We start from the raw sequence: 120,795 nt of genomic DNA, 5'->3' as shown, positions 1-120,795 counted from the left end.
TAGCTAATCCATATTGAATTCAATACAGGATAGTTTGAATTCTATCATCTTCGCAATTTTGCGGTAAATAAACACTTACATGGCAACTGTGCTAGGGCGTGAACTTTAGACATTCCTCGTTTTGTTTCTTCCAGAAGCAAAGTACTTCCCTCTTGAAAACGAGTAGGTATGTGAAATATATTTGGCATTCGAACAGCACTTTCTTGATATTGCCAATAATTCCTTTTCAAAGCTGGAGTCACGCGCGGGCATATAATGCCCTATCCACATGTATCCGAATATTTTTAAAAACGGAGGTTTTTGGCCTTGCGTCCATTTCGGTCTTGCGTCCACACGTAACCGAGTTTTCGTGTTTACGTGTGGACGGGTGAAAACGGGGCTCGAATTCGATGAACGTTGATAATCGGATCCAGTCTAAAACAGGCAATTAACGGCACGTGTTTTGTATCTCTTCAAGATGGTGAACCAAAATAGCTTGGTTTTTACCTATTTCATATAAACTCAAGTCTAATAGCATGCATTCAGCTTCATGTTTCTATGCTAAGCCTGCACAGAGATTGTTTATTGGCATTAGAGGCCTGCGATCGTTTGGAAGCGCTCATATTATTTGGAAATGCGCTGGCTTGAGCTATGCCTGTCGCCTCAAATTTCCTTCGTTTTAGCGTTTACGTGTGGATGGGCGAAAACGATTCGAATACGCTTCGAGTGGACGCGAATTTTTTTAAAAACGGAGAAAAAAAATCCTCCGTTTTTAAAAATATCCGAATACGTGTGGGTCTAAATATGCTTATTTGTCAGGTATCTCCGTCTAAAAGTCTCGGCATGAACGCTCTCGGAAACTTGCCAGGTATTATTAGGAATATTTGCATATGAAAATAAACTACCTTGTACAATATCAGTATTCTAGACTTTAAATCTCCTTTTACCAGCATGATATACAGTCTATCTGAAATCATGAAGAACAGACAGAGAGAAAAAAATTGAGTAAAAAAGTTTAAAAAATCTCTTTATATAAACGTCATGAAAGATCTCGTGCCAATACATTCCAGGTTGAAGGCTCAGTTACTGTAGTTATGAAAGTCTCCAAAAACATTGCCGGAAGCTAGGGTTCAGTTTCATTCTCTTGATATCAACCAGTAAAATAATTGTTCTGTTGTTAGTATTGTTGTAATCTTTCAAACCTCTGAACATGTAGTTACCAATCATAGACGAAAGCGGTTGATCATCGCGTCAGCCCTTACAAGCTGCCATGGTTAAGTACAAAGTTCCTTCCCTACTTGGTCATCCACTTCAGCAGAGAGTGTAAGTGTCACGAAGTTAACAAGGTTCAACCTTTGTTTGGAGAAATTTTTGTGTATCCGCTCCCACAAAGGTGTCCTAGTTACATACTGAAGGCATTTGTTGACGATGATGTATTTCCTTCAGCATATCATTGTCATCATAATATCATGTTTGATATAAAGTCATCACATGATCCTCAACAAAATTACTGCATGACAACATTAACAACATCTTTGACAGTCGTACTTGCTATAAATATCATGAAAAAAATGTGAGTGTACGAGTTGAACATATACTGATGTCAGTGGTGTGCTTTTTAACACTTAAAGAAATATATCCAAATATACTTTAACTGTTAAACTTGACGGGAATCAGTGTACGTTTTAACGGACGACACCCAGAAATCACAACTTAGTCGATTTATTAATTCGATTAGAAAAAACAAAAACTTATTCTTTCAAATATCCGAATATATGCCTCTTAATTTAAATTCATTAATTCGTATAAAGTATATATAAAATTATTTCCTGCTATTATATATTTTATATACATCACCGGTAGTCTCTGTTTGATACCGAATATCATATCTTTCTTTTCAACATTGTCATTGCTTTTGTTTTTAATTTTCAAAAGAAAGCTAGCCGCTTTTGTTTTATATCTTTGTTTATACCTAGTCATTTATATCAGGCTTACTCAGGATAATGGCATGAAAACGCGTCTTATCTCGGTTCTATTGAACTCTTTATTGTGTTTATCAGTTTCCTGTCGATTGCATACAAGACGCACCTTCGGCAAAGTTTTGCCCACTCTTTCGACGAGTCATTAGACATAACATTAACATATTTTAATATTAAGTACCAAAGCTGTAAACACTGCTAAGTTTAGAGTAAACTTAGCAAGATTCATCTATACACCGACCTTTGTTTGTGACGGAGAGTTTTCATACATCTTATTATCGCGAATAGTGGAGGATCTTTTTTGGATTGCGAAAAGGAAACTTGCTGAAGCGAAGACTACATCTGTGGCATATATATTTATATATATTATATTCATTGTCGATGTTTGTTGGCTTGCGGTTGGAAATTCGTTGTCTTTGAACGCCACAGCTGGTGGAAATTTACTCATTTCTAGCAAAGGTATGTTTGTTTAAGCTATAAATGAGCTAATTACCTCTTCTAACCGATTAAATATATATGAAATGATCATTTAGTTTGCCCGGCTATATAATTCAATATATAGTCAAATAAGGAATATGAACACAATCGATTGTTTCAGTAGTTCTATACGATATTATAGAAGTACGTATGTTAGCGTTATATAAGTGATGATATTCGCTTTTAAGACAAGCCGGAGTATAGTTCAAAATATTACCCAAGACAAAGTATTAGAAAAACATTGGAATACCCCCAAAGCTACTTAAGCTTACTGGCTTTAAAACGGCTAGTAACTAAGTCCTATAATTTATAGAGATATAAGCTATAGCAAAACATGTGTTACAGCTAGATTAGAGGTTTGACATTCCCTCAATAGCTCAATATATATAGTTGTATGCCGGAATTGTTACGCCGGTCCTTCACTTCAGTCAAATCTAGATCTATAAGACATTAGATCCAAGCATATATTTTTTGCTTCAATGAAATGTATATATATTTGCATATGAACTTGTTTTAACATTGTACCGTATCTATAAGACTATATTTAGAGGTGACTACAGAATTTGTAGCATTTTGCAAAATGAAGCCCGTCGGAGAAAACTTGAATATTTTAAATGATAGCACAAACTGCTTGTCACAACAATTCGATTGAAACGATTAGTTAAAAAACCTAAATTTGAAAGTGAATGTTTCCCTGGCTGCAATTGCTTATCTTTCATACCTGAGACACTACTTTTAGATGTGTGTTTTCACTGTTTTGTTATCTTGATAAGATTGCACAGCACTTGAAGACAAACAATATATGTGCTCTCATGAATGGCATTTCATATGCATCAAAAGTGATCGAAATCATTGTATTAGATATTGCTTTGAAATTAGTAAAATAGGCTTTACAATGCCAATGGAAAGAATAAAGAAAATGTACGTGAAAATAATCATACACAAACATACATGGAATCTTTAAAAGAACTTTATATACTAAAGGAACTATAGTCTATAGACAATAATGTTACGATTTTTGTCTTATTTGGTTGAAGTAAAAGCTTGCCACGTTCATGCAGAATCGCCGAAATATCGTTTAGTAAACAAGACTAGGGCAATGACGTGAAGGTCATGCATAAAAGGTTGTCATTCTAATGAAATGTTTTCGAAAGCAATGTTTGTGTTTGCCACAGGATATATTACTTTAAGTTCTGTCGGAACGTTTACTCGGTAAATTGTATACATACAGAAGTCGGAATGCGGTTAGTTTAATTTAAAAAACTACAAACAAAATTGAATTGTAAAGTATTCTTCAGAGAGAGCAACAGGTATTGAACAATGAGGCATATCATCGTCACATTTCCTTTTCATTTTTGTTTCATTGAAACGCGGCATCGCGGCTACGGTTTACCGTGATGCTTTGCGAAACTAAAAAAGTTGCCAAGTGACAATCGAAAATACTTTCATGATAAATGCGTTTGCATTTGCATCTGAGAATACTTCATAGTTAAATAGTGAAAACTATTATAAACGCCATGGTATATATTAGTAAAAAAGGAATTGACATTTATTTTTATATGACATTATTTTCATTATATTTAAATAACATTTAATTATATGCATGAGAAATGTCTTACAAGTTTCAGCTTGTAGGTTGTGTACGTAACAGGTGTCACTTATTACTAACTATTGTTGTTCCCGACTGATAGCATTTTACATTTTCGTTTAATACGTTCTCAACAAAGGTTGCTGGCAGTAAACAATATCAATATATATGGCATCTTATTCTTTAAAAAAAATTTTTGGATGAAATTAATAACATCATCCAGTAATACAAAACGTTTAAATCTATTAGTAGACTCAATTCCGAATTCTCGTATAAAATATTGTATACAATATAGGGGTTGCGTGCAGTTTTTCCTATCATAAAGTATATTTTAAGACCGCTTGATAGATGTTGGCTCATTGAGACCGTCACAAGATCCTTGTCCTCCAGGAAGTTCCCTGTTCTGTGGGAGGTTTGAAAGTGAAATATGAATATCTGAATATTCCAGATTATACTCCGGTCTATAGACTAGACTAGACACTATGTCACAGTAAGGACTCAGTTCGAGTAGATTGTGCCGTAAAAGTACTGTAACTGTAACCCTTGACAGGCCTTTCCCGAGACAAGTGAAAATAATATGTTATGACTCGTGGCATATTGATTAACTCGTTTAATATAAAAAGTTCCTTATTTCGTGAATAATGTTATTATTTCAGGCGAAGTCTTCGTAATAATATACTGTATGCGTGGTGTTTCTCTTTGACTGATAGATACTCTGAAAGAACTATGGTTTTGTCGCTTGTGGCCTCTATTTGTTTCTGCCTTTCTTTATTCCAAGTAACAAGCTCTCAAGAAGGTATATAATCATTGAATTATATATTTATGTATTATTTGAGTTTACCGTTAGGCATGGTGACATGAATTTTTTGCCACGATAACATTGGCTATTGCATTTGAATTGCTTTCGGAAAGGGTCAAATTTTGTAGTTATTGAAAGGCTGTGAAGATTTTTAACATCAGGGAATCAAATATAAATAAACGTACCAAATATGTAAAAACTAATTCTCATTGCTACTGCATGTATGTAAATGTTCTTAAGTGCAAGAGAAGATATCGATCGTGAAGGTTATTTCTGCAGGTGAAAAGTAAATAACCCTTTCATTGGCAATAATAGTTAGAGAGTCGAGAACGAGACTCAGGCCTATATTCCAAACGACCAATTATTTATTCCCTGTCCCTGATAACATTAAAAACGTCTCATGATCGACGATGAAGGATGCGAGTGTGATATATTTGTTCTTGTAATAATGTTTTTGGTTTTTGTTTCTATTAATTTCATGGTTCTTTAACTTCAGTTATCAAAGATGCAACATTGAAGAAATTCTGGTTCAAAAAAGCGTACTTAGTGAATGGAACTGGCCAAGCGGTAAAAAAATAATTCTGAATTGAAAAAATCTTTCTCTGGGTCTCGCTCTTTACATGTTATAACTATCGTAATGAAAGTTTAGCCATATGAGGCCTTAGTACCTCCTACACTAAGGGAATTAAAATTCTTTTATATTTCTTTTGAATTTGAATTTGTTCTGATGTAGTTCCAGTATGAAAAAAAAAAATATGGTTATCATACATGTGCAGGCGGGGAAGAGCTAGAATTATGGCTTCTGACTAAAACCTTAACAAGCAACCAAAGCTTGCCTGATGTGAAACTTTATATCGAAATTGAATCGCAAATGGAGGAATGTGAAGTCCAAAATGGAGTTTGTTTCAAAGATGGATTTGAGCTGTTCAAATACAACGGCACCGGGGAACCCGAAATTCAAGTAGACACGAAAGCAACCGGTGATAAGAAAGAGAAACAAAAAGCTAAAGCATTTTTTGACGAACATTTTACTTTCCTTGGTAACATCACCGGAAACACAACAAGTATGGATCGAGTAAATACGACATTCACTTTAAACTTTAAGGAATTTCGCGACATTACGTTTGGTATCAAATCTAGGGGTGGTTGTGGCAGTGTAATACGGATAAAGGTTTATTACTATATTTGTGAAGAGACATTCATAAAAAGTGTTATGTTTAAGAAAACATTGTCTCCTCAAAACGGAACCAAGGTAGTGTTTGGAAATTGTTCTCTCAATTCGCGTCGGAGTTCGCACATGGGTGATTTGAAAGCATATTGCTACAGCAATGGATCTTGGAGTACTGAAAAGAATATAAGTTGTCTGTGTGATAGAGGATACGAACCAACAGAAGACCATGGTTGTTCTCGTGAGTTTTTATTTATATGTTGCACAGTTGCAATATTATTTGGTATTTCAAATCTTTGTGCTCTAAACTACTCCACATCCATTTACTACTGGTAGATTGTTGTCGGATGACAGTTTGACTGATGTTTAACTTTATTTTATTCAGCTTGTAAATCCGGACGGTACAAGAAGGAGGTCTCAAACGAGAAATGTATGCCTTGTCCTGAAAACACGCTGGATAACCGCACAACATGCATTTGTAAATCTGGATATTACAACCATCCCAAAGATTTTGACTCTAAAATGCCATCAAGATGCTATGGTAAGCTAGTTTATAATATCTGTTGAAGGATTTTTTTAAAAAAATATCACTCGCCATATCCTGCTTTCAGCTCCAATTAAACTCGATGAAGAACCGATTGTTAAAGTAATCAACGATAGGAGTAATCGTGTAAATATAACGTGGGTACCTCCAGTAAACAACAGTGGGGTCATTGAAACAGTTTTTTATGATATATTCTGCTTTGTTTGTAACAAAACCATCTGTAACAAAAGCTGTGCCGAGTTAACGTACACTCCTAAACAATACAACTTGACGGAAACGCATACTGTTGTATCTGGTTTGGTTGAAGGCATGACTTATGAGTTTAGAATTTATCCAAAGAACAGTTTGAACAAAGTTATTCCCAGAGATAAATGGACTTTCGTCGCAAGTAAACCATTTCCTTTTGAATCCACAGGTAAAACTCCTTTTTTGGCCTTGATCCTTAATAGATGAAAATATTTTGGCCAATTCAATGCATGAATAATCATGTAAAATTGTCTTTTTAGTTGAATCGAAAGAGAAAGGAGATAACAACCGTCTCACTTTTGTGGTTATAATCGTATGTGTTGGATGTTTAACACTACTTCTTGTTGCGTTCCTTTTCGCTTTTTGCCTGAGGTAATCATCGAAAGTTTCCTTGTGTTGTAAAAGGATAGCATGTACATATGAAAACTATATAGAAAATTAACTTTGATATTTCAGAAAACGTAAAGAAAAGAGTGGCTTATTCCAGGGACTTTTAGCCGGTGGTGGTAAGTGAACGAAAGAATATAACAATAAATAGCACTGGCTATAATATAAATCCATCACTAGGCTAAAATGAGGGAGGATTTCCAAAGGAATGTTAAACATTTTATAGATTATAATTTGTTGTTTAAATGTCGGCGTTTTTGCCGCAATATTGCGTGAGAAACTGGTTACGTGCAGCCGACTCTTTTTGATTTAGACCTAGCCAGGTTTGTTTATTTTGTTTAAAAGGCTGCTATACTATAAATTCATTTATGTTTCAAGTTGAGTTACCAACAACGGGACGGAAGATGTACGTAGACCCGTCAAATTATGATAAACCAGAAGACGCGATCTGCGAGTTTGCGGAAGAAATTGATGCATCGCTTTTGTACCTGGAGATGTTGATTGGTGGAGGTTAGAATTAAGAAAGCTATTTTTGCCATCGTTTATCATCTTGAATTCTCTTCATTTTACTCCTCAACATGTTTACAGGTGAATTTGGTGACGTTTACAAAGGCTCAATGTCAGTGGAAGACGGGAAAAAGATTCCAGTAGCGGTGAAAACACTGAAGGTATGAAAAGATTCACAATCAACATTCCTCTCAGCCAAAGTAGATTTGGGTTGATTATAGTAAAGTATACTTCACATCAAGTATCTTGACTTACTGTACCTATACTTCACGTGAAACATATTTCACATGCATGTATTTCATGATCAATTTTAGAAAGACGCAACAGCAAAGAGTGAAAAAGATTTTTTACTTGAGGCATCGGTCATGGGTCAATTTGATTGCGCTAATGTTGTCAAACTGGTTGGCGTTGTCACTAAATGTAAGTTTTGTGATGGTCGAACGAAAATTTGTTTCACAATTTCACGACTAATCATATTTTATAACGTTGATAACAGATAGACCGTGGATGATTGTAATTGAATTTATGTCCAATGGATCATTAGATAACTTTCTAAAGGTATACCTTGACTTGGCTTTGATATGATATAGATTTTTTGTCATATTACTCATACATATGCTTAACATTAGCATGCTGCCTTGTAATAAGAAATGATATTCTGATACAACATGTTTTTAGGCCAACGACGGGAGATTGTCGCATATAGAGTTGGTTACGATGGCTAAGGGAGTTGCTGTAGGAATGGAATATCTTGCTGGGATGAATTTTGTTCATAGGGTATGCATCTGCTTCTTTAACTGTCTCGTTTTTGCAAAAAACTGAGGCCTTTTTCTGTTATCGAGTGTTATCAAGTGCCTACTATACTCAACTGCAAAAAAACTCAAACAAATCAAAGCTTATTAACATTATAAGTTCGGCACGCGACATCTCTCAGGGCACGTCAACACATCATAATTCTGAATATTCCATCCTTAACAACACTACTAGGATCTCGCTGCCCGAAATGTTTTGGTTGATGGAAGTTTGATTTGTAAAGTTTCTGATTTTGGTTTGTCACGTGAGCTTGAAGCGACCGACTCTTCACGGGGGGAGTATGCCACCACGGGAGGTAAAATTCCCATACGATGGACGGCCCCGGAGGCAACGAAATATCGGAAATTCTCCTCTGCAAGTGATGTTTGGAGCTTTGGTATTCTACTTTGGGAGATTATGTCGTTTGCTGAAAGACCTTACTGGGAGTGGGACAACTTTAGGGTGAGTTAAAGGATTAAGTAAGTACATCATATCGTCCATAGACCCCAATGGGAATCTTCAAACTTCAACTTCACATTTACAGAAACGAGGACAAGGAATAAGTTCATTTCTTCGCAACTAGAACGTGAAGAACTCTCTTCCGAAATTGCGGCTAAATTTATCTTCCAAATCTTAATTTGTGATCCAAATTTACGATTAGGTTATGGAAGAAGTTGATAATGGATTTAGACTCCCAGCTCCACTTGTAAGTGACAATTTAACTTCATGCTTATTCATGCATGCTTCAATGCAAATCAATTATGATATATAAAGGGGCCTTAATTGCCTGTCATGGTTTTAAAAACTTCATTTACGATTTAGAACTGTCCAAAAGGCATCCATGACCTCATGTTGCAATGCTGGAAAGCCGAACGCATTGAAAGACCAAATTTCACTGAATTAAATGTCGTTCTTGATGGTTGGATCCAGTTGCCCAAAACCATGGAAGGCGAAGTTGACCTGTCAGCGGCTCTGCGTGAGTGGCTGGAGTCAATTAAGATGGGAGAGTATGCAAGTAGCTTCATAAGTGCGGGATATCACAGACCTTGTGAGCTATATGAGATCAAAGAGGATGCTCTGAAGGAAATGGGGATAAGTTTGGTCGGGCATCGGAATAAAATACTGAAAGGAATCAGAAACTTGCAAGGGAAAAAGAAAGGTGGAAAGCAGCCACTAAAGAAAGAAATTTCGTTGGAAGTTTAAGAAAGCGTTTACATATCTTTCGTTACTCGAACGAAGGGTGATGACCCTTTTCCAGCCTCATATACGGTCATTTTTTAGCCAGCACGCATCCGGGCGTTTGACTGCATCCTGAGTAGTTCAGTTTTCATCTCAGGTCAGTTGACTTGATGAAGTACTGGAACGATTTCTCCTCAAACGCTTTCATCGAGTGTACCCATGATGAAGGAAATTCATTAGCGTGCAAACAGTCGTAAACATTTTACCTAATTTATGCTGCGAAAAACTATATAATTATAGTACAATGCAAGTGCGCATATTTGTAGCTAGATTTGTAGAATGTCACTTGCGTTCATTCGTTCAGAACTACAAACACTGTATGATGGTGTGTGGTGAACTATGGTTTTTCCTAGAAGAACATAAGTAGTTTTTAGTCAAAGTATCTTTTCTTTTCGTTGGAATAGACGGCGCGAAAATATCATCAAATATACACCTTTTGAGAGATGAATGATATCTAGGATTGATGCATAAAATGCATCTATAGAATGTTGAAAATAAAAGTATTTATTAAGAAAGTTGAAATTGCAGATAACCTTTACATTGATCACGTTTACAAACTGTTCTTCTATATAATATGATGTTATTATGATTAAATTCTATGCTAAATATATTTCATGACCGTTTTATATTTTGATTCTGGTGCATCCACGGCCGCTGCAGCATTCTAGAAAGAAAAACATATTCAAAAACCAGAAAAGATTTCATACATGTACGAAAGAATGGAAACTGTACTCTGTTTGGTAAAAAAACACGTATAGTTTAATACCAGCTCACAGCTGCGACCTTTCAGTAATAAGGACGATAGGACCTCTGTCTAAATCTGAAAGATGAACGTTGTTGAAGAATAAGTATCGAATGTGTTTGCATGGTCATTTTTTTCTAAGCTTACCGCTCTTATCCTAGGTTTTTAGTATGTATAACGATAAATACAAACTACTGAAGACATTACAGCATTCACAGCTTTAATGGCAGTCAAGATAAGTGATAATAAGTGAAAAGTGAACTCTACGCTATTTTTGTTTTCACGTACGTAGTTTGTTTAATTCCACTGTATCCGGCACCCCATGGCCGTTGTCCGACTCTAACTTGCTTTTGCCCGTAATAATACGATTGCTGAGGCGGCGGCCTGCAATATATGGACGTAATATAAGCTCATTAGTTGTGAAGATCGTCAAGGCGACTCCGTTTTATGTTTTTTTACTGTGTTGAATTTACAATGTGAGAAAGAATTCATCCAACCACTAGATTGTGAAATGGTGGTAATATAATCTATATATGTATATTTGTCCAAATCGGGCATTATCAAGTATGTCATGTATGTTTCTGTTGTCATGTTTCTGTTGTGCATGTATATATAAGTATATAATATTCAAGTATTGTTCGGTTATCGTTACAGTTGTGTTTACGTATGTCATCCAGGGATTTCTCTAGCCTTTCCCGTGCAGAGTAAACGTAAATGGCCTGGCAAAGTAATCCGGGCCCTGTACGATAGTTGATCAAGACTAGGCCTGGCCAGGTCTCGTAAACATTTCAGTCCAGGTCTTCACATAGTCTCGTCAAGCATGTTAATACAGTCATTATGAATCATAGCTAAGAATTGACAGGTTTACATACCTTCGTCTCCCCCCGGTCCACCAAGAGCTGAAATCACAATAAGAAATAAGTTTTAAAGGCTTTTCTTTACAGGGACGAAACAGGCTGTACACATCTTTGGCAAGCTAAATGAACCGGATAAAACAATGCTGCGCAATTGTTTTGGATGGCTTCTGTTAACCGCTTCACTGCATTGTCAGTAACACAAGCATTGTTGTCTATGATACTCGGGGAAAACATAAAGTTGCAGTCAACTATTATTTTAAAAGACTGATTACTGATGTATGTATGTATGATCAGTTTGTAAAGAGGGGAAGCGCCAGTGCTTCTAACAGTGATGTGTATGAGGTCTTATAAAACGAAAATTTCATCAAATGTCTCACAGCTTCTTTAAAAAGAGGTCACGTTTTTAGTGAAACCTTGCGCAGTGGATGTTCTTACTAATTCATTATTACATTTTGTGTACGAAACATAATCAGCAAAACGTTATTATTAAAAAGGTATACTTGACTTGACTCGCACAGATTATCATCAAGATGGAGAAAACCATGGAACATAGAGAAAATATCTTCATTTTCAGGCCTACAAAAGAATGATGTAATGGATTTAATATAAGTCACAAAATAGACTGGTCAGTTTCTAATGAGTCTAAATGCTACCGATAGAGTACTACTTACCAAATTGGCTTTTCTTTTTGATCGCTTTTCTCGGAGTTCTTTACGCAAACGATTTCATAAAATGAATAGTTATGTTCCTTAACACACTGTCGTTTTATATAGATTTTGGTTAACTGTTGAATATCCCCCCTGACAAAGCTCAAATGGAAAGCAAATATACACAAGTTGCAATGCAGGGAAAAGATTTTTAAACGGTGGGGAGAAGGTATAGTTCAAAGTTAAAGGTTTCGCACTCGGAAACACTCCGATATTGACCGTTAAGATAAATATGATCCTTCGTACATGAAGATATTTCGATATTGATCTTGGTAACGATCAGAGATCCGTTTTAGATGGATAACAAATATTCAAACAGGTTGTTTCTAAATTTATTTTAGGGTATTTCCTCCAAAGATCCGAGATAAAACCACCCCCGGGAAACCAACCCAGGTACAAATTTACTTAGGCGTTAATATACCCGGGGTTTTGACCCCAAGCTTTCGGCGCTTAATTCAAGATGGCGGACGAAGGTGATGACGATTCGTGGGAAAATTTCTTTGAAAACAATCGATCTGTGCCCCTACATAAAACCCGAAGAGAAAAAGAAGAAGGGAATAGTATTCCTTATCGTTTAAACTTAAAATCGGTTGAAGGAATACCTATTCCGAGTTTTGTGGTAGGTGAATCAATCATATTTGCAAATGTAAACAAACCGTCATTGTTTATATTTTGTTTATTATTACCGCTGCATTAGGATAGTAAAATGCACAATTAAGCCAACTGATGTCTATTTTTCTGTGTACGAGAATCGTGATTTGCCTTAGATTTTAATATTTCATTGCGATCGGGCGATTACTGTTCTTCATTATCTAGCTTCATGCCCCTGGACTTCAGAATTGAACTGTCGTATTTTGGTGTTTAGTATTATATGAATTATATTTCATTGTAAATACATCATAAAATTTACTAATTTGTATTTCGTTGATTAGAGAACCTATTTTGATTGAGTTATTACCATAGTATATCTTCACATAATAAAGAATCAAGCGTTGACTGTATTGTACGTTGTTTATTGTGTTATAATTTGATGATTGTGATCAAGAAACACAATTTTTGTTCCTATCACTTCTCTGTGCCTTCTTTCCGCTTAAACGGTTTTTGACAAACAATACGATGAATTCCCGACGAAGACAACGATCTCCTGCAGGCATGGTCCAGCAAGACGTGAATTCATCAAAAGAGACGATATTTTCTAAGATGAATTGGCCGTTAGTCAAGTGAAGCTAAACAGAGACTATGATTATAGAGCTGGCGTATTGTTTTTCGTGTCCATACACAAATGATTTGCTCTTTTTGATGGCAAAAGTATGGCAAAACATATGGGGGGATCTATGATGTTCGCAATGACTCACGCTTATTATGGTCAGTGTCATGCTTAAATGGCAGTCGAAAGATGGTTGTTGAGGAGGAGAACTATTCAAGGAGCTTTTGCCACTCAAAATTGAAGAATTTAGTTTACTTTGGTTCCTCCTAATGAGTTTCATCTCATAACCAATAGACCTAGTTTTTCTCCCTCCTGAATATAACTCATAAGAATAGAATCTGAATTTTATATTGTATGAACTGAAGTGATAGATCTTGTATGTGTACTTATGTAAAGTATAAGGAAGTATATGTTTAATTGTTTAATCGACGCTCTGAATTTTTAACGGCGAATTCACGATTACCTTGTGGTGTGGTTATGGGTGATCATTGTATTTAGTCGTAAACTGTAATTGAGAACTAGCAACAACTTCTTCACCGTTAACTTCAAATCGAGATTTAACAATAGTGAGACATTTACAAAAGCTTTCTAGTTTTTACATCGATTTTTAACCAGCGTGGTCACTAATACGTCGTACAATTTTGTACTAAATTCTTATCAGAACCAAAAGGCAGTTGAATTCCAAGTTCGTGTTACACTGTATGATGCAACGAACAAGCACTTTTTTGGCAGTACCTGGCTCGGTGCGTATTTACCTTGGAGAAAAATGGACGAAAATCATGCTAAAATTTCTTGTAATGAGGTATTTTATATTTTTGTTCCGTCAAATTGAACGACTTGGCTTTCAAGGCAGATCAAAAAGTAATTGTCTTTCATATACAGGCGCTGTATTTTCATTCTTCGCTGAACGACGTTACTTGTGTCGGTGCTGTTGAAGTTATAGCATCAGGTTAGTTGGTATTTGTATTTCTGTAAGCAAATTATCTTATTGTAAAGTTTATCTGAAAGTAATTATGTTCTTTTAAAGATGATGTAAATGGTGTAAGTTGTTCGTGCGGTTGGGGGATTCTCAGGATTTTCGACTCGACTATTTCTTTTGAAGACTCGTCACAAACAAGAGATATTGCAGCAAGCAGGTACGAAAGAACATCAGGAAACCTTATCTAATATTACATCTTACTAGCATACTTACGTTCTGTAATATCAAGGAACTATATAGTCGTTGGTATCTTCACAAATGTCGGTTGTGAGATTGTTATTCTGCATTAATTTTTTTGTCCAATTCAGATTGAACTTCATGCGTGGTACGGTTCAAGCGTTGTTGTACATGTCTGAGCCTCTGGAAGGTGCTTACAAATTACTTCATTTATACCAGCCGAATTCATCATAATATGGTTATTTTTATATATCCTTGACCAGTTTTCTTCACGAAACTGAACCATTTCATGAACCTTCCTAGATTTTCCTGGCTTGCAGCCAACCCCTGGATTTCAATTGCTCTATCAGCTCTCAAGACATTCTTCTTTAGAAAAGATCGTTCATTTGTTTCCGGAAAACGCCCTGATTGGAGGAGATGACATTGTACCTGGTGTACGAGAAGGACCCCCTGATGGTAGGTGGGGTTGAATTTAAAAGGGAAGGGAGAGATGAAGAAGGGAAAAGCTAGGAGGCGAGGCATAGACGCATAGGGAGGGGGTGGTTAAAAGGACAAAATATGGGCAAGAAGAAGGCTAGAGAAGAAGTGGAATGAAGAGGAGGAATGGAGTGGAGGAATGGAGTGGAGGAAAAGAATTAAATGAAATTAAGGGTTGGGTAATGAGGTGAAGAGTAGAATGATCGAGAAAAGACATGAAGAGAGAAATAAAAGATGAGTGGGGATGAGAGGGAAACAGGTCAGTTAACTCGCCAGTTCAACTGAAAATAATTTTGAATTTCCAAGTGAATCTTTTTCAGCAAATGGCATTGTCGATATTTTATATAAACCTCGCATTGAGAAAACTTTTATGGCCTTTATTGATAAGGTAAAATAAATGAATTTTTACCAACATCTTATTGCTGATGTTGAGTTTAAATCATCCTCGCACAATTTTGTTTAGCTCCACATAAATTTGTCGCCATGTGTTGAAGATTTTGAAAAGAATTTGATCGATGATCTTAATGCCGACCGCTTGTTAAAGGTAGTCTGAAACTTACCTAAAATTTTACAGTGGCCTTGTTTTGTTTGTCCTTCGCTTTACAATTTATGACATTCTGTTTTAGATCAATGTCCAAGATGGTTGTAACAGTGTTAAGATTGTTGAGAGGAAGCTACAGGTCAATTTTTATCAAGTTATTAGCTTGTCTAGTTTCTTGTCTAGTTCTGTCAACGATTAATTTTTATTGCGGCCTAGAGCATTTTGTACTTTGACAATGAATAATGGGATTACAACGACCGACATGTTTTAGGTTGGGGTCCACAATGGTTGGTCATTCGTCAGTAAGCCACATATTGTGGTTCTGGAACCAGAATACGCTGGACAAGTTAAGATGGGAAGCAGAGCTAATTCCATGTCATCTCTGAAAGGTATAGGACAACAGAAAACCGGAGACAGAATACAAGAAGGCAATTCCCTTCCAAACACAAGCACACGATTGAAATTTCTTGCTTAAATTCACGCACAGGATTCAATTGTTTTCCAGGCAACATCACACGACTCGTTTTGCGAAGTCGTCTTGAACTATCGGAACTTTTCGCCAACAAATTGCTTGCCATCGTCTTTCAACTCAACTATGTCATGTCAGAGGAGTTTGCTAAGCCAGTTGTCGTCGATAATGCTGATGACTCTGGCGTGCGGAGAAAACGGGTATGGTACAGATTGGGATTTCATTTACTTCCAGATTTTACTCTCATTTTGATGTAGTAGTAACAGTTAAAGTAGTAACGGTAACATTTCAGGTGTATTCCATCATTTGCTTCTCTAGACGTCGTGGAGAAACACTGGCAATTCCCCGACAGGAAGTTTGGTTCGCTCAAAGAGTTTCAACGTTTGCGTCCGTCAAGGTGTCTGGGAACCATTTAAAGATGGTCTCATTGATGACAAGATGGTCACCATGACTTTACAATGTGGCGGTCACTATCACCCTGGCAACGTGCTGACGTGGTCTGACGTGAACGGTGGCAAGGAGCCGTCAGAGGATACTATACATTTTCGCTTCGCGTCAAAACGCAAGTCAGAGCAGAAGAGAGCTGGCTCAAAAGCGTCGACCTACCAAAGATTACTCTCAGCCCCGGGATCCGTGGGGACAGCGGAGACATACAGTACATTAGGAACGCAGGATATCCCTGAAGATCATAGGACACTTCAAGCTGCGGAGCCTTGGAACGACAAAAGAATGTCGTTTGGCTCTGATTTCCCGCCTTACCAACCAGCGATGGTACGATGTCGTTATATTTTACTTGAGACTTGTTGAGGTAGACAATGAATCCAAAGGCTCAAATTTTTGCGCCCTGTATTATACAGACTGGCAGCAAAACTCGAGAATCTTCTTATGGCTTATGGAGACAGATTTTCCCAACTCGAGTGAAAAGTTTTTTCATTTATTTCAATATTATTTCTATTAACAGATGCCAGAACGACCTCCATCTCACAGTCCAGTGGTTGGCATGCGAGAGATCAGTACAACGTACAATCATCGTCCGTTGTTACCACCAGGACAGACTGCTACCAGGTACAGTAGCTAGCCTATTTGTTCATTTGGGACGACTATTTCATTTTGGGTGTGGAAATTGCTCTCAGATTTCCACCTTCCATTTCGGCTTCAGAAGTCAATTCAATATTTCATATAGAGATATAATTTTGGTTATTTTCATCTCATCATAACTAGGAGTTCATCAGGTTTGACTCGTGCCGGTCATGCCCGTCTAACTAGTGCCCAATTCCCGACAATTCTCGACCGCCACGGCAATCCGCCGATAGCTGTCGACCCGACGGTGGTTCGTAAATACGATCTACAATACGAGAAGACGGATATCAGGCATTGTAATGAAATTGTGCTGCAGTTCCTCGCTTTGTCAGGGTAAGAGATTATTTTCATCGAGAAATATCGATTTATTTTTCCTGCGATTAACCTCGTTGATAAGAGCTAGCCCCGTGGTTCATGGAGAGTTCTTCAGCATTTCCTGGTGTATTTTCTTCCTCCTCACTTCCTTATTTTCAGCTTATTTTATTTTCTCTCCACAGTTGTTTTCATCGAACTGTGTTTTTCACATATCAGTTTTATCGCCTACCTGAACATACCACTGAGAGGTAGGATTCACTATCGTTATCAGGCAATCAGCCACTGGTCATTTTTCAACTGATATCCAAGAATTATCTGGGATTTATATATACTTCGTAATTTTAGATTAGCTTTGCGTGACGTTGAAAATCAAGCAAAGTCAAACGCTTTTCTTCCATGTTTGCTCCAGAAATTCAATAAAGATGGCTCTCTCGATAATCAGCCTGGTTTGCAGGTAATCTAATTCTTGCTTATTCAAAATATCCTCGGATCTTATCGAGCGAGACAGTGCATTTTATTGGTTTCGTATGACAGTAGTTTTGTTTTGAATGTATTCAAATATTTATACATGAACAAATCAGTTCACTTCGGATTTCTTTCAATAGTTCTTTCACCTTGAATACAAAGCTGTCAAGTATATTTAGTAAATTCGTAAGTCGTGGTGAGCCAAATACTAGGCAGATGTATAATTTTTCATTTAGTTCAAGTATTCGTTTGATCCTTGCGACATGCAGCCGGGAGAAATGCGCCAATTGTGGAAATATCTGAACAACCAGTATCTTCATATTGACGTTTGGGACGGTGATTCATTGCTGCTTGTTGGATCAACGTCTGTTGAGTTGAAGGTGTAGATCTTTCTTAAACGTTATCATTGAATCATTCGCATTTACTGACTAAAGTTCGTTTTTTGCAGCATCTTCTTCGCCAAGGACAAGAAGCTGTACAAGTCGTCCATGAATTAGACATCTTATCGACTGAATATCTCGACGATTCACCCGCGCTTGGCGGAGAACTGGTAAGTAAGTTTTATATGATTTTTGTAATGGTGAAGACATTATTCTTCAATGTTTTCCACGTTCTAGAAAGATGGAAACAACAGCGTAAATGCTGTGACTTATCAATGGTTGTGTCTGTCAGGCTGAAAGCTGGTTTGCATGATAAGCATTTTGAATTGATCGAAGTTATGTTTTTAGGTTCGTAACGTGAGTGTGAAACCCGTTGGAGCGTCGATGAGATTCGAGGGAAAACTACACTTCAGAATGGCAAACATAGGACACCCAAGTGAAAATCCTTCAGGAAAACCATGTTAGCAGATTACATTGTTCGAATGCCCTCCCTGCTTGTACCCACACTGTCATCTTTCCTTGCTTGGGCGGGGTTTGAGGTCTCGTGTTTATATTTTAATTGTACATCTCTAGGTATTGTCCCAAGAAAACAACGTCATGTTGTGACGGCAGAAAGCAATGATAGTCCATATGGTGAGTGTAGTAATCATATGTTTCCATTCCATACAAAGAATGCCTTCATCAACCTCAACAAATATAAGTATTACATTCACACCATTTCGGATATTTGTAGGTGGTGTTCCCAAAAGATCTAAAGCAAAGTTGATGAGCGAATGTGACCAGGAGCTTGCCACTGTGTTGTTTTCCCGCGATAAAGACAAAAACAGAAATAATGATAAAAAACCAACTAAACAAGCTGATGCCATCAGACAAAGGTATTGATGTGTTTCTACTCAATATCTTCATTTCTAATTCTTTCAAATGATTTGGATTGTAATTGTTTTTCGTTGAAACCAATACAGCCTTTAATGTTTTGCCAGTAAGCTGAAGTGTAATCATTTTCTTTTAGAAAACTGGAAAGAATGCAAGCGATAAGAAAGGCACAGAAAGGTCTCGCTGTCACGACTACTCATGTGAGTAATTTTCACACTGGGCATTTGCTTGTATGTACAAAGTCAAATATAATGAAGATTATACCGGCTTGCAGAGCAGACAAACATGGTTTAAATTTTTATCTTTAGTTAATCAAGGAAGAAAAGGTTCAACGTGCTCGTGATCTGAAAACTGTTCAAATGTACAGGTAGACTAGCTTTTAAATAGATCTCTTCACTGAACGATATTAAGATTTTTAATTCGAGATTTCTTTTACTGGCGTAAATTCCACAACAGCGCTGGCCAATTTCTGTGACACCATATTATCTTTTTGAACGTTTGGTTCAGACAACAGTGCAAGAAAGATGGCATCATGGAACTGCTGTCCAGGAGTATCACCACAAATCACACAGTACATCCATGTTTTGGTCACGCGGAATTCTTCGAGTTCGTTCTTAAGAATCCGTACGCTTCTGAGACGAGTGTTATCATACAATGTGATGACAATGAGTTGATGTGAGTCACTATTCAATTATGAATAACAAACGTTCCGAATAGCCATCGTTTGGTATTATTAGTAATAAAGCAATGAAAGACTTTGAAAGAGAATGCTTAAGCCTTCGAAAGGTGATATTTCTATAGAATAGAGTTCAATTTGAGTTTCAATATTCAGGGTCGTATCCGACACAAGAGAATGGAAAAATTTCAAGAAAATCACCCAGACCGTAACAAGTAAGCTTCTAAGTGCATCCTTGAATCTTCAATGAAATGAATTGTTATTTTGACTGGATACAAACTCACAAAGATAGATTCTACACTTTGCAAACATGCATAGTTTAATTTGAATGCTTTGCTAACAGCTTTTTCCATCTAGACATTGAAGAAGACATGTTTAATCTAGCAAGCGACAGCGGGTATCCCGAAGTGTTTATGAGACCGCAAGAGTCATTGAATATACCATTTAAATATCAAAGCTTTAAAACAACACACGAGCAGGACTCTTCAAATCCACTTGGGACAAAGATCAAGGACGTTACTCGTAAAGTGGCCAATAATGGCCATTCACCTCGCAGTATAAAGGTAAATCATTCTCTTCTTTTTATGCAACTCAGCAGATTTGTTCGGGGATAAACAGCATTCGGTATAACCCAGAATCAAGTATAACTGGAAAAAGCGAAAGATCTTTTGTGATGTATGTTTTGAACTCTTCATCAGGTGATATTTGAAACACCTCAACAACAACGTCTCGGAATCCTTTCACTCAACGTCCAGCTGCAACCTGTGGCTGTCGACCAAACATTCAGATTTTACAGTCCCGAGCAAACGTACTTTAAGAAATCGATCAGATTGCCACCATGGCATGCGTTGACAGGTATGTGAACTAACTCAATCCACTCTGCTCTCCGAGATAAATGACATAGACATTGTACATTGACTTATCACATACTTCTGTCAATCCTTCTCTGCATATGTACTATAGCACATGAACGAGTTTAGTCCGTTTAGGCACAAATGTTGTACTCTTTTTAAAGCATCAAATTATTTAGATGAGCCATTACGAGACGGAGAAGGACCATGTGAAATTCTTGTTCGCTGCAGTGACGTGAATGTTATATGCAGCACTACCTCTGCGGTAAGTTCGTTGACCCAAACTAATGAAATGCTTGTCCTCTCTCGTCCTTGCTCAAAACGTTAATTCCTGCTTCAGGGTGTCGATCATCCTCAAGACATCCTCCTGAAAGTTCCTTGCGGAGCTTCGCCTTCCGTCAGAAGATTTTTCTTGTTTATTTTTACGTAAGTTTCCGCAGAGTGTCTTTCAGGTAGTAAACCAATATATTAGTATAGGGCCTGGTAGGGTGGTAGACTTACATCCTGTACGACACTTTTGTAAATCTGCCTTTTACCTAAATCTGCCTAGCACCAGAAGAATTAATTTGCCTGTTAATAAAAAAGTAAAGCTAGTTAATAATGAGTACTAAACATTATATCACATTTTAACTTATTAGAGATCCTTTTCTGACAAGACCTAAACAGACTTGGCAAATTTACGTTCATTCATTACAAAGGTAATTATTCTTTCCATTTGTATAACACTTCATAGTTTTATTTTTCATTCATGTTATTTTTATATCCCTTTTTAGATTGGACATAAGTTCCGTTCAAGGTCAAAGTAGTCGTCTTTTTTGTATCGTTCGTGGTTCTCATAGTTCAAGACTTGTCCAGTGTTATTCCTCAAATCCAACAGAGCTTCAGGTTCGCATATTTTCTTCATGATCTTGTTCTTGTGTAGTTTTCGTTTTCAAACAGTCATCTATAAATGATGTAATAATTTTAACTGTGGTCATTACAATGTGATTATCGTTCCCAGGTTGAGCCCTCAGATCCCTTCATGTTAATGGCAAACTCAGTTCAAGAAGTTAGCTTCGTTTTTAATCCTTCGTCACCAGGCTCCAAGCAGATATTTGTGAATGTTGTTGGTATCCTTTTCGGGAATGTTTTGCGAAAACAAAATTCTTTTTACTTCTCTGCATGTTTCAAAATGGACTTTCTGATGAGTTTTCTGGTTATAGTTTTATTTCAATCACAAGAGAATTACTGATACAGTTTCTTCGTACATTCTTTAGCGAACATCCCTGCTCTTGACATCAGTATCATTATACTGGATGTTTTGAACGTAGACAGTAATAGAATAGTCCAGCACTTGGTGAATATATTTAGTTCATTTTATATCATTCATTATTGTCCTTGAACGGTATGTGCGAAAGACACCGAGTTTCATCAACTTGTTCGTTCTTGGCTGGTATGCGCGACATGCCGTCCTCCTGTCATTTCAAAAACGTTTGACATGAATGTCGAAGTGGGTGGAGGAAAGGGATCGCAAAAGGTAAAGTGGGACATTTCTGGACACACTGGGAACGTGTTTTCGTCAACTGTCTGTTGTTTCTATTTTAGCGAATTGAGTTTGCCAATCCATATCCCGTGGGCAAGATATTTTATCTGAAATGTGACCGTGAGGATGTACTTCATTTTGGAGACACTACTTTAAACGTGAGTCGCATTTTCATGTATAATTTATGCGTGTATCAACATGCATTAATTAAATACACGCATGCAATCTCACAGCCGGTGCGAAGGAAAGTTTTCTCGTTTTTTTGAGCTTTACATATCTGATAAGATTGAATTGATAAACACCAGTCAGGCATATGTGTTGTATGTATTATGCATGTTATACTCAGCTGAATGGCTTTCATTGAATCCCTGCTAGTTATAAGTTTCTTGTTAGAAATATTAGGAAGATTTTCAGGGCATAGCTAGTCCGAAAATTAACATCGAGTTTTCTAGCCTGTAAGACAAACTGAGTCAATTTCACGCAGGTAATCAATACTGTTGACAATTTGTAATGTTTGTGCTTGTAGCTAGGACCAGGTGAATCACAGAATATCAGGCTGCGATTTCAGCCCCAGAACAATCCAATTCAAATCCAGGTTTTAATGTTTGTGTATGATGAGGATGGCAAAAACGAGGAGACGTTTCTACTGAACGTTCTTTATCGTTGACACCTCGTAAGGCTGGCGTGACACCGAAAGAAGAACTACATGTGTTGGGCTGTGTTGTGTAATGTGCAGGAACAGTTAGAGTCGGGCCAGGCTATGCAGTTGTGAAAGGTGGCTGTACTGCGAGCCTGACCTGTGGCTACCATCACATTATCGATGCTTGAAATCCAGGGATTTGTCATGAAACAGTCAAGAATATAAGAGGCTCCGAGAAAGTCGTAGAGATTGATGGAACACAAACTCAAACACGAAAATCATTGACTCGTACCATGCAGTACGTTCCTTTATTTTCTATCTGTTTTAAATCTATTTTAATAGCTATTATTTTACATCTCGTTTCCCAGATGTGCATGAAAATTGAATGCTGAACTACATTTCATTCTATCAGATTCTAGCAACAAGATAAGAATGTTTACTTCTACAAAATCTTTTGCTCGCAAACAAAGCCGATCTAAAGTCAAATACCAATTCTCCGTACCCAATATTTAATCCCTGCTACCGGCGGGCCACTAAAGTCTGTTTGCTGTAAAGGTCCCGTTATCCTAAAGCATTAATGCTGTTCTCGTATTTCATTTAAGTGCTTTCTATGACTATTCGAAAACAGAATTTCTTTCTTAAAACTCTTGTTTTTCTCCTGACGCCTGCCAGAATCATTATACTAGACAACAATAGAGTCAATTCTCGTGCGTTTGTTTTTCTCGTTGCTCTCCTTGCTAGCCTTAGCCTTAGCATTAACAGCTTTGAGAATCTTATTTCGATGACCGATAAGCTTCACTCCAATCTTTAATAAATCGTCGTTCCCAATCCCCGTGAGCTGACACGGGCTCTCGTATCCAGCACCGAGGAAATTCGAAGTATAATCTCCCATTTTAATGGAGTGCAGCCAGTCGCCAATGGTCGAAAGATTGGGAAGATCTTCGTTCATGGTTTCAGGGGATCTTATCCAGCCATTCATTATTTGCGTGATTTTTTCAAACTTTGGTCGCTTATTACGATCAGTCCTCCAACAAGATAACATCAGGCTGTGGACAGCTGTTGGGCAATCCTAAATGTATGCAAAGAAAGGTGGTTAGCTTGGCTACAAATGAATCTACGTTAAAAAACAGAATTTTTATCATGAAAACGATACAAACTTTTGGCGCGGGAAGTCTGAATCCTTCTTCCACTTCATTCATGACCTGAAAAAGGTACAAGCTCAATGTTAACCCTATATTTTCTACTTTGAAATAGTTTTTTCCTCAAAAGTAGAAGATGCATACCTTTATATTGTCCCATTCCCAGTAAGGTCTGTCTCCAAACGACATTATTTCCCAAAGTAAGATCCCAAAACTCCAGATATCACTCGATGTTGAAAATTTACGATACGCAATCGCTTCAGGGGCTGTCCATCTCACGGGAATCTTGCCTCCCTGAAAACCAAACAATCGAGGATAATTTTGACTGCATTGGGCCGTATCATTTTCATTCAATTTTTTCCTAATATATTCATTATTCTTTGTTCGGTGAAAGGCTCAATATCCAATGCTCAATAATCTATTTCCGCAATAAAAAAAACATTCATATTCTCGGCGAGACGAAACTATGAAAGATTTCTTTATAAACCGCTGATAATTCTGTCAACTTTACGAATGACAGCACATTCCTAAAAACTAATCTTACCGAAGTAGCATATTCTCCACCTGAGCCCTCGTTCCCCAAAGAACGCGACAAACCAAAATCTGTGATCTTGCACAATAAATCATCATCGACGAGAATATTTCGCGCCGCCAAATCCTGTAACAGTGAAGGAATTCCGATAATTCGTCTTTTGCTGGATGTTATTGAAGACATTCATATTCAGTATTCATTACCCTGTGTATGAAATTCATTGATGATAAGTAAGCCATTCCTGATGCAACACCTCTGCCCATACCAATCAACTGTAAATCAGTGAGTTGGTCATCGTTCAACTGTGAGAGAAAGAAAACTATGAGTAAGACTAAACTAAAGATAGCTCCAATTCTCAGAACCTTCCTAATGGGGCATGCGTGTGAACCGCACAAGATCAAAGTTCTGCATGCATATCTTGAAGGAGTGAAGGACTGACGGAACAATTGTCAACGTCCGATATCGACTGTGGATACACAAAGTTGTATGGGAAAACAGGAAAGTGCACTCATGGATAACTAATTTTGGGCTCGTGTTATAATGTTATTCTAAAGAGCCAGCATATTCACACCGTTAATGCGACGAGCCACGGTAGTGCAGGACATACGACAGAGAATGAGATCCGACAAATGGTGTGAAAACGTTGGGATGAAAACAAATACAAACCCTTAAAAAACGATCCAACGATCCATTGGACATGTATTCCGTCACAATCATACGAGGAAAAGCTACAATTGCATAGAGCATCTGTTACTTACACGTAATTGCATCATCAATGAAAGTCTAATTTCATAATTTACCGAATTATCAGGATATTTGCCCTTAAATTATCGTCTTTCCATTTGTCAATTTTTCTTACATTTTGTAATCACCCCTTCCAGATGGATGACATTTGGATCGTGAAATTGTCCCATGACCGAAGCTTCTAACATGAAATCCTTTTCGTTCTTCGCCGTGTGATCCGTCTATAAATGGAAAAATTATTAACATTTCTCTCAAATACACAATATATTCAAACAAAATCATTTCATTTCATTCAACATTCCTAAAACAGCTCAAAAAAGCCATCCTCTTTAGAACTAACTGGAATACCTTTAAGATTTTCACTGCTACAATAGTAGCTTTACCCTCGTCGCGTTTCATAATTCCTTTGTAAACGTCCCCAAATTCACCTGAAATTTTCAACCAGCAACCATATTTTATTATGTTAAACTCATCTCAAAACACCCACGAGAAGAATCGTTAAAATTCAGCTGTATGTCTACCTCCTCCAATCAATTTTTCCAGCACCAAAGCAGACGGATCCAGTTCACAGGCAAAATCGTTTAAGGCATCTTCAGGGGAATCATAGTTTGTCGGATCGACGTACAACTTTTGTCCAACATGAGGTAACTCGACTGTTACTGTTGAAAAAAATGAATGGCAAATGTAACTATGCATGGATATCGCTCAATTTAAAAGCGAGACTTATACTATGATTATACTATGAATCGCCAGTGATTATTTTTTATTAAAAGAAATCGATTTTGCACGGTTGAGAATGCCGTAATGAAAATTTTTAAGAGTTGACTACATGTTTTATAATACCTGAGATAACTTGGTGATCGTTTTGTAATAACAAGTGTCGTCTGTATTCGGTTTTCCTAAGAAACGATATGAAATACAAAATTAGTTTTAGTCACCTATATCTATATATAAAGATAAAATTATTGCATGCATGAATTATTGTTACCTTTTTACAACAATAATGAGTAGAACCACCATGATCATGAACAAAACACCGCTTGCAATGCCAGAAACAACAACATAGTCAAAGTAACTTTTCCTGCCGATTGGACGTCTTTTTGACTTTGTAGCTTTCTTTGTAGCTAGAAATTAAAATATAGAGTTCAAAACACAAACAATTAAAAATGATTATAGCACTTACAGTACAACTATAGGCACATTGCTATGGTAGCAAATATTTCGAAGCTATTCGAAGCACGTCTGTTTTACTTACGTGATGCTGGAGAGGAAGGTTTAGGTGGAGAAAACTTAAGCGAAAATTCTTTAGATTCAGAATACGTCCAATTCTGTGGTTCAATAAAGTTATTTATCGCCGTCTTTGGGTAGACTCTCACCACGTATTTCAAATTTGGATGAAGATTTGAAATTTCCACCGATTCTGTGGTCAAATTCTCTTTCCCTGGCTTGTACTTCGCGGCGGCCTCTTTACAAGAATCGTTTTCACACACGAAGCATTGAACATCATAATTCAAAGATTTTCGCATTAGCTCGTTCTCTACTTTTACTCCATTCCAAGTTACTCTCACTGCGGACTTTTTACGCACGTGTTGTATCAACAACTCGATTTTTTCTGTAACAGGACCTGCGTGAGATAGATCAATATTAACACTCTTTATTTGTTCGTCGTTGTGTCATGAAAGTTGTATTAAACCCAAAGGTTTACAACTTTAAACTTACCAAAACAAGGGGCTTTAGTTGGATCCACAGTCTTGTTGAAATGATAGTAACCTTTCATACATTCACAACTTGTTCTGTCTTTGGTGTTTATGCTTTTACTTGGACATTGCTTACATGTGTCATTAGAAGAGGTTGCCTTGAAATGGCGGTCTGGGCAAGCTGGGTTTTAAAAAATAAATCAATTGAATTAATTTATCTCAGTTGAATAAACTTCACTAAAGCGATATTCTTTTCTGTTGACGATATTTCTGTCTTGAAATTTAATATAGCTGCTACTGTTAGTAGCTGTATCTACAGACGGTTCGAATACATTTGTAAAAAAAGTTTTTTGCACAAGCACGTTTGCACAGCTTTGGTCTTAGTTTGGAAAACTAATTGTTAGCATTTTATTAACAACGCGAGATTCGCTTACTGACAATTACTTTTGCAAACTTACGCGAACATTCTTTCAACTTATTCTTTTCCAGTCCTTCCTTGCAAAAGCATCCCAAATTCTTTTCGATATTCCATGTTCCATTATATCCACAATATCCACTCAATGTCCTAACTTGATCTGGCGGCGAAGAATCCGCCGAACAATTCGCTTCCACTCTTTTCCATCCTTCGTAAGGGGACGTGGTATTTGGCAACAAAAAACCATTGAAATCTCGTTCTTCACAATAATAATAGTATACGTTCATGCTATAAACGCGCGCACAAGCCCCGACTCCTCTCACAGCTAGTATGAGGTTGTTTAACCCGTTCTTACGAAATTTAAAAATGTCAGTCCTCGACTGGGCTCCGTTTCTCTCTGCTGCTTTGCTGTTATTCACGGTGTGTATCATAGTAAAATTTTGAAAGAACTATTTCTTTGAATAAATCCTTACGAAAATGTGGTTTTGAGGTTCCATTATAGAGATAAATCTCCAAGAATTGGTTGAGCTTATGAGTTGTCTGGAAAAATGTTTTCATGGAAACGTAAATCACGTCAGCAAATGTATCCTCGATTTCGATATTCTTTGTCACAAATACGAAATCACCATATTTGCTGCAAGTCCTTATGGAACCATCTCCCTCGTTAATATTCCACTATAACCAAAAACAGTTCTGTCAGAATATATTCTGTAAATTTTGCAGTGTGTAGCCACATTTTTTACAAATTGGATTCGTTATAAATGCAACGTGCGGTTTAAAACCTGCATATAGTCAATTTATATTTATATCTAGATATACAGATAATGCATATTCTAATGACGTGCAATGTTTTAAATATAATTTTAAATTTACACATCGGCACAGATATTTTATGATGGCTTACCAAGTCTCCTTCTCCTACTAATTTGAATGATTTCGGGTACAGGTCTTCCATATTCCCAGATTTTATTGTTTCTTGAAAAGTATAATGAAAATTTTATTGTCTACACCAAGAAATATCCAGGCCACAAAACTCAGATCAATTCACTGATACTGGCCCTGCATGTGTGTATGCATGCTGAAGCGGACCAACTGTCTGAACGAACTTTGGCCGACAGGAAAGATGCACGATCTCACAGATGGTCGTCTTGATGATGATAATTCATCGGCTTGTCAGCGTAATTTGTACACGAACAGATCGCCAAACCAACTCTCTTTTCTCTGACAAGTTCGTCCAGAAAGATGATTCATCTCTCGTATAAATCATGCCTCTGAAGAATAAACTAGGAATCTTACCGTTTGCTGCATAAGCAACCCCAACCAAGGTGATTAGAGCCAAAACCGAAATATCCATTCTATTTTCCTTCATATCTTTGTATCAAGTGCCTATAGAAATCATTCAATGGTTTCCTGCATTATTATAAAAATATAGACAATGGAATAAAGGTAATGATTTTGGAAGTCTTTACATGGATGATATGACATAAATACAATTATTACCGCATTATTATTATTATAGCTACATTCGAATACAAATTCGGTACCGTGGAATGCGCATGAGAAAGTTAGGATATGCTTGCTTGAACTGATCGCATATACACTGACGCTAAGTTCCCTCGGTCTAAATGCTGGTTTTCCAGACATCCGGTGTAGCGACCAGAATATTCTTCGTTAGATTTTATGTTGATTGGAACAGGTTATCCTATTCCTGCCAACTCCGTCCTTTTAGCGTACGCATATATACCGAACTTGTTTAAAGATTGTCTGTGGGAGAGAGAAGCGACTTCAAACGAGCATCTCAAGCAGGAAACTGAGCAGTATATAGGAGTGTCACTTGGCGGACAAAGACCGCGAGTGCATCCATATATAATAAACAGGAAACGTGCTCTCCTTGAGTGACTGTAGAATTATCAACCAGAAAACGTGTTTTCGAAAATGAATTGTGTTTTATCCTAAATGTGCAAGTGAATTGCATTCATTTTCATACAAGAACACACGTCGATTCCTTGTTTGCAGGCAGGTCGTTGACTCGTTGTGTACCTACTGGTGCTCAATTCAAGAAATATTCTATTTAGGACTGATGATGTAGTTTTTGAGTTTTCGTTTATAAAATATCCATGCATGGGCCATATTTTATATTCCTCATGAACAATATACTAAACACACTATAGGATATTCTCCAGGATATTTTAAGACATATATGAAACCGGTTAATTGTTCTGTAAGTCCGTTTTGTCTATCCGGTTGAAATTCATCAGAAAACCATTCGAAATATTTTACTTTATATTGCATTCGGTCACCTATATTTGCAATTGGATGCAGTTTAGTGCATTAAAATATACATTATAGTCACGTAGCAAATGTGTAATAAATTATTGTGTTTTTGGTTCTACATTCTGTTAAGTTCCGTTAACCGGGTGTCCACGAGGTTGGAAGACTGAAGAGGTCCTGGTTACTCAGCCTATTGACATGCTTAGAAAGATGGTTTCGTATTTCTCTCTACAATAATATGTATGCTTTACGCGTTTGATCAGTTGGGTGATTTCATCATGATATTTCAGTTCATTCGAGAATATTTCTTAAAATTTATATAATTGAAGGGTTTCACGATGTTTCCAGAACTCTTAAGACCAAGCCTCTAACGCTGGCTGCCTGTTTGTGCATAACAAGTTATATTTCAAATTTTCACGACCTGACAATGTCTGGCTGTTCGTCAAGGACATATTAACATAAAATTATTCTCTTTTCATTAAAGCTGCCAATTAAAACAACCCCCAATACTGAACAAGCGGCATTAGGCCACAAGGACTAAGGAATATTAATAAGTTACGATTTAATAATCGAAACCTGAGCTCTCTGGATTTTTCCCCCCGGGTGACAATGAATTTTCGAGGGACACCTGACTCATACAATGGATATCATGGTAGACTCAAAACAAAGAACTGCGTCTAATTCTGATTTGAAACAGTTGAATAATGTAAGAAAAACAACACATCGCCCCATTCACAGGAAATGTCAAAGTGTTTTTGATCTTTCTCATTTTAAACTCGACTATTCGTGTCTGTTCAGTCTCACAACTCACTAGAGAGACCAACAACTGAAAAATTAACAGTATCTTGACGTGCTTTTGGTGGCCTATGAGCCCGGCAAAGCATGTGTTACTAGACGTGTACATAAAGGCCTGTATTATATTTCAATATATGCTGATTAATTAGACTGTAATCAATTCCTACCGTCCCGTCTTCAGGCGAGAAAGATGCGTACAAGAATTCTTCGTATTTATGTATGTATACGAGATCCAATCTTAGACGTTGCTGATTTCACTGCGGTGATGTTTCTCCGACGGATGTTCAGAGATCAAATTCAAATGTCTACAAGTCACCGAGAGTGTTGATCCAATATCTATCGTCACGAACGGATGTGTCCTATATGCGTGTCAACGTGTTTTGAAACTGCACTTACGACATCTACTGTTGCCATCACTACGCCTTCATATAAGGAATCAGTTGAACCTGTTTCACGGATATTCCGGCATATTCAAAATGAAATAATTTTTTTTCACATCTGAGAACACGAAGATAAATTATGGGCGAGCTGCTAGTCGTCATGATAAACTAAACAAGCCGACTTTAAATGGCTACAACAGCATGTTTGCAAATGCAAATTAAATAAAAACTCTCGTGTTTAGCGATAATTGATTTAACGAAAACTTGTCATTTGCATGTATACATTAATGCAAATATAATGAAATGAAAGTTGGCAACGTCATGCAAACTCACCAAAATAGGAGAATGTTCAGTTCTGTGTTTGGTTTGCAAAATCGAGCCAACACGTGCAAATACTTAGTCTTAAGATAAAGAATTATTTTTGGCTTCTTTGTTCACTTTGTTTTCATCGCTCGGCTTCACTGACGTCAGGTGGATGGCAAAATTTATTTATTTATGTACACTGCAGGATCAAGTTCTAGTTTCATTTTAGTGAACACACTTCAACTTCAACATTCATATTCGGCGGTTTTATTTCGTAAGAGCGGTCAAGGTGACTGCCAAGGTTGAGTGTTGGAAACAAAGAAGAATCACGCGTTCACATTAGACATTCACGGCGTGCCGATAACTCGCACACACACACATGTGTGTGTCATGATAAACGCGAGTGGTCGAATTCAATAAAATAATCCCAGTGCAAAACGCTTTCAACATGTACTTAAGTCAACAAAATTGTTCTTCAATTCTTAAGCAGCTTCCTTTTGTAATTGTTTAGCGAAGGTATTTAAATAGTTTTCAGTTTAATGTTTGACATTTGGAGGTAGCCATAGACAATACTATTTATGATATCATGACAGCTGGTACAATAAGTGCCGCAGAACCTTTGTTTGGCTCTAATTGTTTAGATGAACTAAATCGAAGGCGTCCTCTCATATTCCGCGTCCAGAGTTGGATGCGAAGATGCTTATTTACCAAACAAAATGGCCATGATCATTTCTGAGAATAAATTCCACTCAACCCAAACCACAAATTAGGCCTATACGGGAAGATAGCATACATGGTGGTTGCATGTGTATACACAAATGCCAGTACACCTATAAACTCCATAGGCTATTGTTTCAGTGTTCATGTTTGATTATTTTCCGCGATCCATGCTGTTTCATGCCAAGATTGTTTTTACTAATATCTCTTGTTTTAATAAACCCCTCGTGTAAACATATATATCAGGACTACTGCATAGTTTCGAGCCACAAATATATATCACAGATATAGATGACTTATGTAATGTGATTTATTTACGCATATATAGATATATTGCCAGCCATGAATTTTGCATAACTCTTCCGCAGCTCAGTTTTCTGAGCATCAATAATGACACATTAAATTTTAAATTTCTTATTTTCTTCGCGTAAATATATTTTTCAGCCATATCGTTTATGCACATAGCAATGGACTCGGCCGTTTAGACCGGGTTCAAATGTGTTCCTAATAAGAATCGGCCGGTTGTCTGTGATCATTAATACACATGCATAATCGGCTTTGTCTGTAGGAAAAAAAACAAATACAATACAATAGACGTCCAATTCTTTGGGGCAAACCTCCTGAATCAGACATTAGACTATGTTTACATTCTCCATTTCTTTTCATCCACTATAATGATTTCATCTTATATTTAAATTGTATCGAAAATTTATCTGGTGTCCGGGGTTTTATCATTATACTTATAACAATTGCGTTGCATCCTTACGTTCAAAATACAGCTATATTTTTTTTATGTTTTCATGCAGCACGGCTTCAAACACGCATGCTTGTGTAGCAACATATACAACATGTTATAGCCCCACATTTGGTAACATCATTACGATTTACTTAAAGAGAAAAATGAAAGTACCTAAACTCCTTAAAAACTTGTTATATAATACCTGATGCCAACGTTTATTAATCTAATCCATTTGGGCTTGGTGAAAAACGAAAGGATATCATAAGAATAGACACTTCTACACCCACTTGAGACTGAATATACCGCCAGGGCATAACTTGTACTTGTCAACGAAATGTGATCAATTTGAAAATGAAAATGACTGTCATTATAGCCATTATTACGCGATAAACTAACCTTAAATCTCTAAAAGTTGCATCCTTTATATGTATATAAAGATGTTATCGTTATACAACACACTTTTTTTAAAAAATATTGTGATTCTTGACTGACATGCGGCTATGTATTTCGGGGGATTATTTTTAGTTATAAACAAAGCTCTTAAGATCATATTGACTGAGGATCATGTTTTCAGGATGACGAAGCATTTTAATCGCTAAATCAATACTGAAGAATTAAACCTTGATTAAACTCAGTCTAAATTGTAAACTGTACAAAAAGCTTAAAATGAAGCGTGTATATGCGTACTGTATTTTTGTACTGTGTATAGATATGAAAGGGTCTTTGAAGCGCCAAAAATCATAATTATGTAGATATGACATGTGTGTTACTTGCATGCATGTATATAAAGTAGCTCACAGGCAAACACTCAACTCTCAAGACACATGCATTTGATGTGTTTTCTGACCTGAGACGGATATTTTCCAGGCGTTTAGTACCTGAAAACAACCTGAACTAAACTTAATAACCGAAGATTCGAAGATTTTAGTCGTGTCGGAGATGTCCTAGTATCACACTGTTCAAGTATATTATATAACTGTTGAATTTGTATAATGAACTTTAGTTGAACCCTTCGCGCCAATATTTGCAAGACATTTATATTGCATGGAACAATGCACTCATGTGATATATCATAGCTTTTCCCTCAACACTGGTGTTTATCATTGTTTATTTATTCATTAGTGTCTTTCATAGTAATTATCAATCTGTAACAAAGCAGTTTTGTGTGTTGCACACACTTCCAAAGCTCCTGTTATATGTACATGTTATCCGACTAAATAAATGTAAAGTTGAAAGGTCCATAGACCATAATACACGAAACGATGTATGTTACTGACAAATAAAAACGAATGCAAATACCACTGACACACCCACTGACATATGGCACTTTCTGCTTCAGGCGAAATTTAAAACATGACGTTTGTTTGCATGGCTGTGCTGTTCATTTTCTCACGAACGCTGGGGTAAGAATCGTGTCCGATTAAAGTGTGCAGCCGGTATACCCGTGCCGGCCGTGCGTCTTAAGATATTTTCCTGCGTTTCTTTTTTTAATAGGTCTTATTTGTGTAGTTGGTTATTAAAATTGTCTAATTTGTAAATGACATTTATGACCTAAAGCGGGGAATTGTTTCAAAAGCAAGTTTCTAATGTCTAACCGTATAAAGTGAATGACCCTTCAAGGAAGATCCACTCGGATCATCCGTAAGACTCTCGGGGAACTTATGGCACTGCACGCCCTTGAAAGTATATAAGTGTGAAGAATATTCTAGAGAATCAACAGTATTCTTTCTTAGAACATTACGTTACAAAGTGCGCATGCCCGTTAAATATACCGCAATTAAAGTATACTATCCACGTTCCCATGCAGACATAAGATTGGAATATTCTAATTTTAAAGATTAGACAATGGAAGTTCTAATATGAATTACATAGAAGAATAGATTTTACATAGCTAATAGATCTATGCAGGTTCCATAATGACTTCAAAGGCGGTTTGTTCGGTTTCCACAGCGCAACTGCCGCGACAATTAATTGATTGAGATGTCTTGAGCACACAAAAATTAGTTTACGTCAGTAGGCCTAGCTGCAAGCCTCGCTCTCATGAGTCGTGAGCCAATCGCCACTGATTATCAAAGGATGTATGTAGACTGAAAGGGTGTTTCTTAGATTCGTAGCTTTAAATCCACGGTTTATGCCATAATAATAACATTTTTTACACGATAATTTATTAAGGTCATGCCTTTCACCCTTAGACGCAGCATGTTTTTTCCAAAAAAAAAAAGATCAGTAGGAATATAATGGGGTGATTATTCACTTTTCCCCACGGTTTGGACCTTGGGTTTCTGTCTTGATCAGGCTTAAACAATAATATGTTAGTATAACGTTTTAGTGTTTGTTTTTTTAATAATAACTGAATATGTTTGAAACATGGCAACCAATTAAAAAGATCTCCGCATGATGTCCAGATAATGCAAGGATAAGTCAAAATTAAAATTTAATGACGCTCTATTCGGCATTAAGACCAAACACAAGGTTGGAAGAATGATTTTTCTTAATATTTTTAGTTCAGTATTTTTTTTATTCGTCCATCTTGCAACAATTTTGTACTGTGTTACACAGGCACAATTGTCTCAATTTGATATACAGTCAGTAAATATAAGCCGAAGTGAGGTTGATCTGTTCTACATAAACGTTCGCAACACCGGTTCTTGTGAGAGTTTGCAAAATATTGCAACAGAGGAAATTGGCGCAACTTGCAGAATTTACTCCACTCGTGATGGACTGTGTTCTTTGCAATGCAGCTGCTTGGGGAATACTTCAAATTTCATTGTGAGTAAAAGGAATTGTGTTGATGAACGACGTTTTAGAGAAGGTAGGTCGCCAAATGCCAGCTTTTATTCCATCAGGTATACAGTGCATTGTGGCCCTAGGGATAAAGACCATACGGTGATTAAGAAATGCTGGAAGAGTGCGTTATGTGTGCTTCAACGTATCTCAAACTGTCAATTCATGATCACATGCAGTTTATAGTAGCATTTGCACAATTATTTTCACATATCCTACTGTTTTAACCTCTCCCAGTCTGGTGCATTTTCCTAGCTGCATGCATGGCATGGCATGACGAATTTATTCGTATCGTAGCTGTGGGAGTATAGATATGAAAGCTTTTAGACGCATATTGACTACCTACCTTAAGATGACATAGAAAAGTAGATGAGGCGCGAGATACACGTAATAATATAGGGCAGGCGGCAGAAACTACTGAGGCATAATGTGACCGATATTGGACGCATTCAAATGATTCAATATCTATGCTTTCAAAAGAGATTAAGGCTGTCATTCAACTGAGGAAGGCTGTTCACGATTAATAATAACATTCAGGTAGAGATTGGCATCATTCTTATACCTTTAACTGATAATTATAAAGAGATTTCGTTCATGAAAACCTCAAATATGTGCGAATATTAACTGTTTGAAAGTTATTTTTGTAACGTTCACGATCTCGTTCCTCATTTTTCATAACAAAGCCCCATGCTGTTCTTGCAGGTTGCGATTATGTGTTTGGCTCGTGGACATGGAAAAATGGCTGGAAATGGGACACAAACGAGGACCAACTGCCAATCGTTAATATCGGTTCTCATGGAATAACCACAGCGATAAATGCCTCTGCATGGGTGTCTGACAAGTGCGCGGTATCTTCGATTGACAAGTACAGTGCAAGAGGACTGTGGGAGACGTTAGAGCCAGTTGTTTTTCAAACAAACAATGTCGTGTTTTTCAAGCTACAAGGAATGTGGCACTTCACTTGGGTAGGTTAAAAATAAACTGCACTTGGTGTGGTGAGAATGCATGCATGCTATATCAAATATAACGCTTCATTTCCTTGCCAAAATTTTCAACGACCCATATTTGGATGATGATTGATGCAATATTTTTTACACCGGTTTTTTTCGTTCACACACACGAAGAAAACTTGTTTTCTATCTAAAGAAAGACGTCACGGCATGAGATAAATCTAGCTAACCGGTATAAACTTATCTAGAGATATCAATATATTTAGGCTATATTATATAACTAACGTTCAAAAAATTCATTCTTGAAAATACTTTTAGATTTTTTCCGAACTTAATTCAAGTAGAAAGGAGATTGAAGGCAGATATATTCGCGTGAACATAAGATGTAGCGAGGACAATACGATCGATGGCTTCATTGTTTCAAACGATGTTTCTTCTTGCACGGTTTTAAAGATAACTGGTAATAGAACACGTAAGTTTAGAGATGTTTTGTGGAAAGTATTTCAATTTCTTCGCGTGACAGAAGTAATGGTATCATTCGTATGTAGTGGGTATGTAAAATGAGTAAAAACACATTAACACTTTTCTACTATTCTACAAAATTTAGATCGATATGCATCAAACCAAACGACCGATTTTCCCACATCTGAAACGGATACAAATGGTGAAGACTTATTCTCCAATAAACTGGTTTTAATCGGCTTCATTGCAGGAGGAGTTCTTCTTCTTTTGCTGGTCGTTGTAACAGCAGTGTATTGCATTCATGGTAAAAAGTTTTGTCTAAAATCCAAGACTGCAGTCGCCAGTGAGATTGCTGATAAATACAGCTGCAATGTGAACAACGGTGAGATGGTAGAACATGTGTAGTCCTCTCTCTCTATATATATAGCTCAGTTCTTGAGAGCACGTCACTTCTGGTCGCCTAGACAACGCCTTGGCAATTTTTTCATGCGTCGTTTCCAGGCCTTTATAGTAGACGCACCTACAGCACTATTTGACAAAAACAAATAGCGGGTGACACCTCTTATGGTAATGAATAAGTACAACGTAAGGTTGTCACTGAGACAAGGAAGTTGAAACACAATATTGGCAGTGTTTGCTTTTCATAAGGATACTGTATACAATAGATCTTATTCAACTTGAATAATCACGGAAAATACGCATTGTAACATAAAGTTCATAACGTAGGGAAAAGCAGATTTTAATACATCGCCGAGGTTCACTTGGATGATGTGCGAAAACGGTCTAACTAGCACTGAAGTAAATTTTTAGCTCAATATAGACATGCAGTAATCTTGAAATAAATTTATAATGTGTGAATATATAATGTTGGTGATTTGTAATGTATTTATATTTCAAATATACATTAGTCAGCAATACTAGCAACAGAACAATTTCACTGGTTGATATCAAGTCCAAACCCTTCGGGCAATGTTTTTGGAGACTTTCATAACTACAGTAACTGAACCTTCAACCTGGAATGTCTTGCTACGAGATCTTTCAGGATGTTTATACAAAGAGATTTTTTAAACTTTTTTTACTCCATTTTTTCTCTCTGTTCTTGTTGATTTCAGTTAGACTATATATCATGCAGGTAAAAGGGGATTTAAAGTCTAGAATACTGATATTGTACGAGTTAGCTTATTTTCATATGCATGCAAATATTCCGCCTAATATATCTGGCAAGTTTCCGAGAGCGTGCATTCCGCCAGACGAAGATAGTGACAAATAAGCATATTTTACTGAACGTCCCGCTACTGAACGAAATCTGATACATGACTTGGCGCTTGGTGGCACAGAGTTCACGAAACAAATTAACAGATGTAAAAATAATAGCTTATTTGGCACAATTATAGCTGGGAAGTCATGTTTTACGCGTTGAAAACAAAAATGGCGTCAGCGTAGGATGAAAAGCATTGCATTGTCATTGTCGGTGTATATGGCCAACATGACTGACAGCTTGTCTAGCTTATAGCTTTTAGGATAACCAAATACCGAAACTAGTTCAGAAAATCTATCAAACTAAATTACCGCCGTTCGTATTTGGTTCACCGGACTCTGTGGTCAGCCGTTGTTGAAATGCATGATATTTAAAACACGAAACTAAAATGGGAAAATTTTCCATAAATAAGTAATAAAGCAGTCTCATTTTTCCGCTCAATAAATGCTCCTTTGTTATGTTGCCGGGTTTACTCTATGACATGCGATATTAACACAAAAATATGAGATGATTAAGCCACCATGAAAGACCATCTTTTTTTCTCAATGTTCTCATCATTTATCCGCGTGGGCAAAGCGAGCAACGGTTACCATCAAGGTTGAAAGCGATATAAAAAGATCGTGACTTAATTGATATGGAGACTTATAAACTTTAAAAACCATGGAAATAAGTTGTTTCAAAGAATTTTTGGCAACAGATACTAAAATACTACCAACTGACAGGAGTTAAAGTCTTAAAGATGGTAATCGCTGTCGCAAGTCTTTGACGATCTAAAACGGTCAACAGCGATGCCGATGACTGTTGTTGGAAAGCATTTGTAGAGAAAGCTGGAATGGCCCGATTTTCTGCGAGTAACGAACGATACTTCTGACAAAGAAAAGAAAAAAGTAAAAAAATCTGGCCATGTGGTATGTGATACAGTATATTTCGTTTTGTATCACCGCTGACCTTCGCTCTAATCCTCACAAATTAAATATCGGTCAGAGCCGTCAAACCTAAAAATCGTAGGCAAAGTATCGCCCATTTCCACTCGTTGTGTCAACATTAAAGTTGAGGAAAATTTCCCGCCACATTTTTTCCGTCCGCGTGGTGTGATAAGAGGGCCAGAGAACCAAATCACCCACGGCAAGTGACGTACGTGAGCGAGCAAGTTCCGTTTTAGGCCCGAGCCCGTGACGAGAACAGGAAAACGATATAATAGACTGGCGGAGACGAATGCTCTCAGTCTAAACTTATCAGATTATCGTGGTTTAGAATTAAATTATTGCATACCCAATTCATGAGGAATGTTTGAACAGTACCCGAGCGATTAAGGTACGTATTATCACAGTCTACAGCGGAACAGTATTGAGTATATTGGGCCGTTTTGTCAGCGTATATTTTACTGCCATGCTTGTTGTTCTCGTATCGACTCACCGTCAATATTTGCTCATGACTTCAACGCGTTGAATGCTGCTGATGTTATAAATATGTAAAGTACCTTACATTGCTACATCGATTGGGCATTAGATACATTAAGATATGTTCTAGAATCAATGAGATGTAACAAATTATTGAAGGTATTCGATTCTGTTGACGAAAACTGCGATGATAACGGTGTTGAAGTAGGAGAGCATGGAAGTTGATCTTAACAGGCATTGTTTTGCATTGCGGCAAACATTGTTTGCTTGTACAACGTTAGTTTGGCACCCGTAAGTTAAAAATAAATAAAGACTTTTCTGGACTTTACACCGAACGAGGTCATTCCTTCACATCAACTTTACGCGTAAACATTTCGATTTTCGTTTCCGTGTAATTGGTGTCATATTTTGATTCGAAATTATTTATGCAAGAATTCGCCAAAAAATTTATCCTCGCCACAACCCTTTTGGTTTTCGACAAAGATGTGTCTTTCTCTTTCAGTCCGTTGCATGTTTCTAGCGGTGAACTTTTAATATTTATGTCTTAAGTGTCGTGTAATATTTTTTAAATGCAAGGTGTCAATTCTAAAACATTCGTTCAGACATTAAATATAGACAAAAAGAGTGGGCTTTCTAATTTGAATTTGTAGTAGCTAACGATCAAAATTCAAAAGGTGCAGATGTTTCGGTTTTAGTTAATACAATCATCCGTTCTTCACAGCAGCATTAGGTGAGGCCAAATATTTGTGTTGTTTTTTCAGCCTATCTATTTCAGACTCTCAGCAATCATTACTTGTAGTTTAATTTGTTCCACTCGAGTTATTTATGAAGTTTTAATATTCATTGTGCACGCTTTCATATCCATGTCAAATGTGGCTATCATATAATAAATGTATGCTATGAGGCACATATAGATGTCATGCATCCTTATGAATTTGTGGCGTTATTAAATTTTAATTCCATTTGCCTGCTTTAGTCTGATTAATTTTATATGCTTATAAACTAGAACATTTTCAAGGCCTTTTGCATAAATTGTCTAAAGCAAGCATTTTCGTAGGGGTCTTAATTGTTGTATTTTCAGTTAAACCAACTTTTTTCTGTTTAAATGACAATTAAGTTTGTACACTTAAAATAATGATTTAATGCAAGCTACAATATGTAATTATTCCTTGTGGTGTGGTCACAATATCCTACGGCATTGCATTTGGGGTATAAAGTACACTTTCCCAAGCCTAGCCCAGCAAACCCCTATCTATTTGCTTATATATTGGTAGAAACCATGCAGTACTGGTATACATGTGGTAGTGTATTCACAATATACCATTTTGATGTTTGTATAATTTTATTGGTTGCTTGCTCATCAGTTAGTTATTGAGGCAGTGACAGAGTCACCAAGTACCAGTTGTACAAAGGCAAGAGGATGCAGTCTGATTTTTTCAATTGTTTTTCTTTTTAGAGTAATATTGCCACCGTTTAGCTACACATTATAGTGCTGGGGTTTCTTAGCTCAGAAATGAATTGTATTAAAGAAACTTTATTCATATTTTCACTCTTCAATATCTTTTATATTCAACATGTATTTGGGGGAAAAGGTATGTCTAATTCAAGCTTATTAATGGTTAAAAGAATCTAATTGAGGAAAGTAGGATTTCCATTGCCTTAAGTATCAATAAAAAGTTAAAATGTCCATATTACAACACAGAATGACAGAATTTTCATTGCCAAATTTGTTTAACATGTATACAATTTCCGGTGATTTTAATTTAAAAGCTAAGATTAAAACAATTTTTTTATTTATTTTTGTAAATAAGGTAGTGCACTCCTTTTTTTTTAAGTTTTCTTTTATGGAAATAGAAATTTTACATAAACAACCTCATGCTGTCATTATACACTAGTTTTTTTTCATTGTAGAAATTGTGGACAAAGGAACATGTGCAGATCTTTTTGAACGTTCTGTTGTGGAAAGTATTGGAAACACCCCACATGTAAGTTACGTAGCTGCAGTGTTTTTGTGCTTTGCATGCAGCAACAATCTTTTGAGTTTTGTATTGTCTTCATTTGCATTGCAAACTGTCTCTAGTCAAGCAGAAGTGCAGACTGACTGAGGATTCTTCTATGTTAGTATTTTGGTGTTCCGAATGACTAAAAATAACTTAAGCTACAAGTCTGGTTATGCCACTGTTGAACTTATGAAAGTTTGAAAAGATCAATACTAGCAGGTATCGTGAAACCTTGTGTCACCCTGTAAGTTGTTTTCTATTCTCTTCTATTATATGTATTGCAAACATCAGTGGAATCATAATCCCAGCGAGAAGACCTGCTCGATATGTCAGGCAGACAACCAACTGAGATCTTGGCTCTTGACAAGACCATTTGAAACAAAAGATTACGAATCAATACATGCAGGTGTTCAGATGTCCAAAACGAATTGTGAAAAATGCAAAAATCAGAGAGTAAAAGCTTATATTTTATACAACTCACCGCGAACTCCCACTCCCAGTCCGACCGAAATGTTAGGAAATCTTACGTTGGTGGCAATTCTCGCGAACAAAGAAGAAGCGGATTATGAGTTCCATAATTTTTCGTTTGAGCCTGAGAAATCAAAGTTTTCCCTGGTGCTCCTGTCTGAAGGTAGTTGTACGAGGATTAAAATGATCGAGATATCCGCTTTCGTATGTGAAAAAAACACTATCAAAGGCGTTAATCTGACCCGCACCATTTCTCCTGCCACGGGATTTAAAAGAAAGAATGCAACATGTATCATGAAAAACGCACTGAATCTAGAAAATGCTGAGCCATATGGTTTGTGTTCAAGCAATGGAACGTGGGATGTTCAATCTCCGTGCAAATGTAAAAGAGGATTTACCATCGGTACCGTTGGATATTGCGTAGGTATGTAGATGGAAACTAACGCCTGTATTCAAACAGCTCACTCACTGAGTGTGACATATAAATTCTGTTAATGCTGATCAATGAGAAAGTTTTTTCTGAATAGATGGAAAGATATAAGGTAAATCACTGAAAATCAAGCCCCTTTTCGGCTGGAAATACCGCCATTGAAACGTTATGAGAAGATTAAGATCTCCCACTCAATGAGTTTGAGTGTGAGTGAGCTTTTAGAATACAGGCGTAAGGCTTAAGATTCAAGACTAACTATAGATTATGCACAGATGTTTTATTGGATTCAAACTATTTAATGTTTACTGTATAGTCTGAAACAAATCCTGAAATATAGTCAAACCAGGATACGAGTATATACCCAAATACCATCAGATACCAATATATAGCCAAAATTTGAAAACTCACTGTCTTCTTCTACAGAATGTGGACGCAATACATACAAGTCTTCAATTGGAAATGAGAAGTGCACTCCTTGTCCAAACAATTCTGCAAGTGAGAAAGGACAAACTCAGTGTCAGTGCAATGATGGCTCCTATCGTTTACAAGGGGAAAATTATGAGCATCCATGTTATGGTAAGTGAACTACACCCTACTTTTACAGTATGGAGGAGGATTGTGCGTGTATTTATTTTTATACGCATTCTGATGTGTATCAGTGAAATCAAGTCTCTGTATGAAAAAGATAACTTTACATTTTGTTGACCAGGAATTCCTTCAGAAGTCACGAGCATCAAATTTGTTGGCAGAACTGAGACCACAATTACGTTGCAATGGCAACAGCCTCAGAAGCAGTACCAAGGTGCCGTGTATGAAATAGAGTGCAATAAATGTCCATTAAGCAGTGATAGTGCACCATGTGAAGAGCAGTGCGGAAGATCAGTGACGTTCATACCATCACAAACTGATCTCAAGTACACGAATGTGACAATACGAGGTCTGGAACAAAATACGGAATACCAGTTTGTGATTTATTCCAAGAATAAATACAGTGACCGCATCAATAAGACTAACTGGAAAAATAGTGTGAAGAAAATTAAAACTGAAGGTAAAAAAATTGCATTGTCAATTGCACTGACGCATGGCAGATTTTCGACTTGAAACAAGTGGGCTACTGCTGCAACTTGACCCATTCAACGTGAGCAAACACTAACAGATAGTTGGGCAGTACTCGACTATAAGGACGGCGAGCCTAAACCTCACATATAACAACGTGAGGAATCAGTAAATAAATGCAAGAGAAATTTAAGCATTTTATTTTACCACCATTAGTCCTCTGTTAGAATTCCCTCTCCCCCCATCAGTGGCAGAGAGAAAAGACTCAGTCAGTATTTGTATTACTTGTTCGTTACAGCGCCCTCATCCAAATCGGATGGACTTGATTCGACGACGAAGATTGCTGTTGCTATTGTTGTCATAATACTGACGATTGTTATTTTCATTCTAATATTCTGTTTGTTCAAACGGTAAGTATAGTGCTTCTCGAGCATTATTCTGTATAGTTTTGGACATGTTAAATTCTTTGAAGCGATGAAGTAATGACATGTAAATGTTCCCTATGTCTTCCATTTCTAGACGGAGAGTCATGCGATACAGAGCCAGTTTACGTGGTCGCAGCAGTGGTGGTGAGTTTTAATTTTCCTTTACTAAAATATTAGCTGGTCCAGGCAGAAACCTAGTTATACCAACAACAGAGTAAAACTAGCCCATTTTGCTTTCTCGTGAACTCTAGTTCCTTAATCCCATTTTATTAAACTATACATCAGCTGGTCCGTTCATACTCAATGTAAGTAAATCGAATGTCATGTGATTCTCGCTTAAATGACTTTTTTAAAAGTTCCTCTGGTGCCTGGTGAGAAGAACTACATAGATCCTACGACATACGACAATCCTGAGAGAGCCGTGTCCGAGTTTGCGAAGGAACTAGACCGAAATGCGATCACTTTTGAGACTATCATTGGTGGAGGTACTAAATTGTTCAGTGGGAAAAGAAACCAGGAAAATTCCTGATAAATTTCCAGGCAGTTTTAGTAGCTAAAATATTTATTTACCAACTTTTCAGGGGAGTTTGGTGATGTTTACAAAGGTGAACTAAAGCTTCCCGGACAGCCAGCTACCAAAGTTGCGATTAAGAAACTAAAGGTACCTGTTACTTATTTTTCTTAGAACGTATTGTTTAGAACACTCGCTGTATTGTGTTAGAAATTCTCTGATTGGTAAAGTTAAAAGGTTCCTCTCAACACAATCCACCGTCGCAATGAATTTGAAAGCTTACGTTGCATTTAGAGATTTAATTCCATCAAAATGTGTATTTCAGGCCGGAGCCTCCCACAAAAATCGAACGGACTTTTTAATAGAGGCTTCCGTGATGGGACAGTTCAAAAATTTGAATGTGATAAGTCTGGAAGGTGTTGTGACTAAAAGTGAGTGGAGAGTAATGTTCATTTGTTTGTACCGTGTCGTCTCTGCATGTTGGCAATGCCAATTAATATCCACCAGATCTGACCATGCCAGAGATTTGAGGTCAGATGCTGAATGAATGATTGTCATGATGCGCTACGTATCAGTGACGACTATTTTGATTATGATGATGGGGTTAATGTAATGGAGATTATTATTATGATGGTGATAATATCAAGTGAATGGTGCTAGTGTTAGTAATTTTCCGATAGTATATATTTATTATTGGAATACAAACATGCGTTATACATTTTAGCCCCACCGTTACTAATCGTGATAGAATATATGGAGAATGGATCATTAGACGGATATTTAAAGGTACAAATAGAATCCCAGCAGCAAATTTATAATTGTCGATACAATTGCTCTTTTCTCGTGTTTATATTGATTAATATGGCAACAATTCTTGTTATTCTTAGGAAAACGATGGAAAGCTGAAACCATTGCAACTATTAAGAATGGCCCGTGGAGTTGCAAATGGCATGGAGTATCTCGCCGGAATGCATTTTGTACACAGAGTAAGCAACTGTTCTTCTTTAAGACAAAATATGAGACGATTGATCTTCGATGTTTGTTGTGTTATTCCAGGATTTAGCCGCCAGAAATGTCTTGGTGAACGCAAACCTCGCTTGTAAGGTTGCCGATTTTGGTCTTTCGAGAGATATTGGCAAAAACGAGGACTCTGAGTACGAGACACAGGTCAGTAGACTCCAATCCTTAATGTTCGACCAGCCGGGATTTAAACCCATAATGCAAGTTGCAATAAATCTGATTTTCTCTAATTAATACATTTGGATTGAAGGGAGGAAAAATTCCTGTACGATGGACAGCGCCCGAGGCGATTACATTCCGTAAATTTTCAACTGCAAGTGACATTTGGAGTTACGGTATCTTACTTTGGGAAATAATGTCCTTTGCTGAAAGACCATATTGGAGTTGGGGAAACGAAGAGGTAATGCACGTATGCTCCGCTATTGGAACATTCATTTTTTGTAAAAAGCAATGATATTTGCTCGGTCAGTTTGGCTGTATTAAACTGCATGCATTAAGGCTTATTTATTTACATTGTTGTTTCTATCAACCTTTATGTTTCATAAAATTCTGATGAGGTTTTCCCAAATGATTTTTTGTCGGAAAAATCGATTTGTTTTATAGTCCACTCTTGTACTTTCATGTAGGTTATGGAAAGAGTTAGTCAGGGATACAGACTACCTGCGCCAATGGTATGGTATACAAAATATTCTTTTAAAAGTAGTTTAACCAACCAACCAAAGTAATTTTAAATTGATAAATCTTTAGCACTGTCCTAAAACTGTACATCAATTGATGACGGAGTGTTGGAAAACTGACCGTACAAAACGACCTGCTTTTAAAGAAATTGTCAGAATCATTGACGAATGGATACAAAATCCTGAAAAGCTTAACGAAGATTATATTAAAGTGCGAAGGTATATTTAGTATTTCTTGTGTTCGTATAAGAATTTTTTCTTGGATAGGAATACATCCATAGAATAGTAATTCAATTTGTATTGCAGTCCAAGATTTGATAAAGAGAAAATTTACTTCAGGGTATATCCAAGTAGATGATATGAGTTATGCTATGAGAAATTTAGGAAACCATCCATATTTGTTGGTGCTTTATATAACTGGCCCTAGGACGCTAGCAATTTTGTTGTTTTTTCAGGAACGAACCATTGGACTATTCGACGTTTACTTCGGTCAAAGATTGGTTAGAAGCGATTAAGATGGGAATGTACGCAAGTAATTTTTCCAAAGCAGGTTATGAAGAACTCTCAGATGTCGCACAGCTGACTGAAGATGAACTACTGAAGAAGGTTGGAGTTCGATTGATAGGCCATCGACATAAAATTTATCAAAGGATTAAGGAAATGAGTGAAGAGATGAAATTGAAGCGAGAGCAATCTATGAGAATATGATATGTGGTGTAGGTCTCGGGGAAAGGTAGTACATGGGGATATTTCGAAGAAGGGAAGGTTGTGTTTAGTAAAGGAAGAATCGCCATCACATCGCATCATTTCATCGCTGCAGAAAGCTGCGTGTATATTTTGACGCTATGGTTCTCCAAAATCCGCCGATAGTAAACTGTGGTTAGATGAAAGATTAGATTAGATGAAATTCCTCTCAAGTTATGTACCTGCATGCAAAGCAGGAAATATGATAGTGCCTAATAGTGGATCCATTTAAATAACATAGGTCGCATAAATAATGTATTTATACGGTACGTGATGATATAATGTTCTCTTCCATGTATTTTAAAAGCATATATTCTTACAAAAAGCAGTTAAAATCTGTACCAAGGATAAAAAGCATGGCTATCAAGAAAATCAAATCGTCAAACACAATCGAATACAACAATAGAAGAAGCCGAATAAGCAACCGTCCTGGGCTGTGATCCAGTCACGTCTGTTGATAAATATCGAGATAATTTTTTATTAATGTACATATTTTGAACGTCTAAAAACGCCGTGCAATACATCTTGGATTGATTTCGTGATTCTTATCGGCTGTTTATATCAGTTATATGCTTGGCTTGAAAAATAGGCGAAATCTTGGCCCGGAACAAAAGGAGACTTTCCTTTTAGCCATTTTAAGAACATCAGCTGATAAGAAGGAGAAGATAAAGAAGATGTATTGGATATCTTTTAAAACTTCTAAATATCACGAACGTGTTTAATGCACGAACACTACATATCAATAATGCCGGCATATTATATTAACAATGAAATTAATTTAGGTTTAATTTTTCAACGGAATATTAGGTATCAATATCATAACTTGAAAATAGGAGAAATATTTCTATGAAGGTAAAAATATTCTTGCGATACGGATATATATTTATAGAATTCGATGTTAAGAGACGTTTTCTAACTAGTAACTAATGTCTCGTGTGAGAAATGTGAATATTAAAAGAATTCGAAACAGAGTCTAGTTTGGTTCATTAAGAAATTTGCTAAATTACGATGTACATATATATGACACTATCTTGTCAATTTTGATCTAAGCCATATATCGTCCACACAATGCCACTCACAAAGCCATTACATACGGCTTGTTGTAATCGCACGCCTTTCTTTTGTTTTACGACAATTTTCTGTCGCCTACAAAGCGAAACCAGCCGCTTATATTTCATTCCCATGCACTCGATACGCGTTTGAAATTTGATTTTTAATTGATTTTTTGGAAGGAGAGATATTCTGTATTAAGATGTAAATGAGACTGACTTAAATCTTTATCGTCGACGCAAATGATATTCAAATAAGCTCCGACCTACTTCATTATAAGCATCTGCCTTTCACATGCATTAAAACAATTGGCGACATCATCTGTGTAGGGGGACACAAACCAAGCTCTCGTCACATTGAGAAAAATAATTTTTGGGCTCTGACATTAGCACCACAGATTGTAATTATCTTGAAGGTAATCAACTATTCCTCTTTTTCGTTAGGTTTATGCACGACGCACAAGTCTTCTCGATAAAATATCTTTTAGCTAGGTCATTAACTGATCACATTGTAAAACGAGAGACTCCTAAAACGCAACGAGTCCCAATTTTTTTTTATTTAATGACTCCATTTTCACGTTAGGCAAGACGATTTTACTTTTACTGGATGGTTGTAGTAACGTGACGTGTAATTTGTGAATATCGTAGTTGTGCTTTTATTAAGGTGCGAAGTAAAAATATCAGTATCATGACTGGTTAGTTTTGATTTTACATCTAGCATCGATCGTCTTCCCAAGTGAACAATGACTATTTCAAAAGGAGGTTCGGTTGTCTTAGCATTTTCATACGCCATCATCGCCTTATTTGGTTCTGTTTCTAACGGTCTCGTCGCTCTTACTTACTTAAAGTGGCGCAGTCGTATTTTAACGCAACCAAAAGATGTGCTCATTCTTAGCCTCGCCATTGGGGACTTCGTGATGTCAACTATAGTATGTCCGCTCGGTTTTGCATCCGCGGTGAATCGAAAATGGACATCGGGTCATACTGGTTGTGTGTTCTACGGTTTCTTCTCGACTTGGATCGGCCTCGCTTCGATTGCGCAACTCGCCTTCCACGCCATCGAGAGGTACGTCACTTTGTCGAGTCCAATTCCAAACGTGATTTCAGTGAAACGAGCATTTCAAATAATCATGGCTGCATGGATTGGTTCGTTTCTTGCAAGTTGTTTTCCATTGTTGGGTTGGTCTCAATACACCTTCGAAGGTTTTGGTCTCCATTGCTCAATTCTTTGGGATTCTCGTTCAGCGGTCGACAGCAGTTACTCCATGTTCCTTCTCATCGTTTTCTTCACCTTTCCAGTCGCTGCAATTGCATTTTCCTATGGAAAAATTTTCTTCATCGTGCGTCGAATCTACCTGAATGCGGACACGATGTGGGGCCATGACGCGCAGGCAACGAAGGAAAGTTACGAAGCACAAGTAAAAACGGCCAAACAACTTCTCCTTATGATCGCAGGATTCATGTTCGCTTGGACACCCTATGCTGTCATGTCGTTCATTGTCGTCTTCTTTGGCGGTCAGATTCCATTTGGCTACCACGAATATCCATCCCTGTTTGCGAAAACATCGAATATCTACAACCCTATCATCTATTTCTTTACTTACCAAAGTCTGCGAGAGAAAGCAATTGGATTGTTGCAGTGTCGAGGAAATGTGGACGCAGTTGAACCCATGACGAATCCTATGTCGTCAGGTCAAAATAATCATCCAGCCGTCTAACATGCTCTGTTGTTAATACTGTATTTTACTTTCAACCAATATTTAAAACTTCTCTATAACAAGGTTTATTATAATGCATGAATGATGAGTGAATAGTTTTAGAATAAATAGTGGGAAAATATAAATAGTGGGAAAAAATAAAAAGAGTACTCAAAATGAAAAAGAAAAGAAGATACAATATGAATGTAAAATGGTGTATAAAAGATGTTCGGAAGATACTATAGCGTTTAAATTTATTTGCAAATGGAATTTCTTTTATTGACTCCTTTATAATTAATTTCAAAAGTCTAAGAGTTAAAAAATAAATTCTGCAAGAATAATTTAAAAAAAATTCGTATAGATTCAGATGGCCCGAAACGGCATACGATCATTTCACGTGGGAAAGTCTCATTGCGATTTCACCTGCATTGCATAAATATTTCATATAATCCAGAGCTGCACTTTGGCACTTTGCATTTAATATTAAAAAAGTGCGGATTAGAAAAGCCGGTCCAGGTGCATATGTAGAAATTTTATTGACGAATCATGCAGCTTAGCCGCTACAAGGATGAATAACGGAGTTATTGAATAGATAGATATATACGTGGTTTTTGTCAATTCATCTATCAACACCAGGGGTAGATCATTATGTTATGCTTCTTCAGAATGGCTATAACAACAGTATTTTATATATACATGTGAATTAACATGCTTGCAAAACGATATACAAGCCCAATTACGTACAGATAAAGGAAAATTGCAGCTTCATGAAGGAACTTTCAAAACGTATTTTTAAACAATTGATATTTAAAGAGTGATTTGAGGAGACTCTTGATAGCGTTAACTCTATGTATATAGGGTAATCGGTTCAAATACAATCTTGCTATGTCTGATCGAGTGTTTCTTGATTCCTCTCGGTGTTGTGAGCCTTAGCATGTAGTTAAAGCTCACGAGTGTCTTCAACGGACCGAGCAACTGAAGGGTCGTTTAGCATTTGCAACTTTGAATCCCCAGCATCGCTAAAGCTCTTCTACGTAATTTGCGATAACCAAAGAAATATATAATTGGATTAGAAATCAAAGCTGTCTTGGCAAACATGGATGGGTATTGTCGAGTTCGTAACGGAATGGCTAAATCAAATAACAATATCATCACACACATGATAGCATAGGGAGACCAAGCTAAGATAAATGCAGAAATCACAAGCAGGAGATTTTTTGCAGACTTCACTTGAGATACGTAGCTTTGTTTGGTTGCCTGTGCTTCAGGTCCCCACATTTCAATGGCGTTTTTATATATTCGACGAACAACGAAGAAAACTTTCAAATAGGAACCGACGATGGCGCAGATAGGCATGAAGAAAAATACGATCAGGAGGAAGAGACAAAATGTTAAATTACTCACAGATTTCTTTTCCCAATTCATTGAGCAATGTAGTCCCAGGGCTTCAAAAGTGTACTCGGACCAACCAGTAAGAGGTAAACAACAAATGATGAATGTGAACAGCCAGCAAGCAAGAATCGCTAGGATTATTTGCCGTTTTGACACGACATGTAGGTTTGAACTTCGGAGGGTAATGTATCGTTCAATTGATAAAATCGCCAGCTGCATCATTGATGCCAAGCCTACCCAGGCCGTAATGAAAGCGTAAAAAACGCAGCCAGGATATCCCCAAAGCCATGTTCGCGATATTGCCGAGGATAAGACGAGAGGGCAAACGAAAAGGCACGTCACAAAATCACCGAAAGCCAGGCTCAGGATTAGAAGATCTTTTGGCTTCCATAACATCGTTTTTCGCCATTTTATGTATGTCAAAACGACCAAGCCGTTTGAAAAAGTACCAAATATAATTATGAAGCAGAAAAATGAAGTGATCACGCCAGAGTCAGTAGCAGTTACCGGCATTCTTCTTCAATCTTGTTGCGCCAGCGACTTTGCGACACATGTCACCGGCGCGACCGGTTTTGTAACTGTGATTGGGTTACGGAAACTCGCTTTTTAATCACGATTCTTCCAGGAAACCAGTCGTCCAATCATATTGTCAAAATTTGCTTATTCTTGCAAGCATTATAGGAGTAATATGAGATTTAAATAACAAAAGAAGTTAAATGCTATTGGAAGAGGTTGTAATACTGAATAATACACATTAATTATCTTTGTTTTATATTTCTCCTCGATATCATAAAAAACCTAAATGTATAATTATAATGATCGCTAGTAATGATCAAGTTCCTAATATTTTCCCATTCAGCCTCGTACTTAGGCGCTTTAAAATAACTATAAATATAGGCACACTACAGACTTTTACTTAGATCAGTGGCTAAGCTGAGTGAGCACGCAGGGGATTATGGAATTACATTACTCTCACGATATTTTATCTTTCATGAAGTATAGCATGAAAAACTTTAAACATTATACCCAGCATGCATTGGCCACTGCGTCTGACACGTGGTCTGAAAGCGTGTCACGTGAACAATTATTTATTTCGTTTGAAATTATGGCGGAAGAGCGATCACTTCGAGAAGTAAATATAAACTTACTTTCACGACTTCATGTCGCTCAAAAAGCTATTTGGAAGGATATGAACTCTATAAGGGCAAACCGCCAATCTTTTGTCGTCGATCAGCCATCGAAAAAGTCAGTTTTTCAAGGTTTTGGCCCCAACAGATCGCCAGTAATTTTGCACAGTCGAAGGAAGGCATTTTCGGAACTATCGACCAAAATAACACCTAGAAAGAAAAGTGAGAAAGGCAGTGCACAAAATCGATTATTGGCCGATGGAAATAAATGCTTGAACTCAATTCTAAGGACTCCGAAGTCAGAAACTAAACGCCAGATCCAGGTAAAAACGTCTGCATTAAAGAATTCAGAATTGCAATGAACAATATAAAATATTCAAATATAACTATGTTAAAATTGTCAATTTGATCGTGATCACTTGTATAGCAATTTAATAACAATAACTTGTTCTGTTTTTCCCACCAATGATTGGTGCCAATCAAGAATGGGGATTCATTGGCATGTTGGGATATTAGGCTAGGAATGATGTGTGACCAGTGGCTCTTTTATCTACTTGCGGCTAAAGAAAGGAATCCAGTCTGGCTGTGACGACTGCAGAAATTCTTGACAACAACACTAACTTTCAGCCCGGGCTGAAGTTTCAGTCCAGTTATATATAATTAGCCTGCTGAAACTCAGCCTGAGCTAAAAACACTTCATGTAATCAGCCCATTACTGTTCTCTTTCAAAAGACCTTTTCTTGGTAATAATTATCTAGAGAGGTGAAGGTCGGCACCATGTTACATTCCAACAATCAACTCCAACCTCTGGTGTGAAAAAATTAGAGCAATCTTTGCTTGGCTATGACTGGATTGCAGGCATGCTTGACAATGATTCCTTCATATCACAAAAAGATGACAGCTTTTTCAACGAACTGAAAGAATTTCGAAGAGTAAACAGAAGCGAATGTACTGGATCTTCTATTCTACAGTGAGTTCAACTATTTTTATTTATTGTCATCAAATTGTAAACAGAAAAAATGTATATAATGCAACTATTTTATATTATAGAAACGAAACAAATTCACCTCAATTTAAATATACACCACAAGGATTTCAAGAGGGAAATTACAACAAGTGTATGTTTATAATTATTGATTTGAAATTTTTTTTTCATCATTGTTCTTTAATGTATAAATATATCAACACCCAAACAGCATGAAAAAAGTCCAAATTCAAATATATTAATAGTGTTATAATGAATATTTAAGGTTCCGATGCTTATGTCCTCGACGATCGATTGTTTGCAGTTCCAATTCATGGCACAAATTCATACTGCTCTTTGTGCAAAACAAGAAAACCGGCAGAATATGAGAATCAGGATAGTTACGTCAGGATAAGTGTTCCAAGATCAACACTTCAGTCACCTCACAGAATCAAACCTCATCGCAGAAAGAGCTTTGATCCTACAGACACAGTTTCACTCTCGAAGGTATTACAAAGCAAAATTCCAAGAATCGGGATAGTTTTGTGGTTTGACTGCTAATACCTTCTTTCTGATACACAGAATTCTACATTACGGCCGGGAAATATTATACACAATTGCTATATTAGGTGTTTTGTATTTTAAATGTGATTGGTTCATTCGTAGTCACATGACTTTAAATAAATGCCATGTTTCTCGCCAGGGAAACACATTGAAAAATTGTTGCCCTCTTCTTTTCATAACAAAGTAAAGTGGGTTTCTTTTTTAAATCAAATTGTTGTGTAACATGTATGTTTTTGTTCCTATATAACAAAGCACTTAATGTCTTTGGAAAACGAAACTCACTATTTCCCTCGGGAGCATACATTAAGTGTATATTATTTCTTTTGTCCAGCATTGTCTGCTTGGATGGCAGTCTTCAAAACCATCAGTAATCCCCTCTCAGTCAGCGATGGATCTCAGAGCACACACGGGAATCTCAAAATTGGTATGTACAAAGTGCTTGCCAGTTGCCACGAACATGCAATGGCTTTTAAAACACAGTTTATGAATTCCTACTTGAATGTTTTGCATGCAGTCACTGTACTTAAATTGCGGCGAGACATAATTTTTCGAGCAATAATATTTTTTTAGCAGGTAAGTGCCAATAGTTTCAGCTCTTTTAAATTATATCATTTAGAATTTTTTAAACGTTCTCACAACTTAAACTGCATAGTATCAATTACCTAGTCTATAATTGTCATAATCAATTGCATAATCAATTATAATCAATTGCATGCGCAAGTATATTTCAATTAGAAAGTTGTTTCGTTTCTAAATTGGCATTTTGCTAAAGAGCTCACTGCTTACACCAAATTTCATTTAGAATTCTTTAAACTGGTCCAATTCATCATTAAAGACTTCGGAACCACTTCGTACTCATTCGGACTTACTTCACGATCACCCGTATGAAACCGCCCGTCGGAAGCCGATATCACAAATATAGACAAGAATTAAAATATATTTTTAAATCCAGTAAATCTATGAAAATAATACCTCTCTTTCTTTTTTTATTTACATTAAACCTTACTTTTTTATAAGACCTGTATAAATTAACACGCCGTTATAGCGCGTGTCTCTTTGAAAGCGGATCCTTTGCGATAATATAGATTTTATAACGAACATGCGGGCTTTTTATCCTGAGTGAAAATATAAATTTCATAACTAAAATGCAGGCTTGTTGCATACTTGTACAAAGCACAGAGTAAGAATACCTTATAACGGTACCATTTGCAAAAACTTAAATTATAACACGGTAGTCTCTTGTGTTTTGGACGAGCAATCCTTTGACGTGACAAACTCTGGAAGAGGCTTATTTTTCGTCTCTGGTAACAACAACGAAAGGAGTCCAGCAAGTATGGAGGCCGAACCGAAAACAACATAGGGAAAGGCAGTTGGTGTACCATCCTTGAAAAAATATCATTAATTAGAGAGAGAATGTTCTAGTTCAATTTTAGTTGCATCACAAGCTGAAGAAATAATATCTTACAACAATGAATGGCGCACAAATTCCTCCAATTCTTGAACACAAAGAGGCAAATCCCATGCCGTTGTTCCTGAAAACATTTTTAAATAAGATACAGGGATATATCTTGAAAGCTATGTTGGGATGATGATGCTTTATACTTTTGTATTTATTAATAATCGCACTGCAACTATGTTTTGAGGATTAGTTTGGGGTAATATACTTTGTGGACCTCATTCTGCACACTAGGGACGTATACAGAACACCATTTAACATAATTTTTACAACTTATATGGATATTTTAAAGTATTCACAATTGCAAAGTAATTATAGTAAATATAATTACCTGATAACAGTGGGGTAAAGCTCAGCAGTGTGGATGTACACTTGGTAAAAACATGCAGAAATTGTGAATTTTCCAACTAAAGACAATGTCATCACTAAGCCTTTGAGCTCTTTATCCTTTCCTACAAGGAACGGAGTATGACGTCACATGCGGAAGAAATATGTTACGCGAAATTTTATTGGCTCGGCAGCGAGTTGCATCCCTGTCGAACCAATCAGACCTCGTGTACCATCCCGTGTTTGGCGTTAAGAAAAACATCTATATCTTGCTTGCATGACGTACCTGTGAGAACAATTGGAAGGGTAGATAGTAACGCCACACCTCCGATTAGGAAATACAGCACCAGCGGAATACGTCTGCCTATTCTGTCAAAGAAATATGTACAAACGTTTAAGCCAGGAAATGTATAATAACTGCTATAACGAGGTTAAACTTCTCGCAGTTGAAAGAAAAGCCAATGAGCTGAAGACAGATTGCGTTTGGTATTTTTACCTGTTAACAAGGATTGTTGCCAAGAGATAGGCTGGAATCTCAACAAGGCCAGACAGAGCAAAATTTAGGTAGACATTACCAGCCAAGTCATCCACGTTAAAACTTAATCCGTAATATACCAAACTCGTCACCAGCCTAATTATATGGTATAAATAAAGTGTTGAAAACCGTTTTGTGAGTTTATATTGTTGAAGAATGTTTATGTAATGTTTGGTTAGAAAATGGTGTATTTGAACTAATGCGACTAAAAACAACTCCTACCAGGAAAAACCTTCAATGCAAGTTATCTTTCGTAAACGTTTTGTGCTGAACAAGTGGCCAATATGATAAGTCTTTTGGGAAGCGCTCTTTTCATGCGGGATGTCATCTGTGTGTATTTCTCTCGAAAGTTTCATCTTGTTCTGTTTTCCAATTTTCACCAAAATTTTATCAGCTTCATCGGTTCGACCGCGTGCGACCAACCATCTTGGGGATTCTGGCATCCACCTTGAAAAGAAACGTTCAAACAATGGATACTGGAATGGTTTTAAATCTATCTCTATATATCTCACAAACTATTCTTACCACCAATAGAGTATAAAAAGTACATTTGGAAGTGTAATAAGTAGATTAAAGTGTCTCCAGTTACGAAGAAGGTAACCAAGCAAGGCTTGCAGTGCAATGCCAACACCATATCCACCCTGCATCACGCCATTTGCCCAATTTCGTTGCTTTACGCCGACCATTTCTGTTGCCAGTAGAAATCCTACCATGAAGTTTCCTTAAATACATTGTATGAGAGATCCAGGTTAGATAACGAAAATACATTTGTGGCTCAATGATCGCACTGAAGATGATGATGAGATGATGATGATGATGATGATGATGATGATGATGATGATGATGATGATGATGATGATGACGACGACGACGATGTTCCTGATCATAATCATGATCAATCATGATCATGATCTATTTACCTCCACTGCAAATACCAATAGGCAGTCTCAAGATCATATACATATAGTAATCTGATGAAAACGTTGTCGCTAGGGAGCTGACAAATTGGATGAAAGCCGTGACGAAGAACACAACCCGTCTGCCATAGCGATCAGATATCCAGCCAAACATGTATGCGCCAAAAAACTTCCCAACGTAAAATATACTCTTTGTTAAAGGTATTTTGTACTTGTCCACTCCACACACATAATCCCACTACAATGTGAACATAAAGAGAAAGCCAGTTTAAGTCCCTTTTGCATTTACACATCAGAATCACAAATTTACTATTAGGTTACAAAAGGTGCGAGTTTGACGGTTTCACTTTTAAACAGTGCCGCCCTGAAAAATCAATTTTACTTGATAAAATCTCTATAAAATCAACTGCTTTATTTTAATTACGATCTAGCAATGCATAAATAAGCTATATACATCTTCATAGTTTTAAAGTTAGAACGCAAAAATGGCTAAATAAATTGTTATAATGATAAAATTCTACTTTTGAATGATTAAAAACAGGCCGAATCCGCGGCTAACTTCACAGTGGTTGTATTCAACAATCTTGAATCTCGTGCATGGTGTTTTGTTACATTAATTGTTCAAAAAAAAAACAACAATAGAGGACATTGCAAAAGAGCAGCCAATCATAGAACAATATTTTTATAATTGTGCATGACTGTATCAGGTGTTGCATTAATTGTTACACCACGGGACGTTGCAACAGAGGAGAAGCAAGCAACAATCATATTTCTCATTTTATAAAGTATTTATAACATTTGAAATTAAAAAATAGGAATGCGAAAGTTGATAGTTCGCTTGTGCACCAGCCAAATGTTCTCTGTTATAAAATGATATTGTGAAATGTGACAAAAGGTCGAGGAGATTAAGAATTTATTAAAAAAGTATTAAACAGTGTTGAGCTTCGATTCAAACTAAGGAATTCAAGAGCTTCGTTTGAAACCGTTTCCCTTCTGTGCGAAAATCATGCGCACACATTTATTTCTGATCAAATTTTCATCTTCACTGGGATATATTAGTAAAATACCTTGACAACTACTCTCGTTTCTTGTACTATGTATATAAAGACTACTTATATAAAGATTACTTTTATGTATATAAACATCATACTACCTCAGTTACAATGGACGTGTAATCAACATCATACCGAATGCTTGTGCAATTCGCATGACAACCAGTAATGTTGACGTTCGACGTACAAAGAACGGCTTCATCTTTTACTTTTGCGGCGGTGAAGAACGGGAGATATGAATACCATGCTTGCGTGATCGAACTCAAGAACAATAAAAACCACTGGATGTATTGGAAACGCGAGAATTCGCCAACCTGAAGCAAAATATCGTCAAACAACAAAACCATTGCAGTGGAAAGAGTAAATGCTGATTATGGTTACTTGAGTTATGATTTAAAAAAAGTTATTGCTTCTGAAATTGATTGAACACTTCAGAACCTGTCTGCACTCTCTCACACCAGTGTCAAATGCATATATTGCTATTTAAGGTCGATTAATTAATCTGTCATTTTATCGCATTGAACTCCGTTGCTGCCGAAGCAGCTGGAGCAGGATTACAAGATTGGCTGAATAGATTAGCCAAACATCTTGGGAACACAAGGTCAAAGCAAAGCAAATGGAAGCGTACGCGTGCCTGTGCTTAACCTCGTACCCAGGGTCTTTTCTCTTTTCTGGGGATGGCAATTCCGCTTGCGTCTGCTTGCCAGAAACTATAGAAATGAATGCGTTGTGCTTGTACAATTAACGGAGGCGAAGCGAGCCACCTAATTAGAAGGACGAATATTCATAAATTCGTTTCGTGATGTACATATGACCCTTTTTTCCACTTCCAAGACCAAGTTTGTGTGAAGACTGGAGTGTAAGAAACGTTTGTTTACAGACATGACTTGTAGATATCATTGTATAAAACAGGAATGCGAATACGTTTTTTTTTTAATTCTTATATTTACTCAAGTAATATTTCTTTCGTGTGCTAAACTGCGTGAGTAAACTAATATTCTCTTATCAGTTTGATTTCTTTGTCTTCTTAATCTGAAAACAAAACAAAACAAGCAACGTAACTCCAACCAGTTGTAGTTACAAGTATGGTGTATCCATGGAATGTATCTCTAGCTGTGTGTGTGTGTGTGTGTACGTTTGCAAAACTGGAATGGCTGCAGTTTTCTGATGTGAAAATCGCATTTCATTGGTAATAGGGCAGTAAAACATCATTCATATTATATTTACCTTAACAGGTACTGCAGGTTCGTTTGCAATTGTTTTTCACATACGTGTTGGAACGGCAAAGATTTCTCCAACTAGGACATCGGTTATCCTTATCAGTGCAACCACTGCCACCGCCACCGCCACAACGTCCGCATGTCTTTTTGCACTTGTCTTTCACATACTGGTTGCTATTGCAATAACTTTTCCATCCAGAACAACGTGTATCCGTATCTTGGCAACTGCCTGTAAGGTGTGCAACGTTTATGCTTTTGTGGGTTCGTCAGATCGATGACATAAGGTGAAAAGGTCTCTCTATTACCAATTTCAGATAAATGTTGATAGTTTCGGAGAAAAATTCAGCAACATAAATGTTCTCATCTTTGTGATCTAACACTCGTATTTTTTGGCCGATCTAGGCTTAGAAGGTTTGTCGAAATAGAAATCTGTTCTGCTGTATTGAATCAATTATATCTTTTGTTATTCTTTATGAAATTAGTGGACGTTTTGTGATTATGTTCAGCTCTGAGAACTAAAGCCCTGACCGCATAAATTTGAAACAGATATGAAGTATACTTATAGGAGAAATTGATTTTGTCAAATAGATTTGACAATTAGTTCCAGTGCTTTTCCGCCATTTCATATCACTTGGATCCATAAAAAGAAAAGAAAAACTTTACCAACCTCCACTTCCACCGCTTCCTCCACTTCCACCACTTCCTCTACCTGTACATAACGAAAATAGAAAAGTTGTGGAATATAAATGCTTGTATTAATAATTTGCCGGTTCACTTACCATATAAGGATTGTATTCCGCTGATGTCATCTTGATGCAGTTTCAAGCTTCCAGTGTAACTTGGCCACATTATTGCGCCTCTTACGTTGGAATGATGCAGACCAATAGCATGACCGATTTCGTGTATGGCCACAGACAGTAACTGAAGGCCTTGACCTCCGTGAACATAAAACTCGTCTTCGTCGAAATGGATGCGACCGTTCTCTGGGAAGTACGCATGTGCGAGGACCCCGCCACGACCATCGAATGGTGAATTGTCATTGTGGCTACGGCGGTAAAATCTGACGGGAAAAAACTTCAGATAGTTTAACAATATCGAGTAGTTTAATAATAACATTTAGAATAGAAACATACAAGAAAGCTTTTTTAGGCAAACTAAGGGTCGTCGTTACGTTTTACGTTCAAATTGATTTCAATCACTGTTAAGCCTGAAAACGTGCGGCACTATTTATTAAATCATGGCTAGGAGGCCCTAGCTTGCATGTGAAAGAAAGGATGTTGTTACATGTGCCAATGCTATTTGAGACTCACCCAATGGTGAAATCACTTCTTCCTGATGTCTCGCTGAACCTAAGCGGCGTGACTCTACTCCAGTGATTGAATGCTTCCTTTATAATACTTCTCACTTTATCCCGATGTAAATCCTCTCCGTGATTCAGAAAACGATACGTTAAGGTGGTACGTCGCCATTTGCTTCCAGTTTTGTAACGACGAATGCGATCTCCCGCCTCGTCCACGTCAGCGTTACCACAACGAGGCTTCTTCATTTCTTTTACGGTGTCTTCGTCAAGTTCTCCAGTTTGTTCGAGATGCATGAATTTTTGGTAGCGCTTGATGGCCGTTCTTGCATCGTGATTTCCGGAGCGACTCAGAGACAGGTAGCCAAATTTCGTCAGGAATGACTGCATGGGAAGAAATATTGGGAAAATATTATTGGACTTTAATTGAGGAAATTTAATTGGACTGAAATTGAGGAAATTATTAGTTTGGACGATACATGGTAAAAGTTCATAGGCACACTTGTGCAGATCATAACCAAGATTGTTTTGGTCAAAACAAAGAAACTGGAAATTCTCCTACCGCAGCATTGACTTTCTCTTCTTTCTCGTCGGCGTAAGCTGCAATTACGGTAGCCAAAAGACACAAGATCACTTTATACTCCATGATGTTAGACCAGGCTTGTCAACATGCATACAGTGAATGAGATTCCCGTTGGTGACGATGTGCCGTTTATATTGGCTCATTTAACCCTATTGTTGGAACAGCTCTGTTTGTATCACACCACCTGCATTTGCGTTTCAAATACAACCTCTGGCCCAGTTGTGTCGTGATTTGTTTGTTAGAACTATTTGTATGTTGAAGTAACCTCAGCTGTTGCTATATGTACATAATCCGGACAAATTGTGGACACACAATTGCGGTGCATTTGTGAATACTTTATTGCGCATTATCAGGTATAATCGTTTATGCTTGTGGCTACCATCTATACCAGCAGCCTATACCGTGCCAACACTGCTTAATTCTGCCTAAACCATTGACCTGTACTAGATAGGTGAGTGGCTTAAACCATTGTTATGTTTAGAATACCGATAAAGTTGATTAATGCCTGAACGCAACGTAATTAGGTCTGCCTGCATGGCTGGGAAATTTTGGTATAAAATATGTATAAAATATTGTTATTTATAATAAATGTTAAAATTTATATAAAATTTATATAAATGAATAAATTTATTGCTCTGCTAATTCCCGTGGTATTGAGCACTATAGTTTATAAAATATTTTTATATATGTGAATAAAATTTGAACTTAATTTATTTATATAATGTGTAAAAGCCAGATGATAACGTTCTTGACACAACCGGCCCTAGTACATTCCTCGCATGATTGAAATTTAATTAATATTTGTTGTTCAATAATTATCGAAGGTTTCGAAAGTCGAACACATTTATTGATTATTATTTTGGGTTATTTTTTAATTACACGCGCGCACTCAGCTGTCAGCTGATCGTGATGAAAATGGCGTGTGCGTTAATGCATTTTCACCTGAGAAAACAATACATATTGTCATTGATCAACTTTGGTTAATTTACATATAGTCATTTTATTCTAGAATGTATCTTAATCTAGCTGTATATAGGACCTTTCTTTTTCGGAACCCTTTATATTTGTTCAAATTTTAAAAATTGTTGAGAACTTTTTTTGATGATGATGGATGTACAAATAAAAAGATGAATTAATACGCTGTCCTACCACTTTTAAATCAACATCAGTTTTTTTCATAACAATTCGAGCCTCAGAAGTATGCATGTTTTTCATCCATGCTGTGCATTAGTATGTCGGTGTTTTTATGTATGTATTGAAAAAAAAAATATATATATATTATATATATATATATATATATATATATATATATATATATATATATATATATATATGTTGAAAGAATTTGCAGATTGGAAGATTGGATATTTATATCTATACAAAAATACATTTCGACTAAATCATTGAACACTACATAAAAAACAATAATATATCTTGAAACCTATCATCAATCGGAGTCGATGAATCCTACACTGTTCCTATTATACCATGGGCCGGTTGTACGAAGGTTTGATAGCGCTATCCACCGGATAGTGACTCTTTAAACCGTTCTAAAAATGCTCGAAAAGCGTTCAAATTTCAGTTTTGGAACCAACATTTGTTAAAGAGGATCTTCGATTCCTATAGGAGTGCTAAGATTTAATCAAAGTTCTGCCCGGCGATTTTAAAGCGATTGAAAACCCACTATCCGGCTTTCATTCCTAGCTCCTACACCACATGCAGTGAAGTCCTGTATGTTCGCACTCCACATCATACTGCTGTGTTGGCGTTTGAATGTCGTACAGTGGAGGATGTTGTGGTACATTACAGTATAGTGCTGTATTTAACGCTCGTATACAGTGCAGGACAGTATATAGTACAATGAAGTACAGTATAGTACAGTGTAAGAAGTTAAGTACAATGTTGTACAACACAGTGCATCAAATCAATTATCAATGTTCTGCTTTCATATTTTATTTTATAATGCAATTATAATTGTATGTATATAATAATGACGTATATAGCTTTATCGAAGTGATGTTTCTAACATCGAAATAAGTTACTCTAAAAATATTGTTCTTCTACAGTTTGTTTATATCAATTGAGCTGTTTATCGTCGTAATCCTCAAATGCCCATCGTTGACCTCTATTATTCCTTAGCCTCTCCCACCGACCTGGTTCATCCACACGCACTCGCCTTGTGTCAAACTCAACATCGTCCGAGAAGATATCAACATTATCATTGGCTTCGTTTCTTCTGTTCGTTTTTCTGAACACGTTTGTCTGAAAGAAAAATAGGTCTATTAATGTTGTTATGTCAGGGTTTACTCGCATATTTCTAATACCATTCACCGATGTGCATTTGAAATCGGTTCCATATATCACAGCAGGGTAAACATGCATTTAGCTTCACTTTCAAAGCAAATTGTTAAAGCAACTAATTAAATTTTAACATGTATCTCTCAGATCTCTCACATTAATTTCTAACAATTTCATTTGCTAGAACTAGAAGCAACTGCATATTTCAGATATAACTAAATGCATCTCAAACCGAAATTAGTTACAGATTTTATAGCATTTTATATCATTTTACATATCAAGAATTCAGAACGGCATTGTAAAATTAACACATCAGTTTTTGGAAAAGCGATGCTTAACAATTTTAGTGATTGTGCATGCACTCATTGTTCTAGATCATGTTTACATTTTTAATTAGCGGTCACCGGGGGAGAGTGGGCTCTACACTAAAGATAAGGAAATCTATGCATACATGCAATTAAACCAATGCAATATCAGCGCTCTGAGAGGAATTAGAAAGAGGATGTGTGGGAAGTTTCAATTTTCTGTTAAAAATAAACTTCAAACTGATGCCAAGATGTCTTTATTTGGAGATGGTTCCTCAAACTTTCAGTTGTTTTCAAATATGTCTAGTCATGAATACATGCAATTCTTGATATCATCTCTGTTTGATATATAGCAATCCCCGCGTATGTAATTAGATTGTTTATATATAGTCAGTAAAAACGGAAGTCTATATAAGAGGAAAAATATACCTATATACGAATATTCAAGCATCTAGGAATGTTTGGGGAGGTGTAATTTGCTTTCAGTAAAAACGTTTCCGACGGTAAAAAAAATCATCGTGAAAAAGTATCGTGAAGTATTTTTACAATTATGCCGGCGCGGCAAATTATGATGTATCAAAATGATTACACTGACTGTTGTATTTAAGATATTTACCCATCATTACATGCAGTATAGCCGGTTATTTTACCAGCTTTGGCGTTAATCTAATACTCGACAATAATTCTAAGTTCAGAAGTGTTAATCTGTAATCGTCGTCGATCAAAAAGGATTACAATGAAGAACCCTTGGGGTCAAACATCTCAAAATTCGTAATACGTATATCATATCTGATAAGGTCAATATTGTTGCTGACACAAACAAGAATGACAATAAGTGACGGAAACAAGAGAATATGAATAAGTTTAAATTTACCTTCCTGATGACAATGTATCTATACTAGGTGGTAAATATAAAGCTAAATATTTGAAAATAGTTTGAGTCTAGTGATGAGGAATGGTATATGGTGAAAGTCTCATGTCTGAAAATGCTTAATCTTGATTATTAACATTGCGAAACTGAGGCCGTTCGCGTGTGTATATACGATCGATGGCTGTACTAAATGAAGGTATATACATAACATAAAATGTATTAACTAGCTTTATTGATGTACAACCCCGCTTGTATCTAAAATGGCAGGCACTAAAAACTTATATCAATTTTCAACGGAGTTGTTTTCATCGACGAAATCATAGTAATCTACGTTTGGCATACCATGTCCATGTGGTTTCTCTTCTTTTTACAAGAAATTGGTGCACATCGTTTCTGACCCAACGAACAATCACAAAATAGCATAAAAAGCATAGCAAAGACTGCAATAAACCGTACGTTCATCGTGATTTTACGGCACTCCTTTATCCTTGTGTTGTATGTTGAACGTGTATAGTCCTTAATGCTCAACACGGCGCAAGATTTTTTATATATATTTTGAAAATCTATTAATAATTTAGTGCGTTTAATGATTATGCTATTTTATCAGTTTAATCATAAAATGCTTTGCTTTGTTTCGCACTGCGGTTGTCTCAGTCAAACAGCGCGGCTGCACTTTAACATTACACAAAGACACGCATTATTAACCCACTACACCCATTCATCCGATCTGTTGATGTTGTCTTGAGAAGGTACCAGGTGAAGTGAAACAAGCGAACGCGTACGCCATTTTATCTCTCTGAATTCAAAAGCATTGGCCGTGAAGATTTAAGCCACGCATGGAAGCAATGATTTCTAGTCAGTTCATTTCTATCTCGTGTGTGGGACAGACAATTTTCCTGGTTGGCCGTTTACACGAACAGTATTCCTGGATCAAAAACAGGAACTTTAAATTCAGGTTCCTTCTCATGAAAAACTTGTCAATTTTTTGCTGTAAACATGCATGAGACTTGTTATGAAAGAATTGCTCTCGTTATTATGTTTGTTATATGTCAGACTTCCGTATAGTACTGTTTTAAGAGTGTTCTCTTGTACTGACGAATGTCAATTGAAATTCTCTCTTTGCTGATAGCTACTAATAAAACAAACAGTCCTTGGGAGTGATTAAAATTTTTATAGAAAGAAACTGAGATGGTCTGTCGGAAGTTACAATATACATGCATGCACAATCGTGGAATATGGCTTGTAATTTGGCTGATATATAAATCATTAGTTAACCGTCATACGACAGTTCAGGCATGTGTACAACCCACGCATGCGCATACTTTGAACCTTTTAACCAAGGGTTAGCTGGGTACAGTGGATATTCTAGCCGCTGTCGGGTCGCATGTTTGATTACCAACAAGTATAAAAAATCGAAATCACTTTGAAAGAATCTCTTTCAGTCTCTTGGAATCTGTGTCCAGTCAGCATAATTACTACCTGTGGCTTCTTATATTAAAGCAATCATATTAATAATTTATCATACCTTTTTATCAGTGCATGTGCAATAAATATAGAATGGTTTGTTTATGTTATAAAACGGCGGTGTATTCAACAAGGAAGCATCAGTACCACGTACGCGTCTCGATTGACGCCGGAAAGTTCATACGGGGGTTTGCACAATGATTATACCTTAATTATCAACTACAATCTCAGAATTATAATTTTTCACAATCATAAGTGCCCAATTTGTGTCCTTATTATAGTTAGCTTGAGGCAAAAGCTCTTTTTTTCTTCTGATCAACGCGTACACGCATGCTCTGTTACTATCTGTTTTGCATTGTTTCTGAACATTGCAAATGAACACTGCGTATATATAGATGTGAGAAATGTCAAATGTGTGATCTGAACCCAAAAGGTAATAATTTATGGTTAAATTTCATGGTAAAACTAGAAACAGTATACATTATAGAACAGTGTTTTTCTGCATGGCGATATTATTAGAATGATTTTCTGCATGTTTTTATACGAGCCTCGCACTTTGAAGCATTTTTATTATTAATTAAAAGTTACTGAATAATATGGGGGGTTATAGTTCAATCAACAGCATTATATACATTTACATCTATAAAGAAAGTTGTCTTATTACAATGAAAAGAAGAACGTGCATTCTCACATGTAGTGGGGGGAGGGAGGTGATAAAACTGATCAAAAAGAAAAAGAAAAATGGATCAGTTGTAATCACAAACAAGATTGTCGTAGAGAATATAGTTTCACGTGAGAATAATTGTTGTCGCGACATCTCATTTAAATATTTTAATGAGTTATCCAACCCACGTGAAGGTTCACTCTTCAACAAGGAAGTAAATAAAAGCGAAATAATTTTTGCAATTATATCAACTACTCGCAATTATTATATTTACCATTACTCCGCGTTATAACTATATACTAAATGAACAGTGTTTAACGAAACTGTATGCGGAGCGGAAACTGTTTTGATAATGAACTGAAAACAATTTGAGTGCTATTAAAAAGAATAAAGATAGTAAAGTTCATAGTTAGTATTCCTGTTGTTTGAGTAAGGATACTATTAGGCCATTTTATTATATTGGAGAACTTTTCATCGATATACATTTACACATGTATATTACATTAACACAAATTATATCTTTAAAAAAAGTACAAATGCTCGCTTTAGAACCTAGCGAGCGCTTTAGAACCTTAGACGTGATTAAAAATTTGGACGCGTTTGGCCAAATTCGTAAGAAATTTCAGACAATCCTCGGGCCCATCTGAGAATAATCCCGATGGCGATGAGAGGGTTTACCATGCGTACGGGAAACTGCCGATGATGATTACCGATGTAAAATTCTCTTTTCGCGAGTTGCACCCCGCTAATCGATAAGACATGTGGAGGGCTTTTGAGACCAGCGGAAGAAATCTCACGGAAGAAGAAACTTAATGGCCTATAGCTATATATCCTTTACAGCTTCCGGTTGCTGTGACAAAAACAGTGGCGGCAAGTCTCTGTCCCCATCTATGGTGAAAACTATTTTGCCATACACTTGGTTTACGTAATTCCCGGCTTCCCTTTAGACTTGGTTTTCTTTAAAACGACGCAGATGTTCTTGGGACAACATTCGCTTTATTCAGCGATGCACCGCTTGCTGCGAGGGAGGGGAATCTGAAATAGCACACAGAGATTCCATTTAAGATCTTCAAAACAACGATCATAGGTACTGATTTGTAGATTAGGCTTTGTTTCATAACACGGCAAATACAGTCTGGCTTTAGGAATATCGTGCAAGACATTTTGTTGATATGCCACGCGGCTTACCATCATAGATATGGATCGTGTGACATTTCCATCGTGATTTGCAAGGCAGATGTGTAGAAAGAAATTTCTGTGTTGCATACATTTTTAAACTTAAAATAAAGTGGGAATTTATTGATAAGCTGAAAACGATTTGAGATTTGTGGTTTATAATCATTGTCAGCTAAATTATAGAATACTGTATAGTTTCTACATAGCTTCTGATGTTCTTTATACGCTTATTGTTCGTCGTTTGTGTCTTCGCATATTTTGAAGTCTATTCAAGCATTTTCAAGTTATTGCATCCGCTAACCTTATCGTTCAAAAATAGCGACTTCAAATTCTTTCAAACTTTTAAAACACCGTAGGCAAAAATTAATTGATAATAAAACACTATATATGATCAAAGGAAACATCAAACTAAAGCTCGTGAAATCATTGAAAGCAAATTTAATAACATGTATTTTAATTACAAACCTGCATGTAGGAATGCACAATCAGATTGTATGTACTTGAATATCAAAATTGTGATAAACCTAATGCTTTACAGCAAGGATTAGCCTAATAAAATACATTCGTTTTAGATTTAAATATAGTTTGGCTCTTCTGTATAGCTTTAAAATGTTTTTCTACTAATGGCATGCAGCTATATAATTCGACAAAAACAAAACAAATTTAACTTTAACCGCTATCAATATATATTTCAATTATAGTATTCATAACATTGCTTGCGAAAAATCATATCTTTCTTTGCCATCGATGGCTCGTTTAGTCAACATCTGCGTCACATCTTCACTCCTCCTCACAATCCTCAATCTTTCAAACTCTTTAACAGGAGAAAAATATGAAGATTAGATGAAAAACCAGATTCTGCATGTATGCATGTAACTGTCAAAGATGTCCTTAAATATATTTGCCATAGAGCCTCTAAATACAGTATATATTTGTATGGAGGCATTAAACTTACTTTTGCTTTGGCACAAATAGCGACATGAGGACAATCTTTCTTGTAATAGTCAACTAAATATTCTGGTATGCAAGGTGGACACTCTAGGCTTCTTTTCCTCCTGGTGCAGACGGGGGTGGTGAGGCATTGTTTAAAGTCATCTGCTTTTCCCACTGGAATGCAACTTGGACAACCATTGCGTCTTTTTCTGCTGCAGATGGGTTGTGCACCAAGACAGTGGCTAAATTTATCTTTTTGATCTACTGGAATACAACTTGGACAACCACTGCGTTTTTTTCGATAACAGAGTGGAGTTCCTAGACACTGGGCTTTATAGGAATCAACTTTACTAAGTGGGATACATAACGGACATGAACTGACACTTCTTTTCTTTGGTGAACAGATTGCAACACCAGGACATGAGTCTTTGTACGTCTTTTGTAAGAAGATTGGTATGCAACGTGGACACTCAGGATCAGCGCTGTGTTTTGTTGTTACGCATGTAGGAGTGCCAACACACTTGGCTTGTTGCTATAGGAGCATAACAAATCCACAGTAAATTTTAATCGATGTTCTTTTTATGTGGAATTCTTACAAAGGGATTGAATTCTCATTATTCTTAATCTTTAATCGATGTCCTTATAGTGGTCATGTTTTACAATAGGGTAATTATAGTAATACACATTGTTTGTCAATGGATCCTAAGTGTTAATTGATACAACTACTGTAGCTCAAATTAGAGGAAGAAAAAGAAAACGAAAGGATATATCAATTAATACCTTGTATGCGGCAATTTCCATCAGCGGTATACAAAGTGGACATCCATTTGAAGCAACACTCCGTTTCATCTTGACACAAAAAGGCTTATGGCTGCATGTATCTTTGTAGTATTCTTGTTCATTGAACGGTATACAAGGTGGACAGGGATAGGCATCTCGCTTCCCTCTTATACAAATTCGAGTTGAAGGACATCTCATTATATAAAAATCAACTTCGGTTATTGGTATGCATGGTGGACAAGCACCTACGCTGCGCTTATTCTTGACACAGAGAGGGGTGTTTGGACAAGCTGCGTCGGCCACAGGAATGCAATTTCCGCAGTTCCGTTTCTCACCAGATGCGACTGTAGCGAAATACAGTATCGTTCCGATAATGTTCATAACGTTCATTCTAAAATGAAACAATATTTTTATCGATTTACTGATATTTTTTGTTTTTATTTGTCTATAACCGTTTACAAAAGACTGTATCGATCGTTTAAGGATTACAGTTGATATAATTAAAATCTGGGAACAACCATGAAGAGCGATGTATATAGATATACTATTACAGTAATCAAGGCAGCATAAAAGATATACGGTGGACCACACTAGGTCCAGAAAGATCGCCACATTTCATAATTACTTAGTTACTCGTGGTGAAAGGTTGTAAAAATTAGGCTGGTGGCAGCCAGATTATTTGTAGTTAATTAAAGTGGAAATCATCACCGGAGTGTGTTGGTATTTGTAAAATGGCAAACCAAACGTTATGCGTATCTAACCACACCTTAAATTCTTTGAAAATTTTTCAATCCCAAGAATTTAGCTGTGAAACGTGTTTCGGTAAAACGTAGTTGAAAGTTTTATATAAAGCCAGAAATAAAAGATCTGACATTACGCTGCCCAAACCATCCAAATATAATTATAACTATTGAAATGTTTTTTGTGCACCTAAATATTTCTTCAGTTATCTCATGTTTTGACAAGAAGTTTATCTTTTGATAGTCTCTCACAAAAAAGCGAAAATACATAAAATACTAAATATTTGCTGGACCGAAAAAACATGCAAAAACTTCGAGAGAAAGTTCAAATAAGTACACAAAGTGGTAGAAACGTTAAATACAAAATAAAATACAAAATACAAGAGTACAAAAACTATTATATATAGAATACCTTATACACTTCAAAGTTCCAAAACACGTATGAGTTCTCCAAGAAGTCTTCTGAGGTTTTCAAGTCTCTTCAAGGGATTTCGTGGCTGGTTTGATCTCGGCAAGAAATGATGCTGTTTTATACCGTGTGCATGGTGCACTACAGTTCCCGTAGATGTTCGTTTGTCACCAGCTGTGTGGACCACGACTCCGTTGTAACTTCCTGATTCAGTTATAGCTAGTTGTTGGTCTTTCATGACCTTGGCAAAGGAATCGGTAATGATCCCAACAACATCACAACAACTCTAATGAGCCGAGTTTTATTGGCACGGATTTACATCATTCACCTTATGGTTGCATTTCTTAATTGGCGAAGGGTGCTTTTTCGGACTTTTTACGATCTGCATGTACTTCCTGCATGCCAACGGTCTTCCCGGCTCAGTTACAGTTCCTTTTAGGTAATTAAGAAAACTTTTATGATTAGTTAATTTTGTTTGGAGAGGAAGCTATTTTGACCCATGCATGCATGCAACCAATATGAATCCTTACAATTTTTTCAAGTGTCATTATAGTGAATATATTGGACTCAATTTTCCTCCACTCAAATTATTAGTTTAGATTATAAGATACTTTACCTTCCCCCCTTAATTATTATATAATTAACTGAGCTTAATAGATATTTTCGAACTCATAAGTTTCAATTCGTATATAGATAAAAACTGTATAGAAACTTGCTTGACAAGGTTTGAAAATAGGTGGGAATACTTTATACTTTAGTACATTCTCTTGGTATTTTTGATTAATTTATGAGCAAGTGCATGGGTGTTTTTGGAAACGTGTACTTGATTAATTTTTATGCCCAATCCACGAATTTGTGGTTTGAAATGACGTGTGACAATTAGCGCTGTATTTGCCTGATTTATTTATAATTCCTGCATGGTTTTCATCTTGTACATATCTGTGGTTAACAATCTTTCCACCATTCAAATACGAAATCAGTACGAGTCATTTCGTTACTCTGACTACGATAAAATACTGTCTGTATAAGAAAGCATTGATATTGTATAAGTTGATCCATATAAGTTTTGTAGTTGGCTAGAATTTAAAAACGATACCGCCAAGACAAGTCATGCAATAAGAGGATAGTCAGGATATTCCTCAGTATGCCATGGAAACCTTCAAATCATGTATATAATCACAAAAAATTTGTTCGTAAAAACCGAGAAATAAAAGGATTTTTTTATTTGGATGTATTGTGCGTTTGTGAAATGTTTTGCGGTGTAGGTCGGCTTTTCCCGTTAGATTTAGCAAAAATTATGCATGATCAAGGTCATACCACTGGCATGCATTTTTTATTTTTGATATGGCGAACTTGTTCCGTCAAAATATCGGGTATCAAGTGCAAGGCAAGGTTATCGCTTTTTTATTTGTATTCTTTTAATACGTATAATCTTCGTATGCGCGTGGTCTAAAAAAAAGATTGGTGCCGTTTTATAATTTAATAAAAAAATGTTGTTAATGGTGGCGACTAATGAGGCTTAAGCCGCAAGGCAACATAGCTACAATCACTTTTTCGCACGTACTGACTTAGTGCTTATCTTAAGTGCTCGTCCGTCATGCAGTAAACGTGAATATATATAAATGTATATTTAATTGTGTAACATGGATGTAAGATTCCAGGCGAGATTTAGGTAACCTAACCTCAGGGCGCTTTTCTGCGTTCATTATCAATTGAATAGCAATAGCATGCTTTTTGTACCATCTGGGGAAAAAATGAGCTCATACGATTTCGTTAAAAAATCGCATTATTTTTTAATTAGTTCTGTATAGTATTTAAAAAGTATTTTAGATATAAATTCCTCCATTTATGCGCGATATAAATCACATTCATAATACCTGTGCAAAAATTATTATTTCATTCAGTAAAATGATACGCCTGCGTGCGTGTTATGTGTCTGTGTGTTATTCAACTTCCCCTAGCTGAGAGTCTCCTGAACAGCACAAGGTGCCGCAACAGTGCGAGCTAGTTATTGTGACGATATTTGGTTAGTATAAGTACCGCAGAGGTATAGCACTGACGTACGTATATCAAGTTAGGGGGTAACTATACTGCATAGTGATTTTACGTGCTCTTTCGGCCAAAACCTTGATATAGGTACGGTAGGATTGTCCCTAAAATCTTGTTTTTCTTTGAAATCTTTTCTGATACCTCAGTAAGCGTTTCGTATTTTTTATCATTGAAAGATATACTTCTTGTGAATTTCTTATGTACACTATATATACTTGCACATCTATACGCAATTTAATTTCCAGTTGTTAAAATCAGAATATTTCCGTTGATCGCGTCATACATCGCCGTTTAATTCTAAATTATAAGAGTATTTGTTGGTCTTGTACGGCTGCCTGGTGAATGAAATATCATTATGTGTTTACCAGTTATCATTATGTCTTTACCTAGAAAGTGATACTGTATTTGAATTTCGTTTGTGGTTAGGCGTTGTGCGTAACGAAATTCCTTTCCTTCCGTGTGTAACTAAAATTCCGAATTCCGCATAACTATAAAATCGTATTAAAAAGTACAATATATATGATTGCAATTGACTGACTCTACGAAATACAATTAGAATGCAAATTCTTAGAAGCGGTCTTCCACACTATGCGGAATTTGTTAACCGAAATTTTATAGCTGTTCGCACCGGCTAAAAATATGCGGCATGCGCGTAAAAATGTTACGGCTGGTCACACCCTTAAAAATATGCGTGTGATTTTTCTCTTCGTGAACTTATGTTTCGTTGGCAAGATTCTTGGAAGTCATACAGTATTTTAATTATTTCTTTCTTCTACAACAGTACCATGGCCATGCGGCCTCTCTGTTGCAGGAAAACGGCGCCTAAATTACGCCGCTGCGTGCAGTATGAAAATTCAAATAATTACATTTTTGGCAGTATCGCTGACGCAGTGCGGCGACAAAGTATATACCGTACTCTGTTGATACATGTGATGCGGAGTGATTATCATGAAAAAGATGATGTTAATCTCTTCCTTTGATTGTACTTTGATTGTTAATTAACTATGCAGGTGGGCATGTATAAACTCTACATGACGTGCAGATTATAGGACAGTAATGCTTGCATGCATGTGAACATTTTAATGTGTACGGTGACCTCATACTATAGAATTCAGCACTTTACCACCCTGTATTTGTCTGTCAACACGAGCGTTTTTAATCATGGTAGCGTTTTTTTCCCAAATCACTTCGATTATTTGTGAATATCATGCGCGCGGCGTCAAACTGTTCGCCAAGAGATTCATAAATTGTATCCAGCATGCATTTGTTGGATTTTATATATAATCGTTTTGCGAGAGCGTCGAAAACGATGCTCGGTTATAGCATGTGAAGTCGATGAAGAAAGAGAGAGAGGGGACGTGAGAAATGGGAATTATTTTTATATTGCAATGCTGTGTGCAGGATGATTCCTGTATGGCACAAATTATATTTGGTTATTATGTTATTTGACTCTGTGCAGAAAAGCTTTTGATTCGGCTCCCTATAATGTCGTTTGAAAAACACTTAATTATAGTTCTTGTATACCTCTGCTTTTTATGTTCAACAATATTTTTCACATTTGATTTCATATATTTAAGAGAAAGTTCGCGTGCGCGTCTATGGACTATGTGCGTGAGTGTTTTTATTGACGCCAAGAAGATAAAAAAAAAACATGAGTATAAAGGTATATGAGGGTATGGCATCAAATCAATGCCTTAGACTTCATATAGTGTTTCATTACACATTTTGATTTCGGAGGGAAAAAAGATTGAGAGCATTCCCTAAATGACTAGACGTGTGGGAGGGTATCCTATGCCCACATATGATTTTGTGTTTTTCTCTTTTGGTCATATATATATACAAGGAAATTTTGAATTATGAGCATGCAGCTAAAGTTTGTTAACATGGGATAGGAAGATATTTGTTGGACATATACCACAGGATATATACCTGGAAATAACAATTGTCAACTTGAACTTGGCTATCGTTATTAAAAAAATATTTTCCGATAGCCAGGTGACTGATCCTTTGCTGGATGCTTCTTCAAACACGAAACCTACAGAAGAGAGAGAGATGTGTGCAATAAAAAAAAAATTATTTTTCTAGCTTGTCTCCAAGACTTTATATAGCACTTCCATAAATGAATCCCTTTGTTTTTTTACCAAAAAACATATATTCATACATGTATCAGTGACTACAAACAATAAGAAAAATAAACCACGACCAGAAGAACTATAAACTATATTTAGTTCGTATGGCTGCTGGACGTCTTCCTTGAGTTAACCAAAGTCTACGCCTACGGGGTACAACGCTTCCGTTATTTTATAATCTGAAATTCGAATGATAACCGGCTAAATCTTGGTAAAACTCTTCAGTGCGGATCTTCGGTAGAAGATTATACTTTGGCCTTGTTGAATGTATAATTAGGAATTATTGCTGAATTTATTTACACTAATTCTTTCTGGCAATTCTCTCGGTAATGCAATGCCAATGTAATGGTGCAACACCGGTGTGACGCCTCTTGGATATCTTAAACATGCAACCTTCATTCTGTCTAACCGCTAAACGACGTAAGAAATGTTGTTTTTCTTACCAATAGCGTGCAATTTAGGATTGTGCTAATTTATCAATCAATTATTGTTAAAACGTGTATACTCTAATTGTCACGCAACAAGTGCTTGTGGTAATCCGCTTTTTTTGCCTGCGTGCGTAGTATGCGGAGAACCCGCTTTTAATTGATTTTATTTTGGTATTTCATAACGTACGTTGTAAGAACGTGACTATTGAAGCAGGTTATTGAAGCAGCACTCGGGTTAAAGAATCCTTGACGACTGGCTCGTGATACACCATTATAGGGTAGGGGGTTTGTTGGACGGACATCGGACGTATTGTGAACTGAAGAAACTGAGAATTATTTATCTCACTTCATGTCGATATCAAGACAAAGTATCACTCAGAAAATTGAGACTGCATGTATATATAAGTTATCAAAAAGAAAGCTAGCTTTTACCTGACAACTCTCTTATCAATATAATTAGAATTGTCGTTTCGATACGAATGTCATACAGTGGTTACTTGGTGGGACTAATCCTCAGATTATATATTTTATGCTATAGCCTGTGGATGAACTGTGAATGGTTGGATACAATGTGTAAATTTTTTCTCATCATATTTATTGCAATTTGAAATAGCATTTATATTCATGTTATTTATACAATTGTGTGTATTTGCCATGGCTCATATTAGTTTCAATATCCTCGCATAGAAATTAATGTGGTGACATTTTTATATATTGCTAATTGTAAACCACATCAATGTAATATGTCCTGTAGCTGTATTGGACATATATATAATATCAGATAATATGTATACATTGCAATAGCTAGGATTTTCTTTTATTGAAATCTATGCACATTGTAAATGTTAAATTTTTTAAAGAAAGGTAGAGTACTTCTTTGAATTGTTCTTTTCAACGGTCGATCGTGTTTCGTACCAAGCTGCTGTGACTGCCTTGGCGTCGAATATGTTGACTGTAATACAAAACCAACGCATTGTTAGATATTGAATTTCTTCAGCAAGACACGAACAGTCAGTATATAACCATAGACATGCACCTGCCTCGCGAGGTAGATATGTAGATTTTTGTTTAGACTATATAACAGTGTATGGATGATAATCTGATTAACGCTTGTGTATAGTGGCAGGGATGCAGGTGGCCATGTTTTAATCAATGCTGATTCAAAGCTTTTAAAGTAGATCTTTTATGATTGCACTAGAGATGAATATATTTCTATCAAAATTAATGTACAGTAGACGGCAGTGAAAATGAATATGAGTGAAAATGTATTGTTATGATGAAAGATATACCCTAGGGTAGATACATTTAACAAAAATAGATTATTTGAAAAACTTCCATTATTGTGGCACAAAAAGTATTATTTTAAATCTTGTCTATACAAAAAAAATACCCTTCTGCATTGCCACCAATAAGGACCGCCACACCGCTGAGATAATCCACTCATCACGTCACCCAACAGCAGTAGACTAACTAATAAGAATCTCTGATATTTGAACATAATTGATTCCAATAAGCGACAAATTATAGGGGTAATTTCCAGGCGTAATCTGCAGTAAAACACGTACAGGCTGTACAAGCAACACTCTTCAATTTAAAGATCTCTTTGGAAGACTTTTTCGGATCGATCACCTTTTTTAGCTCGTTTCGGCTGCGGTTTGCCAAAGAATCGTTTGAACTGTAAGCGTTATAATGGCATACAAACGGGGCATCCTATCGTTTTTATCTTCATTTTATTTATTATTAATCAATCTAGGTTGATTGTTAGACGATAAGGACAATGAGTTGTTATTTCAAGAGTGATTAGGTGTGTAGACGATAGTGTGTAAGCCGGCAGATTTTATTATAACCAACGTAATCGATTAACACAAACATTTTCTCAAAACGTTCTATAATCGTTGAATTGATCCATTATATATTTTGTGACCAATTTTGATCCATTATATATTTTGTGTGTGTGATATATTTTCGTCGATTGTGGCCTAATTTAATATTGTCGCTAAATGCCGTTGACGCGAGCGGTCAATCGCTCCGAGAAATGTATAATTATGAGAACAATTGGAATAACGAGAAAACAATATTTCTAATTTTTTATTTTCTGACACAAAAAGCATCAACCCACGGCGCTTTTAGCGCTGTTATTGACAATAAAACACGCCGGCAACAAAAAAGAATTAATCTGGTATATTGATGCATGCATAGTCTCCCATCCGAAGTTGCTAATTCCTATGTTATTGCCAAAAGTATATTTCACGAGTACCGATCACTCCAGCTTGCAAAAGAACGTGACGAGGCCAGTGACTCACCAACATCACTATATCTGCTCGGGTCGTAAGGAGCTCGTTCATACAGACTCCTATTGATATCCGGACGTGGATCAGGGCCGGTTGCGAGTGGATTATTTGAACCGGTGGTTATATCTAAATGATGTCTTCGTGACTGACCAGCTGTGCGCATTTCAGGTGTTGGGGACCTCCCACGTTCTCGAATGTCCCGCTCATTGTCATGACTCATCTTTCTCGATTCTCGTTTTCCTTTGGATACGGGCTGCTCGTCCAATGTTTGTTTACCTTTTTTCTTTCCTACACTTCTGGAACGCTTCTCGTTTTGCTTTCTTGGTGTATTTTGCAGAGCTCTTGCCGAATGAATGGAAGAGACACTTTGCTGTTCCAAATCACATTGAGTGGCTTCATTCTTTGCGCTTCTTTGTCGAGAATCGACAGCAAGTATTTTCTCTTTATATTTCATTTCATTATTCCAACTTTTAGAATTACGAGATGAAACTATTGACGAAACTGATTTCGCATAAAGATCCTCATGCTTGTTTCTGTCGTGGTGTTCGTCTGTTTTTTTCTCGGCTTCTTTTTTCAACCTTGTTTTAGCTTCAAGATGTTTAGCTGAACGTATGGAAGACATACTATCTTCATCAAGGCTTCTCTTCGTTGTGTATCTATTAGCTTCTCTTGTTTTCGATATTGATTTACTCTCATTCTGTTTGCTCTTTGATAATTTGTACGTTTTTGCCAACGGCTTGTTCCCACTCTCAGACACGTACGAGCTCAGGGTTTTGGAGTCTAAACTGCTCCTTCTAGCTCTTTGTGACCGTGTGTATTTTGCCTTCGGGATGGTGTTCCTTGGCAATGTCTGTTGTCTAGCAGGCGATGAACTAGGTCTCGCTGCAAGACAATAGGCGTCATCTCTTTGCAGTAAAACCTAATGATAGTGCAGAGAAAAATTGGTATTGTTGTTTTAGGCGGAATTAAAAACCAAATTGAGAAAGCAAAATAACCGAAAATTTCCATACTTTCTTGTACGTAGCCATGTCAATTTCGCTGCTTGGCGGAGGCTTCTTATCCTGTGTTGCAGGAACAGAATTTTTGTATGTTTCAGAATATTCTGTCTTGGATTTCCTATTTTAAGTGAAATTTCAGTGTTTAGTGCAAAATGCTTGACTTAATCGCATCCAAAAAATGTTAGAGATACCTGTGTTCGTCCTGAAATGGTTCCGGGTATAACAGGTCGTCACATGGACGGAGGAGTCTTTTGTCTTGTGGGTCAGCATGGTACGTTGGTATGCCTGCCGGAGGTAGCCTGTCAGGGGACTGGGGATTAGGTCTTTTAGCAGGTCTCTTTTGATCTGGTGTTTTGTGATCCCTCTTTGCTTTACTTGCACGGATTATAGGACTATCCTCTGCAACCGTTAGCTTTGCAAAATGCGAATTATATTCAGTATCTTCCACCTTCTTTTCATCCTAAATACACAAAATTTGGGAATTAACGGAAACAGAAACTCAAGTTTCAATAGTTCACAAAATTAAGAATTGATTTCAACCTTTCTTTTAACAGTTCCAGCAGCTTGTAGTTCACTCTCCCCATTTCCGACAGCATCAAGCCAGTCTTTATCATTCAACTCCTTCACAGTGCTTGTTGATAAGATGTTGTGATTATTTTTGTATGGTACGATTCTTTTTCTCTGAAGGGCAGGCTCGGTGACATTTGAAAACTGATTCGACAAAAGTCCAGCTCTTCTGCTACTTTCCTGAGCCTCGGGTGCACTTCCAGAAGGATGACTTAAAAATTTTGCCTTCGTAGTAACTGGTCTGTGGACTGCAAAAGTCTTGTACCGTGAATTGTATTCTGAATTTAACTGCAAGTATAATATTATCGTACAAGTTTATATGAATATTACAATACTCTGAAATATGCATGTTGCTAATATAAGCATTTGCCAGTTGTTTGCTAAAAGGTATGACCAGATATTTTCTCATTCTCGTTCTCATCAACACAACAATATACACTGTGATACACAGGCAATGTGTCAAAGTAATTACGAAACAATACTACATCGAGTGCGCGCGACAAACACATACACCACCTACGTACCTTCTTCAGACCCATATCCTGCCTACAAAATAATGAAATAAGCGATCGGACTTCTTCACAGAAAAATAAACGAAAAATTTAAACGTAAACAACGCCGAAGAAGCTATACTGCCTTGACGACCTGAGGACAACACTCCTATATGTCGTGTTTCGTGAAGTATTGCAGAAGGCAAGATCGTGGGCTTAGAAACGGCCGAAAAGCGAGGAATTGATAAAACATGGCGGCTCTTTTGGGTGAACAAAATTTTAACAAATTTGAAAATTCATTGGATTTTCCTGACTGGATAAATGCTCGTCATTTAACTGGGGTAAGATTTTAGTTTTGCGTTTGTAGTTCATGCGAAATCAAATAAATAATGTGCATTTTTGGTATTTTAGACAACAATTATGGCGGTCGAGTTTGCTGAAGGAGTTGTGATTGGTGCTGACTCACGAACGACTACCGGGTATAAAAAAACTTACATAGATTGTATTTTTTATCCGGACAATAGTGTAAATAGTTAAAGTTTATTATTCTCTATTTACCTCTAAAATACTATCACTGTAACACTAAGAAGTTCCAGCTTTATCTAAGATAACTAAGTCTGAAACTGAAAGTCCATAAAATTTAAAAAAAATTTCTAAGGCAATAGTTTCTTTTTAAATTTTGCAGATCTTACATAGCCAATCGTGTGACGGATAAGCTAACACCCGTCACAAAAACAATATATTGTTGTCGGTCAGGATCAGCAGCCGATACTCAAGCTATAGCTGATTATGTAAAATATCAACTAGATTTATACTCGTGAGTATTTTTATCATGTATGGACCTAATACAAGCGGAATTTTGTGTAATAACAGTGGTGGTGTTTCCCCATTCTTTTAGTCATGAAATTGGCGAGGATCCTTGTGTAAAAACCGCAGCAAAGATGTTCAGGAAATATTGTTATCATGGCCGTGATTCTATGTCGGCTGGGATTGTTTGTGCTGGATGGGATAAATATGACGGTGGACAGGTGAAGATACCTGCTGATACAATACATTATCTTTTGTACCTCCCACATTTTTTATGTTCAGATCTTGGCTTATCTGACAGAGGAGGTGCAGACTATTGCATAAGACAATGATAAGACAAGGGGAAATAAATTTTATTTCCTAAAAAAAATACTTTCAAATTTCAGGTATATTCCATTCCACTTGGGGGAATGTGTGTTAGACAACCTTTCACAATTGGAGGTATATCAGTTGTGTTTTTTGTAAATATGTAATAATGAAATATGTTGTGTATATGCACCTGTCCGAGATGCATGAATTAATAAATGTAAATGATTAAATATTATTTGAATTTAAATAAAGCAAAAAACCCTAATTCATTGAAGATGTATGACATTGTTACTTTAGGATCAGGCAGTACATATATCTATGGTCATTGTGATGCAACATTTAAACCTGGAATGACAAAAGATGAATGTTATAAATTTGTTGCAAATGGTATGTAGTATCCAAAATATTCCACTACTAGCAAAAGCCCTTGTTCTTATATTAGCCTGGTCTTCACCTCTTGCCAACATTAAGCACAAATGGTATCTTCAGTCCCTCATTAGTCCTTTTGCTAATTGATTGTGACAAATTATTAAACAGAGCAAGCCAACACAAGTGTCATTTTTTATCTTGTAGCTGTTTCCTTGGCTATGTCACGGGATGGTTCCTCTGGTGGAGTAATACGGATGGCTGCTATAACTTCTGATGGTTTGGAGAGAAAAGTTCTCACTGGAGATGAGATACCAACATTTTTTGAAGGCTAGAGTTGTTTCTGGTATATTCTCATTCAAGTTTGTATGAAAACTTTTAAAAGATCCACTAATCCACCCAGATTGTTGGTGTGGGCTAGATGGCAGCCAGAAAAATAGTAAATTTTTCAGGGATAATAAAATTGTTAAACTTAGTAACAGTGCTAAACTTGTACAGCCTTTTATTACAAACATTGGATTGGAACAGCTTGGTGGAATTTATATTTTTGATGCATTTTTGAGGTAAGTGCGTTTTTGAGGTAAGTGCTTTTGTGCTATACATTCACATGTGTATACAAAATGAGCCGGGTTTGGAAAGAAACACACTTTAGTGGCAAAAAAAGGTCATACTAAAATTGTGTTACAAATAAAAAAATAAAACCTGGTGTATAAAAACACAAACTCATACAGAATAAGTATATTCATAAAATTTTTAAATGAATGTTTTAAAATTCAGATAATATACAATTATACAAGTGTTAAATCTTTATATTACTTTTAATTACACTATTTAAAATGTTTAAATGAGGTAAAAAACTACCTAGAAGGCCTTGAAAGAGTTGCCTTGTTTGGTACATTCATACCTGCCAGTTTTTATAGTTCAACTTAATCTTTTTAAAAATCATAAATGTTTGTAGGACAAACCTTAACATCCACCAATTTAATGAATTTGTAAAAAATAAAGTTGATATATTACATGTTCCTGAGCTGCATGCAGCAACAGGTGTTTCTCCAATGATATATGAGAAAGGTGCGGCTTGACCTAGTTGTTCACTATGGTACTGAAGAGCAAATGTATCTACTCGATCTCAAAGCTTTGTTCGCAAGAATTTACATTGAGTCTCCTCACTGTGGACTTACAATCTGAAATTAGTGTATCTTTGACTCATTGATGACTGTCCTCCGCTTCTGGATACTCCAGCCATGTATGTCACACCTTCATGCAAATGTCCAGGGGTATGATGCAATTCTCTTGGTGAAGGAGCCGTATGGTACATCCCTGGCACGTTGATTCCTGGTCGTGGTGAGGTCATGACCACCCCGTGACCACCATGTGCTGCTCGTTGCTTCAACATCGTCCAGTCAAATACATAATCATATTGGTAGTTCAGGGTGCGAAACAGGATTCGAAAGAGTTGCCTTAGGTACATGTAATCGGGGTTGTCCATGAACTGTAAATTCCTGCAATAGTTGAGGTACATAGCGAACTCAGCAGGGAAGCCACGACAAAGAAGCTCTACGGGTGTCGAAACCTTTTTCTCGCTAATTTTTTCATACTTCTGTTTCTTCGTGACCGCTTTTAACCCCTGCCAGGGCAAACTGGTTCGATTGAAATACATCAGGACATAGCCCAAAGATTCCAGATCGTCCCGACGCGATTGTTCAAGTCCTATATGAGCATTAATGCTTGCGTACCTTGCTGTGCCAGTGAGGTTCTTGTCCTCCCTGTAAGGAATGTGTTGATATGTTCGGCTGTCACGATACTTCTTAGCCAGCCCGAAATCGATCAGGTATACCTTGTTACAAGACTTTCCTACTCCCATTAAGAAGTTATCTGGTTTTACATCACGATGAATGAAGTTCTTGTTATGAACGTACTCGATTCTGCTGATCATCTGATCGGCGAGCATCAGAACCGTCTTCATGGTAAAGCGACGTGAACAAAAGTTGAAAAGATCTTCTAAACTCGGCCCTAATAATTCTATCACAAGCGCGTTGTATACGTCTCGATCTTGCCCGTACCACAAAACATTGGGAATACCAACACCACCCTGCAGAATACGGTAGAGTTTTGATTCATACAGAAGTTGAGGATGACGCGCTTTTTGCAGTTCTAGTTTCACGGCTACTTCCTCGCCAGTATTTCGGTTCACTGCCAAGTATATATCGCCGAAGGAACCGCTACCAATCTTTCTTAAAACGCGGTATTTATTCCCGATTACAAACTCGGAACGTGCGTCTAAACTAGAGGCCATTTTCTGGCAGAGAAAATGGGATTCAAACGAGAGTCTGAATCAAAGCTTCGGCCTTGTTTATGTCTGTACCTCATCTGTGTGCTGTGTTTCTCATTTGTAGCAATTAGGTCGCGTGACCTCACGCGTCTCGCGATTAAAGGTCAACCCACGCGTGGAGTACTGCTGAAACTCGTGTAGGAAACTTGCACGGAAAGCTTACTTATACCGGGAAAATATCGCAATAAGGCTGCCAATATTGTGATTATGGATATTTCTCTCCATCTCTTGTGTGTGACTTCCATTTTAACGAATATTTACTTTGAGAATATTGTGTATACATTGGAATTTTTTCGTGGCTATGTGGGTGGCGTCAACGAAGCATTGCCACAACCGAAGGTTAACGGGTTAACGTTGATAGAACAGTTTCTTATCTCTTAATTCAATTTTTTTAGGCCTCTATTTAAAATTCTAAAAAAAAATATTTGTTCTTTCTGTAAGATGTAAATAATTACAAATTAAACATATCAGGTGATCTTTTTATTATATTACTTTACATAAAAAATATATATATCATATCTCTTATATACATAAATACATAGGATTTGTCCAACGATAGCGTGATTCGTCTGAATATACAAGCACGTTTCTCGTTCGTGCATGTGTGTGAGGACTGAGTCACCTTTCGCATAAAGAAACGTTTGTTTCTTAATTTTGAGTGTGGCCGTAAACGGAAACTTGCCGAGTTTCTTAACTATATAATGGCACTTTGCCTGACCAGTCATAATCATAATTATATTCATGGCCAAGTTTCTTCAATAAGTCACGAAACATCCGTCTAAGGAGAGAATAGTTTGGCGCCTCTGTGAACTCTAACCCGCGACAATATCTCAAGTATTCAACAAATTCTTGAGGACAACTTTCACAAAGAACTTCTAGTCGAAATCCTCTTTTCATTTCACCGATCTTGGAATACCTGTGCTTCTTGCTCTGCTTCCTAGCAATGCCTTGCCAGGGTAAAAAACCCCGGAGAAAGTACACCAAAACGTAGCCGACGCTCTCCAGGTCGTCTCGCCTGGTAGCTTCGATTCCTTGGTGCGTGTTTACGCTTGCATATCGTGCTGTGCCTGTTAAACTTTTTCCGTCACGAAAGCATATGTGCTGGTTGGTTTTAACATCACGGAAGGTTTTTGATAAGCCAAAATCGACAAGATACAAAGTGTTTTTCGTATTACCAACTCCCATAACAAAGTTCTCAGGTTTAATGTCTCTGTGTAGTATGTTCATGTTGTGCAGATACTCCAAACGGCTGATCATTTGGTCGCCCAACATCAATACAGTTTTTATCGAGAATTTTTTCTCACATTCATTAAAGAGGTCGCCCAAATTTGTTCCAAGCAAGTCCATGACCATCACGTCATAAAATGGCATAATCTGACCAAACCATCTCACTGTTTGAAAAATAAATGAATGTTTATTAAAATAAATAAATGTTTAAAATATAAATAAAACGGTAGATTTAGGATAGTATTTTGTAGGCACTGCACGAAATATTCTATGATGTTTGGACTTGGGTTTACATTGAATAGTTCGTTACTTTTGACTCCGGTCGCCCAAGGCTTGCTGTTAATTTGGCACCGAGTTGTCTGAAGACCTTATTAGGAATATGGAAAGCAATGCCTTGAATGAGGTCATTGTGCGACAAGTTGCACGCAAGTGTGTATCAGACCGCATCGCTAAAAATATTCTTCGCTATCACTGTCCAAAAAGGAACTACTTCAGTGTGATGATGCAATGCTTGATAAATACACTGACTCAATAGAAGAGATTTAGTGAAAATCCGATCGGAAGGCATTCTTAACTTTTTTTATTGCATCCATTTTTTATCTCCGCGTGAGTCAGTGTACGTGTACTACGTGATTTAGATTACCCATTTATTTACACAAATACTTATCACGAGTATATCTTTATCCTCTCTAGGCAAACGTTGGTGCAAATTAATTACATTTAAACGCTTGCGAACAAATAACTTTGTTATTTTAGAGAGAAGTGTTATTTTACCAACTTAGCCTGAAGTGTTTTGTTTCGTCTCGCTCTTGAAGATAAATTTTAATACGCAAAAGTAAAATTCAAACGTGAAAAATCCGTGTCAATGATCCTGCTTTCTCCTAATAAAGTACTCTCCACTATATAAAGAATCTCAGGCTTTAAGTGCGTCACATACCCCGCATTCAAAAATCAAAGTTTCGCACTTGACATCAATTCAATAATAAATTCCTGTTTACCAACTTCTTCCTAATAAGTCTTGACGCCAGTGTTGAAAATCCTGTTTCGAATCGCAAACGCAGATAAATTCAGTCTACATAGTTTTTACAAATATTATTAATAGTCTAGCTTATTAATGTTTTCGCTGTGAATTTTTTTGTGATTTTATTTTATCGATTATGTTAAAGACAATGATCTTGATAATACATAATTACATATAACGCCAATTGCCAAACTAACTGCATTTGTTTTTATAAAATCCAATTATGTAAATTGTAGTAATAACCTGCGGGGACAGAGATTTTAACCACCTTGTCTTGTAGCACAGCTTTATATTTACTAAAATTTTATATCCAAACCGATAATCCCAAAATTGTTCGAAAACACTGATAATAGTCTTTCAGAACCCAATATCGGCTTGTCAACGCATTGTGTTTTTAAATAGTGAGTCGTTAACTTAAACAGGCTGACACATTAAAACTGTGCTCACCTTTTGGGAAACCAACTCCATGTCGTAGTAGCTTGTAAACTTGTGCTTCGCGCGCAAGTAATGAGCCAGTTTTAACTTCAAGTTTGACAGCAACGCGTTCATTTCGTTTTGTATCAAGACCATGAAATACCACACCGAACGAGCCCTGTCCCAATTTGTGTTCAATCAGATATCTTTCATTCACCAGCGACATCTTGTTCGCCTTGTAGCTAGTCACAAATGCCCCCATAGTGTGGCGTGTTGTCCTTCTTTTGTTTCTGAATCGGTGTTGTTGTTTCGCATGCGATCATTAAATGTCTCTCTCTCAGACAATACTAGCTGGAATAAACCAAATGTAAACTGAATGTTTAATGAAGGAAGTTTCGCGGGGTGTCAATGACATCATTACTTCCTAGCACGCCCACAGCTTTAATAGGGATTGTCAGGGGTTACAAGGATGTCGCACTTGAGTAAAGTAACATGGAGACTAGACCAGGCGCTAATACAATATTTTGCCGACGCTTTTCTGAAGAGCGAAAATTACAAATGAGTAGAGGATGACTATGCTAAAATGAGTTAGGACAGCTGGTCTAATCGCGCAAAGTTGTTGTAGAGGAACATTTCTGATTTCTGATGGATAGGGGTTAGGAAGAACTCTACCCCTGCCCCTTTAATGCGCATTTCCTGGGCTATAACGTAATCGCAACAAATCATCATCATTTTCTATTTAGTAAAATTGTTACCACAAATCATATTACTGTGAATGATGTAGGAAACTCTCATATCTTCTTCAACCATAATCAAGCCCGCAAGCGAAGCTTTTGTTCTCATGTATCACCGACATTCAGCGATGTAGAAATATCAAGCCTGGCCCTGGTTCTCATGCCACTCTGATGGTCGGCGGTGGCTATTACCGGTGATCGTTAAAGAATAAAGTGCTTTGTTTTTTTAAATTAGTTTTCCTCGGCGGCTACAAACAATATATCTCCTACTGTCTGTGACAAACTTACGCATTATGGCGTGGCTTAGATTTCTTCCGCTCTAACTCTCAATCCCCAATTCTCAATCCCCAATTGCCTAGGTGATAACGAGAACGGGTAATTGATGCTTCCGTTTATCCTGGAGGTCTAAAACACAGACGATTTGATATACACAAAGACAATTGCCTGAAAAAAAATGGGAGAAATCGCGTGTCCTATCCTTAGTCAACCTTGCATTGGACGGATGACCATATACCGCTGTTACGACATGACACTCCTTATAACCTTCATCATGTAGAGGAAAATGTTAGTACTGCGCTAGAATATTGCCGCTATTAGATTCTGTGATGATAAAACAAGACAAAGTCCAAATGAACATTATCATACAAGACGAGATGAAGCAAATAGATTTGAGTATTTTTTATTTTGAGTAAGTATAACACAATAGTCAATAGAATATGTATATACAATGTAATAATTTCGTTTCATGTTAAATTTATCTCGTATTTTTAATATATATTGTAACACTTAATTTTAGTTATTGAGCTATAAAGTACTTGAATATTTACGTGGGCAAGTTGATGATCAAAATAATCAAGAACAACCAATGGCATACTCCAATTCTTCTTCCACTACCAAACAAGGTTGGATCAAATTTAAAACAATTTTTGTCCTCTGTATTTTTGGCGACAACATTAAACGCGAGTGCCTCGCAAAACTCCAATCCGTGTTTATACCTGCTACCGATGCTCTGGCCATCATGTTTAGCTGATCCACAATAACTGAAGATTTCATCACAATAGGAATGGCAAATTGACAGTGTTTGATTATACCAAAGATCCTGATTTGGACTACAGAAGTAGCACATGAGATAGTTCATCCTATTGTAGCATCCTTTGTCACTGGTCAATAGAGCTGGCATCTCATTGAAAACTGCAGCCACATCTGTCCTCTCGCAGCAAGAATTCTCGCGATACCACGTACAGTTGGAAAGACTGTATGCTTCCTTGGGAGAACGCGTGCCACCTATTACAAATATTAACCCAGAATTACACTACACTGTTTTTAACCTGAACAGCAAAGCTGTTAAAATATACTCTATTGTGGAACATCGAGAATTCACAGACACTATGAATGAGAACGTTTTATTCCTGATTCTTGCAACAAATTGAATTTGCTGTTCATGCATCTTGTCTAGTAGAATTTAGAAAATATTCATTGACATTTTATAAAACCGTGTCCGTATACGGTCGGCGCTGTACAGCGCATGCATTAACGAATAACATACTAAAACACCGCTTTTGTTACCACAAATATGCATGAATAAAGAGCAAATATAATCCGTTAAATATACTCACCAAAATATGTACACACCCGAGTGTCCCCACTTGTAAACAAAGGTACATTTAATATTGCGCAGAATGACAACACCGCCAAAATTCTGGCTGCCATTTTGGCAGATGTTTATTAATTTATTTCCCATCATTCAAGTGGTCACAGATAAATTGCAACATAGTTTTCAATCACGTGAATGCGTGAATATTATTTTGTAACTCCTCGGGTGCTGTTCGGCGACTTTCGGGGTATCTAAATGAGTTCACCACGTGGTGTCATTTTGTCAACAATGAGCGTATTTCCAACATGGCGCCGACGAAGAAGCGTGTTAAACAGGAGAAATTCGACGTTGGTATTTCTGTGAAAAACCTGTTTGACTTTGGAAAAGCGGTCATACTTGACCCTGCCAAAACATGGATTGTGGCAATATTACTTTGTATAGCCGAGTTGGCGGTTAACTTAGTGGTAATATGGAAAATAAAATGTAAGAATCGTGAATAAGACTCGTTGCTCTTCTGCTGAAGTATTAAAATATTAGTGGTCCTAAACTTATATGGTTTTTCTCACAGGGAAATATTTCTATAACGTTCTTCGTTTCTATTTAAAAGTAGTGGCTATTTAGCTACTTTGTCGTGCAAATATGTTGAAGATCTTGTTGTTTCAGATACTGAAATTGACTGGGAAGCTTATATGCAAGAGGTGGAAGGTTTTTTAAATGGTACCTATGATTACATGAAACTTGAGGGCGCAACAGGACCGTTGGTGTATGTGAAAAGAGACTATGTTTTTAAACGATAATAGATTGACCAATAGCTGCTTAATTTCAAGCATTATTAGTGTACCGTCTTGTTCTGTATTGCTTCATGCAAAGGAACCAAATTCTTAAACCGGCATAAATTTGATCTGAATATAAGTATCCTTTATATAAAAAGGATTTTCGTTTATCCTTCACTAATAAACTAAATGACAGCGTGTTTAGACATAGCAAACAAATCCAGCCATGCATTAAGATGTATATCTCTTTAATTACTAAATTATATTTACATAATTGTTCATATATCAAACATTCTTTGCCATCATTTAAGATATTTGCGTACATAACATTACTCCTACAAATAATCCTTTGATGTATTTATACTCACAGTTGTTTTTTCAACTTTAGCTATCCAGCTGGGTTTGTATACATCTTCAGTGGTCTTTACCATATCACTGAACAAGGGAAAAATATAAGAATTGCTCAATATTTATTTCTTGCACTTTATCTATTGACTTTGGTCGTCGTTTTTGCCATTTACCAAAAAGCATTAAAAGTAAGTGCAGTAAAACAACGTTTCACACACTAATGTTTCTTTATATTTGTAATTTGAATAATTCTTCAAAAATATGGCATATATTTCTCTTGGTTTTATAGGTACCGCCGTATGCCTTCTTTTTCATGTGCTGTGCGTCCTACAGAATACATTCCATTTATGTTCTCCGGCTTTTTAACGATCCTGTAGCAATGTTTTTCTTATATTTTGCTACATATTTGTTTATTGAACAGCGCTGGAATTGGGGATGCCTATTTTTTAGGTAATATGGATAAAATGTCTGTAATGGTCAGGGATATATATTCTCACAGCTTGAGATTTATGCTGAGCGCTTGAGCAAGTGAAAGCGTGTTGAAATGAAATCCAAATTCTACTTTCATTATATAGCATTGCGGTCAGTGTAAAAATGAACATTCTGTTGTTTGCTCCTGGACTGTTGTTCTTGCTACTTGAATCTCATGGTCTTCTGGGAACTCTTCCAAAACTTACAATATGTGCTGCGACGCAATTATTCCTGGCGACTCCATTCCTCATTACGAACCCTTTCGGCTACGTTGCAAGATCTTTTAACCTGGGCAGGCAATTTTTCTTTAAGTGGACGGTCAACTGGAGATTCCTACCTGAATGGATGTTCCATAGTCGCTATTTACATGTTTTTCTTCTACTACTCCATATTGGATTTCTTTGTATTTTCTTCTTTTATAAATGGAAAGGGTAGGTGGTCCCACTGTCCGCAGTAGGCCAAAGAATGAGGAACTATACGTTTTCAGTGATGATATGATTTCTGTTGATGATATGATTTGTCTTGATTATGTCTTTAATGAATTGTTTTGATGGTGTTTCAAGGTCGACGACTTCGCGATTTTTGCTTTGTATTTCTAGGTCTCGTGAAAAAATTGCAGCCTACTTCCAAGTAAACTATAAATGTAAAAAAATCAGTACAAATGGTATCCTTATTGTTTGCGAAACAGGATATAGTTAAAGCGACGAAGGCTTCAAAATAGATGGATGCAATTTCACTTGTTTTTCTATCTTTTTCAACTATACATGACTGGAAATTCATTCCTTGACAATAAAAACCAGATATTCTAGTTTTGTTATTCACCTCAAATTTTATCGGAATAAGTTTCTGCAGATCGCTTCATTATCAGTTTTATGTTTGGTATTTTCATACTTTGCCATTTTTATTGTGGGATACAAAACTCCAAACTCCAATCAGGTGAGAAAGAATATATATTTTTCTTATAAGTGCATTAGACAATAACTTAAGATAAGATTATTGATATTCATATAGTCTTTCCCCAACCTCAGATATGGTATTTTGACGATTCTTGTATATATTTTCAGAATCCTAATACTTGGTGTTATTGAATTATGCTGGAATACGTACCCGTCGACTAATCTTAGTTCTATATCTCTCCATGTGTGCCACTTGGTTTTGTTGATATCACTCTTATTATACGGAAAGAAAGACGTATCAGAGAGCGCGAAGAAAACTGGCTGAAGTCAGTGAATTATTGTTATCAGGATATATAGCAACATATGCAAGCACTATTTTGTCACAATCATTGTGTTCTATTTTGGTTCAAACAATGACGCAGCCAGGATTTCCGTTTCAGCTTGGGAACAGATCAACTTCTTGGGGAAACAAAAATTCTAGTCCGAGTGTTTTGGGAATCACTTTTGTGAAACTAAAGAAAAACTAAAACGAAATTCGTCTGCAAATTTCTCGTGCATATATCGAGGATTTAAACTTTTGCATCGCCATCAGTCACTTGTTAATTAATGTAGGAAAAAAGAGACTAATATTAATAAAGTGTAAAGTATTGTTATCAATCATGCAGGAAATGGGCAGGTTCAAGAGGAGGGGAAAAAAATTTAAGGGAGGAAACCTAATTATGTGTTGTTATCCGTTCTACATAAATAATAAATTGAAATTTATTCTTGTTTGTAAGACTTATGCCCGTATCGTAAAATTAGGGAATTACGATACAGAGCTAAACATTATCCCAAACAATTTCCGATAGCCTCAAAGCCAAGGCTTGGGAGAGACTCGGAAAGAGCAAATTAGTATAAATAAAATTTCAGCTAAGACAAGCGCGTTGAGCAATAATTGAGCCAATATTAATGTTGTCGAGGTACAATATGAATGTCTGATTTAACTGATCAGGAAGAAACTAAAATCGAGCATTGCATGTGTTCAAACGTTGTCAATATGCAGTGTTGATGTTATTTTTTTTGTGATTTTGAGCAATTGACATTCCGTTTGCTTTTTGCAAAACATTGTCATGTTTTGAGTTACTAAATTGGTCTCATGATCATACTGCATGGGCATCGATCCAAAACTCTAAACTTTCTGTCTGGTTTCAAAGTTTTGTGTTGTATCCTTCTTTCATTTTGTTGCAGAATTCATTTCCGTGCTGGTCAGATTTCACAAACTCTTGTTTCAATTTGGCAGGGAGAACGAAATGGTCTTGGTTTTGAAAGTTGCAGGAAGTTTTTTACTGCTTTTGATTTATTTCTTGACAATCTTGCTTTCAAGTTTGATCGCCCTGTGCATGATCCTTAAAGAATATCGTATACGATATCAAAGTTGAGACACTGACATTCATAGGCTAGACTAGTCTTTTGAATGATTTATTTAGGCACTACCTGTACAATAATCTCTCATTACGCGGTTCTAGTTTATGCTATCAAAATTAAAGCAGTTCTTTATGACTTGGTCTTTAAAATACATAAATGTAGTACGAGTAAAATGGCTCTTATAGACCTTAATAATTATGTTTAAATATGATTTACGAATATTTACAAATTACAAATTACAGCTAGCGTATAGTTATTTCTTCACAGGCGATATCCACATGAAGAAACTGCAGTATATTTACATAATATCTTTACAGACGAACTCATGCAAAAGCTTAAGATCAGCCTCACATCAGTCGGCCAACAAATATCTTAGGATGCATACAAGTTTCTCAGAACAAAGAATATTAATTCGTTAATTGTTTTTGCTCTAAATTGTTTTTCATTGCTTATTTCCTATACAGCATCTATTTAAATAATATGAAGCGAAATCATACGTACATATATACAATGGCAATTATTTCTCAAAGTTTTGTGTGTTATTACTCGTTTACTCAAGGAATTTCATTGTACTTCTGCATCAGTTTACTTATTTTAATTGTTATGTACAAGTCAAACAGTCCATTGTATACTCGTTTCAAGCCAAAAACCAATGTTATATAAGCATGATGATGATGTTAATTCTCTTCTTGTTGTTGAAGTATTTTATCGACCAGCAAAACGGTACATTTGTGCAGCAGCCAAGTCGGATGAACTCGGCGAATACCCACCATTTTTTACGGACGTGAAAACTGTTGGCCCGCAGAACGGCGACGATTTGTAAACTTTACTCGAACTTTTCGATTTTACTTCTTTGTCTTTTATCAACTTTTTCTGACTTGATGTCGACGCTGCTGAAGTTAAACTGCTGGAACTTGAAGCAGCAGAGCACGAATTTGGTCTATAGCCACTCGACATTGAGCTGCCAGCTGAGGAATTTCGTCTCCTCTTTGACTTCGACTTAAAACATTGAAAAAGTGCTGGCGATGGAGTGAAGTTACCCATTTTGATGCTGCTTTGATACTGGGGATTGTTCAAGCTTTTGAATTCTTTCCTCCAAGCAATCTTTATTTCAGTTGTGCGAATGTCTGTCTGAACAGCCTTTACGCTAGCGTTGTTTACGAAATCCCACGTTACTATTGTTAGTTTAAAGCGGAAGAGCTATTTGATTGTTTTGAACGATGCCCTGGCCTTTAAGTACTGCTGTTAGTGAAATATGATAACAGTTTACCGAGCAAACTATCAGTAATAAACCGTGTCAAGACTTCCGCGCCTTTATTGATTACGTTTTGCTGCCATGCCTTCCTGTGACGCCTGTATGGTGTCAAATGAGCGCTGAGCGAAGTTCGAAGAATCAGGAAACTTCCTGTGTTTGCATGACGATTCTAGTCTTGCACTTTTATAATCGGATGATATTATGCCGCGTCAGATGAGCCGTGCAATGCTATGACTATATCTCTGCCTCGAGCATTCTTTGCTTCTAAAGGTGTTGGGCTATGTCATGCCACTAATGCCAGTAATATAGAACACATGAGAAATATCGCTATTGCATAGGTTTTATTTGCATACACTGGAAACTAGTTGTTCAAATTGTGTTTCCTTACTCAGCCCTAGTAAACGTTGTAGTATGATTTTGGTTGAGCTTTGGCATCACAGCCAAACATAAACCAAAGGAACTGGATAATGGCCAATTTCGAATCAAAACAATTGATTGATAAGGCTAATTTCTAAGAGAACTATGCACTTGGCTGGGCTATATTGACAGGGTGTTGAGTTCGAGTGCCATGCATGTTGTCTGAGACGCTGAAACGCGCTAGGACCCACTAGGTGAAGTTGAAACGCTGTTTCAGAAAGCTGGTTTGAATCCCTTGCGCAGGAACTATGTGGAACTTTCTTATCTCGTCCTCTACAGAAGAGGACTGTGCAAAACTGAGATCTAGTCAAGGCATAAAAGCAGAAGAAAAAATACACGGCGTTTTCAGATGCGAAGCTGATCAGTTCCCGCACTGGTTCAATGCACGTAACTTCAGCTTATGAGCTGATATTAACTTATAAGCTGATATTAACTAAATATTCATCTTTTTCAGAAGCTTCTTATTTGAACTCGTTTGAACGCATCTTCGGGATAACTTCGTGCATATATATCAACAATAATAGGGCCCGATTGGTGGCACTGAAGCGAGGTCAAGTACTATGTTTTTCTTCTTGATGCGAGATAAATTTATAAACTGTTATATACATCCTTATGTATGATTTCTTTGTATTTATGCGCGGTAGGTTTTCGTACCTATTTTTCGAACTACAACAAGCTGTGTGTAGTATGAAATAATATGTACCCAGCTGGTGATGGTATCACAAACAATATTAAACCAGTATTTACAAGTACTTTTTTTAATTCTTGAGTCTTGACAACACAATTAAAGAGTCGTGTCTGAAGATTTTTGTTTTTCAGTTTGTCAGTTTTGTTCCTGGTATTTCATTATGTAAATTGTTTGTACATTTGGTTAAGTACAGTAGTTCTTCGTCTGTTGGTGGACCGTGAGCCGTCCATCTGACAAGGCCAGAATGATCCAACAAAATGGCATGCCCAACCAAGCTATTCTCAAAAAGCTTATCAACAATCTCGGATGCTCCATCGTAACAACACAAGAAGCGATCCTAAAATAACAAAACAAAAACACGAAATTGATTTTAGCAATAATGAAAACAATGTGTTGCCTAGTAAAATTAATGAACTAGGTAATACCTGGCGATCTAAAGGTATTTGTTTTTGTAGATTCGTGTTGATGAATAACCTCATCTTTCTAAACAACCAGTTGTCAATCAAGTTCACCTGTGGTGTAATTTAAAAAAAAACACTGCCAGACAACAAAGATATGTTTTGTAAAAACATTTAGTGTATCTTCCATCATATCTCTAGACTCAAAATCTGTTGGGAAAGATTGATACATCCGTTATGAATCGCCGGCTTTTGCCGTGTAGGTATATCTTCCCGCCTTTAGGATTAGACTTTCGCTTCAGCGGATAAACGTAATAATAACAAACCTATCCCTTATTAATCCAATTTTAATCCAATATTAACGAGGGAATGTGCGTACCTCGTAATAATTTGTGTTCCTGATAGTTTTAAAATTCTTCCAAAACGTGTTTCGATACATGTCGCAGGCTTTCTATTATGAGAACACATATTTCAGAACTTGTATAACTTATAAAGTCCAAACTAAGCTATATAATCACGTTTTGTTTAATTCTGATTTTTTTTTATTTACAATATTCAGTTGACCTGGCCATGTTGACGAGTCCACAGTAGAAGTAAGGTGACGCTACCCCGACAATCTTGAGGGAGAGTCACGGTTTGACCCGCCAGTGCCATTCCTTGAATTGATGGCAAAACTGTAGATTCCTAAAATTTTACTGGAAGTTTATGAGAATTTCTAGAAACGTATATATGCAATTAGATACGTGCAATTGCAATCACACTAGATAACACTAGATCTGTTTGTTGTACAATCGCACCTCCTTAGGAAATGGTTCACTCAATGCCAGATATCGTTTTCCACCTGTGGTCCTCACTTCTACAGTTGACAACCGTTTAAAAAAATGCATTTAATTTCCGGTGAACCATCTTGATTTGCTTTGATGAGTTGTCAGATGCTTTGTAATTATATTATTGAAATAAAAAAATGTTCAAACATTTAACAAATACCTTTATTAAACAAATACCTTTTAGATCGTTAATATAACCCTTTTTTAGTTCAGCTAAACTAAAAGATATTTTTACATAAATGTGAATGTTAGAAATTGTTACTCCATTGTCGCTAGATCTAGGATCTTATGGCTAGCTCAGTAATTAACTTACATTTTCTCCCGTTTTTCTTGTCGTTCTTTAGTTGTTCCGAAAATTTGCCTTATGGAGACATGGCTTGAAAATTTTTTAAAACCTTGAAAGATTTGATTATACCGAAAACAAGGGAGAATCATTTTACTAAATGTTTTCAAAACAATAATTCCATTTATGAATACGCGATCAGATGGTTAGCGGCCGATGTAAACAAATAGACGCTACGTCATGAAGAACTGATGCTTTGAAATGTGCTTTGAAATTGCTTAAAAAAAACTTTTTTCCGTTTTAAATGGAAGATGAAGCCATTGTTCGCTGTATGCGACACTGTAGCAATGATTACAATATATTTTATGTTAATTTTCCAGAGTTTTGTCCAATTTGCAAGGGTAAAATTAGAAATTCGTTCATGGCGTTGCCGCCATTTTGTGTTCCTTGTCCATTCAGTTCAAGCTCCCGGACGCCATATAGTATTGTAGTGAAGCCGACAGATGGTTGCTTTTTGAAGTGAGTATGATTTTATTCATTTTATTATGTATATACATGGTCCTATGTTTCATTCTCCAGTACCTAAATAACGGAAATGTCTATATTTGTTTTTGAAGGACGTATCAAAGTGGACATGACTTGCACATAGGCTTGACTTCCTCGAAAGGTTTGAAGTTAAACCAAACTGTTTCTGATTTTAAAATCATCCTTGATCGCTATTTATTTTTCGTTTACTTTCTTTTGCACCAGGCTTGGTTTATAACTATGATGAAGGTGGTGTCCACGTTGATAGCAATCTCAAATGGTCAATTTGTCTAGCTGTAAATATTTTAGAAATTTTAAAAGGTTGTTCCAGCATGATCCTAAAACACTGGGACGAGAGATTGTGTGAATATAGCAACAAATCAAAATGGACTTATGACAAGTATGATTTAGTTTGATTTGATCGTCGCTGCATGTATGAGAATATTTTTGTATGGTTTTGAGCGGTGTGAATCAGTTTAAATATATTATCAATTTTAGGTACAATCCAACACTAAACAATTGTTATGATTTCGTCCTGTCGTTTCTCCATGAAAGCTTTCCAGGATGTCAAGCGGATTTCGTGAACAAAGAAAACTTTTGCAAGGCATATATTCTACCGAGAACAACAAAGGCTGCACAGTATATTGATTTGTACAGAAAAGTGGTAGAAAACAGCTTTGTAGTGAGCACTGTAAACTGAGAACGAAACATGAACACGTCCAACAATGGCAACATATTGTTTCATCTTAAGAAAGTTTAACGTACTCCAAAGACAAAAATACAACGGGAGATGGAGAGGTTAATCATGGTTGCTCATTCAGTAAAATAAGAGTTTAAACCATACGATATATTTTAAACTTATTTATCCGTTCTCAGTCCAATGCTGTAAGCATAACTTCATGTAATGCAATTTTTCCTTGATATAAATCATATAATTTTTACAATTTCTCAACAAATTCGCGAATTGCACTACCTATAATATCAGGCGAGTCTTCTTGTAGAAAATGCAAACCCTTAGCCCTAATGGCGGTTGTGTTTGGCCATTGCAGGGCTATTTTCTTAATTGCCTTGCTGAAAAAACCAGGTTCCGCTTCAATGAATAATTTTGGCATTTTTGACGTTGCCATGAATTCTTGGTATTCGCTAGCAATCTTTAGCAAATCTTCAGGACCTTCACCTTCAACTGGAATCTCTCTTGGCCAAGTCAACGTTGGTCGTCGACTCTCTCCTTCTTCTTTGTACGGCATTTTGTATGCGTCCATTTCCTCTGGCGTTAAATCGCGCATAATACTATTTGGCAAGAGGCGCTCGACGAATAGATTCTTCTTCAAGATTATTTCTTCACCTGCATCGGAGCGAATTGCTTGAAAAATGTCTCTTGCAATTTCTGGCCAAGTGTCCCAAGACCTGATGGTACCAACCAAACTCTCCATATGAACTATGGCTTTGACCCTGGTTGGATTTCTTTGACACCAGTGAAAACCAAGACCAGAGCCCCAATCATGACACACAATGATTACTTTGTCTGGAAGATTGACCTGGCCAAACCAAGCTGACAAATATTTGTAGTGGTCAACAAACCTGTAAGAGCCATTCCCAGATTTCCCTGTGGTGTGATAATGTGAATATCATTATTCAACTTTGTCGACGTGGATAACTTATATACTTATATTATTTTTACTCAAATGGCCAAGGGGGATTTAAATTGCATTCTACTCACATCACCTCCCTCCCCTAACCCGCCACATCACTTGAAATGCTCATTTGCCTAGTCGTGTTGTTTGTTGTACCTGACTGTCCCATTCCGATGAGATCTGGAGCCAAGCAGCGTGCGATATCTACTGTATGAGGAATAATATTTCGCCAGAGATACGAAGATGTAGGATTTCCATGTAGAAACACAATAGTATTCTCAGAATGGTGATCCTCTGAGTCATAGTAGCTCATATATGAATCTAGCACATTTATCTTCTTGCACTGATCAAACCACTTAGGTCCTGTAATTAAATTTCGCGTTGAAATTAGGTGGCTTACGTTGGGTTTGACATGACGAGCAATTTTTAGAAGCCTGGTCGAAGCCATTTTGGAAGCGGAAGGACCTTGAGTGGTATGACTGGTATCCATGATTACCCATTATTATCCCAATAGACCGAATGAGTAAACATGGCGGACATATAATGCATATTCCATGGAGACATATTTTCGCTTATTTCTCAAACAAAATGTAAAATATCAAGCAGTTTTAGTTGCAATATGAGTGTAGGAAGTCTTATACCTGTACGATTTCTTACATTAACTGCACATCTCGTTATAACCATTGTGATATTTTGGTCAAAGGTGAGCAGTGAACATGGAGTGAAGCTTCCCAAACATACATTTACCTCTCATATATTAGTCGTGTTAATAGACATTTAATTACTCTTACTATTGTAGGATGCCAATCTTCTAGAGTGCCTACCATTATCATATTCCCAGAAGGAATATGATGACAAGGATACAACGTAAGCAAGCTGTAAACACGATTCTGTGCATAAACATCGCCACATTCCCCCTACATCAGTACATCTACACCCACTAAACAACCGTCAAGCTTTCGTCTAAAATGAGTATTTTATGTCCTTTAAGTTTGGTGATTGGTTTATCTTTAATGCTGGCCTTTCTTGGAATAGAATTGCTAAGTTTCCTTGGCGGAGTTTCAATGTTTAATGCTTCGGCTTCCATGTTTTGTATCCTTTTCTTATACAAATCCTATAGTCTACCTGAGAAAAGTAATTTGTAGTTGAGGCCTGAGGGATCTCATGAAATCTTTAACTGAAATACAGCAATTGCGGCCCATGGCATTGGCACCATTTCCTTGTCTTTTTTCATCTTTGATTCGTGGGATTGTGACAGATTTTGGTATATTTTTGGATTTTGCAGGTGATGTATAAGTTTTCATCTATCTTTGGACAGTATTTTAGTTCATACTCTTGTCATGCAATACTCAAGGACTATATATTATCATATATTTTGTCTAGTGCTTTTCCAGTATTAATTGAAATCATTGTGATGGTCGCTGTTTCCTAAAACGAGGAATGTGAAGTTTTAGTGATATTCAGTGTGCACGTATGTACACTTCCAAATACCGGTATGCAACTTGTGTGTGTGTGAATAAAACTGCTGTCGTCCCAGAACATATTTGATCATGGGAATATCTGTCTGTCATGTAAAGAATGAAGCCAGACCTAAGTTTCACTTGTATATATTGACAATATATAATTGTCGCTTAATAGCGATTTTTAAGAACTGGGCATACTGTATATAGGTTGTAAATAAACTAATTTACATGCAAATGATAAGTAGCACGCAACCATATATATGCCCAATGCTAAAGTGTCAGAACCGTATAATGTCTGGACTATAGATACGCCGTCTTTTGAGATAAATAATATGTTTTTCAATGCCAAAAAGACGCTACATTTCAACAATACTTCCATTTTCCGTTATTTGCAATAAAAAATTGACTTTAGTCTACATTTCTAGTGAGGTAAACAGTAATATGCATCGCATATTTGGATTGTTCTCAGGATTTGCATGATCAAAGTTGACGATGATTTGATGAACGTCGTTTCACTACTCGGTGTGATGGCGTGAGCATGTCATTTTTGGGCTCTATTGCGGGTAATAAAATGACGTATCGTCTGTTGACAGGTATCTTTGCCGACAGCAGGTACTTGTGTAGCATTAATATGCGCTTGCTTTGTCCTAAAGCGGAAAAAAACTTAATATTGTCTACTGTTGTGTGAAAAATGTATTCAAGTGCAGAATCGGATTTAACTAGTAACGCTTATCAGTGCAAAATCCAAGCTAAACAAGAATTGGAAGCAGAGGAGTTGTGTTAAATTACTAAATAAATTATTCGTTAAACAGACTGACGTTCTGAATGATTATCATACTACTTGGCTTTTGAAATCCTGTCGCGAATACCGTTGCCTCGATAAACGGATATAAATTTGGCAATATTCGCTGTACCATTGCTCAAGTTGGATTTTAATGGTGCAATCGTTCATTTCTAAACTGGACATTTGCCTTACGGCGAAAACTAATTGATTTGTTGTTTTTGTTTTGGAAAAAACTGTTATATCTTTGCTCAAAATATTGATCAATTCCTGAGTATATTCAGACACCCCTCGTCGGCTGAGGTGACGATTTGTGTGAAAACCCGCGTGTCAATAGAAGTAGAAATCCACTATCATTGATCCAGGGTACGTGTGGATAAGGAGTTTTGAACCGGCATATTTTGCAATAAAGTTTTAATCGAGTACTTGGTGATATTCAAAAGCTGATGATGAAGTACTTAAGATGGTAGCTAACATTTAATAGTGCGAAGATCCGCTCAAGCGTCATCTCCTGTTCTACTTGAATCCTAATGACGACAGAAACGACAACAAGTTCTTTGGAAATATACAATGATGATTGTAACACTGCAATTATTGTGGTTTTTGTTTTGTTTTCCTCATTTTCTATTATGATAAACCTGTTTACAGTTATCAGTATTGCAAGACATTGTGCCATCTCCGTGTGTACATTACTGGCTTGCTGCTTATCTGCAGTCGAGCTGTTGAATGCATTTGCATGTGGAGCAACAACTTTATACTCGTACTTAAAAACAAGCGATAGTTTTGAAAGCAGTTCAGTGCTTTGTAACTTTTGTGCTTGGGTGAATGTGGCGTTTCGTATCATGGCCACTTTAATAGTAACGTTTCTTGTTTTTGATCGATTACTTCTATCGCTTCGTCCTATGCTTTATGTCAAACAATGGAGCTCTTTCCGAACTCGATGGGTCGTACCATTATCGGTATTTGTCGTCGGTGCATTGCTTGCTTCGTTGCCTTTCGCCAACTCTTCGTACAGTATCTCGCCGGATGGTGGGAGATTTCATTGTTTGTTTGATTATACCGGATCATTTGCAATCTTCTATATTGTATTTCATTTTGTTCAATCGTTTGGTGGATTCGCAATCATCCCGTGGGTGGTATCGAGAGAAGACGGTGTGGACGCCCGTCTTAGTGTTCTCGTCGTAGGAGAAATGGTTGTTTGCAGAAAAGGAGATGATATAGTTAAAATTCGAGAGAGCTTAAAAATCAGTCGACTAGTTGGTGCTGTAGTGGTGTTATATCACGGATGCTCTGCGTTCTTTCCGGTAAGCAATGGATTGTTTACCTTTATGTACATACTAGATTAAGTTGAGTATAAAATAAAATATCATATTTATATCACAAGTAAAATACCGGCAGATATCTATATCATTGGCTAAACATCTATGTCTGCAAGTACACTGTATCAACAGAATAACTAAACCATATGGACAACATTAATAGTGATTCCTTTCTTTCTCTATAGATTATTCTATTATTGCGATTACTTCATGTTGATTATCCAGCGGTAGTTGGTCTAATAGCATTACAACTGCCTACGTACGGAGCTATGTTTCTACCTATTGTGTACGGCTTTACATGGAAACCGTATAGAAGAGCCTATTACGCTTCATTTTCTTGTCTATTTCCTCCTTTATCTAAACAAATGAAGACAAGAAGGATTCGGTCTATTTATAATCGTAAGTGTTACTCTAAATTTTCAGAGATTACATGGCCCGTTTGTTTTTGTACCCTACACTAGCGAAGAATGAGGAAAATGCTAGAGAAATACTGAATACATTCAAAAAGAGCGGGAAATAATGCATGAGTAAGAAAAGAGCGGGAAATATTGCAGGAGTGCAAAAAGAGCGGGAAATACTGCATGGGTGAGAAAATATTGCAGGAGTACAGAAAGAGCAGGAAATAGAGCGAAATGCAAAAAGAGCGGGAAATACTGAAGGAGTACAAGGAGCATTTCCCGCTCTTTTTGTACTCCTGCACCATTTCCCGCTCTTTTTGTACTCCTGCACCATTTCCCGCTCTTTTTGCACTCCTGTACCATTTCACGCTCTTTTTGCACTCCTGTAATATTTCCCGCTCTTTTAGCACTCCTGCAATATTTCACGCTCTTTTTGCACTCCTGTAATATTTCCCGCTCTTTTAGCACTCCTGCACCATTTCCCGCTCTTTCTGTACTCCTGCACCATTTCCCGCTCTTTTTGCACTCCTGTACCATTTCCCGCTCTTTTTGCACTCCTGTACCATTTCACGCTCTTTTTACACTCCTGCAATATTTCCCGCTCTTTTTGCACTCCTGCAATATTTCCCGCTCTTTCTGTACTCCTGCAATATTTCCCGCTCTTTTTGCACTCCTGTACCATTTCCCGCTCTTATTTAGTACTGAACGTACTTCTTTATTCTCAGCTCTGTTTCCCCTACAATTTTCCAATACTTCCTCAACATTTCAGTGTCTAAAGAATTTTCCTTGTTCAAACATTTCAGCTGCATTCCGTGAGACGAGAGAATATGATGCGAATAGTATCCTGCATACTCGAGGAGTGAGCTTACATCAAAGTACAAGTCAATTTGACATGAGTAGCACTGTACCATCAAGTTCTGCGCCGTCTGATCCCATAGAATTGGACCCCAGTCAGCTAACCACACATGCCGAACCCACCTCCTTCCGACGACGACCCGATCTCTTACCGAGGGCAAAATCTTTTCAAGAACAATATCGTTATACCCCAACAAAGTTTCAAAGCATTTTCGAAATAATCGATGCTTTGTCGGATCCACGTCGGAACGCAAATGACGAAACCTCGGATCTTTCCGACACGGAGGAATCCAGGATTGATAGCTTGGGTTCATCAGGACCATCTTCTCCAGTTCATCTGAACGAGGTATCTTTAAAAGTAGACGCAACTGATGTGTTCAGTGGGGTAAATTTCTCAGCCATAAATGTATCATCATGGCCAAACAGTACCAAGGTTATAAATAAATCAAGATTGCGTGCTGAACGCCCGGACTCTTTCAAAGGTTTTCATTTTAAAGAAAGTTATAAGGAACAAAACCGGAACGATACGCAAACTGATGGTCCAATTCGATTTACAGATTTAAAGAAGACGAGGCCTGATCCAAAAGCTCAGTCCGCTGTAGATGAGCGCCAAGTTAATGGTGAAAATAGGTTTTTAAGATACCTTGCAAACGAAAGTTATGTAAGCAATAAGGAGTAGTAACTTAGATATGGTTTTATAAAATACCATTCAAATTCTGTACATCATGTTCTCAGTATTAAATACAAATCAATGAATTGATTGCATATCGTGTTGCTTTTTCACTTCGCCTTTACCGCAAAAGGTAACCGAAGTTAGAGTCCTGGGTCTTCCTCCAATGGTCTGAGTACTCTTAGAGCTAAAAAGGAATCAAGGCGATGTTTTAGAACAAGTACGGTTTCCTAAAACAAACTACGCAACAACTGTATTATCTACGCGATGCAGCAGCCGGCTATAACGTGGCCAAAATCACTTCAATTCATGATCATCAAATCTTACCAGCGCATCGCGTCCTCCGATCCCAGGTCAGTGCGCCGTCCAAACAGAATAAGAAAACCTTTCCTGTATCGAGATAGCATCCTAACATAAAGTACTGGGTTAAGTACGGGAGCAATAAGACTGGACATGCCAACGATGGCTCCCATTTTACGATTGTATGCTGTGCTTTTTGAAACCAGGCCGTACAGGTTGTAGATCTGAAACAGATGAAAAACACAGCTATAGGTTATTTGGCACTTGGGAAAATGGGAATGTTATGTCACTGAGATACTTGCCGGCCAATTTCAAACCTACCAAAAATGGCAGCCATGTTACATAATACAGCAACACTACATATCCCATTACTCTGCACAGCTGCTTTGATTGTAGCATTCCCCGGGTCTCCGTTCGTCCCTTTTTATTCTCTTTCCGTCCACCATGAGCTGAGGATAACATTCGTTTCTGTCGTTGCCGAAAGCCTTTCGACGACAGAACCATGGCAAGATATGAGCCAAGGACAATAAAAAAATGAAGCATGCCAATCGTTTCCACAGCTACTCCAAATTCCAATCCAAATTGGTATGGTTGGTAGCGACAATTCACGTCTTTCTTTTCAGTTTGACTATTTTTAAAATGAAACGCAACTGCAGGGGTAGCTATCAATGCCGAGGATACCCAAGCGCCTAGGATTAGTTTTCGCGTCAGAGATAATGTCATTTGCGTGTAATATCTCAGTGGTTGAAAAAGCAAGACTGCTTTCTCAATGCTCATGAGCGAAACAGTGCTGAGTGAGGCAAATCTTAGGGCATAAGTTGACCAGACAAACGTGCCGCAAAGCCCTCGTGACCAGGGACTTATAATAAAATGCGCTTTGATGTTTAGCATCTGTAGCGGCAGCAACGCATTCGCAAAGTCCGAAGTCGCCAGAGACAAAATAAGCAAGTCTATGACTTTGATTTTCTTGTATTGGTGTACGGTTAGAAAGATCAGAACGTTTTCTGAGAGAATTATGAAGATTATCAGCTCGACTGTGAGACCAAACGGAACATTTACGTCGGGAATTTCAATGCTTTCCTCGGTGGCATTGCCGTTGAGACTTGAATTCTTTGGCATTTTCGATGACGGCTTCCAGATGTTTTCCTAGTTTTCCTGTAATTAGTACAGAGCTTATGATACACAACGTACATTCAATATTTACATGATATGAAATGATATATGATTTAATGAGACATGCTCGCATGGAAGAACGAAATACTTCAACGCGACGCTTGTTTAATATACCTCCAATTATCAGAAGAGAAGTGCTTAGGTGCCAACTATGAGTCAATGCCCTCAGTCAATATCGAACAATTTCGACTATCCACAATATGTAATATTTTCCAGCAACAGAATTATTATTAGTTATTTTTGACTACCCATGGATCGACAAATCGCCAGTAAATGACTCGGAATCAAAATCATTTTGACGGCTGTCACCAAAATTCAATGATTATGAATTATTCTGATGTATTATTTTGCACCTAATTGTCAGGAGTGTCTATTGGATATAGGCTATTGGATATAGGCACGGTTTTAGACGTATGAATATTTATAATGGCAATTTATGATCCGGGTCTGTACGAATTTCGTTTAAAAAGGTGACATGACTACAGGAAAACAAAACAAAATTAAAATATATACAAAAGACTATATTAATAGTGACTAGTGTTTTGAAAAATGATTTCACGTCAAGCATTTTTCACGAACAGTAATTATAAACGAATGTGCAGATGCGGCATCTGCTACCTTTCGCCCAGATCGTTGATTCATTTTTCAACGTAATACATATTAGTCAATATTATTTTCTGCACAGTTTTCGCCTGCAATTGTGTTCGGAAATTTTAATTTCAATAATACGTTTTTCTATCAAAGGAAGTGATTAAACTGATATTGTAGTTCCCAGACAAAGATGTAGGCGTCATACAGTCAAGATCTGAACAGACATGCAGAGCTCAAAGCCTCAAAGAGGGTAATTTTCCCCCCGCAAAAGGGCTTACAAAACGACTCGAAACCATGTTGAAATGGAAGATTTAGATACCCATGCAAGACTATAGAGTATATATTCTGTCTATGAGAGGAAACAGCCATTTAAATTGAGTAACGATATACGCAACTCTACTGTACTAGTTGTAATATAAGTTTAGGAAATTGAAGTCCAGACATGGCACATTCCTTCGGCACAGTTCTAATCTAAAGTTCTATAATGATAATCTATTAAATCTACAGCCACATTTTTTAGCCTTGCCCTTGGCCTAAACCACAATGTCATAAATGAATAAACATCCCAAATATTTTACCTTTTTTACTATTCGTGGGAGTTTTATCCGTTAGCTAAATGCATGAATCTGCGGAATCTTCTTCCCAGCAGCCTGAAATTTAGTCTGAAATTTCCAGACGATTTTGACTTTTGTAACGCAGCTGATTGATCAATTAAAATTCAAAAAGAGAAATACAATTGATTTTAACTCAACAATACTTAGTTGCGGGAATGATGGAACTCTCGGCTACCGTGAGTGGACACTGACCTTGTAAAGCATATACATGCAGCCGGTATTATTTATAGACCAGGGTTATACACAACATATAAAATCGTAATAAAACCATACAGTATCAAGTTGTCCGATACAACCGCTGTAGATCAACCTCGTTAAACTCCACCTCCGTTTTTCAGAGTTTTGATTCAACAATTGTCTATGATAGCTTGTCTTGATTGCACTTTGTAGCCTTTGACGTTTCAAAAACCTTTCTGAATGGCTGATCAAAATTACACAGCTGATAAGGTGTTTGCAGAAAATATCATCTCCAGATATATGCTCAGAATATTCAATAACCGCTTTATTGTTTCACCTGCCTTCAGAGCCCAGGAAAAAGATAACCCACGTTAAACCGACCCCATTTCGTCATTTTTCGGTAAAAAAGCTTTGTTCCATTCTATTCTGGGCTACATTTGCATGAATCTTTTTAGATTTTTTTAACATTGTTTCACTCAAGAAATTGAAAGATTGATAATGATATCAGCGCGTTGTAATTGAATGTTTGACTTATTTAATGTTTGTTCAGACTGAAGCCTAAAAAAAATGTAATCTCCTAAGCGCATGAACTCTACTGAGTATAGGTCACAGTACGGAGTCAGCACTTTTACTGGTGCAAAACGACATCTCGCGCTCGAGTGATGATGCAAAGGGTATGCTTTTGTTTACGCTTTGTTTGTCATCAGCGTTCGACACTGTAGACCACCGTATACTACTGCTTCAGAGGCTACATGATCGCTTTGGCATACAAGGCGTGGTTTATCGATGGTTTAAGTCTTATCTGGAGGAGAGAAGGCAGTTTGTATCTGTTGGAAAAGAGCGATCTACCAGTCGTCCCTTAACATGCGTCCGTTCTCGGGCCTCTGTACATGTTGTTCTCCCTCTACATGCATGGCACCATTAGGCAATATTGTGTGCACTCATGGGGTCTCTTTTCATCAATACGCGGAGATCTACTACACTTTTAATACATCTGATGTTGGCGATCTCAAGCACGCCAAACTTAAGTTGGAGGCCCAAATTGTACCCGGCGAATCGAGTGGCTATACTAAACACAAAACTTAACAAAACATTTTAGCAAACTAAGCCGTTCAGCATTTATATTGAGTTTCCTTTCGAGAATGATGACTATTTCGACGTTAAAAACCAACAAGGATTGTTTCAAAACACTAAAAGAATATCAAAACACTAAAATTTCTCGCTAAAAACAGTTAAAAAACGTTTAGGCGTTTAAATCTTGACATTTCCAATCGTGTGCCTTAGTTAATCGTTTTCTGTGCATATGCTTGTTAGGGACCGCCCCCTGAGACCAGGAAAAGCTTAAATACGTTAAATTTATCTTCGCTCTCAGGGCTAGCCACTGTAGCTGATTCGTCTATGACGCTAGGCTTGTGGCGATGCATACTCTGTTTCTCACTGAGACGTAACGGTTAGGTGCACATACATCATGGTCTGGGGGCCGTAGTGCATCTCCCCCTTAGACGGCCGTTAAGATGTGAGTTATGGGGGGGAGTTCTTCCTATAGCAACCGCCTTGCACCTTTCGTAGTTGTAACTATGCTGAATATTGCAGCCGGTTGTATAACCAGGTTAGATTGTGGCATAGGCTGGATGATCTCTTTTGGGTGTTTTTCCCAATTTTTTTTTTTGGACGCTTTCCCAATTTTTCTTTCACATACAAAAAAATACTGGTATTAAACATATATGGAACGGATAGGATTTGAAAAAAAATTTATATCGACTAAAAACCACTTTAGTTAACCCCTGAATACTCTCCCCAGTCTCTGCACGGTATAGGCAATGAATTCAACAATAGCAGAGATCATTCATAAATATAAAACATTTATTATCAGCATTTTCATCAACCTTACAGCAGTAAAACAGCAATAAAACATTCAGACAGTCAACTTTGTAGCACTCTAGCTCATGTGGTATGCGCATTATTCTTCATGAACTGCGTCAGCCGCTGAATTCCTGGTGAAGAGAAGTGTCCATTTAGGTGGCGTCATTTAATTGCCTCGAGAATGATTCGTCATGATGGTTACTGGTTGTAATCATATTATGCATATGTACGACTAAAAATGGCTGGAAATCATTTCATATTATTTTTGCTGTTGTTTTTTAACAAGAAGCTGTCTTGCACCATCACAACTAAACATGAAGCAGGTAAAATTGCAATGGTTTTCTTTTGTCCCTATTTCTTTGTACGACTATAGGATATATTACTGATAAAAGTCTTTAAAAGTTTCTCTACTCATGCTCTGCTATCTTTCCGTGCAGTGTCGATGGTGTGGAATAATGTGGGCACGGGATGTTTCGAGTATGATTTTTACAAACTGATCTTAGCAGAAAACAAAGAAGCTTGCTTGCAAAGTTGCATGGAAGATGTGAAATGCGCCTTCGTGGCATGGCGAAGAAAAAAACGGAAATGTGCATTATGTACTGACGGCTACTTACGCAAAACAAGCTGCGCTTACCATGTTCAGCTTATTGCTAAAGGTACGAGTTTATTATTAATAGCCTATATCTTCATTTGCAAAACGGTAGCTACGTGAGAGTATCTAATTTTCCGATGATTGGGAGTGAGTGCACGTGAGCGGATATCTCACGTCAACTTTTCCACCTCAGATGTCAATGAATGTGCCGTAAAGCAAGATAATTGTGAAGAGAATTCTGTCTGCATAAACACACCTGGAAGCTTCAAGTGCCGTTGTAAAACTGGGTATTACAAAGAATCTGGCCATTGCGTTGAAGGTAGCAAATATGAAAGATTTCAACGGCCATGTTGATGTTCACAGATGTTATTGCCAAGTCGATTAAACCATGAAAGCCCTAATTTTATAGTCTTTTGCTGTCTTCTAGTTCCATATGTCGAATGGATTAGTCGCAAAGACAGTTGTCTTGAGGTAACTTCCTATTTTGCAATCATCGAAACACTCAACGCAGATAAATGTAAACTAAAATGCCAAACAAGCGATTATTGCATGATGGTGCAGTACCAAACTCATGACAAGAAATGCAAAATGGCAAAACATCGCAAATTCAGACCAATTCCGGGGCCGTCCTGTAAGTCGAGGACTGATATTTTTGTGAAAGGTAAATAGACTCTGTTTTTGGTTAATTTACTGTGTAGTATGAGTGTGTTCTTGCTACTGCCAGTTGTTTTGCCTTTGCAGCCATTATTGAATGTGATAACATAGATAAGCTATGTCCGAGGCACGCATATTGTCACTCAAAAGAAGGCAATCGCAAGTGTCGATGTCGCTTCGGGTACAAAGGAAACGGGAAGATCTGTTATGGTATGACAACTCGTATATACATATGCCTGACAGTGTTGTGTATAAAAAAGTGCGTGTAAAAAAAGGAGAACTGCAACGTGCTATAAACTCAGTGTGCATGATCAACACGTTCTCGTTAATCAATCACGGTAAGGAACGCTACTCTTGTGTACTTTTTGAAGACGTAGACGAGTGTGCTACCTATGAAAACCTCTGTGGCCAGCATGCTAGATGTCGCAACATTATTGGCAGTTATAAGTGTGTTTGTCTGGAAGGCTACCATGGAGACGGGCAAATTTGCAGAAAAGGTAATATCACACTTGTGTTCTGGAGACTTAACCAAACCAACACCATTTAGCTTCAGGACACTTGAGAGAGAAAAGTTAGCCTGTGGCATAGAGAGGGAAAACTTTGTGTCGCCTGCATTTCAATCTTTGTCAATACCTTCCCTATAAACTGCTATAAACCATTGGACTATATTGTCCTATAGCGTTTGTGGACAAATAATGCTTTGCTTCTACCATATTTCATTTCTTTTCCAGACTCGATTAAGAACAAGGAAGTTGCAAATCTCGACAAGAATGACAAGGGCGTATTCCACACAATAATTAATCTTTTCAACGAATCAGGATCACATCGCATTGTTGGCTGTAGTCAAATGATTGCTATAGTTGTATTACTTTTATGCTTGTATACTGTCTAAAGACCAAAGTGACTAAGCCTTGTAATTTGTGGTATTAAAAAAGCTATATATGGTCACAAATATTCAAAGTCTGCCTAATTACTACAAGATATGGTCAATGATACGTCATGTTTATGATCAGCTACTAGCTGAAAGGCATTTAGCTGAAAACAGTTGACCGAATTTTATTTCAGATCATTTTTGAGAACGTCTGTGCCATCCATCGAGGTTGGTTGTTGCCGCATGCGCTATTTCATAATTCTAATTAATTACGTATGCCCAATTTTAATGTCGTAACACTTGCTCGGATAGAACTTTCAATTTAAACGACTGCGGCAGGTTGCCTCACTATGGTTGGCTATCCGAGAATGACCAAAACAAGTCTCGTATTTTTCCTGTGCTGCATCGCGCTCTGTTCGTTGATAGCGACAAGCTTCGCAGGTAAGCAACATTCGAATATTTACATTTTTAAGAATACTTTTATTTCTCTTTGTTTTCTCCCTCTTAGCCTACACGTTCACATGGAAAAGATTTCGGCCAGCTTGTTATAAAATGGCTTCCTATCAGAAAACTTCGGTAAAATCTCTTTCTGAATGTCGGCGTATTTGCGCCGAGGACGACAGGTGTATTCAGGCAAATTACGTCTCGCGAGTTTGCAAGTTAGCTTCCAAAGCCAAGTATTCCCTCTTAAAAAAACGATGCAAAAAATGGAGACTTAGTATTCTTATAAGAAAAGGTAAGCAGTTTGCTTTTTATTCTCCATCACGGACTCCCAAACTTTACATCAAGTTCATTATTTTCACCGATATTCCGGCCATTTTCACCGATATTCTGATCTCTGTCTAACCACTGGAAACATACCAATAGGAAGCAAATATTATACGTATATAACCACCAATTCATTATTTTATCTATGACAGGAAGACCCACATTGTCGCCTTCCTCCCCCCCCCCCCTTTACCATTTTAGATGATAATTGCGTTGGTTTTAATCATTTAACAACAGTTGATATCAGGAAGTTTCGGAAAACGACGAAGGCACCAAAGACAGCCAAACAGACGACAACCACATCACCACCGTCAACAACTGAAACTGCTCTACCAACTACTGGTTTGTATTTACACAACTTCTGCTGATGCAACAACTATTAACCTCCATTCACATCTCGAGTTAAAGAAGTCCAGATAACTCGAGGTAGTTTGATAGCCGATGCAAAAACATCGAAAACAGCTTTTAACAATATTCACACTACACATCCTTAGGATCCAATCAGACATTTTCACTTATCTCTGTGTAAAAGTAAGCATTACGTGGTATTCTAGTTTCAATAACCCATGACAATACGCTCTACAAATTTTTAGCCCCAAAGATTGTCGAACATCCAGGCAGATGCATGTCTATCTCTCATTATCGTCAGTACAAGACCAAGTATGATCATCATTGTAAAAACTCCTGTAAAGAAGATCCGAAGTGTCTACTGGCACTTTATCGTGCAGATCAAGGCACCTGTTATCTTGGAACAGGATTGAAAAAGAAAAAGTCTCTTCGCATGAAAAAATGTGCTGATTCGAACGTTTTTGAAAAGTTAGGTGAGCTGAAGTAACATGAGTTACTGCTATTCTCAGTTATCCAAGAGAGTACCTTAATCTTTTATCAAGTTTTTTTTGCATATTCGAGAAGCTTAAGTGGCATTTTTCTTCTTACATGACCATCTTTTTCATTTCTAGTGGATGCTAATGGCACGGGCCACTCAACACCAACGTCAACGTAGAAATCATTAGCGCCGAAAAGAATAATCCTTGATGTAGTCAATTCTTCTCTTTAAATCAAACACTTCTTTCTTTTTTCGCTGTTTTAATCACAAACGGCGTTTATTCTTAGATCCTTATGCGGAGGTACAATTGTAACAGAAATGCTTTGCATGCAAAAAAGCTGTAATAATAAAATAAACTTCAGAACGGCCTACTTATTTAAACGTGTGTGATTATTGGACTATGGTTTGAGCTATACATTCAAACTATATTATCTCAACAATTCTTTTTTGCCAGAATCAAATCGATGCACTCTAATCACTCTAGTCACTCTAGTTCGAGGATTATCCTAACAGATCCCGCAAAAATCCATTCTGTGGAATTATCGAGTTCATTTTGTAGACATTGGATGAATGTACAATGTTTTCTAAACCAGAGTTTAATTGGTTGCGACAGGATCGGGATGTTTCAACTATCTATAGCTACTACTGCTTATAAATAATTGAATGAAGACATTTATGAATGTGTGGGGAAGTCTCGGAATCACATTGTATATCTCACTCTTGTCAAGCGATTGCTATTCTATTACTTAGCCTGTCGAAAACTGAGCGTTGAAAGCTTCATGCTGTCTGTAGCAAAGCTATAGAGATCTAGCTGAATACGTTGAGGTCTTTCCCATTCATCTGAGAACAGTAGACCCTACTCGGATCCAAGCTCGTTTCCAGGCTATTCGTTAATTCACATCATTCGAGGGAGGTTTGAGCATGCGCTATTATAATTCTAATTAATTACGTATGCCCAATTTTAATGTCGTAAAAGTTGCTCTGTTGACGTTTTCAATTTAAACGACTGCGGCAGGTTGCCTCATAATTCATGCATGGGCATCAAAGAATGACTAAAACAAGTTTCGTATTTTTCCTGTGCTGCATCGCGCTCTGTTCGTTGATAGGACCAAGCTTCGCAGGTAAGCAACATTTGAAAGTTAACGGCTTTTTATCGTCCTGACTCCTGGGACTGAAATATTATTCATTTTTTGTGGGGTTTTTTAGCTTACAGAATCACCTGGAAAACGATTGTAACCGGATGTTATTTCGTGATCGGCTATGGCACAACTGAGGTGGAAAACATTTCGCAATGCCAGAGTAATTGTGCCAAGGACGCAAAGTGTGTTCAGATCAGTTACGTCTCGCCATATTGCAATTTGGTTAAATCAACCAAGTATCGGAAGGTAGATAGCCGATTATATTGCCGCGATCGAAGATTCCCTACCATTGTTAGAAAAGGTAAGGAGTTTTGCGTCTTTTATTCTTCATCACGGACCTCCAAACACTGCATAAAATTCATTATTTTCAGCGATATTTCGACCACTACAAAATGATAAAGGCAAAAGAATTTAGCTGACCATAGTTTAGAGTAACTAAAACTTTTCTTTGTTTAGCCACTATACTGACGAGGATATATGATATAGGCCTGGAACGTCAAGATTATGCTCTTTCAATTCATGTAGTTTGCCAAGCCGCTGTAGTGGGCATAATTCAACTTAGTAGTTCTAACACGTACTTCTTTTTGATCATTGTTTCCGCAGTGAGAGTCAAGATCCCTTCCGCAGTTTCGACGCCTGCAATCACTGGTAGGATTTGCGTTTCATTTGTTCGTTGTTCCACTTCGTTGTTCCACTGCATGGTGCGTGTCGGCAGAAGGTCGCCGAGAAAAACTAGACCGATATAAATAAAATATTGTGGCAATAATAAGTCGATTGGTCTATCCTTAAATTGATATTTATATAACAGCTGGATGCAAGACCCTCTTGTAACCTTTGTTCGGTATCCTAGTTTCGATAACCGGCAACGATGCGTTCTACCAATTTTTAGATCCAAATATTGTCGAACATCGTGGCAAATGCTTGTCTATCCCTCACTATCGTCAGTACAAGACCAAGCATGACTACCATTGTAAAAATGCCTGCGAAGAAGATCCCAAATGCTTACTGGCAATTTATAATGCAGACAAACAAACGTGTTACCTTGGTTCGCATAAGCAACACATTCATCGCATGAAGAAATGTGCTGAACGGAACAGAGTTTTTGAAAAGTTTGGTATGCCAAGTTGCTGTTACGCTGCATGTAACTTAGCCAGATCAGGACAGAGTACCTGAATTGTATACCATTTTTTTTCGCATATACGACAACCTTAGTGGTGTTTTCCTTGCATGACCATCTTTTTCGTTTCGACACAGGCCGTGGCCATCATGACAAGATCAGAGCGATAAACCAGGATTCCGGATGTGGTCAAGTCTTCTCTTCAAAGCATACACTCCTTGCCTCTCTCGTTGTTTTCATCCTGAGCGGCGTCAGTTATTCTTAAATCATTATGTCAAGGACAAGGTTCTTCTGTAGCAAATGGAAACTCCATGTATATATAAGCTGTAGACTCAAGCGGTTTTATTTAAACCCACATGTTCATTATAGATAGTGATAAAAGCTACACATTCAATAAATTTCATCGCAAAGCAATGCATTTTTTTTTTACGCCGGCAGACTTTGCCATGGTGGAATACGCCATTTTCCGGCGGACTCGACCATAGTCAAATACGCCATTTTCCGGCGGACTCGACCATGGTCGAATACGCCATTTTCCGGCAGACTCGACCATGGTCGAATTCGCCATTTTCCGGCAGACTCGACCATGGTCGAATACGCCATTTTCCAGCAGACTCGACCATGGTCGAATACGCCATTTTCCGGCAGACTCGACCATGGTCGAATACGCCATTTTCCGGCAGACTCGACCATGGTCAAATACGCCATTTTCCGGCGGACTCGACCATGGTCGAACACGCCATTTTCCGGCAGACTCGACCATGGTCGAATACGCCATTTTCCGGCAGACTCGACCATGGTCAAATACGCCATTTTCCGGCAGACTCGACCATGGTCGAATTCGCCATTTTCCGGCAGACTCGACCATGGTCAAATATGCCATTTTCCGGCAGACTCGACCATGGTCGAATACGCCATTTTCCGGCGGACTCGACCATGGTCGAATACGCCATTTTCCGGCGAACTCGACCATGGTCAAATATGCCATTTTTCGGCAGACTCGACCATGGTCAAATACGCCATTTTTCGGCAGACTCGACCATGGTCGAATTCGCCATTTTCCGGCAGACTCGACCATGGTCGAATACCCATTTTTCGGTGGACTCGACCATGGTCAAATATGCCATTTTCCGGCAGACTCGACCATGGTCGAATACGCCATTTTCCGGCGGACTCGACCATGGTCGAATACGCCATTTTCCGGCAGACTCGACCATGGTCGAATTCGCCATTTTCCGGCAGACTCGACCATGGTCGAATACGCCATTTTCCGGCAGACTCGACCATGGTCAAATACGCCATTTTCCGGCGGACTCGACCATGGTCGAACACGCCATTTTCCGGCAGACTCGACCATGGTCGAATACGCCATTTTCCGGCAGACTCGACCATGGTCAAATACGCCATTTTCCGGCAGACTCGACCATGGTCGAATTCGCCATTTTCCGGCAGACTCGACCATGGTCAAATATGCCATTTTCCGGCAGACTCGACCATGGTCGAATACGCCATTTTCCGGCGGACTCGACCATGGTCGAATACGCCATTTTCCGGCGAACTCGACCATGGTCAAATATGCCATTTTTCGGCAGACTCGACCATGGTCAAATACGCCATTTTTCGGCAGACTCGACCATGGTCGAATTCGCCATTTTCCGGCAGACTCGACCATGGTCGAATACCCATTTTTCGGTGGACTCGACCATGGTCAAATATGCCATTTTCCGGCAGACTCGACCATGGTCGAATACGCCATTTTTCGGCGGACTCGACCATGGTCAAATACACCATTTTCCGGCAGACTCGACTCGAATATTTCGAAGCAGTTGCTTTGCTAGAATTCACTACAACATGTTGCTTTATGGATAGTTTACTGCTGGATATCAGAGAATTCATTCCTGATATTTCGAGTCGGGTTTGCGCATGCCCTGACAAAGTTCTGATTGATTACGTCTGCTAATTCTTATCAAAACTCGCTGCGTTAAAGAAAGTTGCAAAATGCCGTGATTATAATTTAAGGATAAGAAAGAATGATTAAAACAAGTTTCATATTTTTCCTGTGCTGCGTCGCGCTCTCTTCGTTGATAACGACAAGCTTCGCAGGTAAGCAAAATTTAAAAGTTTACACTTTTATCGTCCTGGGGCCGGTTGTATCAAGCCCGTTTAGCTTAAGCGGTGGATAAGTCAAAATTAAATAACACTCTTACATCTCTCTTGAATGAGTCACCTTGAATATTATTTACTGAATATGTAGTTGTAAACAGTATCTTTGTATTAAGGTTAAAAACATTTAGTTTGCTTCTTGAATAAAACGATAGACTTGCTTTCTATTTTGAACTTAACCACCGTTTAAGCTAAACGGGCTTGATACAACCGGCCCCTGGGAGGAATAGTAATGTTTGTTTTGTTTCTTCTTCGTTTTAGCCTACAGTATCACCTGGAAAAATATGGGAACCGGGTGTTATTTCGTGATCGGCTATGGCACAACTGAGGTGGAAAACATTTCGCAATGCCAGAGTAATTGTGCCAAGGACAGAAAGTGTGTCCAGCTCAGTTACGTCGCGCCATATTGCAATTTGGTTAAATCAACCAGGTATCGGAAGGTAAATAGCCGATTATATTGCCGCGATAGAAGATTCCCTACTATTGTTAGAAAAGGTAAGGAGTTTTGCGTTTTCTAATTTTCATCACGGGCATATTTATCAGTCCATTTATTTGGCATTTTCACGTCGTCTTTTGCGTTCTAGTCTTATCTGTCCCATCATCTGCCTATGTATAGCTACTTCTAACACGCTTCTGATCACCATTTGCACAGTGAAAGTCAAGATTACTACGACTTCTCCGCCTACAAAGGCGCCGACGACACGTCCACTTGCAGGTGAGTAACAACCATAAACATAAAGACTATTTCACTGACACAAGTGTTTATCCTTTTTGGGGGGATTTTCATATCCTACGAGTCGGATTTGCGCATGCGCTGGCGAAATTCTGATTGATTACGTGTGCTTAATTTTGCACAATGTTGCAACGCTTCACTTGCTGCGGTAAAAACGAAAAATGACGAAGACAAAAATTTTCATATTTTTCCTCCACTGTGCCGTGCTCTTTTCATGGATAGCAACAAGCTACGCAGGTTAGCAAAACCAAAATATTACATTTTTGACGTCTAGAATTAGAAAAATAGTCATCGCTTCTGTTGATAGCAGTGGCGTAGACGACTTGACGTTTTAATTTCGCTATGCAAATTTCACGTTTTGTAATGATTCATATAGGATTGCTCTGCATATATAGGTGAGGTTTCAATATACTTATTTTTTTTTTTGATAGTGGCTTTGTTTCTTTTTGTTTTTTATCTTAGCTGACACTTTCAGCTGGAGAAGATTTGGACCAAAATGTTATTTCGTCACATCCTATCAGGTGACCAGAGCTGGATCAGTCTTAGAATGCCAGCGTAACTGCCGCAAGGACAGGAGATGTGCGCTGGCTCGTTTCCTAAAGCCACTTTGTAATTTGGCTTCTTCAACCGACGTTAAGACTGAAAAGTGTACAAAAAAGAGTTATCTTATCATAAGAGGTAAGAAGTTTTACTTCTTTTATACTTCATCATGATTTTCAATGCATTATGCGTCAGTATTTTCAGGTATATTCTAACCACTTCACGTAATTCAAGTAATTTAGTAGACCGTAGTTTATACGAAATAAAGCGTTATTCTTATCGTTGTTCTAACGTGTACTTCTTTCTGATCATTCTTCGCGCAGTTACAACAAAAACTACCTCAAAACCTACCACAACATTGGTTACAACGACACCGTCAACACCTGCAATCACTAGTAAGGTTTACGCTTCATTTGTTCCTTGTTCGCAGAAGTTTGTGTCGGCAGAAGGTGGCCAAGGAAAACTAGAGCGATATATAACTAAAAAATAGTGGCAATAATAAGTCTATTGGTGTATCCTGAAATTGATATTTATATAACAGCTGGTTTTGGATAGTTTTTTTCCAAATATGAGCCTGGTTACCCAAGACTAAACCAAGCATATGATCACGCTATTGTTTGGATGCATGACTTCACCACTCAATTATGCGGAATCCACCAGCGGTGAATAGCGTTATGCAGCTTTCGTACAACCGAACCCTGGTTGTAAAGTATCCATTGAATGATAAAATGCGCGTCTTTTGTTTAGGGCCTCCTGCAAAGTGGATTAAATACGAGAATTGTTATGGATTGGTATCGTGGCTAGATGCATTTGCTGTAACGAACCTAGCTGAATGTCAAAGCAGATGTCACAAAAACGAAAAATGCTTTGCACTTGAGTACAGAAAGGACAGCGAAGATCGAGGCTTTTGCAAGCTTTCAAACCAGTGGCGTTTCAAAAAGATCTCACAGTGTAACACACGGACCAGTATATACACGATTGGTTAGTTTGTTTAAGAGTGTGTATTAATTTTATTCCGTCCAGTTACCCATATCGTTCTCAGTGGTGTCAAAATTCTTTTTGTATCATGTTAATATGTAACAGATTCGCCATCAAACATTCTGAGTTCATTCAATTTAGATGTAAACGAGTGCCCAATAGATGGTGAAGTTTGTCTAGAGAATTCATTTTGCAAAAACATACGAAACGGGTTCCAATGTACTTGTTTAACTGGCTACCATAAAGAATCAGATGGGAGACTCTGCGTGAAAGGTTGGTGTCCACTTTCAAACAAGTAGACACGCCAATCATTTCAGCGGCCGGATGATTATATAGTGTTCTAAAACTAGAATGATAAGAGCGTTATAATAATAGTTTTTACTATTGGTTTAGATGTCAACGAATGCTTAGAGTCAAAAGATTCTTGTGATAAGAACGCTGCTTGCATTGACACGTTAAAGAGTTACAAATGTTACTGCAGAATTGGTTACCATAAAAGTTCTGGGAATAAATGCATTAAAGGTAATTCAAAATTCTCTGACCGCAACTCCACCCAGACATCTGCAGGTGGAAGATGAAAGAACGTGTCATCCGGATAATTCTTTGAAAGGTTTTTAAAGTAATTCACGCCTTCTTTCAGGATTTCGTCGGCCAACGAACAGACACATGAGGGAAGGTAACGTAGCAATTTTTTCTTTACTCCAGCGAACAGGAATTTGTTTGAACAACTCGAACTAAGTTGGTTGAATTTGGCTGCATGCGTATAATTCCCGATATCGTGTGGCCGAATTTCACGTCCACCTGTTAATTTGTACTTGATAGTTGTAGTTTAATAATTTGAAATTAACAGTGTTAGATAAATTGAATGTTGGATGTGTAAAGGACAACCAGCTATGTTCGAAGGATTCTGTATGTGTTGGAACAGAAGAAAACGTGAAGTTTCAATGTGAATGCGTCAAAGGTTACAGAAAAAACAACCATACAAAGGCATGCGAAGGTTTGTATTAAATCTCTTCATTGGTTCTTTTAGTCAACTAGTTCCCAGTCATCAACATTTATAACACTATGTCCCTCATTTCTGTGTACTGTCTTCATTACCAGCAGCATCATCCTCAAGTTAACTAGCTACCACAATCTGTTTTACCCCGTTAAAGTCCTACGTTAAAGAAATATAATTCACATTATCGTATTTGTAGATATCGATGAATGTGCAACGTTTCCCAAATCAGAGCTTGGCTGTAACTCAGTATTGAAATGTTTTAACACGATTGGTAGCTATTATTGCGCATGCACGTCTGGTTTCAAAAGCATTAATGGAAAATGCGAGGGTAAGATTTAGTTTAATACTGGTTAATTCCAATAACCAAGTGCTATGGGTTGTATGAGCAATAGTATTATTCCATCCTTTATACTACTTTCTTTATATCTTAGACATTGATGAGTGCCTCCAAGGTTTATGCGGAGAGAATATGATTTGTCAAAACAATCCCGGCAATTATTCCTGCTCTTGTGGCAAAGGATACCGGGAGGAATTGTTCTGGTGCAATGGTATGCTTAGAGTTGTAAATCTGCAGGAAATCATTTGGATCAACGTGTCATTACTCTGTGCTATTTACCCGACGTGTCCCTATTTTATGAAGGTGCTTCTTCGATCACTTTTATTTGACTGAAAACATTGGGTTTTAGATGTGAATGAATGCCATGGTGAACGAGATGGAGGAAATCCCTGCAAAAAGAATCAAACATGTATGAATGCTCCCGGAAGTTATAAATGTTCCAGCTGCGGTACGCTGGGAAACCAAGACGGACAATGTAAAGGTATAAAGTAATATTTCGCTGTGTTAATATATATGTTGCATCAATAAACACAAAGTGGGATTGACACAGTTTTTCTGTCTTACAGAGAAACCTGGTGAGAGACATCAGAACGGTAACTTGATTCCTTTCACATTCTTATATTTCATACTTTTTAAATATCCTGGTGTAGTCGCCGACTGATCACTTTAAACCACGCATTTTTTAGTTGTATCACTTTCTGGAAACTCTTACATGAGATTTGAAACACCAGCAATTTTGAAGAGCAAAGTGTCTGTGAGCTTGTGGCTCACGATACGGCCAAATAAAAGCAAAGCCA

General features: G+C 37.2%; 20 protein-coding genes, 2 long non-coding RNA genes and 1 pseudogene across 29 annotated transcripts; 11 read left to right on the top strand and 12 right to left on the bottom strand.

Annotated features, from left to right (window-relative positions):
• The first annotated feature begins 1,179 nt into the window (after nt 1-1,179).
• Nucleotides 1,180-10,345, top strand: LOC114518509 (ephrin type-B receptor 2-like). 3 transcript variants are annotated; one of them, XM_028538526.1, is made up of 17 exons: nt 1,180-1,302; nt 2,247-2,417; nt 4,734-4,819; nt 5,319-5,389; nt 5,556-6,231; nt 6,376-6,531; nt 6,602-6,949; nt 7,041-7,152; nt 7,237-7,286; nt 7,546-7,677; nt 7,756-7,835; nt 7,989-8,094; nt 8,171-8,232; nt 8,353-8,451; nt 8,662-8,928; nt 9,128-9,172; nt 9,289-10,345. In XM_028538526.1, exons 3-17 carry the CDS (start codon nt 4,750-4,752, stop codon nt 9,667-9,669), a joined length of 2,655 nt encoding a protein of 884 aa, XP_028394327.1. In that variant the 5' UTR covers nt 1,180-1,302; nt 2,247-2,417; nt 4,734-4,749; the 3' UTR covers nt 9,670-10,345. The 3 variants fall into 3 exon arrangements, with proteins under 3 accessions (XP_028394327.1, XP_028394326.1, XP_028394328.1); XM_028538525.1 differs by lacking the exon at nt 1,180-1,302 and having other exon boundaries at nt 2,005-2,417; XM_028538527.1 differs by lacking the exon at nt 1,180-1,302 and having other exon boundaries at nt 2,005-2,417; nt 4,680-4,819.
• LOC114518522 lies at nt 10,278-12,033 on the bottom strand. Its single transcript, XR_003686494.1, has 6 exons — nt 11,976-12,033; nt 11,805-11,880; nt 11,320-11,346; nt 10,736-10,831; nt 10,472-10,525; nt 10,278-10,369 (listed from the first exon to the last, which is right to left on the bottom strand). It is a non-coding gene; the product is annotated as an uncharacterized LOC114518522 (long non-coding RNA).
• A 437-nt stretch (nt 12,034-12,470) lies between these two features.
• On the top strand, nt 12,471-22,952 carry LOC114518506 (nephrocystin-4-like). Its single transcript, XM_028538519.1, has 35 exons — nt 12,471-12,630; nt 13,880-14,020; nt 14,101-14,167; nt 14,246-14,354; nt 14,506-14,564; nt 14,678-14,830; nt 15,172-15,239; nt 15,315-15,395; nt 15,478-15,531; nt 15,664-15,781; nt 15,898-16,061; nt 16,180-16,632; nt 16,823-16,926; nt 17,083-17,274; nt 17,439-17,504; nt 17,602-17,710; nt 17,958-18,101; nt 18,170-18,271; nt 18,450-18,561; nt 18,675-18,734; nt 18,835-18,976; nt 19,111-19,174; nt 19,283-19,341; nt 19,482-19,649; nt 19,807-19,865; nt 20,008-20,213; nt 20,349-20,505; nt 20,681-20,766; nt 20,842-20,927; nt 21,140-21,199; nt 21,275-21,386; nt 21,502-21,610; nt 21,899-22,017; nt 22,086-22,181; nt 22,550-22,952. The coding sequence occupies exons 1-35, from the start codon at nt 12,472-12,474 to the stop codon at nt 22,688-22,690; spliced, it is 4,179 nt and encodes a 1,392-aa protein (XP_028394320.1). The 5' UTR covers nt 12,471; the 3' UTR covers nt 22,691-22,952.
• A 370-nt stretch (nt 22,953-23,322) lies between these two features.
• LOC114518515 (ephrin type-A receptor 7-like) lies at nt 23,323-27,853 on the bottom strand. Its single transcript, XM_028538533.1, has 14 exons — nt 27,234-27,853; nt 26,798-26,956; nt 26,334-26,702; nt 26,067-26,202; nt 25,922-25,977; nt 25,600-25,737; nt 25,427-25,506; nt 25,194-25,299; nt 25,001-25,062; nt 24,538-24,636; nt 24,347-24,460; nt 23,947-24,096; nt 23,821-23,865; nt 23,323-23,732 (listed from the first exon to the last, which is right to left on the bottom strand). The coding sequence occupies exons 1-14, from the start codon at nt 27,619-27,621 to the stop codon at nt 23,346-23,348; spliced, it is 2,289 nt and encodes a 762-aa protein (XP_028394334.1). The 5' UTR covers nt 27,622-27,853; the 3' UTR covers nt 23,323-23,345.
• A 241-nt stretch (nt 27,854-28,094) lies between these two features.
• Nucleotides 28,095-30,960, bottom strand: LOC114518523. 2 transcript variants are annotated; one of them, XR_003686495.1, is made up of 3 exons: nt 30,424-30,960; nt 28,487-28,576; nt 28,095-28,165 (listed from the first exon to the last, which is right to left on the bottom strand). It is a non-coding gene; the product is annotated as an uncharacterized LOC114518523 (long non-coding RNA). The 2 variants fall into 2 exon arrangements; XR_003686496.1 differs by lacking the exon at nt 30,424-30,960 and adding an exon at nt 28,735-30,342.
• Nucleotides 30,961-34,876: 3,916 nt separating this feature from the next.
• Nucleotides 34,877-37,461, top strand: LOC114517936. Its single transcript, XM_028537789.1, has 4 exons — nt 34,877-35,207; nt 35,882-36,144; nt 36,448-36,601; nt 36,737-37,461. Exons 1-4 carry the CDS (start codon nt 34,877-34,879, stop codon nt 36,994-36,996), a joined length of 1,008 nt encoding a protein of 335 aa, XP_028393590.1. The 3' UTR covers nt 36,997-37,461.
• Nucleotides 37,462-40,719: 3,258 nt separating this feature from the next.
• LOC114518513 (ephrin type-B receptor 2-like) lies at nt 40,720-47,542 on the top strand. Its single transcript, XM_028538530.1, has 17 exons — nt 40,720-40,841; nt 41,161-41,234; nt 41,541-42,141; nt 42,571-42,723; nt 42,857-43,195; nt 43,502-43,613; nt 43,723-43,772; nt 43,985-44,113; nt 44,210-44,289; nt 44,465-44,570; nt 44,864-44,925; nt 45,027-45,125; nt 45,196-45,306; nt 45,410-45,559; nt 45,786-45,830; nt 45,907-46,055; nt 46,292-47,542. The coding sequence occupies exons 1-17, from the start codon at nt 40,763-40,765 to the stop codon at nt 46,542-46,544; spliced, it is 2,592 nt and encodes an 863-aa protein (XP_028394331.1). The 5' UTR covers nt 40,720-40,762; the 3' UTR covers nt 46,545-47,542.
• A 410-nt stretch (nt 47,543-47,952) lies between these two features.
• On the top strand, nt 47,953-49,615 carry LOC114518518 (visual pigment-like receptor peropsin). The gene is made up of 2 exons (XM_028538540.1): nt 47,953-48,045; nt 48,348-49,615. The coding sequence occupies exon 2, from the start codon at nt 48,373-48,375 to the stop codon at nt 49,345-49,347; it is 975 nt and encodes a 324-aa protein (XP_028394341.1). The 5' UTR covers nt 47,953-48,045; nt 48,348-48,372; the 3' UTR covers nt 49,348-49,615.
• On the bottom strand, nt 49,610-51,376 carry LOC114518520 (melanopsin-like). The gene has a single exon (XM_028538542.1). The coding sequence runs from the start codon at nt 51,229-51,231 to the stop codon at nt 50,314-50,316; it is 918 nt and encodes a 305-aa protein (XP_028394343.1). The 5' UTR covers nt 51,232-51,376; the 3' UTR covers nt 49,610-50,313.
• A 450-nt stretch (nt 51,377-51,826) lies between these two features.
• LOC114518194 (migration and invasion-inhibitory protein-like) lies at nt 51,827-54,375 on the top strand. The gene is made up of 6 exons (XM_028538137.1): nt 51,827-52,168; nt 52,604-52,815; nt 52,896-52,963; nt 53,096-53,316; nt 53,705-53,797; nt 54,176-54,375. The coding sequence occupies exons 1-6, from the start codon at nt 51,908-51,910 to the stop codon at nt 54,293-54,295; spliced, it is 975 nt and encodes a 324-aa protein (XP_028393938.1). The 5' UTR covers nt 51,827-51,907; the 3' UTR covers nt 54,296-54,375.
• LOC114518191 (organic cation transporter protein-like) lies at nt 54,302-58,185 on the bottom strand. The gene is made up of 9 exons (XM_028538135.1): nt 57,762-58,185; nt 56,612-56,846; nt 56,217-56,412; nt 55,914-56,138; nt 55,653-55,787; nt 55,443-55,525; nt 55,161-55,281; nt 54,839-54,905; nt 54,302-54,756 (listed from the first exon to the last, which is right to left on the bottom strand). Exons 1-9 carry the CDS (start codon nt 58,005-58,007, stop codon nt 54,595-54,597), a joined length of 1,470 nt encoding a protein of 489 aa, XP_028393936.1. The 5' UTR covers nt 58,008-58,185; the 3' UTR covers nt 54,302-54,594.
• A 415-nt stretch (nt 58,186-58,600) lies between these two features.
• Nucleotides 58,601-60,859, bottom strand: LOC114518193 (matrilysin-like). The gene is made up of 6 exons (XM_028538136.1): nt 60,740-60,859; nt 60,191-60,561; nt 59,660-59,940; nt 59,548-59,589; nt 58,888-59,109; nt 58,601-58,692 (listed from the first exon to the last, which is right to left on the bottom strand). The coding sequence occupies exons 1-5, from the start codon at nt 60,821-60,823 to the stop codon at nt 58,889-58,891; spliced, it is 999 nt and encodes a 332-aa protein (XP_028393937.1). The 5' UTR covers nt 60,824-60,859; the 3' UTR covers nt 58,601-58,692; nt 58,888.
• Nucleotides 60,860-77,079: 16,220 nt separating this feature from the next.
• LOC114518407 (nucleolar protein dao-5-like) lies at nt 77,080-79,513 on the bottom strand. The gene is made up of 5 exons (XM_028538397.1): nt 79,387-79,513; nt 78,836-79,150; nt 78,487-78,755; nt 78,308-78,413; nt 77,080-78,216 (listed from the first exon to the last, which is right to left on the bottom strand). The coding sequence occupies exons 1-5, from the start codon at nt 79,399-79,401 to the stop codon at nt 77,254-77,256; spliced, it is 1,668 nt and encodes a 555-aa protein (XP_028394198.1). The 5' UTR covers nt 79,402-79,513; the 3' UTR covers nt 77,080-77,253.
• Nucleotides 79,514-79,558: 45 nt separating this feature from the next.
• Nucleotides 79,559-81,312, top strand: LOC114518408 (proteasome subunit beta type-6-like). The gene is made up of 7 exons (XM_028538398.1): nt 79,559-79,694; nt 79,765-79,832; nt 80,039-80,170; nt 80,252-80,381; nt 80,547-80,601; nt 80,767-80,856; nt 81,043-81,312. Exons 1-7 carry the CDS (start codon nt 79,605-79,607, stop codon nt 81,168-81,170), a joined length of 693 nt encoding a protein of 230 aa, XP_028394199.1. The 5' UTR covers nt 79,559-79,604; the 3' UTR covers nt 81,171-81,312.
• A 295-nt stretch (nt 81,313-81,607) lies between these two features.
• Nucleotides 81,608-83,212, bottom strand: LOC114518266 (annotated as a pseudogene).
• Nucleotides 83,213-83,644: 432 nt separating this feature from the next.
• Nucleotides 83,645-90,151, bottom strand: LOC114518085 (casein kinase I-like). Of its 3 annotated transcripts, none has more exons than XM_028537997.1 (4): nt 90,087-90,151; nt 89,299-89,365; nt 85,863-86,180; nt 83,645-84,558 (listed from the first exon to the last, which is right to left on the bottom strand). In XM_028537997.1, the coding sequence occupies exons 3-4, from the start codon at nt 86,089-86,091 to the stop codon at nt 83,858-83,860; spliced, it is 930 nt and encodes a 309-aa protein (XP_028393798.1). In that variant the 5' UTR covers nt 86,092-86,180; nt 89,299-89,365; nt 90,087-90,151; the 3' UTR covers nt 83,645-83,857. The 3 variants fall into 3 exon arrangements, with proteins under 3 accessions (XP_028393798.1, XP_028393799.1, XP_028393800.1); XM_028537998.1 differs by having other exon boundaries at nt 85,863-86,176; XM_028537999.1 differs by lacking the exon at nt 90,087-90,151 and adding an exon at nt 89,956-90,060.
• On the top strand, nt 88,431-91,640 carry LOC114518083 (dol-P-Man:Man(5)GlcNAc(2)-PP-Dol alpha-1,3-mannosyltransferase-like). The gene is made up of 8 exons (XM_028537996.1): nt 88,431-88,640; nt 88,821-88,920; nt 89,319-89,466; nt 89,568-89,728; nt 89,854-90,180; nt 90,349-90,413; nt 90,550-90,685; nt 90,814-91,640. Exons 1-8 carry the CDS (start codon nt 88,463-88,465, stop codon nt 90,968-90,970), a joined length of 1,272 nt encoding a protein of 423 aa, XP_028393797.1. The 5' UTR covers nt 88,431-88,462; the 3' UTR covers nt 90,971-91,640.
• Nucleotides 91,641-94,350: 2,710 nt separating this feature from the next.
• On the bottom strand, nt 94,351-96,093 carry LOC114518337. 2 transcript variants are annotated; one of them, XM_028538313.1, is made up of 7 exons: nt 95,948-96,093; nt 95,812-95,852; nt 95,605-95,663; nt 95,372-95,491; nt 95,187-95,258; nt 94,835-94,921; nt 94,351-94,746 (listed from the first exon to the last, which is right to left on the bottom strand). In XM_028538313.1, the coding sequence occupies exons 1-7, from the start codon at nt 96,067-96,069 to the stop codon at nt 94,537-94,539; spliced, it is 711 nt and encodes a 236-aa protein (XP_028394114.1). In that variant the 5' UTR covers nt 96,070-96,093; the 3' UTR covers nt 94,351-94,536. The 2 variants fall into 2 exon arrangements, with proteins under 2 accessions (XP_028394114.1, XP_028394115.1); XM_028538314.1 differs by lacking the exon at nt 94,835-94,921.
• On the top strand, nt 95,045-97,168 carry LOC114518339 (MKRN2 opposite strand protein-like). Of its 2 annotated transcripts, XM_028538316.1 has the most exons (5): nt 95,045-95,066; nt 96,298-96,436; nt 96,535-96,584; nt 96,668-96,842; nt 96,941-97,168. In XM_028538316.1, the coding sequence occupies exons 2-5, from the start codon at nt 96,339-96,341 to the stop codon at nt 97,140-97,142; spliced, it is 525 nt and encodes a 174-aa protein (XP_028394117.1). In that variant the 5' UTR covers nt 95,045-95,066; nt 96,298-96,338; the 3' UTR covers nt 97,143-97,168. The 2 variants fall into 2 exon arrangements, with proteins under 2 accessions (XP_028394117.1, XP_028394116.1); XM_028538315.1 differs by lacking the exon at nt 95,045-95,066 and having other exon boundaries at nt 96,189-96,436.
• Nucleotides 97,169-97,361: 193 nt separating this feature from the next.
• Nucleotides 97,362-98,526, bottom strand: LOC114518336 (coelenterazine h 2-monooxygenase-like). The gene is made up of 2 exons (XM_028538312.1): nt 98,233-98,526; nt 97,362-98,048 (listed from the first exon to the last, which is right to left on the bottom strand). Exons 1-2 carry the CDS (start codon nt 98,522-98,524, stop codon nt 97,381-97,383), a joined length of 960 nt encoding a protein of 319 aa, XP_028394113.1. The 5' UTR covers nt 98,525-98,526; the 3' UTR covers nt 97,362-97,380.
• Nucleotides 98,527-98,600: 74 nt separating this feature from the next.
• Nucleotides 98,601-100,352, top strand: LOC114518356 (transmembrane protein 107-like). Its single transcript, XM_028538335.1, has 5 exons — nt 98,601-98,779; nt 98,876-98,943; nt 99,068-99,168; nt 99,265-99,361; nt 99,460-100,352. The coding sequence occupies exons 1-5, from the start codon at nt 98,696-98,698 to the stop codon at nt 99,506-99,508; spliced, it is 399 nt and encodes a 132-aa protein (XP_028394136.1). The 5' UTR covers nt 98,601-98,695; the 3' UTR covers nt 99,509-100,352.
• Nucleotides 100,353-100,450: 98 nt separating this feature from the next.
• On the top strand, nt 100,451-103,646 carry LOC114518355. The gene is made up of 3 exons (XM_028538334.1): nt 100,451-101,624; nt 101,825-102,038; nt 102,841-103,646. The coding sequence occupies exons 1-3, from the start codon at nt 100,851-100,853 to the stop codon at nt 103,569-103,571; spliced, it is 1,719 nt and encodes a 572-aa protein (XP_028394135.1). The 5' UTR covers nt 100,451-100,850; the 3' UTR covers nt 103,572-103,646.
• Nucleotides 103,623-104,981, bottom strand: LOC114517935 (5-hydroxytryptamine receptor 2A-like). Its single transcript, XM_028537788.1, has 3 exons — nt 104,184-104,981; nt 103,890-104,086; nt 103,623-103,749 (listed from the first exon to the last, which is right to left on the bottom strand). Exons 1-3 carry the CDS (start codon nt 104,979-104,981, stop codon nt 103,641-103,643), a joined length of 1,104 nt encoding a protein of 367 aa, XP_028393589.1. The 3' UTR covers nt 103,623-103,640.
• Between the last annotated feature and the right edge of the window lie 15,814 nt (nt 104,982-120,795).

Source organism: Dendronephthya gigantea, unplaced genomic scaffold (assembly GCF_004324835.1).
Source record: "Dendronephthya gigantea isolate DGI-Jeju-01 unplaced genomic scaffold, DenGig_1.0 000010F, whole genome shotgun sequence".
NCBI lineage: Eukaryota > Metazoa > Cnidaria > Anthozoa > Malacalcyonacea > Nephtheidae > Dendronephthya > Dendronephthya gigantea.
Note: the sequence above shows the minus strand (reverse complement) of the source record. Positions and strands in the feature narration are given on the sequence as shown.

Bases quoted from the DNA above. Each gene is read 5' to 3' on its own strand.
- LOC114518509 (XM_028538526.1), top strand. From the start codon at position 4,750: ATGGTTTTGTCGCTTGTGGCCTCTATTTGTTTCTGCCTTTCTTTATTC. The intron at 4,820-5,318 runs GTATATAATCAT...CTTTAACTTCAG, and splicing joins AGTAACAAGCTCTCAAGAAG to TTATCAAAGATGCAACATTG. The intron at 8,929-9,127 runs GTGAGTTAAAGG...ATTTACGATTAG, and splicing joins GGGAGTGGGACAACTTTAGG to GTTATGGAAGAAGTTGATAA.
- LOC114518506 (XM_028538519.1), top strand. From the start codon at position 12,472: ATGGCGGACGAAGGTGATGACGATTCGTGGGAAAATTTCTTTGAAAAC. The intron at 14,021-14,100 runs GTATTTTATATT...TTTCATATACAG, and splicing joins CTAAAATTTCTTGTAATGAG to GCGCTGTATTTTCATTCTTC. The intron at 18,735-18,834 runs GTGAGTGTAGTA...GGATATTTGTAG, and splicing joins AAGCAATGATAGTCCATATG to GTGGTGTTCCCAAAAGATCT.
- LOC114518515 (XM_028538533.1), bottom strand. From the start codon at position 27,621: ATGATACACACCGTGAATAACAGCAAAGCAGCAGAGAGAAACGGAGCC. The intron at 26,703-26,797 runs GTAAGTTTAAAG...TATCTCACGCAG, and splicing joins AACTAAAGCCCCTTGTTTTG to GTCCTGTTACAGAAAAAATC. The intron at 24,097-24,346 runs GTAAGATTAGTT...TTTGGTTTTCAG, and splicing joins GTGGAGAATATGCTACTTCG to GGAGGCAAGATTCCCGTGAG.
- LOC114517936 (XM_028537789.1), top strand. From the start codon at position 34,877: ATGATTTTTCTTAATATTTTTAGTTCAGTATTTTTTTTATTCGTCCAT. The intron at 35,208-35,881 runs GTAGGTCGCCAA...CTGTTCTTGCAG, and splicing joins TGAACGACGTTTTAGAGAAG to GTTGCGATTATGTGTTTGGC. The intron at 36,145-36,447 runs GTAGGTTAAAAA...AAATACTTTTAG, and splicing joins GAATGTGGCACTTCACTTGG to ATTTTTTCCGAACTTAATTC.
- LOC114518513 (XM_028538530.1), top strand. From the start codon at position 40,763: ATGAATTGTATTAAAGAAACTTTATTCATATTTTCACTCTTCAATATC. The intron at 40,842-41,160 runs GTATGTCTAATT...TTTTCATTGTAG, and splicing joins ACATGTATTTGGGGGAAAAG to AAATTGTGGACAAAGGAACA. The intron at 44,926-45,026 runs GTACAAATAGAA...TGTTATTCTTAG, and splicing joins CATTAGACGGATATTTAAAG to GAAAACGATGGAAAGCTGAA.
- LOC114518518 (XM_028538540.1), top strand. From the start codon at position 48,373: ATGACTATTTCAAAAGGAGGTTCGGTTGTCTTAGCATTTTCATACGCC.
- LOC114518520 (XM_028538542.1), bottom strand. From the start codon at position 51,231: ATGCCGGTAACTGCTACTGACTCTGGCGTGATCACTTCATTTTTCTGC.
- LOC114518194 (XM_028538137.1), top strand. From the start codon at position 51,908: ATGAACTCTATAAGGGCAAACCGCCAATCTTTTGTCGTCGATCAGCCA. The intron at 52,169-52,603 runs GTAAAAACGTCT...ATAATTATCTAG, and splicing joins AAACTAAACGCCAGATCCAG to AGAGGTGAAGGTCGGCACCA. The intron at 53,798-54,175 runs GTATGTACAAAG...AATTTCATTTAG, and splicing joins ACACGGGAATCTCAAAATTG to AATTCTTTAAACTGGTCCAA.
- LOC114518191 (XM_028538135.1), bottom strand. From the start codon at position 58,007: ATGGTTTTGTTGTTTGACGATATTTTGCTTCAGGTTGGCGAATTCTCG. The intron at 55,526-55,652 runs GTAAAAATACCA...TTTCTTTGACAG, and splicing joins GCAACAATCCTTGTTAACAG to AATAGGCAGACGTATTCCGC. The intron at 54,757-54,838 runs GTAAGATATTAT...TATTTTTTCAAG, and splicing joins TTTGTGCGCCATTCATTGTT to GATGGTACACCAACTGCCTT.
- LOC114518193 (XM_028538136.1), bottom strand. From the start codon at position 60,823: ATGGAGTATAAAGTGATCTTGTGTCTTTTGGCTACCGTAATTGCAGCT. The intron at 59,590-59,659 runs GTAAGTGAACCG...CGTTATGTACAG, and splicing joins CGGAATACAATCCTTATATG to GTAGAGGAAGTGGTGGAAGT. The intron at 59,110-59,547 runs GTTGGTAAAGTT...CACACCTTACAG, and splicing joins AGGAAGCGGTGGAAGTGGAG to GCAGTTGCCAAGATACGGAT.
- LOC114518407 (XM_028538397.1), bottom strand. The intron at 78,414-78,486 runs GTATCTCTAACA...CACTTAAAATAG, and splicing joins CCATTTCAGGACGAACACAG to GAAATCCAAGACAGAATATT. The intron at 78,217-78,307 runs GTATGGAAATTT...CACTATCATTAG, and splicing joins ACATGGCTACGTACAAGAAA to GTTTTACTGCAAAGAGATGA.
- LOC114518408 (XM_028538398.1), top strand. From the start codon at position 79,605: ATGGCGGCTCTTTTGGGTGAACAAAATTTTAACAAATTTGAAAATTCA. The intron at 79,833-80,038 runs GTATAAAAAAAC...TAAATTTTGCAG, and splicing joins GACTCACGAACGACTACCGG to ATCTTACATAGCCAATCGTG. The intron at 80,602-80,766 runs GTATATCAGTTG...TTGTTACTTTAG, and splicing joins ACAACCTTTCACAATTGGAG to GATCAGGCAGTACATATATC.
- LOC114518085 (XM_028537997.1), bottom strand. From the start codon at position 86,091: ATGGGGGCATTTGTGACTAGCTACAAGGCGAACAAGATGTCGCTGGTG. The intron at 84,559-85,862 runs GTGAGCACAGTT...TTTTTCAAACAG, and splicing joins TGGAGTTGGTTTCCCAAAAG to TGAGATGGTTTGGTCAGATT.
- LOC114518083 (XM_028537996.1), top strand. From the start codon at position 88,463: ATGGCGCCGACGAAGAAGCGTGTTAAACAGGAGAAATTCGACGTTGGT. The intron at 88,921-89,318 runs GTATGTGAAAAG...TTTCAACTTTAG, and splicing joins GGCGCAACAGGACCGTTGGT to CTATCCAGCTGGGTTTGTAT. The intron at 89,729-89,853 runs GTAATATGGATA...TTCATTATATAG, and splicing joins TGGGGATGCCTATTTTTTAG to CATTGCGGTCAGTGTAAAAA.
- LOC114518337 (XM_028538313.1), bottom strand. From the start codon at position 96,069: ATGATTCTCCCTTGTTTTCGGTATAATCAAATCTTTCAAGGTTTTAAA. The intron at 95,664-95,811 runs GTATTTGTTTAA...TGTCAACTGTAG, and splicing joins TTATATTAACGATCTAAAAG to AAGTGAGGACCACAGGTGGA. The intron at 95,492-95,604 runs GTGCGATTGTAC...GTAAAATTTTAG, and splicing joins GTGAACCATTTCCTAAGGAG to GAATCTACAGTTTTGCCATC.
- LOC114518339 (XM_028538315.1), top strand. From the start codon at position 96,222: ATGGAAGATGAAGCCATTGTTCGCTGTATGCGACACTGTAGCAATGAT. The intron at 96,437-96,534 runs GTGAGTATGATT...TTGTTTTTGAAG, and splicing joins ACAGATGGTTGCTTTTTGAA to GACGTATCAAAGTGGACATG. The intron at 96,843-96,940 runs GTATGATTTAGT...TATCAATTTTAG, and splicing joins TCAAAATGGACTTATGACAA to GTACAATCCAACACTAAACA.
- LOC114518336 (XM_028538312.1), bottom strand. From the start codon at position 98,524: ATGGCTTCGACCAGGCTTCTAAAAATTGCTCGTCATGTCAAACCCAAC. The intron at 98,049-98,232 runs GTACAACAAACA...ATCACACCACAG, and splicing joins CATCGGAATGGGACAGTCAG to GGAAATCTGGGAATGGCTCT.
- LOC114518356 (XM_028538335.1), top strand. From the start codon at position 98,696: ATGAGTGTAGGAAGTCTTATACCTGTACGATTTCTTACATTAACTGCA. The intron at 98,780-98,875 runs GTGAGCAGTGAA...TTACTATTGTAG, and splicing joins TTGTGATATTTTGGTCAAAG to GATGCCAATCTTCTAGAGTG. The intron at 98,944-99,067 runs GTAAGCAAGCTG...ATGTCCTTTAAG, and splicing joins TATGATGACAAGGATACAAC to TTTGGTGATTGGTTTATCTT.
- LOC114518355 (XM_028538334.1), top strand. From the start codon at position 100,851: ATGACGACAGAAACGACAACAAGTTCTTTGGAAATATACAATGATGAT. The intron at 101,625-101,824 runs GTAAGCAATGGA...CTTTCTCTATAG, and splicing joins GATGCTCTGCGTTCTTTCCG to ATTATTCTATTATTGCGATT. The intron at 102,039-102,840 runs GTAAGTGTTACT...CAAACATTTCAG, and splicing joins GATTCGGTCTATTTATAATC to CTGCATTCCGTGAGACGAGA.
- LOC114517935 (XM_028537788.1), bottom strand. From the start codon at position 104,981: ATGCCAAAGAATTCAAGTCTCAACGGCAATGCCACCGAGGAAAGCATT. The intron at 104,087-104,183 runs GTAGGTTTGAAA...CATCTGTTTCAG, and splicing joins TAACATGGCTGCCATTTTTG to ATCTACAACCTGTACGGCCT. The intron at 103,750-103,889 runs GTAAGATTTGAT...ATTCCTTTTTAG, and splicing joins TCGGAGGACGCGATGCGCTG to CTCTAAGAGTACTCAGACCA.